The 144,179-nt window shown below is 38.7% G+C and overlaps 7 protein-coding genes and 1 long non-coding RNA gene across 10 annotated transcripts; 3 read left to right on the top strand and 5 right to left on the bottom strand.

The window, feature by feature from the left end:
• Window positions 1-53,310: 53,310 nt before the first annotated feature.
• Window positions 53,311-95,244, bottom strand: LOC148190378 (uncharacterized). Its single transcript, XR_015776321.1, has 3 exons — window positions 94,656-95,244; window positions 94,430-94,542; window positions 53,311-54,783 (listed from the first exon to the last, which is right to left on the bottom strand). It is a non-coding gene; the product is annotated as an uncharacterized LOC148190378 (long non-coding RNA).
• On the top strand, window positions 83,060-101,618 carry nkpd1 (NTPase, KAP family P-loop domain containing 1). The gene is made up of 6 exons (XM_042492707.2): window positions 83,060-83,665; window positions 84,399-84,466; window positions 86,544-86,660; window positions 92,486-92,814; window positions 96,271-97,731; window positions 99,941-101,618. The coding sequence occupies exons 2-6, from the start codon at window positions 84,448-84,450 to the stop codon at window positions 100,223-100,225; spliced, it is 2,211 nt and encodes a 736-aa protein (XP_042348641.1). The 5' UTR covers window positions 83,060-83,665; window positions 84,399-84,447; the 3' UTR covers window positions 100,226-101,618.
• Window positions 101,619-102,065: 447 nt separating this feature from the next.
• lims1 (LIM and senescent cell antigen-like domains 1) lies at window positions 102,066-110,984 on the bottom strand. 2 transcript variants are annotated; one of them, XM_088076036.1, is made up of 11 exons: window positions 110,758-110,984; window positions 109,444-109,600; window positions 109,207-109,273; window positions 107,157-107,277; window positions 106,793-106,942; window positions 106,525-106,675; window positions 105,030-105,122; window positions 104,867-104,915; window positions 104,677-104,752; window positions 104,300-104,475; window positions 102,066-102,907 (listed from the first exon to the last, which is right to left on the bottom strand). In XM_088076036.1, the coding sequence occupies exons 1-10, from the start codon at window positions 110,784-110,786 to the stop codon at window positions 104,337-104,339; spliced, it is 1,032 nt and encodes a 343-aa protein (XP_087932162.1). In that variant the 5' UTR covers window positions 110,787-110,984; the 3' UTR covers window positions 102,066-102,907; window positions 104,300-104,336. The 2 variants fall into 2 exon arrangements, with proteins under 2 accessions (XP_087932162.1, XP_042348645.1); XM_042492711.2 differs by lacking the exon at window positions 104,300-104,475 and having other exon boundaries at window positions 110,758-110,980.
• Window positions 110,985-113,723: 2,739 nt separating this feature from the next.
• Window positions 113,724-126,642, bottom strand: LOC121947588 (F-box/LRR-repeat protein 3-like). Its single transcript, XM_042492701.2, has 6 exons — window positions 126,327-126,642; window positions 123,957-124,161; window positions 120,278-120,442; window positions 120,025-120,147; window positions 118,612-118,783; window positions 113,724-117,745 (listed from the first exon to the last, which is right to left on the bottom strand). Exons 1-6 carry the CDS (start codon window positions 126,335-126,337, stop codon window positions 117,105-117,107), a joined length of 1,317 nt encoding a protein of 438 aa, XP_042348635.2. The 5' UTR covers window positions 126,338-126,642; the 3' UTR covers window positions 113,724-117,104.
• Window positions 126,643-127,784: 1,142 nt separating this feature from the next.
• Window positions 127,785-131,761, top strand: LOC121943933 (tyrosinase-like). Its single transcript, XM_042487548.2, has 7 exons — window positions 127,785-128,780; window positions 128,865-129,075; window positions 129,252-129,393; window positions 130,073-130,293; window positions 130,427-130,537; window positions 130,640-130,689; window positions 130,802-131,761. The coding sequence occupies exons 1-7, from the start codon at window positions 128,007-128,009 to the stop codon at window positions 130,925-130,927; spliced, it is 1,635 nt and encodes a 544-aa protein (XP_042343482.2). The 5' UTR covers window positions 127,785-128,006; the 3' UTR covers window positions 130,928-131,761.
• txnl4b (thioredoxin-like 4B) lies at window positions 131,623-134,998 on the bottom strand. Its single transcript, XM_042489681.2, has 3 exons — window positions 134,785-134,998; window positions 134,538-134,689; window positions 131,623-133,005 (listed from the first exon to the last, which is right to left on the bottom strand). The coding sequence occupies exons 1-3, from the start codon at window positions 134,914-134,916 to the stop codon at window positions 132,840-132,842; spliced, it is 450 nt and encodes a 149-aa protein (XP_042345615.1). The 5' UTR covers window positions 134,917-134,998; the 3' UTR covers window positions 131,623-132,839.
• Window positions 134,999-135,137: 139 nt separating this feature from the next.
• Window positions 135,138-136,999, top strand: trmt10c (tRNA methyltransferase 10C, mitochondrial RNase P subunit). Its single transcript, XM_042492691.2, has one exon. The coding sequence runs from the start codon at window positions 135,424-135,426 to the stop codon at window positions 136,903-136,905; it is 1,482 nt and encodes a 493-aa protein (XP_042348625.2). The 5' UTR covers window positions 135,138-135,423; the 3' UTR covers window positions 136,906-136,999.
• A 430-nt stretch (window positions 137,000-137,429) lies between these two features.
• Window positions 137,430-143,899, bottom strand: blzf1 (basic leucine zipper nuclear factor 1). 2 transcript variants are annotated; one of them, XM_042492672.2, is made up of 7 exons: window positions 143,763-143,899; window positions 143,374-143,450; window positions 141,020-141,480; window positions 140,468-140,667; window positions 140,088-140,216; window positions 138,865-139,102; window positions 137,430-138,784 (listed from the first exon to the last, which is right to left on the bottom strand). In XM_042492672.2, the coding sequence occupies exons 2-7, from the start codon at window positions 143,390-143,392 to the stop codon at window positions 138,599-138,601; spliced, it is 1,233 nt and encodes a 410-aa protein (XP_042348606.1). In that variant the 5' UTR covers window positions 143,393-143,450; window positions 143,763-143,899; the 3' UTR covers window positions 137,430-138,598. The 2 variants fall into 2 exon arrangements, with proteins under 2 accessions (XP_042348606.1, XP_042348614.1); XM_042492680.2 differs by having other exon boundaries at window positions 143,652-143,803.
• Between the last annotated feature and the right edge of the window lie 280 nt (window positions 143,900-144,179).

Below are 144,179 nucleotides of genomic sequence, written 5' to 3'. Positions count from 1 at the left end.
TTTATTTATTACTATTGCACAAAGCCTTAGGGGTGAACTGTCATTTATTTTGAACAATGTTTTTTCCATTTTTGTTGTTTAGTTTACGGAGTTAGTCTTAGTATTGTCTTAAGTTTGCTTCTTTTGTTTGTAGGAGCTAAGCAGCAGGAACAAAGGTGGATTTTGATTTGTTATTTTAGGGAAAGATAGGTGAGTTTTTGTTTGTTATTTTGTCTATGGTTCACCCTAAAGTCAACACTTCATATAGTAGGTAGTTTTCACATCCATAGTAATTAGCAATAAATTGCTCACTGTTTGTTTCAGTTCTTATATTGCACTCGAAAACCACTTGACTGTGGTGTAAGAGTTCTCAATAATAATAACTAACACCTACTTATATGTTTTCTCATCACAATTCATAATTAATTTGGAAAGTAAAAAAATGTTTAAGGGTAAATAAGGTACCAGTGTGCATAAAAAAACAGAGCTTCTTCATGAAAAATAATTCCTAGGGAAGGATCTCCCTGCTCCAGTCCAGGCCGAGCCCCCAGTGTCATCACAAAAACCATAGAAACGCCCCTAGCTGGCAACAACCACAGGCTACAAAGACAGGGTCTGTGTAGTTTGTTAAAAAAAAAAAGGAACAAAAAAAACCCTGCTCTGTCCCTCCTACAAAACAAATCACATCCATGCCCCATTAATTTTGGCTGTAAAATGGTGAGTTTTACTTTGGTTTTCAGATTGAGGTCTTTCACTGTTTTGCCACTTTCTACCAAAAATTACTGGGAAATTTTCCTCATTAAATATATATTAGGTAATTTTCCTCTTAATCCAAAACAAGCTGCTTTTTTATTTAATACATTTGCCACATCTTCTTTAAAAGGTTGTTCCCAATTCATTATTTGTTTATTTTGCTTATGAGACTTCCTCAAATTGATGCATTGAGCTGGCATACCTCTACCAAACACCCTCCAGCTACTCGTCTGAAGCCTCCTTTCCTGATGTATAATTCATATGGGAAGATGTTCAAGGGACGCAACTCTGGTAATTAAGTTGTGTAAATGACAAGGTCATTAACAAAGTTTATATGGTAATGTCGTGCCCCAAAAGGAGATGGGCAGCAGCACCTGTCGTGTTGTGGATGCTGACCTCAGCAGGCTGCCCAACAGGGGCTGACGAGGCTTCCAGTGTTGCATTAGTCAGGGAAATGTTAAACAGCAGTACAGAGGTATTTACATAGACGCCACCTAGTCATGAGGACTCCAACTGTGATCTCCAGTTTATTTATCTAATAATGTTTACATTACGCGAGCTGGAACGATACAGCATCCATTTGTTCTTATTGTTTCCGTATTTAGCTGACCATTTAGTCCAACACATTCAGCAATAAAAGAATAACTTCTGTGGGTTATAAGACTGTGTTTACACTGAAAAAAAAGCGGTTCCATGTCCCAAATCAGTGTTTCTCCTTCGCTGTTTGGCATGTTGCAGAAGGACTGCTGGCCCAGCACCTGCTAATGCTCACCCTGTTTCTCTGATAACTTTCTCTTATGTGTGCCTTATTTCCTGTCCAGACACTCAGGAGGTTTTTATGTGCTGAATTAACCATAGAGGTCTCTTGCTTTCCAAAACAAACAGGCCATGATTAAAACTGATCAAAAACCAAATAGAGCGGTTTCAGCTTAAAAATCCATGTATTTCCAATGCACTTTGGCATGTCACTGCAGATGGCTAACATGGATCTTTTTTTCCCGAATTACTTGAAATCCAGACGTTCAGGAAGTAAACCAAATTATCTACAAAGGTCGCCTTCTCTCCAAAACAAACAGATCCAGTGATTTTAACCAACACTGAAGAAAGCACTTTCACTTTGAAAGCTGGGCTTCTTACCACAGTGGCTGATGCAAAAATGCGAATGACTATATTTGGAGCCAAAGTTTGGTTTGACTGTTCTGGACCAGAAACATGGCGGTGCAGCATGCTGATCCAACACGTTCTCATCTCATTTTGGCACATGCTGCCACTCTTTCAGTGACCTTTTCGTGTTAACTTATGGCAGTTTAGGCACCCTTCTGTGTCAGCTGTTTACTCTCAGGGATGCTGTTACGCTGATGTCAATAAATGCACGTGATGGGGTGAAGCAGCATGGTCCTTATGTTTTCAGGTTGGACGCGGAAGGTGGTTTTTGGAGTCATACTCATACACTGAAAGCACTGACAGAGCGGCGCTGTTTGACAAGTTCAGAGTGAGAAAGAGCTGGTCGATCTCTATAAACGAGGACCCGCTCCCTATCTAGATAGAAACAGCTAATTCTAAGGCAAGGATAACACAATAATTCTTACATTCATACTTATATCATATTATATTATATTATATATATCATATCCATTTTTGCCAGTATATCCCCCTAAATCTTACACACTGGTCCTTTAAATGAAGAAAATGGTTTTGCCCACTCTCCACAAGCAGGAACCTGGTTTGTCATTGTACAACCAGATAGCTGCTATTTCATGCCTTTCGCAGGCAGAAAGCCACAAGGGTGCCGACCCGGGGAACAATGGCTTATTGTACAAATAAAATTCAATACAGAGAAGGTGCTATAGCTGTGGTGCTCAGGGTGAGGCAGTTGCTCCTGGATATTGATGATTACACCCTTAATTCACAGATCTTGTTTCCTTATCCCTCTCCTTCTCCCTGGCACTGATGGCCTCGCTTTGACAAATCTAAAGCAACAGAGGGGCGACAGAAGAGCAGATACTGCAGTTAAGTGGATGTAAGTCAACCTGCCAATGAAGGGCGTCCCTTAATTGCAGCACTTGTGCGACAAATCAACATAAACGGCCCTGGAAATGTGGCCTTGAAAATCAAAGTGGCGTCGTTGAATCACACCTCTCAACACAGGATTAACAAATGAGGGCTTTGGCCCTGTATTCGGCTCAATGTAATTCTGCCGCTAATGCTTTGAAACACACACTAGATCTCATTTGATGCAAAAAAAATGCTCAGGATGCAGCTCACGTTCTGCAATTCTATAACTCACCTTGTTAATTCCTTTCCTTTAGGCATGCTTTTTTTCTGTTTTCCCCTATTGTGCATTTTAAATAAATCTCAGTTCTATCTTCAAGCTCATACTATCATACTTCCATCTAACTAACACAGGTTAGTTTGGCCAGTATGAAAATGGTGCAGTGCCAGACAAGCCAGCTTAAATCGAGTTCAATCCATTCCTGCAATTGTTTTCAGTTAATGTAACAAAATGAGACAATAATGAAGACTAATGGCTTACCGCATTCAGTTAAATATGAAATTCATTTTGATTACTCTCCTGCTTTGCAAAGATTTTATAATCTCTCTAAATTAGCCATCCCCTGTAATGTCCCTAATAATGAAAATATCAGTCAAAGTCCACACCTTTGTTGCATAAATTGGGTTAAGTATGACTTATAACACTTCTTAAATTGTTTCACATTGCGAGGAAAAGCATCAGAAGTCAGAAGAAAAAGGTTTCATTTTTTTAACACCTCATTTGTGCTGTTTTAAATGACATTGTAGATGTGCTGTCAAACTGGACACTTAATAGTACATGGGGTATTTTAAACTATTTCAAACTGCATAGAAATTTGCTTTGTTGACTCAGGAGTGCATTCATCTGCGTAAAATTCTTTGGCACAGTCTTTGATCATGTCCATCTTTCTGCACTCTTCTACTGAATACTAATTACTGGTATTTCCTTTGTCAGATTTGATGCTAAAGCCTCCCTAATCCCAGCTTCCCCTCTGACAAGCTCTACACAATTTACACAGAGAGAGATACAGAGAGATAGAGTCCGATGTAGAGGGAAACTGAAAGAGAAGCTTGTGTCCATGAGAGACGCACACACACACACACACACACACACACACACACACACACACACACACACACACACACACACACACACACACACACACACACACACACACACACACACACACACCACACCAAAACGAATCAACTGAGCTGAACATGGAAGCCGCACATATCTAACTGTGGCACTATGTGAAACTACAAATGACATCATGTGTGTAAAAAAAACATTGTCAGTACAATATGCAGATGTAGCACAGCTGTGGCTGCCAACATTGAAATGCATCTGTCTGAAAACAGAGCATCATTTCATCATTTATTTTCATGTATGTTGTAAGTTATTTTTATGTATCCTGTATGCCTGTTGACAGTGTGTGAACTATACTATGGCTGTCGGGGAGCCCCACATTTGAGGGAGGGGCTTGCACATGTCTCAAAGAGAGGTTGCCTGACTGTGACTCTTGCTGCACACAAGCATTCATAGCTGCAAGCATGTAGGCCCACTTGTTTCATGTTGGCATAAATAATCAGTTAACTGCATCAAACCTCCACACGGGTACCCCAACCAAACATCACTGTGTGATGCAACACGGCCACCAGCAGAGCAATGTAATTTACTCTATAGGCTGTCAATCAAGTTAATTAAGAATATTCAGATATTTGTCCCTTTCCATTGAAAGTCTGAAAAGGGTTCAGCGGGATGTTCAGTGCAACAGTGACATTCACGTAATATAGTAAACAAGCTACCTACGCTATCAATATTGTGCGTCAATATCTTTTGCTGACACTAGATATCAAACGAGAGCCAGACTGCATCATATTAAGTTGCCATGAACTGTTTATTCACCACTTCAATGTAGAAAGCAGAATAATATAATCTCAGAGCTTGATCAGGCAAGGTCTCTTCCTCCAGGAAGCTGCCTCTGCATCCGCAGCTTCCTCAGTTTTTGCAGCTGCCTGTACTGAAGAGCAGTATGAAAGCATGCTCACTCTGCAACTAAACCTGGGAACTGAAATGCCCCCAGAAGTACACTGCACACTGACTGATGAAAGAAAAAATTAAGACATCTCAGTCAACTGGGGGGTCTCTGACTGATTCAAATCTCCAACTTTCAGGGGGCAGCCCTGGAGTTAATCGGCTCAAATAAGACATGGGTAGGTCAAATAGAAAAACAGCCAATAAACACAAAAATGTAGGAAAACTAAATTATAAACAGAGCAAGCCAAGCTGCCCACAAGAGAGTCCTCAACAAGTTGCCCAGCTGAGCATAATAATTTCTCAGTCACCTATAATACCAATCATACATCAGTAGAAGCCTACACATGATGAAGATACAGAAAAATAAAAATGAATGTCAGAAAATAGAATATTATCAATATTTCAGAGACCCCCCCCAAATTTCACAGATCATATTTATGGAGGAGCTTATGTCTTATTAAGAGGAGTCAAGCTCCCCCTGGCTCCCCTGGCTCCCACTGGCTCCCCTGTAGTTTGCACCCTGCCCACAGTCCTTCAGAGAGATTTTATAAAGAAGTGAAAAGCCCTTGAATGATTCGATCATTTTCTATTCCACTTTGGTCAAGGCAGCACAGGAGTATTTTCTCCCTCAAGTTTGCATACTGCGTTAATTGCACATTAATATTCCAAATGTGATTCACATCCCGGCTAATGTTAGCAACTGGTTCTTCCATTTATCCTTTTAAATTGAGACAAAGTCAATAAAAATTGCTGTCCACCTGCACATTTCTGCCATGTCAATCCATGTTGGCACTGCATGTTGTTACCGCTTGCTAAACCAAGCCAAATAATAAACAAAAAATGTTGGAAGTGAATGTTTCTGCAAACCACATATACATTAAATTTGCAGGTTATTATATAGCAGATATGTTGAAACTTTACATTTCAAAAATGCTGTGGTTTTAATGTGTGATCAGGTATCGTTACAAAAACCACTTGGATATGGTTGGGAAAAGATTGTGTTTTTGCTTTAAAAGAAATGTTGTGGGGGGGACACAATCCTGGCACTACCCTTCCTGAAGGGTTGCTTCAAAACACTTTCATTTGAAGCTGATGGAAACTTGCAGGTTGCAACAAAAAAACAACAGCTAAAGCCTTAAACGTTAATGGAAAAACACGAATGTGTCGCTACAAAACACCTCCACTTGGACCCTAAAAAGCCAATGGATAAAAACAGACAAATTGCTACAAAATACCCATATTTGAAGCCTAAAAAATATATTGAAACATACAGACAGGTCACAATAAAACACACTTCCTTAGAATCCTAAAAAGCCAAAGGAAACACACTGGCTGTTTGCTACAAAACACAGATGTTTGAAGGCTCAAATGCCAATGGAAAAACACAGACAGGTTGCTACAAAATGCAGATTGAAACATACAGACAGGTCCCAACAAAACACCTATAATTAAATCCTAAAAAAGCTAATAGAAAAAAACAAATCCATGTTTGGAGCCTAAAAACTCAATAAAAATACAACAATGGGTGGCTACAAAACACCCACGTTTGGCGTCTAAAAAGCTGCTGGAAAAACAGCAATGACACCATACAGCACAACAGGTTTTGTTATTTGTTGGTCTCGAACAGTGAACTGCAGTTTGGCAGCCATCTCACAACATAACATGCCGTACACATCCCCTCCATCATGGGATAAAGTCAACTAGTATATAATCTCACTACTAAGGCTGATACAAAATATGAACACTATGTACAATTGCCAATCTATTTCAATGTACTAAACAAAAATGCTGAATTAATGTGTACATAGATGCAATTTATTTTTGAGCCCATCATTTTCACTATCTTTGTCTGTTGTATCTGAGTAATAAAGCCCTGAATAGCAACAGGTAATCCATTGACAATGCATCCCATTATATTACCTTCAGTTTAACTTAATTAATAAATCTATTACTGCTTGTCAGGAGACTCATTGCATCAGATATATTGTTATTCAAAAACATCAGCTTAATTAATAAAATAAATCAGCACAATGAAGTGACTTCATGTCACAGTTGGGAAGCATTAGACACCTGGCAAAAGAGTGAGGGTGAAGCACACAGGCAAAATGCTTTACTAGGAAATTAGTGTCAGGAACTACAGGCAACAGAAGACAACAACAGAGAAGACAAGGCTTTAAATATACGAGGATAATGAGACAACCAGCAACAGGTGAGGCAGGAGAACATGAGGCCTGATGAAGGAATTAACAGCATGTTTGCAGAGCAGAGGAGCACGCTTGTGGTGGGCACATGAAAAATATTCAGCTAAGCATATTAGAGACGTCTGTGAGTCTCCACCAAGGTACTTTTCGACAGGTGGTATGAGAGGGAACAAATTTAAGCACAATTTCATGCACAAACCAGAACAAAATTACATTGCATCCTCTGATTCATGAGCACATCCTCAGCTAGTAATGGTGTAAAAAGATGCATGTTAATTAAATTTTTCCGTCACAAATCAAAACCTGATATTGCGTTGTGTAAGGTTTATCTTGCACAACCTCTTCCAACAAAATAAGTCAAAAATGCTCATTGCCTTAAAAGCTACCCACAAGTGTTTTTTTAACTGCTGCTCCCAGTAGGCGATTCATTAATGTTTAACTGAGGTGTTGGTTCTTTTCAAAAAGTCTTGGCTTTCAGAAGATTGAAACCTCTTAAAAACCAGTGGGTTGCTACAGAGCTAGTTTAAAGTGGCTGAGCATTGTGGATCAAAATGTAACGTTAGATGTTTAATCTCATGTCAATAGGGACATGCTACACATCGTCATCCAAGGTCTAGGGTTTCCCCACACATACATTTATTTGTGGTGCCTTGCCAAAATTAAAACATCTGCCACCATAAATACACTTCCTATTTTTGGAGCATTAGGAGCACTGTTGAAATATATATATACCATTCGGTTATTTATTGCACCACACTCTTGAAGAGCAGAGCATACTCTAGATGCAAATGCAACAGCAGAACATCAGGGGCATTGAAAGTGAAACTTAAGCAATAATTCTGCTGGGTTGAAAAGTTTGCATTCACTCACAGCAGCTGCTCTTCTCATTCATCAATCTGATCTGATCAGCTGTAAATGGTTCAACTGCTCAATTATCCAGTCACAGATGCGCGAAAACCTCTGAATTTACAGAGGGGACACAGAATGATACAAAGGCACACACGTGCATTAAAAAAAAAAAAGTAGAATGACATTTTGCTGTGGGCATTGTTGTCAACCCTAAAACCCCTAAAGGGAATTGAAAGGGTTTTTATAACAAAATAACACAAGTTGTGATTATTGTATTGTATTGTAACTTGCATGACGAGGAATGACAGTTTACAAGGAGGATGTATTTAAGGCTCTGCCTCCACTTTCTTTCTTTTCTATTGCTGCTCTTTGGCCTTTATATTTAGGTCATAATTGCTGATCAGTGACCCTAGGATCCTCATTGAGTGCTTATCCTTTTCTGGAGCACAAGTTTCTTGTGTTTTAGTTGGTCATTTTGCGAACACGGCTGATGGCATCCACTTCCTCGACCCCCCTAAAATTGCCTACTTGATGCTCCTCTCAGCAGGATGACATCCCTTGTTGGTGCCATTCCTGACCATTACAAATGACAATTAGAAAAGTTAGAGTAAAGATTTTTTTGCTTCTGATTTGCTGAAAGTTATGCCTAGGCAACTGAACCCACTTTGTAAAAAATATCATCATCCTGATTAAAAGAAGTATTAGTGCGGCAGTCTCCACAATAACCTTTAAACAAAATCTGCTGCCCAAAAGGTGTTGTGGCATTATTCAACATCAATCCAATTCTGCTTTTTGTTCCAAAAAGGCAACAGTCATTATGTCAGGAAAACATAAACATAGGGAGACTGTTCTCCTAAAAAGAGACAACAGCATCAGTCATTTCCGTAAATGGCCCAAAACAACATTCAGGACTGTAAGTTCAACTGACAGCCCGTTCGTGGAGTCACGTCCACCAAGAGCAACGGTGGAAGTAGAAGAAGAAGAGGATATACTTTATTCATCCCTGAGGGGAAATTCCATTTTTTCACTCTGTTGTCATGCCATTTACACACAGAAGACACAAAAATGCACAGGACCTTCACATGCATTAAATGGAGAGATATCAGAGTGAGAGGGCTGCCTATGGAAAGGCACCCCGAGCAGTTGGGGGTTTAGTGCCTTGCTCAAGAAAACCTCGATAGTTCACAAGAGGTGAACTGGCACCGCTCCAGCCACCAGTCCACGCTCTATATTTGGTACAGACGGGGAATTGACTTGTGACTCTGTGGGGGCCGAAGCCAAGTGCCTGTGGACTGAGCTACTGCCACTCCCAAGTAAAGCAACATTAAAGCCAAAAAGTCTGTATTGGAGAAAGTTGGGATAGGCTCAGCGAAAAACAAACACAGCTGACCACTACTCATTTTCATTGGTTTCTCACATTTAATCATGCACATTTTAAATGATGGAAATGTATGGCATAGGGATAAACAGGACTGAAAGAATAGAAAATAAGAGAAAAGTATGCACCTTGTTGTCAAATGATTCAAAATTCTAGGACAGAGGTCTGTCTTATTAACATACAATACCATTTTTATGCACATAAAATATACAGAGTGCTCCATTTTCCTGCAGCCACCTATAGCCACATAATGAGAGGAGAGCTCCCTATTAAAAAAACTTCACTATGCAGTTGGAAAATCAGCCCAGAGCCTACAGAGGAGATGAAGTCATTCTCTCTGTACCAGTGCTAGATATGAAGTCATCATGTGGACTTAGGACAAGAAAACAGAATTTCTCTTTTGTGTTTATTTATACATGTGCTTGCATTTGAATCAAGGATGCATGATATTGGATTTTTGCCAATATCTAATATGCCGATATTTTCAAACTAATTTTGGACAATTGCCAATACTGATATGTATGTTTTTCCACCTTAATTATATTATTACATATTGCACCTACTCTTATTGTGATGGTTGACTGGCAAATGAAGTCATAAAATAAAATGCTTTTCAAAATGTACACATTCAATGGGCAAAACAATAAAACTATTTTAACCATGGTTACATGTAAAACATGCCATTTTAAAATTGTGAAATTCATCCCACTTTAACAGGCTTGTATGATGCTTTCCCTGAGTGATCCTGACAACAGCCACAACCAGATCAAATCTGATATATTTTAACTAATATAAAGTCTCATAATTAAAACATCATTTTATTGGCCTGTCATAACAGCAGAGATGGTCATTTTGGGCCGATGCTAGGATTGGGTAGCGAAAATCTAACAGTTCCTAAATGACCAGAACCTACCAGACCGAATCATAACGCAGATTTGGTGCCAGGTTGTGTGAGTAATAAGACAGAGAGCAAGAGCAAATGAGGGATTGAGAGTGATAAAGATAGAGCAAGTGAGTGAGCGAGCAAGCGAGTGTGTTGGTGACAGTGAGGGTGCAGACGATGCAAAGAGTATGAAGTGCAGTGCAGTGTGCAGACAGTTTAGGTTTTTTGTCAGTGAATAAATGCTACAACTCCTCAAGACCTAAGCCAAGCTCCCGTGTCGTGCCTATCGCTTGCTGATTACAGTGAAGGGGGTCAGCACTGAAGTTAGCAAGCTAAGATAGCCTCCCAGGCTCACTTACAGTGGACTGTTAAAGTGGACCAGCTTTGTAATAACAGTCTTAAACAGAAAATGGAGAAATGTCTGGCTGCTGAGTCTCTCCTGAGTTAGTGAGGAAAATACAGATCCCAAATCGAAATGTATTTTGCTATTAGTAGTCTGTAACTTATTTAGTGTTAAATTATGGTAGTTGGGTTTGTTTATATTCATAAGCTAAACCTGTTGAGAATGCTTTGAATTTATCCATATTTATATTGTATGTTAGAGTATATTTTAAACTGTTCACTAAACTGTAACAATTTCAAGTTTGAATTTGCCTTTGCAATAAAAAAAAATTAAAAAGCAGTTCTTTAGTGTCATTAGTAGTTACATGCTTTTTTAAAAATTTTTAATTGATCTTTTCTATTGTGAAGGACGCATTAAGAAAATACAACAAAAGAATAAATAAATGAAAAGAAACAACAAGAGTCTTGGTCTTTGTTTGTTCTGGAGTCTAACAAGGGGAATCTCTGTAAAACAATGCCGTGGCTGCAATACAATGTTCTTTGTTTGTTTTGCAATCTCAGCCTGTGTGGATTTTCAATGCATGTCTAATATGAATTTTCTAAACAGCCAGTCCTTTGGGCTTTAGGGAATGTTCTTACTGTGAGAGGGTCACAAGAGAGAGACCAAGAGACAGAGACTTCAGCAGAGCAAAGCTAGTGTCCCCTAGTGGACATCAAAGCTCATTTTCCCCTTTAGTCGTTGATGAGCAGGTGTGAGCCACATCAACCCTGCACATCCTCTGTGCTCGCACTACATAAAGACACGTAATTTATTGCAGGCCATGCACATTTACATCTTTGTGTTGTCTGTACAATCCGACATTTCACTTTGCAGTGGAATTTGTCATCCATTCAGTACTTGACATGTGTTTATGGAAGCCTACATCGCACTCTGTATAAATCAAAACTGAATGATGAAAGACTAAGAGGCCAGGCATAATATCCTCAGTGAATTTAGAGGTTGAGGAGAGCTGACGTAGTATGTAATCGACAGAGGTATGGCAGAGAATTAAATCACAGTGGTGCTTACGAAAAGCAAAATGAAAAATTAGTAAAGGTTTCTCTTTGGATTTCATTTCTGCTCAATCAGTGGTTATGTACAGTGGCAAACCTTAAAATCTTAATGGCTCAAATGGCTTTTTGACCAGGGTAAAAAATTAACTCTGCAAAAATGTGCACAACAAATTCCTTCTCAGGAGGATTATGCCACAATGCGTTGTTTAGCAGTAGTTTGCCAAAAACAGCTGTGTCTAGGTTTAAGACATTTTTTAACCTTTTTGCTGTCTTTCATTTGATCTTTGATCTAAGTGCATTTGCAGAGAAATGCTTTCATGTTTTTGAGTGCTTTGCTTTCTTTAAGGAATACTTCATCCACAAGATGATCATTTGTACGTCAATTATCCACCACATGTTACCCTGAATTTGTAAAGAAAACCATGGTGAATGGAGAATCCAAAAAAGAGAAACATTCTTCTTGAACTGAAGTAAACAAGGGCAGCGTTTAAACAGGAAACTGTGTGAAACAAAACATCGAACATCGAACATCGAACACAAAACATCCATTTACAAACTCGTACTATCTCTCATATAGTCACTTCTTAAACACATGCATTTTTGCTAAAACATTACAATAATTTACTACACTGTGCCCTGAGTATGGCACACTACTCATCTGAGATTGACATTGCTTGTACTGTCTGTCACAGACAATGGGTTTTTACAAGCGGCTGAGCAGCAGCTGAGCAAAGGGGAGAGACAACGCAGTGTGAGACTGTTTATTTGCGCTATTTACCTAAGTTATGACCACTAATTTCATTTCAGCTAAGTGTGAGAGTCTTCTGTTTTCCCCTTAACTATAGCGCCTGGAGTTTCTCCGCACTGCTCGGTGAAAGCAGAGGATACCTGTGGGCAGCTTACTACTGCTACAGTGACCACTGCAAAGTGAAACAAAAGCCCTGCAAGCAAAAACATAGCTTATTTACTAATGAAGGGTATTCTGCCCAAAAAGATGTGCAGACGAGACAATGAAAATAAACACTCAACAGACTACAGCTCATTCAGGTTCCTAAGACACAGGCTGCCAAAGCAAAAAACACTGGACTCTTAAAGGGACAGAGACATTCCCTTGAGACAGTGATGAGGCCAACAAAATAAGGGGAGGGTTTGTCATTTTATACCTTATTTTGTAAAGTAAATAATAATAATGACCTAATAAATAATAAAAACTTTAAAAAAGCCTTCTTAAAATGTACAATGTGCAGATATATTATCTACAAAAGTATCCTATCAGAACTCAGTACTGGCAGATAAAAAAGATAACATGATCGAGGGGCGACCTCCAGCCCGCCTTGTAGAGTGTGCACCACGTATCCTGAGGCCTTTGCTGTGGCTGGGGTTCATTTCCAGCCTGTGGCCCCTTGCTACATGATATGCCCCCTCTCTCTCTTACCCCATTTCCTGTTCATCTATAGCTGTCCTTTCAATAAAGGGAAAAACCCTCAGAAAATAATCTTTAAAAAATATTTTAAAAATAACAAAAGAAAAACGTAATCGGGACCTTTCCCAAACCAAAACTAGTGCTTCAGTCACCTGCACTTTGTATGGCCACCATCAACCCAACCTTCTACCTGTCATTATGTTGTCACCACAACTTAATTTTGAAATAATACTACTTATATACAAATGTAATTTCTAGGAAAAAGGGTTGCAGGATTAAAATTAGCAAAAATAATTATAGATATGATGGAAACTCACTTACTTTTCATTATTCAGCAGCTGCTGAGGTGTCTAGATAGTGTTACTTTGGACCACATGGTGCCAAAGAAAGCACCATCAATAAGCTCTCAGATACTATCAATAGGATCAAATCATACGTTAATGAACTAAACCCCTTTGGGAAACTCTGTAGTGAAAACTGTTAATTAAGGTTATTGCTTTTATTCATTACTTTAGTACTGCTTCACCTGTCAGAGGCTCTCACAGAAATCTTAATTATCTGTCTGCTATACAATATGGGACTTATGTCAAAGTATGTGTGTGTATTGATTTACAATGTGGAGAGTGATCTTCGAAAAGTAATCTTTTTTTTTTTTATTAGAAAGTCCATGCGTTTACAGCACATGGTTGACACATTCCTTAGCATATGTCTGACTGAAGATATTCATATATTTTTTAGTGTTTGTGCTCATTTTTAGCATTGCATATAGTATAACGCTAGTATGTAGTTGTTGCAATTATGCCGTGTAGACACAGCAGATGAGTGATAATGTAGAGAGTCAGATTTCATGTTTATTATGACGATCCTGATGAATATTTTGATCCAACTCATCTGAACTCTGTATCTAATTATTCTCCATGTGAGAGCCGATGCAGCTCAGTTAACTACTAATTCTGTTTAATTTCTCTCTCTCTCTCTCTCTCTCAGCTCTCATAACAATGTCATCAATCTACAGAGGTCAAGTTGCTTCCACTAAATAATTCTCTAAGCAAAGCTAATTAGACATCGCCTTTACAACAATTACGGATATTGTACTAAAAATGAGACTTTGATGGCATAGTAATTTTTCTCTAAGTGCACCATAGACTTCACATAGCACCGCTGCATGCCGGCCATCTGGACACTCATTCATGTGCAAATATTAAAGTGACTCATGTCATATGGAGTCAGAACACATAGAAATTATCCATAAAACTTTTCAGATGTCTTATTTCTTGTTTGTTTGTTTTTTTAATCGAAACATTATGTTACAGGATTAGGAGTATTTTAAGACCACATTGTCACTTATGCAGATGAGTCTTTAAATATTAACCCTTTCAGGCATAGTGGTCAGTACAGTGGATACCTTTACAAAAGCCATTTTCTTGTATATGCATGTGTCTTTGATACTACTGCTGTATATAAGCCAATGCAATTGACCAGAATGCACCATGCCCAAACAGCAATCCCAAAGGCTGAAAAATAAAGCCATTGCGGGAGTGCCAAAAAATGCAGTTCATTGAATGGCCACTTGAGGCTGGCTCAGAAACAGAGTAAAACCCCAAAGACCTTGTGTTAAAATGTCCACATTTACAGCAGAAATAAACATGTTTACAGCCTGGTACAAAAAAAACAGCTTTGGTCTGTATAACTCATTTAAACATTCTTGCCACTGCTTTAATAGTAGGAGACCCTTGCAGGTAAATATAATTTGGTGACATCAAGAAATATCTAAGGAGTAATACAGTTGTTAAACTTTCTAAGTATTGGTTTTATGTTGGGAGTTAATACAATTACTACAATTATGACTAATTCTGCAACTTTGTTGTTCTTGAAAAAACTTCATCTGCTATGACTTTTTGAGCTGTAAAGCAATTGATGTATGTTATTAGAATTGAACTTGAAGTTTTTATTAAAACAAATCTATATTTTAAGAATATTTTTGTAATTTTTGTAGAAAATGTTCCTTGAAAAAAATGAGCCTATCAAAAATACTTGAAAAATGCATGTCTTAAGAGGAATAAAATCTTGACAAGTGTGTTCATTATTCATGCATGTTAAATTAAGAGCAGATGTTTTGGTTGTAGTTGGATGATTTCTTTAGAAACCAAATACTTTGATTTATCCATCTTTTGACGCCCAGCCATTTGTCTACTTATCATGTGCAGCACCTCTTACACTCTGCTAAAAACATTCATTCTAACTCCAAACACACCACAGCCCTTTTTACTTCATCACTCTAATTTAATTTCTTTGATTTTCTTAGATTTTCAAAGACCACAGTGTAAGTTTACTGCTCCTTAAAGGTTTTCTACATCTGCTACTGGATGATGTAATCAACTGAACAAGGAGACGTGTTTTTAAAGCAAAAACACAAAAAACATTCAAAATTGCTCTTTATCCTGTAGTCTTCAATCCTCACACACATAAGCCAAAATGTTCGCACAAGTCTCCCTCTCTGAATTTGTAAAAATCTCACCCATAGGAGTTGGATTTTTGCAGCTGACCCTGAATTGATACGGAAAGCACTCTCACTTTGTAATTGGAGTCTGAAATCTTCTAAAAGCCAGCTTTTCTCTAAATTTCTGTATTTCCCCCCATATTTAAAAACTTGAATAAAGTCTGAATTACAAAGTCTCCCAGCTCTGTCTCTATTCACATCAACAACGTCTCCAGAGTAAAACTGTAGGAGGGAAATTATAACCAATCAGTGGCAAGATATTAAGGCAGTGGATTAAGGCCAGATGACTTCTTTAAACAAAATTGGTAGCTATAACAACAGCAGGTGGTCTCCCGCACACTCCAACACACTAACAAAGACTCACACAGTTGCATGATATCACTGTGAGTAATCAAGATTTGATTACCTGAAAACCCTTAAAACACTTAACTGCTGCAAATGATTACACAAAGAACGGTCAGACATACAGTGGAACCAATGCATTTTCTCATGCATAGCACAGAAAATGTCATTATTCACATGTAGAGAACTTTACAAGTGAAAGGGTTGGGGCAAAACAGCACTGTTTATGGAAAACTGACACTTCAATAATCATGTGGATATTTCTGTAGTAAGTCATCTAAAGAAGCAAAGACAACATGATCTGCATGTATCTACACCTAAACAACACTTGTCACTCACTTCAGTGTAAGAGGCTCTTGCAACTATCTTCATACTAACCCACTCACTGATGTACACATGCCTGCCTGCATATGACAAGTCACCATAAGCTTTACCTGCCTGAAAAAGTGCTTATGTGTTACTGTCAACAGACACAATAAATGAAAGAAACACTCAACACAGAAATAATCTTCTCCAACTTTTGATTATAGCAACACATTTCATTTCAGCGTTTCCCAGCAGCATTGGAGCTACCCAACCTGGATGTTTTTAGGGCTGCCCCTTTAAAGTTGGGTTCGAGTCATCAGTCAGAGACCTCAAATCGACTGAGATCGCTTCAAGTCGAGCACTCGTTTTTTGCTTTTTTAAACTATGTTTGTTTTTTGCCAGTCAGCATAATGCGCAGTGTACTTCTGGAGACACTTTGGTCCCCAGATTTTGCTGCGGAGTGAGTGCTCTTGACTTTTACGTGACTCGTTACAAGCTGCAACTGACATGCAGGCTGTCATACAGTCTCTGACATTTGCTTGATATCTACTGTTGGAAAAAAATGTTGAACACTTACAACCTGTCATTAGTGCTGTCAGCTTGTTTATTATGTGACATGAATGCCGCTGTAACACTATGCGTCCCATGGAGTCCATTCAAACTTTAAAATAAAGAAAGAAAGAAAAAAAAAGAATCATCGAATATTCATATTGAAATGCCAAATCCGATTTGATTTTTATACATACACATGGCAGAATTTTCCAGTGGTGTTCAAACATGAGTGTTTTTCACCGGTCCCTCCCTGCTTTTCCAGGAGCTTTTGTGCAACCAGTAGTAGGTGTTTTAAGCCAAAATCTTTTCCTAACCATAACTAAGTGATTTTTGTACCTAAATCTAACCACACTTAAAGTTTTAATGTATCCACTCCAAAATAATGCACAAATATTCCCCTTTCTGTGGTTTGCAAAAACCTACAGTGCAAACATTTTTTTCTGCCACTTGGGTTAAACAAATACATCCTTCCCATCAGTGCTCCCTCAGAAGCTCTGGTAATATCTTTGATATTTACATTTCATTACTATCACGGTGAAGCTCCACTTCTTGTGGGCGAGGACATGGGACAGGAAGCATAGTAGGCATAGCTTTGTGTGGCTCAGTCTGAGAGTCACTTTGTTTCCAATTTACACAGCCAGGGCTGTGTATGAACATCATCTTTTTACGCACACAAACAGAGCAAACAGCTAGCGAACCATAAGTAGATATTCACTTAATTTGACAATAAGTGTATTGGCTTCAAATCTGACTGGCTAAAAGATTCAAAGTGCACACAATGTCATTCTGTCACTTGGTCCGCCATTCTGATTCAGATTGAAGAATCTAAAACTATTTAATGGATTGGCCAGAACATTTTGCACTGATGTACTAACATTTATGGTGTCCAGATGATGAATCCTTTGATAATCCCTTGACTTTCCCTGTAGCGCCACCATGAGGTTGACTTTTTTTTTTTTTTTAAATATGGCAAAATCAATAATGAATTGCCTTGAACATTAATGATCCCCAAAGTATGAATGGTGATCACTTTGGGGATCCCTTAACCTTTCATCTAGAGCCATCATCAGGTCAAATCTGTTTTTCCATTACTTTTTTTTTATGGTTAAACACAGGGCTGTACCTGTACCAGATGCCAGTCGAATCAGATTTCACTTTTAAAAAACATTTTTTGACGATGCGTTTTGTTCTCAGACAAAGATGTAAACTCTGAAATGGCTCTGCAGGACATTCAAAGTGACAACAGCATCTACGTCTTTAACAAGCTAACAGCACTTATGAGAGATTGCTGATGCGCAACAACATTTTTTGCTGACACTACATATCATCAAAAGCCAGAGACTATATCATATTAACTTGCTGTGAGCTGTAAATGCACCACTTCTTCACCTTACGGTGTGGTTTCTCCTTCTGTACCGCTGCCTGCATGTCTGCAGCTGCACAGAGTAGTGTAAAAGTCACTCACTCTGCAGCAAAATCTGAATTGATTTGAAGCAATCCAAGTAGACTGACGGTCTTGGACTGATGTAAGCCTCCATCTTTCTAGTTAAATACCTACAAAACTAATGACATGATCATTGATGGCATGTTGAAGAAAAACACACAAATGTGTAATTTTTATCATCTTTATACTATATAAATCACAGCAACTAAACCACAAGTTGTAGTTCAAATTCACTTCAAAGATGGCCTTGGCATCACCATTTAATTTATTTCGTTATGGATTGGACTTCACTTCTCATCCAGGATACCAAATACAACACATTTTGTGGCAGTATTCAAACGAGCCAGTCACAATCCTCTCACCTGCAGGTACAGTGCAGAAATATTAGACATGTAAAGCCTTAGAAAAATAATCACATCCACTTCACCAGTACACCGCAAAAACAAGACTCAAGTACAAACACCATACTCCAAGTGCATTTTGTTACTGGAAAATACACATTTGTTTGCTACAACTTCTTATTTCGTTGACTGACATTGGTGATTTAGTGTGTCATAATGTTTGTGCATCTGGTTGAGCGTTGCAGCGCTGGAGAGGATAGGAACACGAATCTCGTATTCACATTTAAATGTGACAGATGAAAACATACATCCAACAAGCCTGGGAGGAAGCTGCTCCTTTCATCCAAACTTCCAAGATGTTCTGTATTCTCTCCAGAATTTCTCTCCCATGTAGATCGCCTACAACCCTATCAAATAATATAAATAATATATGAGAAGTAAACTCCCTCAATTTGTTATTGTCATGGATCTGCTAGAGAGCAAACTGTTTCTGTTTTGTTTCTGTTTTCTGTTTTTCCTCAGGCTATGGTAAGCACACTTGTCAGAGTTCCCTGGGTTCTCCTTTCATTTGTGTGTTTGTGTGTGTCGTGAAGAATTTCTTTTCTTTTCACCTTTTTGTGCATATGGGTAAGCATGGTTGGGGTGGGTTTACAGAAGGTGCGTTATGTATGCATGGTGATATCTTTTGAATATACATGTAGATTGAAAACTACCGTACATGTGAGACTCCCACACTTTTTCCATTTGTGCAGACAACACAGCATTGAAATCAAATTAATTTGCATTAAAATGCACATGGCTAAAAGAAAATGACAATATTTTTGGATAAATTAGCACCATATTTTCACTTACAGTGAAAAACAAGAATTGGCTGCAGTCATTAGTAAAACATATTGTGGTTCATACTGGCATTTTACTATACCATCAGTATGGAAAAGACAAACAGCACTACTAAAATAGCAATAGGGTTTCTATTGCCAGAGTTTTTATTCTTGGCAAGTCCTCTACCATACTGGCCCTGCCACACATCGCAGAATCTTTCCTCATTTGCGAGGAGATGGAGAAGGATGTGCAGAGATGTGAAAATAAGCCCAGATTTCCCAATGAGTATTCCACTCACAGCTCCCTGACCTTGAGGTGAGCTTATCCCTGGCCAGTGTGCAAAGCTGCATGAATTATAATATCCACGTATAGGTCCAGCCCCAGCCTCTGCCCCAACCAAACAGCAGCGGGCCTCGCACAGCTTCTCCTCGCCTGAGACCAGCTGGAGCTTTTCAGCCACAGTATAACTCTGCCCACTGAAGGATGAAGTCCCGGCCAGTCGAGACACTTGGTTCAAGAACACAGAGCGAGCATGAAGATCACAGGAGAGCTGGCGGTAAATTTTCTATGTATTCTTTTTTAGTGAGTCTACTGTCTGGACGATTATTTAGATGTACAGACAACATCTGTATTTCCACTCAGAGGTTTAGGGACGGTTTGACGAGGTGGTTTTTGAGTGTTTTAGACATATTTATTATCACTGCCTTCATCAACGTATTAAGATGCACAAAAAAAATTCACGTTGCCTTTACATGAATATAGTTAACTTGTAAATGTTTTTCAGGACTTTTTAGAGCAATCATGCAGTGTTTATGCTCACATTATTCGAGTGTTTACCCACAGCAGGCATTGCAATCCATCTCAATCATCTGAAGATTAAAAAGAAAAAAAAAAAAAAAACAGAGAGCTCATTTGCACCCATCCCTTCACCCAATTATTATGGATCTTACTGTGTGTGGTGATTGGCTAGCACTTTTCACATCCATGCATCAGCATTGGAGGTGGTAAGGTTGAGGGAAAACAGGTCGTGGTTAGGGTTTGTATACTAGTCAATCTTGGATAATCTCTTAGGTGAAAGTGGTAAATTTACAAGAACAACTTGACAAATCTGCTGCAAAATCAGGTTTTGTAGTATTAAAAGCAACATGTAAGGAGGAAAATGTGATGAATGAATAGGTGAAGCACAGGACTTTCATGTAGGACACCAGGATTTGAGTCGTGTTAGTTAACATTGGTCTATCAGGCTTAGATAATTTAGTTTTAAAAATGTATAATTCTACTGAATGCACACTGTTTACATAAACTTTGTTTGTGTTATCGTTATGTTGTGAGGTTGCCAAGACATGCGGGAATACTGTATTTATATGAAAATAGCCAAATTAGATATTTCTTACACCTTGGATGCAAATAGTGTTGTTGGGTCCTAATTAAATTCTCCAAAGCGGATGCACCGATACTTAACATTTCAGCAATCTGTGTGATTTAATTTAAGTACAAAAACACTTGGTAATGGTTAGGAAGAAAAACGTGTTTTGGTTAAAAATATCCACTTCAGGAGGCATAATCCCTACAGGAAAAGCAGAGATGTCTCAGTAAAAATACAACCGCTTTTCAGGCCACAAACCCAGCAGAAAAAGCCACAATGTTTCTGTAAAAAAGCAACCCCTTTTCCGACCACTATCCCGTCAATAAATGCACCACCTGTCAGTAAAAAACAACCAAATTTCATGTCACTATCCCAGCAGGAAATACAGCGATGTCTCTGTAGTAGGATTAAAAAAAAACAACCACTTTTTGTGCCTTGAAAGCCACTGAAAGAACAGCAATCGATCACAATAACACACCCACATTTAGTGCCTAAAAAGACAATGGAAACACAGCAATAACATGCGTAATCACATCCGTTATTTATTTATTTATTTATTTATTTATTTGGTCTTGGGTGACACACCATCCACCATCCCTCCCATCTCTCTTTGATAATGTCAGTTTATATCTAATGGTGCTTTACAAATATTAATATAATATGTATAAACATTACAAGTGCATCATATACAAATATGGTTTGCAGAAACATGCAATGTCAACCTATATCCCCAAATGACAAAACTATTTATTTAATAGGAATGCAACATCTTAATAAACCAGTAGCTACCTCATTTACAAAATTTTAAAAAATGCGGTAGAAAATTTCACACGCAGTAAATGTTAAGCATGCACTTTATAACCCATATTTATAACCTGATCTGCTCTGCTTTTGTACTGCTCCACTCAGCTCCACCTCTGCTATCACTGTTTTTGATGTGGTTAATATCTGTCTGGTCAAACACAGAGCCTCAGTTTCATGCTCCATGTCACGTAAGCACACTGCAGACAACAATGTTCCCAGAACCACCATTCAAAAAACACAGTACATAATGTGGGCTTTGATCAATTATAGACCATCTGCAAATGCAATGTCTTATGCTCACAGTGTCCTCACTCGCCTCACCACACGTCTTCACTGCATGTGTTGTGTCAGATGCTGCTGCAAATGTGGCTGCCTGTTTGTTTGAACGCCTGTTATGCATGATGCTTTTTTTATGTCTTTTTGTTTCATTTAATGGTCTGTAATGGTTTGACCTTTCTGGGTTGCTAAAATTATTGGTTTGCGTACTGTAGAGAACGCATTGTGACGCTTTTTCTTTTTAGAGCAAAAGTAAACGCTTTTCTTGGTTACAAAACAGGAAGGACAGATAGGGAGTGAGAGGAAAGTTTAATGAGAGAGAGAGAAAGGGCAATAGAAAAATTGTGATGTGTGCCATGTTTTAAATTATGCTGCAGTGAGCAATCATGGCCATTTCTGTGTTATTATGCAATCTTTCTCTCTGTCTTTCTCTCGTTCTCCTCCTCTTACTCTCCATCTGCCTGCTTCTCTCCTCTCTGTCCATCTGTCTTTACTCCTCGCCTTCCTGCCTGTTCTCCTACAACCCCTCCTTTTACCCCAACACACAGACATGCACACACACACTTGCTCTGCCTTATCTTTATTCCCAGAGGAGGCTCCCTGTTTGAGCTGTCATTATAACCACTTTGAATAGCCTAGCTTCATGGCGAACTAGGAGAGACATGCTGTGCCCAATCACACCACACTTTCTTCCTGTCCAATAGATGCATGTCATATTTCATTCTGGCTAAGGTAATATGTATTGAAGGATTTGACTCCAAAATCCTGGAGTGACTCAACGTAGCTCAGAGAGGGTTTATTTTTTTATGATAAATGCTCCCAGACACGGCTGGCTTTCAACTTTTGGGGGCCTTGAGCGAGAAGCATTTCTCCGCCCAAAAGACTCAATTATTTCTTTGCTTGCTAGGAGCGCGATCAGGCCTGTAGCTTAGCTAAGTACTCCAGAAATAGTGGGTTGTTACAGAATAAATTGCAGTAATATAGATGAGGGGGTGTTTCGTAAATCATGGACCACATGCTGCTGAAAACCTGCTGTCCCTTGAACCAAAAACAGGCTTTTATACAACTAACTACTTATAAGGAGGGTAACGCACCACAATCTGTATATAACCCACATAATCATGAGCCTGTAAATGTGTTTAAGCCATGTAAACATAATCTTGTCATAGCAGAAACACTAGAATTATCGCCACACTGTTGTATGTCTCCACACACCGGTCAGGTTGCACTTACAGTTTACAGTTTACACCAATTCAGTATGTGACCAAACACACACTAATCCCCACTAGATGCTTATCAATTCATTCTTGAGTCCAAGTGGACATTTGTGTCAAATTTGAAGAAATTCCCTCAAAGCCATCATTGGATACTGCATTTACAGGGATGAGACAATTGCAAGGTCACCATGAGCTTTACCTTTGACTGCCAAAATCTAATCAGTTCATCCATGAGCCAACTCAAACATTTGTGCCAAATTTGAAAAAAATCCTTTAAGGGGTTCTTGAGCTACTGCATTCTCAAGAATGAGACAGACGAGGTCACAGTGACCTTGCCCTTTGACCTATGACCACCAAAATGTAATCAGTTCATCCTTGAGTTCAAGTAAACATTTATGCCAAATTTGAAAAAAATCCCTTAAAGTTTTAATGAAATAACACTTTTACAAGAATGAGACGGATACAAGGTCACAGTGACCTTAACCTTTGACCACATAAAATCTAATCATCACCAGGTTTTCTTCTGCTATGTAGAAATGTATTCTGTGAAAAACATCTATAGGAGATATATGAAAATAAAAAACTATAACAGCAGCTAATAAAATAAAAGCAATAAAATCTTTTCTTGTTAGTTCAAAAATCTGTAAGTGAAGTCTCAAATTTACCAAAATATTTACAATGTCTATAATCATATCCAGTCCCAAAAATGTGACAAAAGTTAACTGCATTCCAAGTTCTGTTCTTCATGTTGGCAAATAAACAATGTACACCTGGCTGAGCACTAATTAGATCCCACCTGTGAGGAGGATGGAGACTTGTGTTTGTAAATTCACACTACACATAAATGATGATTAAATGTCCAAAAGAGAGTAAAGGAATGTGGGTAACAAGGAGCTCAGCAGTTAATTAGAATAATAAAAGAAAAAGTTAAAAACTTCAAACTGAACTGCTGTGAATTTACAGCTTTTCTTCTCTGTGGTGTTGCAGATTTTCACTGTAAGCTATCAGTTCACTCAGTCAGGACACCAGGCGGGTGGTCAATACTCGTCTAAACCCACGTTTGAATGCAAATTACAGTCGGTGCTTGTTCAGATGTGTACTTGCCTGTAAATTAGTTTGCTCAGTGGTGGCAGCACCTTGTCTGATTACAAGCGTTAATGCTAATTAAGTTCAAATGAAGTTCACTCCTGATGGTGTGTGCTTTGAGTACAGTGGTGAGGACACACCTACGTTCAGCATGAAGGGCTGAGATTGTAGGGGTGTTTTCACATCTAATCGTTTTGGTTTGGTTAAAATGAACTCTAGTGCATTTACCGATTCTGGACAGTATGGAAGAGAGAGAGAGAGAGAGAGAGAGCATATAAATTAGTAGGTGAATGCTGCTTATACTTGAGGCCCAGATGTTAATATTACACCCCTGCTTAAACCTCCTGAAACATCCGCGATGACGAACAACACACCATGAAGGTCGTGGAAATACACTCCACCAAATGTGAGCAATTTTAAGCCACGGAGGACAACTGGAGCCCTACACTGACTAAACCACCAAAACTGGATTAATTATGAGCAGCTGCAGGGTACAAGCAACAAAAAATGAATGAAGCTTGTGGCTGGATATGTGGTGGATAAAATGTTGCCTATGACTGAATCTCTGTCTTTTTGAAAGATTCTTGGAAACGTACCAGGACTGAAGAGAAGACAAACAGGTATAAAACATATTTGAGTTTACCCTGATATTCACCCAGAGGCGCACATGCAAAGTCTTAATTTTGATTTTACTAATTTCAGAGGGCTGTAACTGTAACTGTAACTGAATGAACTAATAATATTACAAATAAAATGTAGTAAGTAATAAATTACAGTTTTTGAGTAACTTGAGTTGCCCCATGATACATTATTATCAAAACAATTAGGTCATGATACAATATTATTGTGATTTTAATTGTTTGGCAGTACAGCAATAATTGCGATATATTGCACTTTATTACTTTTTTTCAATAGCAGATTAAGAAAAAACGCTCAACATTTGTTTTTATCTAATAAGATATATTTTTAATCTATTCATCTCACTTACATTTTATTGCAGTGCAATGTATCTAGTGGACTGAAAAAGCAATGGATATTATTAATTTAGTATGGGCTATCAAAAGTTTAAAAGTATTTACAATGGTAACAATTTATATGATAAAAAAAAATCAATCCTTAGCTCGATAGAATATTGCCTTGCAAAATACTGTAATACTATGATATAATTATTTTTTCTCCCACCCCTGGTAACACACCTAACACTACTTATAAATCTAAATAAGGAATTCTGGGAGGTGGGTGTTGTGTTGTTCCACTCTGCAGGTAAGCACTGGTGACTTGAACAGATCAGGGAGCGAGCAGAGAGTAATGAAAAGTGGAGTTACACGCACAGTCTATGGCTGGAAACATGCTGCTGCATTTTAAATCATTGCAGGGGTGTAATAAATCCAATAAGCAATCTGTATAAGTGATATATATTTATGCAAATCATTGGGTACCGTGGTTGCATGTCAGCACATGAGTTTCCCTCATCAGTGCGGTAGTACACACAGCGGTCTGTTGTGCTAGGATCCGACACCGTGTACTTCAGCAGTTAATTAAATCCATTAAAAAGTGCGTGATACGGAGATCCCACTGTAATCCCCCTCAGAGTATTGCTGCACACAACGTCTCTTTTTCATCACGACTCTACGTGTTTGTCATTTTTCTATATGGGTTCTATTAATACTAATAATGTTAATTATCATTTATTTCCCAGTGAGCTCTTTGTGACCCCAGAGAACATACATGTTAGAAGCATTAAAGTGCTTCATAAACTGTCGTCAGTCACAGAAACTTGACTTCCCCCTGTGGATCATCAAAACTTTACAATCAGTGACTAACCTGTCAGTCTCTTCAAGTTTAAAGCTCTTGGATGCTGTTTCGCATTTCCACTGCTGTTCTTTTCAGAAACCATACAATTATTTCTTAAACAATGAAACAATCTGAATTTTCTGAAAAAAAATATTTGCAGCGTCTGATATAATAACTCAGGCGTTAGATCTCTTTGTGTAAATCTACATAACACTCAAGTTATGCTAGTGTTACTAAGCTTAATAATGTTCTCTGTGTTAAGTGTGATAATAATCACTTACACATTTGTTTATGATCTTCACGCCCACAGTCACTGAGCCACACCAGCTCTGTCTAACTGGTGCTGCTTTCCACCATGATTGCCAGCTGATGAATTAACATAAAAGCCCGGTTACTTCCCTGACAACATCAATCGAGGCCGCTCTTCCCTGACACCACACACCCAGTTTCACAGAACAGACACTCTGAGGAGGGATGTTTGTGTAGCAGATGAGCGCACAGAAGGCACAAACAGCCAGACATTCATAATAAACTATGGGTGGTGATATCACTGGAATTGTTTCTAGTTAAAATGCTCTAACAGAGAGAAAGAGAGGATGTGTTTGAAGACTAAAGACAACAAAAGTATGAGTGAGCAGAGATGCATTGTTACAGTAATTGGACTGGTTAGTTTATTGCTAATGCTTTCTTCAAATGAAACTTGTGAGCCTGTGGTTACCACATGGGAAGCCGTGGACACGATATGCTTGCCGTTCGAGCTGTAAAGTTGTGAGAGCACCGTCGTTATGGCTACAGCAACACGAAGGCTTCTGTCTACAACTGGAAGCCGCTAATGTTTACAATTTAGCAACGCAGTAGGCGTGTCACGCAATGCAGGAAATGCAAAGACAAAATGACTGAGGAAAAAAGACGATGCCATCGGGACTATTAACATTTTTCCCCAGACATATTAGAACAGTGGTTCCAAAAAAGTGGGTTTTGATCCATTTTAAATTGACCTCAAGTGACTCGTGAACATGTCAAGTTTGTAAAAAACACTTCTTTTTTTTTCTGGCAAAGGGCTTTCATTTTGAAGTGCTGTTTCCTGCTGTTCAGCAACTATCTTAATTAGCCCTGTTATTGGTTTTATTAACCTTTTATTATATTAACATGCTGTGCCTTGCTCACTGCTCTTGAGGCAATAATATGCTTTTTTTGTTGCAGTGCTATTTATTTACTAAGTTTGTTAAGTTTTAAGTTGTTGCACTTTATCATTGCATTATGTTTTATTTCACTGTGATGTAAGCCCATGTGTTGTTAACGTTTTGTGAAATAAAAATGAATATGTGGTATATTACTTTATGTGTTTACCCTGAACTAATGACGATGGACAAAATCAGGACCCTGTTCCTGGACTAGCTGGGAACAACTGTAGTAGAAAACTACAAAGGACAAGTCTATACAACTAAAATTACAATATGTTTGATAACCATTCATCGAAAATTAACGTTCTTTGTCTCTGCCATTTTTGAAAATGTTAGCATTGACTTTGACATTTTGATTGTCACAATCTTGTTTCTTTGGAGCCAGATGTGACCACATTTGGACAAGAAGGAGGAGCCGTGGAGGAGTGAGGGGCAGATCTAACTTATAGACAGTTGCAATGCCTCCCAGACAGCCTGCCACTCAAGCGGCCACATCCTTAAATATGTGTAAGGTAAGTCCCACAACTCATAAACTCAGAGTTTTAGAAAAATGTCCACATAATTCCCACACATCTCCACAATTTCCCCATTTGGACTCTCCTCATGAACACTGTAAACATGATCGCATTTGGAGGCAGCAAAAAGGCAACTAACCCTTTTCATTCCTGCAGGAATTCCACCAGGTTACAAATTGTTTGTTACAACAACCATATGTTGTATATCCAACCCCAATGGTACCACTTCAATAGATGTAGATTCACAAATCTGTCAACTTCAGACTCAGTGAAATTCAGAAAAAGTAAAACTACTTGCAGCCCAACCTTGTCTGAATATCAATGTTTCCCCAAGCTCAAAGATTAAAGATGATTCTTCATAGCTTTTATGAACATGTGCTTGAAAACTTAAGCTGTGCATTCAGGAACACAAGGAGCTGAGGAATGGACAACCAAGAAGTGAATTATACTAGTTTAGAGTGCTTTGAGAAGTAAGTTTCTAAGGACATTTTTACAGTGCAGTGAAAAATGCCAATTGGAGCACTTTGAAATGGCATGACATTAATTCTGTTCTCTAAAACAGGAACCCACCATCTTTGACTTGCCAACTTTCAAGCCTGTAGGGAAATACTTTATGGGGACACACATGACTTCGTTAACATAAATCAATAAGTCTTCAGTGAAATCCTGCTGGTATTATGTTATAAGATATATACACACACACACACACACACACACACATATATATATATATACACATATATATATATATTTGGGTTGGCCATTGCAGTTTAATAAAGGGAAATTGTTAATTATTATGATATGGAGGGCAGCCTAGTCTATTTGGCAGTGCCCAAAGAGGTAAATTTATTATGTTATCAAACTTGTGTTGACTTATCTATTAATTCGTTCCAGGGAAACTGAAAGTAATCGGACAGTATACATTACGAGTTCATGTACTACAAAAAATATGTGCCAAAAATGACCAAATAGTTTGCTAATATATCTCCACTTGTGGTAGAACCTTGACACTATACATACCATAAAAACACAGAGTTGGCCATTGGTGGTTGGTCATACCATTTTGGAAATGGCTTGTAAAAAATTTAATATTAGAGACAATGAATGGAAACGATTCTTTAAATCTTCCATTAAATCAATTTGGAGGCTCTTAAAAAGTTAAAGTTGAGCTGCTAAGTGATAAAATTGCAACGGCTGCACTCTGATCTGGTTTTAACCGTCGTTTAGGGAATCAGTTTGATTACCATTTTATTACCATTTAATGAAGCTATTTAATTTTAATTGAATTCATTTGTTATTGAATATTTATTTTATTATTGTTGTAACACTGACGCCTAGTGTTTCTGTTTAATTATTTTTTAACATCAACAGTATTCCTCTAATCAATACACTTTGTCCTCCTTGGCACCATGGCTTTTTATCTTGTACAGTGCAACAGTGGGTGTTTGTACTAAGTGCGTGCATGCATGCTTGGGTGCATGCGTGTGTCTGTGTATGTGTGGTTGGGGGAGTATTGTACATGTATGCATAGGAAATTTAAATGAATACTAGAATAAGGAAATTAAAAAGGACAGTTAAGAAAGGACAGTTGGTGGCATGTTGCTGTTTTCCCTAAAAAATACAGTTAACAACTTCCATTAATCACATTATTAATAGGTCATTGGAGGAAAGTATATTTCCGAGTGTTCTAAAACCTATTTTTGTTTCTCTAGTATTCAAAACAAGTAAAAGACAGGAGGTAAACAACTTCAGACCTATCAGTATACTCCCTGCTGTTTGAAAAGTTACTGAAATAATAATTGCTGAAAAGTTGAAAGAAAATCTGAAAAAAGAGCATCTACTCCATCCTATGCACTTTGGCATGAGAGTGAGCCACTCTAGAGGACTGCATTGGGAACTATCACAAATGTTGCATAAGCTGGCACCTTTTATTTTGCTGCAGGTGATAGCAGACAGTCAAAATATAAACCCTGGGTCCCAGGATTCATTGAAAAAATTTGAAGCACCTATCCTAATCTGGGTTTTAAAGACTGTCTCTCTACATGGTCCCTTCCTGTCATCCAGGGTGCACATGAGAGCATTCTGCATGTGTGTAACAAGACTTGGGTCACTGGCCAATCACAAGTTACTTGAACTTACGTCATCGGCTTCGCCATAGCTGACTCAGTCGCTACTTTTGCAGCTTTGAGTAAATTCTTTTGGGTGTCAAAACCTCTGGAAGTTCGACAGCTCAGACAATGAAAGTCTGTGGTGCACGTGCTCTGACAATTCTGTGAGAGAAAATAAAAGAGGTAACATTTAACCATTTAATTAACCATTCAGTTATGTATTATCTATCTCTAGCTGTGATAGATAGATAGATAGATGGACAGATAGATAGACAGATAGATGGATAGATAGACAGATAGATAGATAGTGGGAGTAGGGTCTCTTAAATACAATTACCATTCAATACTTCTTATTAAGCTGTTGACAAGAGCCAATATAATACTACAGGAGTACCACAAGGCTAAGTACTAGGGCCATTTTTTTCAGTTTTTACATCAAAGATCTCCTGTCTGAGTGATAATGTAGAATTTCTGATGTACAGAGGTTACAAAGTCATATGGAGCCATTTCAAATAGTGGAAGAAGTTGCAATTTGGGGGTTCAGAAAAATATAGTTTAGAGTGTAATTATTGATAGTTTTATGTATCTTTGGATCTACGATTAATTTAGTATTTTACTGTATTTTTCTTCCATTTGTTGTATTGGTGTTTGTGTCCACCTGGCCAGGGACAGTAGCTTGATACAAAGCATCTCTTCTTCTTATGTGAGATTGTTGTTGTATTTGATCCCTGACAAATAAACTTAATAAATTAAACTAAGAGCATCCATTCTTGTGTATTTTTTATATGCAGGCCAGGATCCTGTCCAGACACACAGGCTGTTTCTGATTTTTTAATAGCTATTTCCCTTTGATTTTAGCATATTTTATATGAAACAATGTCTCATTTCTTTTACACCTTTTACTGAGGTGTAGTTTTATGCCCCTTGCTGAGACCAGTTGGTTAATGGAGAACCTGCACCCCCCCTTAAAATACAGCAGTGGGCAAAACAACAGATATTACAAAGAGGCACTGAGACGGAGACGGTGCTCTGTGCAGACAGGTCTTACAGTCTGTGCAGGTATCAGAGCTGAGCAGCGGGTGGTAATGATTGACAGCTTGCGTTTTATCTGAGATTGTCTGGCCGTTTTGTTTTCTGTGTATTAAGCAGGTGAACTAAAACAAGGCTGTAAAGACCAAGCAAATTTTGAAAACAAGCCCAGAAAAACAAAGCCTGTGACTGCCAATATTTCCAAGCAACATTCAGTTTGAAAAACAAGCCTAAATGTCTCTCAACAAAAGTGGCACTGGCAGTGATGCTGCAAACACAGCAGTAGTAGTTAATACGTATAGCGTCCATGCGAAGCCAAGCAGTTCGAAGCTTTGTTCTCTGAAATACAAGACTTGTTTCTGAAATATATAGGCTATTTGTGAATGATTCATAAAGCTTATAACATCCAGGCATTTTAATTGGATGTGTTATGCAAGCAAACAGAAGTTGTGGAAGCTAGTTTGTAATTTAGTGAGTTTATTATAAGGAGTACAGATGGTAACGTACAAGTGAAGACCACAACATCTCTCACTCCTGTAAGTCATAAGGCTCTTTTTTTATACAAAATACTGAACTTATAGTGTAAAAGAGTATTTTCAATGTATTTTCCTCCAGCACTTATTCATTGATGCAGAGCTGCTCCTAAATCATTATTACAGGGTTCTGACAAAAAGGGATGCAGCAGATTTTAGGAAATGATTTCATGAGAGTCTCATCACCATAGTTACAACACAAGAGTCCTGTAGGCGTTTCATCTGCTCTGTTCAAGCCACTGTCCAAAACAAAATGAGCTAATGGAGGCGAGAGAGAACTGAAAAACAAGTCACATCAAGAAAAATATGTGGCATTTATCAGCACATTTCCCTTATCACTTCTAATAAAGTCACAGCAATTAGAACCACTTTGTGAATTTAGGAATGTTTTCTTTATCTGGTCTGTAATTTTATACATAATTTCCTGGGACATTTTCCAAAAAGAACTATGTAATTTGCCACTAATTACAAGTATAGACAAAATCATACGTAAAAAAAAAAAATAAATAGAGATGATGTTCAGCTGGTGCACTTCCAGTTCATTAATTTTAATTAAATGCTGTTGTAAGCCAGTCTTTTCATCAGTACAAAGAGGGTCAGTTTAACATGCAAAAATGAAAAGTAAAATAGAGGAGGAAGAAGAAAATGACTAAATAAAGTTAGTAAAAATAAATTAATGATTAACAAATACAGCATAGGTTAAATTACGCAGTTCTCCTAAGGATTTACCTCTGTTCCTTGTTATATATATATATATATATATATATATATATATATATATATATATATATACATATATACACATATTACTGTGATTTCCAAACATTTGATCATTGTTTCACCTCAACAAAAAGCTTAATTATTATAGTTACATAGTTACAAAAAGGTTTAAATTAAATTCCCAGTTAGGAGTTATAATTGTTGAGTAATGTTGTAACTCAATGAACACTATAATTGTCTTGTAGCTGCATACAGCTATATTACAATGTGTTAGAAAGAATATGTAAAATGTTTGTATGCTGCTGAAAAGTGCAAAATTGAGGTATTTAAAGGTCCAGTGTATAGGATTTAGGGGGATATGTTGGAAATGAAATATAACATGATAAGTGTGTTTTTTAGTGTATATTAACCTGAAAATAATAACTGTTGTGTGTTTATTACATTTGAATGAGCTGTTTGTATGTAAAGAAGAAGCAGGCCATCATCTAAAGAGACTGCCATGTTGCATTATTATGTTTCCATTGTAGCCTAGAAAGGGCAAATGAAACACTGGCTCTAAATAGGGCTATTTGGGTTTTTGTGTTGGCCACTGTAGTTAGCAGCCCCTCCACGATGAACAACATCAATAAAAGACTGATTTATTTAAATGTGAAACTGCTTATTTATTTTGGAAAGGAAGGGTATTCTGCAAATGATTCGTCTCCCGGTAAAGAAGTAAGCAAATATTAGCAGGTGCTCGGCCAGCAGCCAGTCTCTTACATGCCAAATGGCACTGGAGAAACATTGATTTGTAACATGAAACTGCTTTAGTCAGTGTTTTTACCAGTTTACATCACCAGGTCTGTTTGTTTTGGAGAGGATGAGACCTCTGTGGGTAAAATGGATCCTGTTAAAAAACCTCCTGAGCAATGAAAACTGAAGGAATTCCAACTGAGAGAAGTTTCAGCTGGTTACAATCTGCAATCCTCAACACTGGATGCCACGAAATCTCCATAAAACCGTGTTCCCTCAAATTACAGGGTTACCCCAATAAATGAACCCCTTTCTTTATATTAAAAAAAAATCATTACTTCTAATCATTTTTTAAAGCTTTACAAAATCAGTTATCAAGACAAAATGCAGTTCTGATTTCACCCGTATTGTTACTGTTTCGTCAGATACAAGGTCGGCTCAGTGACAGAACACAAGCAGCCAAGTGGTCCATGATCGTTGCCCTAGATGCTTGATTTTCCTAATGGGTCATTCATCAGTAGTAATTTTCTAAGCTAATCTTCCCATTTAGTTTTGTGAGAAAAATTAACCTAGCCAATTCACACTGATGAATGAACCCATTATAAACGTAATGGTAAATTGAGAGGTCAAATTAAGGTGGCAGCTTGGGGAACCAGGACCCTCCCATAAAGGAAAAGCGTCAACACTTAGAAAGTGATCTCTCACCTCCATCAGCAGTTATTAATAATAGTAAAATGTATTATTAAAGGTCAAGTAGCGCATTGTTTCACATAGCAAAGTGTTTTATATGTGAAGCCTCTAAATGGATTCATATTCCTGAGGGATGATGATGCTGATGTGTAATAAGAGTATATGCAGCACAGAAGCTTGATGGCATTTTACTTATGCTACATTACACAGGATGGTTTGTTTTGGCCTAGTCAAACAAAAACTCAGAGATACACACTGAAATACAAGGTGTCCACTCAACCTAGAGAGACAAGGGACTGCACAGAAAAACTTGAGGTATTTTCATCCAACGGAAAAACATATCACACATACTGTGTATGCAGACTGGATTTTAGACCCTGCAGACCCACACAGGTGTTTTCACATATTCTGGCTAATTAGACTTCTGTTCTGGTTAAAGTTGGCTGAACTCCTGCACCCTGTGAATTACACAAGGTCACCAAATCTTATGAACTACTAAGTGCCCAGTTACAGATGGGAATGAAAGAGTGAAATTCATTATCTTATAAAGCAGGTTGAGATTCTAATATTAATATTAATAATAATAACAGTGATGATTTTTGATAGTATAAATGTTTGATTATTCAGCAATAACTAAAACCGCAGATGACAAAATGCTTTATAATGAAAAAAGACCATGAAAAAATACACAAGGTTGAATAAAGTGACAACTCGTTATTTTTGTTAATATTTTCTTTTTGCTACTCAGTGTGCTGTGCCATGTAGGTCTACTTCTGCAGACATTTTGGTCCCTTGATTTGCTGCGGAGTGAGTGCTTGCACACTACAGTTTAGTACGGGGAGCTGTGGAAATGCAGGCAGCAGCACAGAAGAGGTGAGAGGAGAGACCTTCTGCTAAGAAGTGGTAAATTTACAGCTCACAGCAACTTAGTATGATACATTCTCTGGCTTTTGTTTGACATCTAGTGTCGGCAAAAAATTTTGTTACACATTTCTGCGTTTGTTAGTGCCATTAGCTTGTTTACTATATTACGTTAGTGTTGCTGTCAAACTGAACATCCAGCGGGGTCTATTCAGACTTCAATAATAGTATAACTGGCATAATTCTGAGTCGGGTACTAAAAAAGTATACAAGTTGCATTTATGCAGTATAGTGACTACCTGTGGGTTATGCAGTGGTTGGTTCTGACAAGCTTCCATCAAGGCAAAAGGGAAAGTGAGTGTAAAGTTTGTTAAGCGCTTATTCTTAATTACCAGAGCAGGAAATTGGATGGGATTGCAAAGCTAATACTGTGTGATCCCCACCTTTCCCTCAAATGTCAGCACTGGCATGAGGGTTTGCTAATGTGTGTCAACAAGTTCAACAAATTTGATCATCAAAGCATCTTAAAAGTTTACCAAACATCCACAAGCAAATCATTTGACTGAAATGTCTGCATTAAAACTGCTATACTTTGGTCCAAAATGCCTTAGTCATGAATGTTGGTGTGCTGTGAGTGATAAAGCTGTAAGTTGCCCTGCCCTAACAGGTTCAACAAAATAAACAGAACAGTGAGGGAGATGTCAATCAAGTGCAGTCTGAACACTCCTACACAGTCCAGGAATACATCTAATTAGGCAACATAAGTAACATGCCTGTGTAGGTGTGTGGAGGCCTTCGAAAGATCAGCACATGCAATATTATGAACCCATCTGCAGCTAAATAGGACTTAAATTTCACTAAAGGGATTCATTTCCCAATACTGAACTGTTTACTGTACATTATCCCGCTTATTGCATAACAACTTTCTAAAGAAATCAATAGTTGCACACAAAATACTGATTTAAAACAACCCAATCACCAGAATAAATGTTGGCATCTGTAGAACCATAGATGTTACATTTGTATGTTTCATATGTAGATAACATGTTGAATCTCTACACTTTTTCACGCTTTAATTTTTGTTGTTAGGTTAGGTTTAGGCAATAAGTTATATTAAGGAAAAGATAGTGTTTTGGCTTAAATACCTGCTTTTGTAACCACAACCGCAGATGAAAATATGAAGTTGCATACTGGGTCTACAATAATGTGTAGGTAGGCCTAGCGCTTTGTATAAATATAAACATGCCCTTTTATGGTGCATACAATACTATGCTATTAAAACAATAACTATTGGCAGATTCATATGACGTGTTTGTTTCTGAAGTGGATGGTATTAGAAAAAAGTTAAAAAAGTTACGAAACGATCCATTGTGGCTTACAAGTTAACCTATCATCAATGTTGTGTATTACAAATTACTACTAATTTAATTATGAATAGGCCATTATATCTTTGCTAATAATATGCTGAATTAATGTTAACGTGTATTTTCAGACATTTAAATTTTGGGAGAAACAAACCAACAAAAACTTAAAATTACCAAACAATAATTTGGCGGGCCCCCTGCAGTAACTCAGAGGACCCCCTAGGGGTAACAGACCCCCTGTTGAAGGCTGTAAGCCATTAAAATGTGGCATACAAGTGCCATCTGCAAGGTTTTGCCATTAGGTACAATAGATAACACACAACTTTTTCAACTAGTTTAAACTTAGCATATGCAATCTGAACTTTCTTTAAAACACACTTTACACTGAGACTGAATATATCTCTTCAAGTATAACCATTGTAATAAAACTAACCAATCACTTTAGTTCCTGCCTCTTTACAAGAAACCTGAACAAAAAGTGTACAAACATGTTTTAAGTGTTTGCATACCTGACAGAAATTGCGCTTCACACAAAAGCAGAGTTTGTTTTTCTCTCTAGTTTATATGAAAACATATTTATAGCCTGGATATTAAACTGAATTGTTTGTAATAATTTTGCACTTGAGCCATAAGCCTCAAAATGTCTTAAGACTGCATAAGCAGTGTACAGAGTAAGCCCAGTCTTATCCCTGTGAAAAGCCAGTGAGTGACTGTAGATAAGCAGCAAAATTGAGCATACTGCCACAAGCGCTGTAGAAAATAGGCTATAGGCTTCACGCATCATGTACCTCAGCTTATACATCATCTCTATGTGATCACGTGGCTGTCTACTCTCTGAGCAATATGTTATTTTAAACTGTCCGCAGTACAAATATCATCCAAAGAGGCTCAAAGAAAAGTTGAATTCTTCAACATCACTTAGAGTAGGATGACAGCATTGTCTTACTTTGTGTTTTTGAAGAGCGTCTAAGCTACTGGTAGTAGTACTTTTTTAAATTCTGCACATGCAAAAACAAGTTATCACAAAAATATGGGTTCGAAAATGGTACCTAAAAAAATAAAGCTGTCATGTTTTCAGAAGTGTCCACTTGTTCTTCCCACCTGTGCAGCCATTCTCAGCCCCTCGTAGGAGTAAACACTCAAAATCAGTGAACCCTCATCATTGACCTGAATGCAGCACGGCAAAACAAAGACACTTCCTTCACTTGCTTGTTCAGACCGGGTTATTGATCCTGACAAACAACTCATCCAGGGTGTGCTGCAGTCATTCTACACATCACTCCTCTTGTCTCAGTTCCAAGTTACCTCTATCAACAGATCCCTTCTTTCCGATGCAACGCAAACACTCTGCGGAGTTTACCTTCAATAACATCTCACTAAGTGTTTGTTCAAGCAGAAGGTGAGAAGTGCAGGAGGAACGGAGGGAGAGAGGGAGGCAGTGATGATAAATCACCAGCGAGGACTATGTGAAGCTGACAGTATTACATCCTTGGACTGTTCCTCAGTAGGCAAGGTTAGGCTGTCTATCGGTGGGCTGCGGCTCCCTCTGAGCCTGCAGGAAAGGCAAAATTAGGCAATTACAGGCAAATAAATCTTGTATCCCTTGACAGCAGCTTTCAGAGTCTGAGTGTAAAATGGTGTTAGGATTCAGATGGAGTGCCTCTGTGCACCAGGACCTGGGCGTGCATGATGTACTCTACACACTATGAAGAAAGGTCCTATTCTTGTTACCAAAAGCCAGTGCTGCTAATTCTCTATGCCGCAGACAAACAAACATAACATAGTTTGTATTTGGGAAACATATGGGAGTACAATATAATTCATGGCCCCGACAGTTAATTATGTGGTATGACGTTGCAGATTTGTTGTGTTGTGACTGCAGGTGTAGTTTTTTTTCTTTTGAACGTCTGTTTTCACCTGGGACAACAGGTTTTAGCTCTGGGGGTGTAGTGCACATGATGAACCTACAAATAAAGTTAAAGTCGGTGGCTCATTAGTCTCTTGCTATCGAATTTATCAATCATATCCTAGTGTAGCAGAACAGTGGCATGATTAAATTGTCCTGTAGGCTCTTGACCAGCAAGGCAACTGTTATGCTTGGTTTATGCTTGCTATAGTGTTCCCAGAAAATTATCTAATCATGTCCTTTGCTTCAAGTGCAAAGGCTGCAAAAGTTGTGGCAACACTTGGTTGTGCACCTCTAAATGTTTGTAACTAGGTGTCCACTGGGCTTTTATCTATTTTTTAAAACCTTCACACCGCCCTGGAATTTCACTAGGGTATACTGTATATGCCGGTATCAATGTGCGGCACTACATCCTCCAACCTCACATTATTCTGCAGGCTGTCCTGCCCTTTTCAGAAAGGTATTTTCCATACACCCATTTGCTTTTTTTAAAAAGAGACACAACCATACACCTGAATTATTGTTTCTCTCTTTTCCAAAACTAAAACTACCACGTCAGTGCAGACACATGTATACAAAGTCATGTGTTTTACTGAACCTTTCCTGTCCTCGAAAATAAAAGCCCTCTGACAACTTCTGTCGGCAAAATCCCTTTAGTTGTTAACACAAAGCTTTTTACTTTAAAATTTTGCAGGACCATGTTATTGACAATATACAGTAGTAGCTGCACAGCTTCATAAATGATTGAAGTACGTGCTTTTAATTATATAAATAAAGTATTTATAACAGTAGGCAGCTTAGCAGCACCGCAACAACTAACACTGTCAGTGTAAACACACACTGCTCATGCATGCAGTGTGGCCCGTAAGTAACCTCCAGGGCACATGATGCGCACTGCATGCAAAACCTTCTCAATACAGCTTCTCTAATATGAAGTTTGGAGACCACACGGACAGTCAAACAACCTCAAATAATTGAAAATAAATAGCCCATCACACTGGGGAGAGAAAATGTTTTTTGCTGCAGGGTGTGGGAGAACAAGAGATTGCCATAAAGCTAAAAAATGGTCTCATGAAAAGAGCGGCAACCCGGGGCAAATCAAAGCTGTATAAAGTAATTTTGACTCAGTGGTAAGTGGTAGTTATAATCACAGTACATAAATGTAATGTTTGGTAGTATATCTGTTTTGCTAGGCAGCCTATTTTCCAGTACCATTCTTCAAAAAGACCAGTACCATGCCAACCCCTGTTCTGCACTGTTCGTACATATATCTATGAAAAGTAATGCACCACAATTTGTATATAACCAACTTCATGAGCAAGTAATCCGTGTAACCCATGTAATCGGGAAGGCCGCGAGCATGTCGCCAATGTGCTGACGAAAGTAAAGAGAACAAAAGTCCGTGGAAGGAGAAAGGCTGAGGTAGTGGATGGGTCAAACTGCACAGGACTTTTTTTTCCCAGGAGACTGGAGTTTGGGACGTGTTTGGGACATGTGAAACCAAGTAAACTCTTGTACTTATCTCAAGGTACGTTGATTGTTACCATGTTTTTTTTCCAACAACTAATCAAAATAACTATTTGCTCAAACCTAACATATGTAACCACATTAAATATGTAACTTTATGTCAAGAGCATAACTTAATTCATGGGGCGCTAATTTGTAGAATATCATACTGGTTGTATGTGCATTTTTGTAAGATATCATAAAAACCACTGTAACATTTTATACATTAAGAATCATGCAAACATGATCTCCAGTTAATTAGATTCTGAAGACGAAATTTTAACAGTCCCTTTAACATAAGCTTCTTTTCAACTTATGTGCCACAGCTCAATTAACACAACATTTTCTCCCAATTTCAGAAATTTTAAAATGTATTGCCTAGTGAAAGACTTACAGCAGTCCTGTTCAGATTGATTAAGGAAAATTAGAAAATAAAAAAAGGTCACAGCTCGATACCATTTTAATAATCAGATACTAAATTTCATTTTCAACAATCAACATGTCCATTTTTCACATTAAAACTCTAAAAACAACATTCTCACACTCACAGTCAGTGAAATAGCTCACACATAGTGGTCGGCCTGCTGTAATCATGCAAACAGATTAGTTCTCTTGCAGTAATGCTAGTTCCACTACCCTGTTTGGACACATTACCCTCGCCTTACACTTTGTACTAAACTAAAGTTTGCCTTGATTTGATATTGTCCAGACAAATTGTGAGGTTTTAATACTTGTGTGTTTTTGCAGTTTCAATCCAGAAGAATCAAATTCAGTGTAGACAGTGTACCAGTTGATATTCCCCGCATGAAATCACACCTCAGTGCTCCTGACTTTACCAGCCGAGGTGAGGCTGGAAATAGTAAAGATACATTTAATGATAGTGAAACAGAGGTATAGTTAGTATTCATGAAGAGACACGCCACTCCGACGCCCGTTCTGCTGCGGAGGGACATGGCTGGCCAAACACAGCAGCTTGAGGTAAATGCACAGAGGTAGTTTATAATGTTTGGGAGTCATAAACATTCTGCCCTTGGCTCTTTCCTAGCAGACGGACCATGGAGAATTTTACTACTGCCATAAAGCATGTTCATCTTCTGCCTCTCCCCTTGCTTCCCCTCAGTTATAACACACACAGAAACACGCACATGCACAAACACTCTCACACACGCCCATCCCTGTCATATTTTACAAACACCGTGCGCATTAAAATGAAGGAAGTGAACAGGAATGCCTTCTGTAAACAGAATGGTCAGTGGTTCTCCTCACTGCTGCATTGCTTGTACTTGATACCAAAACCTGAGGAAGAGTTTACCTTTCAACTGATTCATTTCAAATTTGAAATGTGAAATGTTTGTCTTTATAGGAAAAGGGGATTAAGGCAAAGGGGATAAAACTAGGGTGGGCATGGGACTCTAATTAGGCACAAACAGTGAAATAGAAGTTAGAGTATCTCATGAAATATTTCCAGATGAAATGTAATAGAAATAGAAATGCTGGTGGAGGAGATATTTTCGAGAGATTTGATCAGATCATTAAGGAACCTGATTTGATCACCTAAATGTCAGCACGACTTAGCAAGCTCGGACTCTCTAGAAAACCACAGCATTTGTATAACATTCAAAGACAATTCTCAAAACCCAAAGATTACAACATGCCTAATCTCTATCAACAGGTATCTGCATATCTACGCATTATCTGAAGGTGACAGGACAAGATTTTGGTATCAGAAGTGTTCTGGTTTTCATTTGTAGTCCGTTTGTAGTTCAAGTTGTATCAACCAATCATGTTTGAACAGCAGCTTGTTCATGGGCAGTTATGCAATCTGTCACTGACTACAGTCTGATGACAATTTAGCTATTTATGCGCTTTTAAAAATGTTTCTGCATACATATGCCTATACCTGATAAAAGAGGTTAGCTAACATGACCAGCACATGAAAGAATAAGTCTTAGCTTCAATATAGGCTGCGTTGGCTACACTGGATCAGCCCAAAAAATTCCCCATTGCCCCCCTTCAGACCGATGGGTTCTGAGTCTGAAAGTGACTTACAAGTACAAAATGTTAAAAAACGTAAACTGTAAAAATGTTGATCACTTCATACATAAACACCAAATATACATGTAACATATATGTAATTCCTACTTGCATACAATGTTAGGAAGGATACTTTTGAAATGTAATAGGTTATAGATTACTAGTTACCCTCGTTAACTAGTTATTCTATTAACTAGTTAAGCCTCATTTAAAAGTAATAAGTAATGTGACTATTTAAATTACTTCATCAAAGAAATGTAACATATCACATTGGATTACTTTTCCATTAATTTTCTAACAAATGTTTTAAACTGGGCCATAAAGTTGAAAAGTTCCAAAAAAAAAAAGTAAGTTCATAAATGTTGCATATTGTCCCAATGGCTTCGCTAATCCATGTTTTCCCAGAAAAATGCCAAAACAAAGCCTTTCTGATGCATGGCAACACAATGAATATTTTTTTCTACATATAGGCTTACTGAGAAGAATTAAATGCAACACTTTTGTAATCACCAACATTTTGATTAGATTAGTAATCATCATTTAATTACCTATATTCCCAGTAACTGTAACCGATTACAAGTACATTTATTATGTAATTTATTTATGGAACTCAGTTCAATTTAACTAATTACTCCCAACCCTCCCTGCTGCATACACACTTAAGACAAATCTGAGCCAATCAGGCAGTATCATTCCAGTGGTGAGGTTTACATCTGTAGAGGACTGTGCACCTCCACACATACAGGGGACAAGGGAGAAATAGATAAATTAGACCGCCAACATCCTTTTGGTAATGGAAACATTTTACCAACTAATATCCAGACACATGCCTTTGACCCAAAATAACCCCAGCTACAAAGACTCATGAGCTAACAAGGTCAAGTGTGGTTTTATATGATAGGAGCGGTTGGCTTTAGTCACCCCATATCACATTTAATTGGATTAATGTATGTACACACCCCGAGTGCAGGACAAGCTATCAAAAACATTTTTACAGTTTTACCAGAGGAGAGCAATACTACTGTAACACTACTAAATAAAGCAGTTGCTTCATCATATATCTTCTGGACATTAGACCATGACTTTTTCAAAGTTTGCATTGAATTTAATGGAAAATACTTAACATATGATGTATTTGTTGCTTTGTGATTTAAGAATAATTTGTGATCATCTTAAGTTAGCTGACAACACTGGGGGTTTCATGGTAAAAAAACTGCATACCCCCTCCATGTGACATGCTGTTTTATAATCAACACCTACACGTGAGGTGGACTGGTAACTATGGTGATATGTGCTTCTGAAATCCCTTTCTAAAATCTTCCTCCAGTTGTAACTCTGCAACAATTATTCAGTGGCATTTTTACACCAGAGAATGAGTCTTGCACAGAAAAGAAAACACATCACTTTACTCAAACCTGGTCCTGCGCCTTTTAAAAATAAATAAATAAATAAATAAATAATAAGGCTGCAAATTTGCTTTCCTATACTTCATGTAATGTGGTAAATGCACTTTTTACTGTGAGATGAATGCACTTCTTGCAAGTAGCTATAGACCAAAGCACCTGCCAAATGAATGCAGTGTGATTGATATAAGTATTTTTTATGGTTAAATTAAAGCCTAATCATACCCTTAATTAAGTTTCTATTTTTAGAAAAATGTTTCTCGGAGGTAAGTGAAAACCTGTGAGAACCAGAAAGATGCTGTGATAAATCTACTTTATGTGCAACTCTTTAGACTCCCTGAGGTCTGGTTCGGCTTAACTCATAACCAGCAATTCTTTATTGAACTTCTCTAAGGGTCAATATAACTTTGATTGAAAATAATGTTAAAAAATAACTTCCTTCCTTGTCACATGTTCCTTCCCAAATCCCTTACTATCAGTACAACTTTTAGAAAGAAACTTTTTAACTGCCCTCATACTTGTCTATGACTTCACTGACTCATGTCATTTTCAGTCAGAAAAGGACTACTCTCCATTTACTTAACATAGGGCTGGGTAGGTTCACATTGGAACCAGCTCTTACATAGTCAGAATCTGTTTCTGCTCATTCCTCGTTTCTAATCGCACGTAGAGCTACGTCCCTGTCTGCTTGCTTGTGTGTTTGTATGTGTACATGTCTTATCATCTCTCTTGCTCTCTGTTTAGACACATCTGACAAATATGTGGAATACATACGCAATTTACAAAGCAAAATCACAAACATTGGTGATACAAGACTATTTCTAAATTTTTTAAAAACAGCTCCACTCTAACTCTACTTTTTCTGCCACAAAGCGCCAAAAAGCACAGAAGCGACTCACTGGCCGTCAACTTGAGGGCTCTTTGCAATGCTTCTGCCTCCTGTCTGAAATCGGCATTCTCACCAAGATATACTCTTTTTTGGAATTGATTGATTTAACTCAGTAGTCTGTAGTACCGATGTAATTCAGTCAGTACCCTTAAAAGTACAGAATTTGATGCCCAACCCTACCTTAAGTTAAAAAGACAGCAACATTGCAAGCAATACTGTGAGGCTGTGCTTTGAGCAAAATGCTGAAGTCAGCATTTTAACATGCTTACAATGACAATGCTAACATGCTGACATTAAACATATAATGTTTAAACCATGTTCACATTTGCTAATTAGCAATAAAGACAAGCATTCATTAATTTATTCATTATCCGAAACAGCTTATCCTCTTGAGGGCTGACACACAGAGAAAGACAACCAATCACACCCACATTCACACCTACGGCCAATTTAGAGTCACTAATGAACCAAACCTGCATGTCTTTGGAATGTGGGGGGATGCCGGAAAACCTGCAAAAACCCAAAGCACAGAAGGGCCCCTGCCCCCCGGCTGGTTAAAAGCCACAACCCCTTTGGTCTGAGGCAACAGTGCTAACCACCATGGAAATGTCAATAGCTTCATTATTTACTTACAAACCAAAGTAGTGGCCAAACCGGATTTTTTATCTACCTAGATATTAGAAGTAAAGGGACTGCTGAAGTGAAATTTTTAAAATTTATTCTGAAGAGGTACTTAAAAATATGTAACAAATGTCACAGCGATCACACTTTGTTAAAAAATTTCACTCAACCACAAACGCGAACATGCTGGTGGCACTAGGGAAAAAGGTCAGGGGTTGACCAAAATCTTTAGGAGTCATCATCTGAGAATCATGAATATATCAATCTTCCCAGATGAGATGTATCACAAGATAAGTAAAAACCTGCTGATGGCCCAAGACAAAAACAACCAGGATGTCATCAAAGTCAGTAGGATTCATCCTCATGCCACTATGAATGTCTGTACACTTTTATCAAATAGTTTAGATTGATTTTTCAGTCTGGACCAAAGTTGTCAATTGACAAACCAACATTTCCACGGATAAACATTTCATTTCATTTGCAGAGGGACATGTAGGCCATCATGGAGACAATGTAAAGAGCAAAATAGTTGGGAAGGATACTTCCTAAAGGTGGATGTATGATTTGGATAAGTTAATAGATATATATTCAACATTTTTTAAGCATATAAACTGTGATATCAGAATCTGTGAATTCAAAATTAGTGAATGTTGCTTACTATGCCACTTTTCAGTTACACATTTTTCTAAATCTCAAAGCTGCAGAAAGTCCCAGCAGGGAGATATATTTGAATGTCATCTGCGTAACTGAACATTTAAGTCCTGTTTATTGAAGTTATGGTCAAGGGGCAGCACAAACAACTAACAGAAGCAGGTCAAGGACAGATCCCTGTGGGACACCACCATTAGCTTTCGGATAGTCTAAAACAGAAGTCCTCTACACACCATGTTTTTTGAGTTTTGTCAAACAGAACAAGTACCAGCCCCTTGAGAACTAAAGTTCTCGAGAAGATCTGAGGGGACCTTGTGGTTCTTATTGTCAAATACAGGACAGATGTTAGTTGAGAACCCACAGCAATTACTCAATAATTTACTACCCTGTTGAGTGCAATTTCACTAGAGTGTTTACATCTGAACTCTGACTGAAATCGATCAGAAGGAGTGGACAGATGGGCTGTGAGTTGGCCAGCAATCACTTTTCCAACAGTTCAGACATGAGAGGACGATTAGAGATCAGTTTATAATTGCTTATTGCTGGTTTGGACTTCAGAGCCACAGGTGTGACCACATTTGTTTTGCAAGCTATTGGAACAACGATAGAATTTAGTGACATATTTATTATATTGAGAAATAGATTTGACAATGCAGGAAACAATCTTTTTAGCTAAAATAAAGTCTACGATATATCGTTTGAGTCCTCTCATTAGGGCTGCACAATCAATTGATTATTGATCAAAATAACTATTTTCCTTTCCCACAATTTAATAAACATGAGTGACTGTGATATTGACGTTTAAAGTGTGTGCTCCACTCAAAGAAAACTCCACTGCATATCAAATCAAGCACTTTCTAAACTAACAGCCAGCCTCCACTTTTGAAGAGCTGCCTGCTTCATGTACACCCTGCAGCAGCAGTCTGTGAAAAACGTTCCTAACTGTTACAACTGTGGACGGGCAAAACTAAAGTCATCAACCATCATCATACACAGTTTGAAAGTATTTCAGAATTAGGAGAGAAATCATATGTAAGAGTGATTGACACTTGCGTCTGTGCCGCACTTGTGTCCAACGCTTCTAACTACGTATGAAGGCCAAGAGGAATGACTTTGATGTTACCTTACTGAATCCCTGTCTTTGTTCAGTAACAAGACATCAGACATCCATGACAGCAAAAGTATTGCCTCATGACACTGTGACCACTGTAAAAATAAATTATTATTATCATTATTATCATTATTATTATTATCATCATTATCATTATTATTATTATTATTATTATTATTATTATTATTATTATTATTATTATTATTATTATTATTATTATGCAGGATGCAGATCCATATCTATAGGAGATGCTTTGAGTTCAGGTGAAGAAGAACCTTATTTTAAGTCTTCTTTTGATGAGAAGACACATTAATTAGTGGGAATGTAGCACAATATGGAAGTGACAGAAGTGCTCCATTTAATTAAATGTTAAAGTGCTACACAAATATTTTGTCCTTAAAAAAATTAATAATCTGTGATATATATTCATGATCTCAATATTGATCAAATAATGGTGATTATCATTTTGGCCTACACGTGCAGCCGTACCTCCTACATGAGCAAAATTATCTCCTGCAACAGCAATAAATGCTTATCGGTCAAGAAACTTGCCTGTATTTGCCTGTGATCTGTTGTGAACAGATCAGAAAATAACAATTAATGAATTAACTACAAAAGCATATTCATAATTTATTTGGTTTTCTGGCTTTTTGAGTTGCAGGTGAATTATGTTGCCTCCAAAGTCCACTTTCTGGTCCAACTTGGATGGACAATTGTGTTTAATTCTGCTTCAGCAGTTTTAGCTGGCATAAGTTCAACACCTCTAAAATGAGATTGACTGACTGATCCTTCAGAATTTCAGATGGGTCTGTCTTTTCCTAAAGTAAATGTACTAATATATTCTGCTAGAAAGCACATAGAAGGCGTCTGACAATTAGACTATGTCTAACAATGCCTGACAGTGAGATAATGATGATAGCCTGTAAGAATATCATCATAAAGTACGTCTCTAAGGACTTCACAAAGACAAGCCTGTGTACAACTAATTAATCAGCAATCAATCATAGACCAAAATAAAAAAATTAAATTCCCAGCTGCACGCTGTCTCCTGCTGCAGTGGTGGTACAGCAAACAAGGAGAGAAAATGTGGCTCTATACCAGTGTTGATGTAGGGTGCCAGATGAAGATATCTAACCTCCTACTATGTATAAATACATTACTGTACAGGGATTACAAGCAAGATGATTTCCGAGTTGTTTTTACAGTAGACTGAACTTGTATCCATCCACACCCAGAATCCATTTGAGGGAAACAAAGACAATGATTTTAATAAATAAATTGCAAACCAAATCATTATAAGAATGAGCTCATTTTTTTTTTCTATGGCTTTGTAAATGATTAGCATACAATAAAATCCACCGCATATCACTAATTGCTTTTAGTGACATGCTATACGTCCCTGGTAGATAAAGTTATGCTGATAAAAGGCTGCTTTTACATAACATAATTCAATTCTTTAGTGTACTAACAAAAACAGTTTTTGATCCATTTATAGTAAAAAGTCAAAGATTAAACTCCCACACACAGTGAACTCCAGACTCTGTGAAGCTTGCTGTACGATGTGTAATACTTCCCTCAAACATTAGATATCTGGAGTGGAATTTTAAGCAGCTAATGTTTAACATTGAACCAGATGATAGAAATCGTTTACAGCAGCATATGGCAGAAGAGCTCTGACCTAAATTTACAGTTGAAGGTGTTTTCCTTTTACTTATTTTTTTAAACAATTATGGAAACTTCATTCCAAACTGCCTACATGTGTTTGGGATCATGTTTGGCTTATATTGTTTTCTTATGATGTAAACACCATTATCATGGTTAAAAAGTAACTTGCTGACCTCTAGTGTTTTCCCACCTTGTTGCTGTGATGTACAGGTGCACTCCAGGAAACTTTGACAACACCTGTACCTACGGGTGTAATTGCACAGAAACCGACATCAAAGTAGTGCCAATGAAATTCGACTGTTGCATTGCCTCACATCTTCTGTATCTCAGACAGAAAGTTGCACCTGAACAGACTGCAAAGACTACAGCTAACAGTCACCTAGCAAGTACATTCTGCAACTGCATGAGGGGAAATAACCAGAAGACCAAGATTCAAGATGCATTCAACTGGTTAACACCTTAACAGCACCTGATGTTGAAAGAACAAAGGATATTTACCATGCCGTTGTGTACAATATCACAATTAAAAATATTTTCTGCTAAAGACCTCAGCTATAGAGTGCTCCAGGGATAACATTTTACTGCAAGCCAATATGCAAGCTAACGTCACCTTGGTTCCCTCGTCAAAAAGCCTATGGGATTTTTCCATCAGATTTTGGATCATTGCAGAATGTCAGCTCTGTGGAAAACAAACATTTATGATACCTACTTGTACACTTTTCCAAGCCAAAATGCAATCGCCAGAGGTAAAAAGCTAACATTAGGCAATAACAAAACTACACTACAGTTGCATCGCCGCTGCTACAAGGCTGTAAAGCTGTGTTTGGCTTGATGATGTTCTGCAGTCTCATTTAGCCACTTGTTAGAAACAGCCTTTTTTAAGTTTATAAGTGGGGTATTTACTGAAACATAAAAGTCTTTTAAGCTTGTGTTAACCACAGACCTTATTTCAGGCTTCTCACCAGAAAGCCATTCAAAAAACCCATTGACTTTGAAACAAGGGAACCTGAGGTGCTGAAATGCTAATATATTTCTGGGTTTTAGGACTCATTCCTGGAGCTCTCTAAAAACCATGGACTGAATATAAAGATAGACAACATGACAGCTCCCCAAAAGTGAAGCCAAAACAACTGAATCACCCCCTGTCAGCTGGTTGCAGTACAAGTCATAAACCCTGCCCCCTCTAAGTTAGAGAACGGAACATGGTCAACATTAAAAACTCAAAGTTCACATCAAACAAATTTCTCCTAAACATGTTTTCTGTCAAAGGTAGTTCCTATCACCTCGATGTTTGTTAAAATGTTCATTTTCCCAATGAGTTTGTTTTTTATTGCTTATTTGATGACATAAAAAGGGGATTTGACAACATGATTGACAGCAGTGTGTGCCAATCAGTGTACTTGTGTTCAATTGCGCTGCTTACGTAATAATCTTTTCTAATAAAACAAGTTTGCACTGAGTTAGACTGCCAATCAGAGTGATTTCATCCACAGATGTGTTCTATTATCTCCAAGCCAACTTGCTGAATAAGCCGGGGGAAAAAAGCTATTCAGGGCTGACTAGTGCCTACACTCTGGACAAAAAAATAACACAATATAAACGTCCTTTTTTGAAGATAAAATTTGGTCTGAAGTGAAACAAAGATGAGCCTTTCAACCAGAGAGGCTGGTGAGATACTACTTTTTACCCTGCTGTTCAGTGAAGGCTCAGCATTCAACTCTACTGCTGGTCAAACTATTTTACTTTTTTCTAGATAAAGGTATAAATTCATTCAGTCAAATGTAAAAGACAGTAAATTGCTCAAATATAATGGTGTCACTCAGCATAAACGCTCTTTAATAGCAGAATAATGTTATTTATTTCGTGGCCATGGCTACCCAAAGACTGCCAGACAAATAACTGGTTTGTCCTTGCTTTTCTCAGATGAACCCTTTCTTTAACTCAAAGTACACTTTCATCTAACATTGTGACTTTCATTTAGCTCAAAGCGATTGACTCTATCCTATCACTTATTCACATCCCGTCGAAAGGCTCACTGTGGCTTTTGGCCATTGTCCTGTCTGTAGCTGCTTCTGAAGCTCGAACTGTTGCTTTGTAGAGATGTCCCACTCTTTGAAGCCCTCTCACTCTGCCAATGTTTTGTCCACTATGCTGAGTTGGCTGTAGGAGCAGCACAGTTAGACTGGAGGAGATAGGTTCATCCCAGTTCAACTGGCCAACCAGGATCACTTTCAGCATCTTTATAGTTCTGCAAATGTGACTGGTTTGCATTAAATAGGGAATATATGAAGTTATATTGCTATTACCGAAACATGGAAATGTCATGGTTTGACCTTTTAAAAAAAACAACCTGTCTGCCAGCAATGTATTTTAAAAGCAGATATTAACATGTTCCATAAATGTAAAAGGGAAATTAATCTTGGTATGAAATTTACCAGTCTTAAGCAAATAGACTGGAAAAGGGAAGAAATTTCAAGGTAGCTATTCATGCAGAATTCTGAACTACAGCAAATACACCCTGACTGTGGGTAAATGTTTTTTATCACCATGAAAGAGCTACCAACACTGTTATGATTAGATGTGTGGCATTTAGCATGTGTGGGAAGGCCCGCATTATTTGGGCTGTAAAAAGCATTGGCTCATCAGTTAGAAAGCTGAAGGAAGCAGCAGGTGTGTGCCTGTTGCTAAGCAGCACCAAAAAAAAAAATCAAAAGCACAGCTGAAAACAAGGCCCAAATAACATTTTAAAATATCACCAAGAGAATGATCACTTTTGTGTTACATTTCAAAGTGTCCACATACGTAGGTGCAAAAAGATCATCCAGTGCAAAAAATCTGGTCAGCTGCAGCTCAGGTGGTGAGGCGGCTGGCCCAGTAATTGGAGGGTAGTATTAAAGAGAGAGCAGTTGCAGTTATTAGAGTTGCAACATGAACATAGTTTCCCCCTTTTTAAACACTATCTTTTGACCAGCAAAGAATTTCACAATTAGTCACTTTTGAAGAAAAAAAAATCTGAAAGAAAAAAAAACTTAAATTAAAATGAATCTAAATTGAAATGACTTTTAACCCTTTGAAAACTGAGAAAACTGGTCTGACTTCTTTAAAAACATCGAAAGAAAGATACAGGCAAACAAAGAAGAAATGACCGAAAAAAGGAAAAACTGACAAAAAAGTACAAGAAAATTACCTAAAAATAGTTAATGAATAAATAAAAGGAAAGTTAAAAAACAATTGAAAAATTACAAAACTTTCTGTTACATTATTTTAAATACTGAATTATGATAATTATCAATAAAATATTATATATTTTATATGTATTATAATCATAAATAAAAATCTAAATTGTTTTTCCATGACTTTTTTCTGTTTTACCCGACATTTTTTCCTGTGTTTTTCCTTTCCTTTTTCTGTTTTTAATTTTCTAAATCTACTAATTTATTGTAATTTGTGGAACATTTATTACCAAGTTGCTCATTGCCTTTTCCCCCATGTTTTTGAGAGATGTTGCTCCAATTCACTCAGGGTTCAAAGGGTCTAAATACTTGTAAAAGGCGTCTGAAAGGCGTGCAGGAAAAGAGATGTCAGTTTCAAAGAGTTACCTAATCGAAAACAATTTGTTATTTCTGTAGATGTATCAACATGGATAAGGTTACTTTGGTCCATGTCCTGCAATAGTGAAAGGGTAAGCTTAACATTTGGTCCAAAGACTTAAACGGACTGATATAACAATAATAAGTGATTGTTTCTGAAGAATTTAGAGACTGAAGATTGCATGTCGTTGGACTGTGGGAGGGAGCCAGAAAAACCCATGCTGACACTGGGAAAACATACAAACTCCACACAGAAGGGCCCCAGCCAGCAGGCGGTTTCGAACCTGGAACTGTCTTTCTGTGCAGCAAACAAAACACCAACTGTCATCAGACAACGAAATCTTCCGACAAAAATGTTTATCCACAACCTTTTTTTTCCCATGATGAAGACAACACATTAAAGTGCTAAAAATAGATCATGAAAATGAAAACTATAACAAAGTTTATGTTTTGTTTTTGTTGATGAGACAGGACAGAAATGTTAGTTGCGATCGATCACAGTCAAAATGAGAGGAGAAATCAATGATAAATTATTTTTATGAAAGTTGTTAGAAAAATGTTTTGCAATTTTTTTCTAATGTGAGCTGCATGAGATCGGAGCACCAACAGGCTGGCAAACTCTAGTAAATCAGTCTGCACCAAAATGTTTTACTAGCCTGCAAAAAAATTACACCGGAGCAATGTCAGACAAATTCTGAGTTATAATTTGGCAATAAATAATCAGCCGTGTGTGTCTGACTGTGGATGGTGGCGCTGATCAATGGATCTGTGAAGTTTGTTGTGGCAGCGGTGGCTGTTAGCCGTGCTTGTTAGACGCTTAACCAATGCAGATGGAAGATCCACCAAACTTCATATCTGTAGACTCCTGTCAGATCCAACTGTCTCGAGAAAGTTTACGGTTTGATGCTGTTTGACTGGCAGGTTAGAGGCTCAGTTATCTGTGAGGGTCGCTGTGCTGTACGCTAACAGTCTAAACTCAGTGCAGATTTCTCTGACAGAGCTGACAGTCCAGTTTTTATCAGATTCTGTGAGAAGACATCAGTTTAAACCTCCAAACTAACATTATGCAGCTTTAGAAAGAATTCAGGCTAAAATAGTTATTGTTCTGCTTCTTTCGATCAGTAAATCAGAGTTTACAGTGAAGCTGCATACAAATCCTCATATTAGTTATTTGTGGTCTGAACGTTTTTGAGACCGTTGATAAAGAAATTGTGAGGTTTTGTTTGTGCTCATAAATTATTCCTTAAAGCTGTAAAAAAAAAAAAAACTGCTTCAAGTGTACACTTGATACAAACTGTCACCTTGATTCCAATTTCTGAAATATGTATTATCCCACCTAGATAAGTTTAAAGACTTTTTACTGAAAACAATGACTAAAGGTTATTTTAGTAACTTAACCTCTTGTCAGCTAAACTAAATTAAAACTGTGAAGGATAAAAATGATTAAAATGTGACTAAAACTAATATAAAAAATAGCTGCCAGAATTAACAGTGTGATGGAGATATGACAGAACCTTTCATGTTTGAATTTAGCCACTGAAAGCCATGCAGAATATTGTGTTTCATGTTTACAATGCTGTTGGTACACATGATGTGTTTACCACATGGAAATGTAGTGGCAGGCGCAAATTGGCCCTTTGCCAATAGGGTTTATGGGCGCACCCATGTTTTCCAACACAGCATCAAACAAATACAGAAATCTTTCATGTGAAAAACCAAAATTGTTCCATCTTTGGCAGGAAATTAATTTAGGACCCAATTATTCATAGAAAGACGCTGATAGAGAAAACAGGTTTTCAGGGCCTTTTAATACTAAATCAAATGTCTGTCTTGTTGCATTCTCATGTTTTTGTCAGATGGCTGTTTTATTGTGTGTTTGTGTGTGTGCATTTGCTGAAAAACAGCACAGCCTGCAGCGGAGAGGTTTGAAAAAACAGTACTGTAATACATGAGTACATTTTGAATGCAATCAATCAATGCAACGTCAAAAATGTGGAAAATAAGGCACAGGCTGGAAATAACTGGAATTATCCTTTAGATGATGAATGTAACCACCAAGTGCATTGAGGAAATAATACAGAGGACAAATCCATACTTAACAGACATTTGCACTCAACACAGCCTTCCAGCGAACAACTGGATGCTCAGTTCGGCACTCAGGGGCAGAACAGTTTGACAGACATCTCTGAGCGAGCCGGAGAAGATGCTCTGGGGTCTCGTTTCCGAGATAAAGTGAAGTCTATACAAGTTGTGCCAGTTCATCCTTACAACAGATTAGCATGTTATCTTCTTTAAACAAGTCACAGTGATCCCAGCAATTTACAACAGTTATTTTGTGTTTAATCACTACTTCTCAGGGGGGGGGTTCTGTTATCTCCACAGATAGCACAAAATCATTTTCGGATTTTGAGCATTTGGGCAATATAGTAAATTACACAATGCCCCCCCGCGCAAACACACTGCACCCAACTCACTAATCAACTTTTTCTTCCGAACTTCGCATCAAGAATGCAGCCTTGATTTGCATTTCAGTCTGTGTTTGATGTCATGATTCTTTAGAAGTAGTTTGCCCTTGTTGTTGCAAAGCAGATCTGAATTTGATGTGGGAGACTGGTGTTTCTGTCCTGGAAATAGCAGGGATTCAGACCAAAATCAACCCTATGTGTTTAACAGATCCAGGAAGTCTAGTTTGAGTAAATGATGTGTTTGGAGTCTTATCAGATTCAGAAACACTGTACAATAACTTGTGATGCTCACAGATAGTCCAGAAAGTCCTGAGAGTGGTATCTATTTTATCTTTTGTTGTGACCACAACAAGGTGGACAGCAAAAACACAGCATTAGCATTACAAAGTTATGGTGGGTTCCATTTGTATTGGCAAGGTCAGAATTTCTGAGTTGGTTTAGTCAGAAATTTCAACTTTCCAAGGTGAAAAGTCGGAGGAACCTCATCTACCCAAAGTTCAAAATCCAAGATGACCAATATTGGTCATGTTATTTCTGCCTTCCAAAATATCTAAATACATTGGCATCACACAAATTACTGGCTCATGATTACATGGGATATATACAAATTTTAGTGCATTACGTTGCATAGGAAAACATGCAAACAATGCATGACAACAGTCTGACTCATTGCATATTTGCATTACTCCTCAAAATTGCCTGAGATGCACTGTTACATAATTGCCAGTTAACAAGATAACGTTGAATCTTACATTAGCCCACATATCAGAAGAAATATGCTTCAATAGGGGAATCAATACAGCACTGGCTGTTGGCTATAACTGCCGCAAAATAAACTATATAAATATTCAGTATAACACTATAAAAGATGATGGACCTCCAAATGCTGCCTCGTTAGTATTAAGTATAAAGAGACAAGCCCTCTTAACACCATAAGATGATGGCAGACTTCATGTCATAACCTGTTCTGCTTCAGTTCCTGAGGTCATGTTTTTCCTGTTTTAGTAATTATTCATTCAAGCTTCCTGTTTTATTTTGTTGCCTCTCCTCTCGTTTCAGATCACTTGACTTCCTGCCCTTGTGTGTTTTCCCGCCAGTTTCGATTGTCTGACCCACCCTGATTAGTTTCACCTCTTCCCCCATTAGCTCAGCAGTCACCTTCCCTCCTGCTCACTTTTTCTCACCCCCCAATTAGTCATTCGCTACATATTCCAGCCCAGTTTCTTTGTCGTTTCATCTTCATTGTTCGCTGCTGTTTGGAGTTTTTGTTTGCCTGTCTTCTGCCAGCTGCACCTGCCTGCCTTTGGGACTCGGAGCTTGTAAGACTGTTTGTGCCTTATTAAAGTGTCTTCATTGTAGTGGTCTGTCTTTGAGTCTGCATTTGGGTCCTCTTCTGCTTGTGCTGTCTCTATCAGCTACAACACTTAAAAGGAAGGAAAACACATTTAATGGCATATGAACTGCATTTCACGAGCTGAACAAACTCACTTGAGCCACTCGCTCACCAAATTGGCTTTATAGTAGACAAGTCCAGCTTAGTTGACGTGTTTATCGCTAAAGCAGCACAGAAAAGTATCTTAGATCATTTGTCAGACAACCTGTTCCTCCTCAGAGTCAGCATAAAGCTGCCCAGGCTGAAGAGACTTGCCAAGCACACGCTAAACGGTGTTGCTTTTCTAGACATGGTTGAAAATTCTTTTCTATTTGGCCGTTTCGCATCTAATCGAAAAAAAAATTGTGTAATGCAAGTAACAACATTTTTTTTTAAATTTGTAAATGTTATGTTATTAACAAATTTAAGAACAGCAACACAGTACATTACTGTGCAACACACAAATGTAATGTGATTACAGTAATGTTACAGTAATGTTACGCTAAACACTGGTTATGACAGGCCCCCGTGAACGCTATAACAAGCATATATAACATGGAAGGACTAGTGTAAGCATCCCACCCCCACACCCCCGGCCCTCAACTGCAAAATGGGGATGCAAAGGAACTGCAAAGAAAGACAAAATAACTACAAAAGAGATGCAAATCGATCAAAAAAGACACTTAATTACCTCAAAGAGACACAAAAATAACAAAAATATGTATTACAACTACAAAGAGTTGCGAAATGACACAAAAAGAGGCTACAACTACAAAATGCGTCTTGCTCCTGTATAGGAGAGGTGGTGGGGCCTTTTGCACATCTGTGCCCAGGGGCCAATTATCTGATAATCCGCCCCTGTGTATGCCTGCATTATAGATTTTACCAAAAAAGTGTTGGTTTTTGCAATCAAATTAGTTACTTCAGCTGCCGAGGAGGTTTCTGTTTGGTGAGGGTCCATTCTCTTCCTAACACATAGTTGGAGGGCCCACTCTCTCTGCGGGTCCCCACCCCATGGGCCCCTTTACAAACGCACTGCCTATACTGTCCACATTTACATCTCGTATCGTAACATAGTCGCCAAGTGAAGACCTTAAAATGTGTTGTCTTTGATAGTTATTTGGGATTTTGCTAAAACTGCCCATGTTCTTTGCTGGTGAGAGGGTTTGATCGTACAGATTCTGTAATAATATTGCAGATACATAATGTCAGACTGGAATTTGTGTCAAAAGAAAATGTGCAGTTATAAACCATCAAACAATTCATATAGTAAATGTCAAAATAACTAACAACTAACTAATGTGAAGATTATCATTAGAGCTGTTAGTTATTATAGCAATATAAAAATTCAAAAATGCAAATATTGTGCAGCGCCAGACCTCCAGTTAAACGCTTCAGATGTTTTCACATCATGATGAGCTCAGATGCCACTACAGTATGGACACACTGTGCTGCAAAAATTCAAATATACTCACACACACACACACACACACATACACACAGAGGCCAGCAGCAATACATGTAGTCCAAGTGAACAGCAGATGACTATCAGTGCCACATCCCACAATCCCTTTCTTCTTGCTGTGGTCTTCCTCTCTTCACCAAATACTGCTGAACTTGAAGGAAAATTGCTTTTTTGATATCTCACAAAGTGTGACCTTCCTCACAAAAACACTCACTCACCCACTCCAAAGCAGAAATGGGACACACACACACACACACACGCACACAGATGAATACAGATATCTCCCTGTCATGTCAGATATACAGCTCGTCCTCAGTGAGCTTCCAGGCTAAATCAAAAATCCATTATTAGTTTCATTTTGTCATCAGTCATAATAGGCCCAAATCAGAAATCAATGCATCATAGTGAGTTAATAAATGACTGGAGCAATAAAAATTGGCTGATGGGTATGATCATGATTATGTAATATTCTCACTCAACAAGAATCGTTTTTACGACACCGACTCAGTCTGCGTTTCTTTGATCAGACTAAAAGACAGAGCCAGGATCAAACTGGAACTGCTCAAAATTAAAGTTGATGCAGCAACTAAAAATATGACGACGTCTTTATTGCTGTTGCTTTATTTAATGGTGGAAATAAAGGAAAGACAGATAATGGAGAATTATGGGTAGAAAGGAGATGGATTTTTCTTTAAGTAACCAGACAGATCTTACTGCCATCTTTAAAGGGTCTGTCTGGTTTATTAACAACTTCAGTTTTGTTTTCTTCTGTCATATATAAAAACATTGTATTCACCAATGCAAGAAAGAGGCCCAAACTGTGGTAATAACCTCTTATTTTACAGAAAAACTGCTACAGTAATTACGGTAGGTCAAAGTTGCACCATAAAGTCTATGATGGATGTTAACGATGTAGTTTAATCATTTTGGTGATAATTTTACTGTTAACCATCATTTTCTCGTCTATTTATGTCAGACAAACCTGGAAGTTTGTATAAATCCTGTCTGATCATCCAAGCGCTCGTGTTTCTTGCTTTGTCTGATTTATTTTTCTGCCTTTTCAGAGCTAATTTAGTGAGTCCAATCTTTCTGCAAATAGAAATGAAGGCCAAAACTGAAAATGAGCCCTATTTCCTAGGAATTATGTTTATATAATACTAATTTGCAACACAAAATTAGTTAGACATTACTTTTATCAAAATAAGGAGGAAATGATTTTAATGAATGCACCCAGAGCAAAGGATTCCCTAACACTGTCTTCTACACTTTCAATAATTAGAATATATCTACAAAACATTGCTAATGACACATTTTCAATGTGTTCTCTCTCCATTATCTGCTCTTTGTAGCATTGTTGTTTATCATTAAGTGTAGGTACTCACAGTACTTGGTTAAAGCTGGGGTAGGCAGTTTAGTTTCTATTTAAAGAGCTAAAATTCCAACATAAACTTTGAACATATTGTAGTTCAAATGGTAGGATAAGAAACAAGACTTCTGCACTGTTTTTAAGCTTTAGAAAATCTAGCCTGTGAGAGGAGACTTTGGCCAATCATAGGTCATTTCAGAGAGAAGGTGTTTCTGTTCGCTGCTCTACTAATGCAGGTGCATGTGCAAATCCCTTCAGTGAAAGCCTGACTCTCAATGGTGGAGAATTCTGCAGAGAGAGTTGCTATTCCAGCATTGGAAAAAACAGCCTACAAGGCAAAGCAAACCAAAACAACCAACCACCTCGCTGGGAGGAAAAGCAGGCAGCAGCTTAGAAGGAGCACCAGTTTGCAGCTGCAGCAACTCGAAACCAGCCAGCTCAAAACCCAGCTCCAGACGACCAAAAAAAGCCCCGACTCGCCACCGTATCAGCAAACTTTCCGTTGCTGCTGCTACAGAGATCCACCTGGTGGTGCCACTGGCTACCGGCCTGCTGTGACACCCGGTGGTCTGAGAAAATACAACTGTGCAATGAAAAAAGATTAAATAAAGTACAAGACTCACTGATAATGTATGAAGCACATGCATATGCCCATGGTCGCCCAATAGGAGGGGCTTAGGACAGAGAGGGGAGAGCTGCAGGAGCAGGGTGTATTTTAAAATGTTCCCTTTTTTTTTGAGAGAGAGATTTCTACCCTACCCAGCAAAGACTGTGGTCCTGGTTAGTCAAAAGTGCCTTGAAGCAAATTTTATATGTGAACTTGTAACCAAAACCACAATATTTCTCTTACTTTCAGCAGAGTCGTTTAAACCTTACCAGACATTGGACTAAGGATGCCAATCCTGGTCTTCACTGTCAAAGCCATGAAGACTTTGTACCATTTACCCTGGGTGCTTCCATTTTATAAGTGTTTTTTCACCCTACATGAAAACTCTGCTCGGTTTTAATTTCATTTCCTTTACTTATCTATTTTTTACCAAAACGAGAGCATTAACAGTTCCTGCACAACAGAATATAAACTCCCAAATATTCTGTCTTCTCACATTTGGATGTATATGTATGTATTATTCATTACTTGATAAAGTGTAGTGCAGCCCGTCTGTCATATCTCACCTGCGCTGTCTATTTAAACTACAATGTCAGCCAGGAGTAAATTTTCATAAAGCTTATCTTCTACTATATTATACATAATGAATAAAAGGGGGTCTGCAGGATGTGCAGCAGATGCTGATAAACGTGATCAATCCCCTGAAACGACTCAGCTGTTGAGTGTATTTTAAGACTATCTGGGGTTTATGTTCAGTCCCATTAAACTGAGCTCACTGTTAGTGATTTGACCTTCAGTTCCTCTGTCATGAGCTGGAAATCCAGAGTTAAAGTGACATCTAGCTGGCATTCGCTGACAGCAGATGAGGAGGAGTTTTAGATGTGTGCATGAGAAAGAGATATTAAACCCTAAGAACCCCGAGTGCGACTGACAGCTTCTCCACTCCTCTTGTTTCCTGTTCTCATCTCCTCCCTTGTTGTTTTTCCTTTCTCACTCTGTCATCTGACAGTTAGCTGCACAACAGGAAGCTCTCCACTGAGGGGGTTACGATTAAATTGCTTTTTTTTGCCTTCGCAGTCAAATGCTCTTGCGCACAGTTACATAAAACATACGTACATGTTTACACAAGCAATCAAGCATGCAAAATTTCTAACGATTCCGTCCAATGGGAGCTTTGGATCAAAAGACATCAATAGCAGGGGGTGTCTTAAGTCATCTGCCAGGTTTGACTTTTTTGTTTGTTTGTTTTTTTTTGCTCTTCTTGAGTGAAACTTAGCCGGCAGAACAAATAGCATCTTATTTTGGAAATGTAGATCTGCTAATTGGAATTCAGCTCGCTTCACATTGATTTATTCAGTAACAGCTGGTCACAGACAGGGATGTAGTGGGGAATAAAACCCCTTAAATCTTTTTAATTTCTTTATAACCCACCAAATGTATTTGTATTTTCTTAATTTATAGCAGAGATCAGTCAGTATGAAAGTATCAATTAGGAAAGCAACACTTTATAAAACACTCTTTCCATTACGGGAACCTAAAGCTGCAGAAGAGCATCATTACCAAGCCACATGCCGGCTGTGTTTTTTTTTACAGGATAAAAGAGAAAACAGGCTTCATCTATTGTTAAAACTATTTTTGTTGGTGTATTTGAAGATTAACATTGTCATTTGTCACAACAGTTGCTGTGTTTGTGTCACGTCTACCATGTTGGTCTGCTTCTGATGCAATCATGTCACTTTGCAAATCAAAGTTGGCATCTTTGGCACTGCTGCATTAAGCAGATGTGGTCACTTCATGCCACCGTTACACTGAAGAGTACAAACTGAGCGGAAAAAAACAACAAAAAAACAGGGTAGGGCTTGTGATATCAGACGTTGTGCTTTGTCAGATGAGCCGCAGTGCAGATTTGTTGTTTGGGATCAAACAATATCCTGCTTTAAAACTGGACCTGTAGCCAAATATAAGAAAAAGGAGCACGTCTGAACATGTGTGCACAGGAGAGACACGTCCACTTAGACAAAATATTAGTCCTGTGTGCTGGGAAGTCCACTGGGAAATTATGTGACTGGGTTATTGACTGTTTTTTTTCCCTGCAATGAAGGACAAAAGGTCATCCACTTCAAACAGGGTCAAGTTCTTTTCCTCTCTCTCTCTCCCTCCCAGTATGTATGAACATGCTAATGATGTGGCTGTTTATGTGGCTACTTTATGCGGTCCACTGTAAAATTTAATGTGCCTCGCATGCCTGAACATACAGTAGTTAATTCTACTTAACAGATTTTGCATATGTATGTAGAATCTGGGGGCCACGGGACAAGATTTTGAAGTGTTTTGGTTTGCGTTTGCAGTCTTGAGTAGTATCGACCAATCACATTTAAATGGCTAGTAAACAGTTCACGTAGAAAGGTGGAATGCATTTGCTGAAATGCAATATCAGAATGCTTCGCCTGACGATGTTAGCTTTATCTTTTTTAAAAAAATTTTAACTGCATTGACATGTAGAGCATAAGAGCGTATGTTATATGTTATAACATTTTATACACCAACCCATTCTTATCCTCAGGGTGTCAAATATGGCAGCTTGGTCAGCAGCCCTCTGCGTCTGATAACGATGCACAACATACCCTTTTAGCATCTGTATTAGACACACCAGGCTTCCAACTAACTCCAATGTAAACAGATCAGCGGCAATGACGTAGTATGAAGAGCGAGAATGTCAACACTGAGGAGATCATTGTAAACTAGATTAGGCTAAATGCTTAATGGCATATGTCACATACTTATTAATGTATTTACGTAAGGTCGTTTTCGTAACAAACATCCATATTTGAACCCAAACCAAGACCTAGTTTTGTTGCCTAAAACTATTTTGAAGATACACTACAGCATGTAATGAGCAGAAATCAAGTCATCATTCCTGAGTGTCCAAAACTGACGCTAGAGGGGTAACTAGAGTGTCATAGTGTGAAAAAAAATGACCGAGCTGTATTTGACAAGTTCAGAGAGGGAACTCATTGCAAAGGCAGGCCTACTTGTTATTGCATGTCATCCACACAAAATGGACAGGGTCCACTGTGTTTTGAGTAAATAAGAAATTTACTTAATTTCATTATCAGTAAAAGGGCGAGTCATCTATTCATTGTATGTGATTTGAGCCTTTTGCCTGTGCAGCAGGTCTGCTCCTCGCTGAAATTGTTCCAGCCTTGCTTTGCTTTTAAGTTGGGCTGGTTGATATATTAGCTTTCTTTATTACTAACTTCAAGGAATATTTTATGAACACTATTTTTGTCATGTGTGAACAAATGTTTTTTTATCTGTACTGTTTTGGTATCAGTAGGTAACATGCTACGTAATTTATTATACAATTTAAATGGCTTTTACATTTGTCTATCTTTCTTTTTGTATCAACTCCTACACTGTGGCAAAACAAAACAATGTGTGTAATCAGCAGTACTAGCAGCAGGTCTTTCATGCCTTGATTAATTGTCATTTTTGTGGTGAGTTCTCTTGAAAATAAAATACTTTTAATTTTTAGTTTCCTTTTTTTTCTACTTAAATGTAATACTGTTTTTTTTTTCTCATCTTAGGGCAAAGCTATTTCGTTATTTAAACATAGTTTCGGGGCAACATTAGCATTCATTGGAATCAAGGACACCTGATTAATGTTAGTCCAATATTCACTAGCGCTGCTTTGCTTTTCTACAACACTTGAGGGAAATATTTGGCTCTTTAGCTGCTAAATGCTCCACTATCACAAGCAAGTCACCAACTGTGTCTGTCTGGTGCTGGGAAGGGTCTGCTGCAGCCCAAAAAAAATTCTCTGAGCCTGGTAATAGTGAAACAATCTTTACCATTGTAAAGATGCAAGCTGGAAAGTACAACTATGAGTAGCAAAATGCACTCTGGAGGTGAGAGGAGGTGCAAAATTGGCTGATAAGTTCATGCAGGTTCATCACTACGAGGCACTGCTTGCACATATGAGTACTTATGTGATCAATTAATATAAAAATATTCATTACAGCCACAAAAAAACAAGATTCATGAAGTCTTAAAACAACCTGTTCTTTCTCTGAAGTCATCAAGTACTGCCGCTTTGACAGTCCACGTCAGAAAAAGCCATGTTTCAAGCGGCATCACTTTATGATGTCATAGAACAGCGTCAGTGTGAAATGTCGCCAGACAACAATGCAACTTAACAGTGGGAGGATCCCCACTGGGCGAGCAGAAAAGTGTGTGTGTGTGTGTGTGTGTGAAAAGACACAATGCATGTAACAGGTGTAAATTGACATGGGGTCACAGAATGTTAATAACAGATGCACTTGGAATAGCTGGAGCACAGCTACATATGACCTATGAACACATGGCAATATGTGATGAGCTGGCAGCGAAAATATGTTGTTTAAAGTTGTGCAGACAGCCATGGAAAAAGCCAAGATAATCTTTTCAGATTAAATAATTTCATATATTTATTCTTTGACGAAGGCAATCTAAAACACCATAACAAAATCAACTCTAAATATTCATCAGGGTCACTTTATTCATTTAGCAAAGTCACATTTTTTTGTGAGCAGTTATTTTGAGACTTTTCTACTTTTCCCATCTTGAAAATTGCAATCTGATAAAATGAACATTTGCATTGCCATTTGAGATAGTCCAGAGTCAGAAAAGCAAAAGGTCTGAGGTACAATTTTGAAGCCATATATCTGTGGGTGATAGAAACATTTTCCCATTTAGTTTCCCATCTGTGTGGGTGTCACTGTGTGTCGATGCACGTGCGCATGAATGTGCACGTGGCACATTTGTGTGTGTGTGTGTGTGACTTTGTGGAAATGATGACATCACTTGCATGCAAGGTTTTTCCGCACATGGCCCTATTTGGCCCAGCACAAAGGCATACACACTTCAAAGGCGTGGGGTTTGGATCAAACGCAGTGGGTGTAGGTAGGAGGTGAATGTACACAACTCTCTCCATGGCTCCGCTCCCTTCATCTATGACTCCTTTCATGTCTGCGCTTGCAGGAGCCACATTCACTACAACACTTGAATCTTTATGTGAATAAATGAGCTCAAAACAAATGAAATCGTGGTTCAAATACATCAGATGTTGGAACGTGTAAAGTGATGCTTGGCCCTGTTCTCTTCGGTCGTGGAAGTCATTTGAATTCAAGGTCTGAGCTGGACAAAGTGTGTAAAAACTCTGTAGACCTTCAAAGCTGTCAGCCTTTCAGAATAGCCTCTTATACAACCACAACTGTACCTATTCACTGTATGCACCACAAATCAGTTTGCTGCACATCAAAAGATTTCTTTGTTATCAGTGAATATTAGACATTTGTACTTAACCTGTCAAGAGAACTTCTGGAAAGAGAAAGTTAACGACAAACACGACTCTTGTTTAGCAGGAAAGTCGTCCGCATCTGCTCCTCAGTCGTCAATTTACCATGTTTGAAGTTGAAGCCAGAGATGAGACAAGTACTCCCTAAGAACCTGCATGAAGAGGCCACTTAAAAACTCCCACTTAAGTCTGTTGCTAGAAATCCCCGTGGCTGCTCTGCTGCCCAAGTCACACAGTCCTTCAAGTTTATTCTTGAAGTTTGACTTGTGTTCCTTTGGGACCTGAAGGTCGGAGGCGGCGGGGTTAGTGTCCCTTCTGCTTTCCCTTCTCTTCTGTCCCCTCTGCACCTCCTCCTCCTCCTCCTCCCCCCCTCCCCTCTCCTGTCCTGTCTCCTCACTTCACCCATGGGACACAGGGAAGGTGAAAGAGGGTCACACAACTCAAACGCATGACCAGCTCTGTGTCCACTTGCAAAGAGCGACGGTGCGTTAATATCAAAATCTATACTCAGTCCAAACTTTTCGGCATAGACAGGTATCTGCAAGCTGAATGATGAATGAAAGCAATAATTCTGTTGAAACTGGCCAAAATGAAGCCCTTATCAAGAAAGGATTTATATATGTTTTTGGTGAATTTAATAACTCACTGTTTGTCCCTACAGATGTGTTCTTGCATCTTTCAGAGTGCAATATTGTTGAAAACAATGATTGTACTGCAGAATTTAATTGCTTTTTATGTTATTTTCATTGACTTTGCTTACTTTTATTGCACTTACCTGTTACACTAAAATGCATTATTTTATTTTGGGTAAAGGAAAAAAAAAGTTAAGAAGTTGTGTCTTTATAACATGGTAACATTAATCACTGTTAACCTGATAATATTCATAAAACTCCCCACCCAATCCTCCTGATTCATCTCCTCACATTCTGTCTGTATCTTATTAAAGGCCTAATGCAATGTGATTGATGACAAAATTTCCCCATGATTAAAAAAGAGCTGTGACGGAGATGGTTATGTTGTTGAGTGGAGAAATGTCACCATGATGCCTTTAATAGGTTATTTTCAAATCGCCTCTCTGATTTACAGGATTGCAAATAATTTAATATGCCAGGCCAGTAACACTGTTGTAATAAGCCATCTAAAACAATTTATTGGATGTTCTCTCACAATAATTCATGAGGGTCATGCATGTTTTATGAACAATCAATCAAATTCAAACACCAGCAGGCTGGATAATGAGGACCTATTGAGAGGAATGAGGCCTATTCACGCTCAGGGGTGGAGTAGGACAAACGCCGTTCTCTACCAACTACCTTGAACATGGCATTGCACTTATTGTGAAGGTGCATTCATTTGAATCTGTCTCTGTGTGTGAGTGTGTGTGTGTGTCATTGACAATGTATTTGCATGCCTACATTACTTAAAAAATGTTCCGTTTACACTTACAATTGTGACACTTGTCCTCTGTTGTGTCCATGACAGCTTTATTAAGCCAGTTGGCGGAGAGGGTAAGTCACATTTCAATCCATTACAGATTATTGAATGGTAACAAGACAAAGACTGAGCAGCTCTGTGAGGCTCTATTTAAGCACGACGATGCTTCGAGATGCCATCTGCATGTTTAGCAGGTGGAAATGTTACCATGTTCACCAGATTAGTTTAGCCTGTTAGCACAAAATACAAAATACTGATGAAAATGTCATTAGTTTTGTAGCCAAAGTGCTGCATGAATTAAAAATATGACCTGATGGCATCAAACGTGTAATTTGTGTTGAGGTCAAGATATGTAAACAAACTGCGATGCATGCTCTCAGGGACACAAAAGAAAGAAAGAGCCGATCAGGGTCTGGAGCCTGTTTCAGGACACCATCTTCAATGCCATCAATGTTGTCGATGAATTCACTGAGTCTGTGGTGGGTTTATTTCATAAAGAAGCAGCTGTCATCAAAACTACAGTTAAATCATAACCAGAAACAATGAATTGCAAGAACCACCTGTGACGACATGAACACACAGCAGCCAGTCTAGAAATATGGACAATAGTAAAGCAGCAGAATACAATGTAAAAAAAAGGACCAAATTCAAAATGCACAGGTCAAAGGAGCTGACAGGATCACATTTCACTGGAGTTGAAACATGTTCATGTGAAACATAAATGACTGACCTTCATGGCTTCATACTCTGGGGACCACGAATGTTTGCACAAAATGTAGTCCTTTCACCTTTTTTTATATGAACTAAAGCAAACAACCAACATTTCAAAACTACAGAGCCACACCGCTTAACATGGCTAAAAATGGTAATGAGTAATTTAAGCCCATCTATACACTGTATTATTAATACAGTACCTCCAAAATAGTGTTGAGACAATACTGGAAATTTCTAACTTTGATACAATGCCTTGAAAAATATTGATATTCAATATATTAGTCAATACTAACTAATATATTGATATTTGTGACAACACTTCTCCAAAATACACCGGACAGCAGGCTGAACTGAAATTATACTCTGTTGTACATAATAAAATATTGTTTAACGTGTATAAAAAGTCTAAAAAGATGGGGATTTGTATTCTTTATCACCTGAACTGAAGTTATTTTCCAGTCCCATCTGTAAGTAATCTGACAAGACATGACTTATTCCTTATTGGAAAGTATCTAAAAATGGTGACAAATTCATCTGTAAAGGAATGAACTCTATTTCTGTTACATGCCGTTTGTAACTCACAGCCTTGTACTTAATATGGGACATGGAGCACTAATCTCCCCCAGGGGACATGCAGTCACTTGCTCCATTACCTGCCCATTATTGGGCAGGCTTCCAGACGTATGTGACCATGCTGTAGGTAGAGCTAATCCTGTAATGACACAGACGGTCAATTGATTGCAGTCTGATCTCTATCCAAGGCTCTCCCCTAAAGGTGGAAGTGGTGGCTTGTGAGAAGAGAACTTAACCTTCTCTCAGTGGATTGATTGAGAAAGGGACAGAGCAGGAAATACTGTAAGTTCATCCTCGCTCCGGAGCGGATAAGCAGCAGGAAGACAATTACCGACATGACATTTTGTCACAGACGTTGCACTGTTGTGCCGTCATTTCGTTTAGAGATCATGAAGCGAGGCAGAAATGTTCCAAGAAACACACTCCTGTCACAAAAGAATCAGACATATCCGTTATGATTTATGTTATACATTCATTTTCAGCTCTGTGCATGATGCAATATCGTGCAATGCTCTGCTTTAAAGTAATAAAGCTTATTCCTCGTTTTTAAAACCAAACTACGTATCACTTTGACGTCAATAGATTCCTTTGTTAATGTGGATCACTCAGGAGAATTTCTCCAGCAGAACCAAGCGGGTGGGCTCACTCTGAAATGATCTAGTCTGACAGGGGGAACATCATCTATCAAGCAAAGACTTAATTTGCAAGAGCGCTGTTCAAAAATTGAAAATTTAAGCAATTGAATATTTGATAAGGGTAAGAAATAAAGATGTCAGGAATAATTTGATTACAAGCTACAACAAGCACACGAGACTGCATGCATTCAATAGGTATTCAATCAATAGGCCAAAATTATTTTAACAACATTTTACACATTTATAAACTCAGGCAGAAAGTACCAGTGGAAATCAAGTTTTCAAACAGACTCTGTCCCTGCTTCATTTAAAGCCCCGCTAATAGTCTTTCTCAAACAGAGACTGGGGTTGTGGTTAATAGACTGACTTAACCCATCAAGGTTACCATGGCTACCAATTGCAGTTGGCAACCTCTTAGGCTGAAATATGAAGCCAATGCAGAAGTGCCAAAAAACGCAATCCATCAAATGGCCACTTGAGGCTGGCTCTAAAAACGAGTCAATCCCCATAGTATCGCATAATAAAATGCCCAAATTTACAGCAGAAATAAACATGTTTACAGCCTGGTACAAAAAACTGTTTTGGTCTCTATAGCTAATTTCAACACTTACGGTACAGTGGGTTCATTTTTTGGCAACTCACACATTTACATTTTATTTAGGCTCAAACTTACACATATTTGAAAGCAGGACCATTTGCGTGACAGACTGTGAGGTGTCACTAAAGTCTGTGAGTAAGAGCCGCCCTTCACTCCTTCACAGATATAACATTGTGTCCAAATATGGTCACTTCTAGCTAAAAAAACAACATAGTGACGGCTGAAATTCAGGGCTTGAGGTTTCAAAATAGTAGTCCACAAACCAATGGGTGACATCACGGTAGCTACGTCCGTTATTTATGAAGTCAATGGTTCTAGCATGAATAGCAATAGCACATAAGTTATGAGCTCACATTTTGGAACCAGTTCCTCTGCAGCACCTCAACCTGCCCCACGCCATGCTAAAAAGCTCGCTTAGCTTTTACAGTAACGTGAGACTACATAAGCAATTCTGTTACATGCCACGATTATACAAAGAATTGCAAAACAGCCATCAGTTTTAATCGGCTATCTTTCATCAGCTAAGCAGGTGTGCTTTTTGCTACTGGGTTAGCTTCCTAAAAGAGAGCATTGTTGAGCACTGCTGATCATCAGAGACGAATTTTGTGCAGCTCCGAGTATAGTCATACATTTCTTTCTTGTTTAAGCTACAATCTTTTTTTAAACTTTAAGCACAAAATTATTCCTTAAAATATCGTTGGCGAATGCAGTTGAAAATCAACGTTGTCGGGAGATGATTCTGAAAAATATGAAATAAAAAACTGCCAAAAGACACTGGAGAGGGGCTTCAAGGGTTCAATTTTCTTGAGACAAACTACTAGAAACATGTCCATCATATATTACTGTAACTGTATTGTTGTGGTAAAACGACATCTATTGTCCGTCCTGAAAGAGGAATCCCTTCTCAGTTGGGATTCCTCTTGGGAGGTTTCTTCATTTTTTCCCCCATTGAAGGGGTTTTGGGGGTGTTGTCCTTATCTGCGGTGAGGGTCCAAAGACAGAGGGTTGTTGTGTGCTATAAAGTTATCTAAGGCCAATTGTGATTTGTGGAAATGGACTTGATAAATTAAACTGATTTGATTGACTTGACTTGACTTGACTTCCCTTGATTCCCCAACATTTCCCAGTGCTGAAAAGCAAAAGAGGTTTAAAATGCCAAAAGTGGTGGAGTGGTCTTTTGGGGCTGTCAGGGGCACTCTTATCAGAGAGAAAAAGAAGTAGGAAAGAATAGAAAGATAAGGAAAAAAACAGCAAAACATGTCAGCATAGTGGCCTTCGTCAGGGCGTTATGACAAACAAACATTTAACCCACCACAGAGCACCTTGTTTCACCGCTATTAACTCGACATTCTGTTTTTTAAGGTTTAAAATGCTGTTAAATGGTCCAACAGCCACTTCTTCAGAAGCATACTGACGGCCTTCATGTGATGGCGGACATGTCCAACATGATGACTGCAGGAACAAGCTTAAAAAAAAACATCATGAGTCCCTAAACATCCTGGGAACACATTTTCCTCTTCATAAGTGCACATAAAACAAGCTCCTCAGTGACCATCTGTATGTACAACACTTTTGAAAAGTTTAATGCAATTTTTGTTATGACGCAAAATGTACCACCTACACCTCTGCCTTAAATAGTTGTGACCTTTAAAGTATGGGGAAGTGTGTTTTTTTTCCTTTCACACCTATTTAAAGTATTCCCACTGAATCATCTGAGACCATGGCAACAGGATACATTTCAATATTTATAAAAGAGCCCTGCATTTAAAATTTAAACTAATAAATGTATGTAAATTTTGAGCCAATATATCTGTAACTACAACCGGCTCCAACCTCATTTTTCCAAATGTTTTATCAGCCAATAGATGTTTCCTGGAGCTGTGTGCAGTGATTAATAATGGCTCCGCGAAGGGTTACCTCAGGAATAACAGATAAGGGATGTTGGTTTATTCCAATGTAAACTGTGAGGGTTCAATTAACAATGAACCAAGTGTCCCTGTGTTGCTGTGCTGCAATGAACATGATTGACAGACGAGTGTGCGGGAGAAAGGTTAGAGGGGCTTTGGAGGTAGCGGTGGAATTATGGGAAGGGAAGGGGGGTGCGATTCAGGGGCGGCGAGTACAGATCACGCTCTAGATGACAGCATGCTATCCATACCAATAGGCTCATGCACAGACAGCGCCATACAGACCTCCAGTTCAGTGAATACGATGCATTTGCACACATAACAAAAATCAACACAATGGGCGAATTTTTTCCTCGCTTCCTTCCTGCACATAAGGAATTTGCACATTTACACATACACTGAAATGGACATGCATGGGCACACACATGCCAGACCGCCAGTTAGAGGAGCCCAGTGCATCCCTGGTTACACAGCAGCTGGGCTGGGTCATTATCATCTGTGAACTGTGTCTCACACTGACATTGTCTGGATGGTCAGCTATGATGGGGTGGCGTGCTGCAACAAGCTCCAGGTGACTCGAGAAGATAATGGTGGGGGACGGCAGTTTACGGGAAAAGTAAAGATGAGAGAAAAACAACAGCAAAACAGGATGGTGTGGAGATTTATACAGCGCCAGTTTTTTTTTTTTTTGTTGTTGTTTTTTTTGCAAAGCAGGGTGAGGAAAACAGATGCAAGAGTTACGAGAGGAAGAAAGGCAGGAAGAACAAGGAGGAAGAGGAAGGATTTGAAAAGGGGAGGGGGCACAAAAAAGAGAAGCTATGGCAGAGCAACAGAGAGAGAAAAAGAGACTAAGAGAGAGGAGAAAAAGGTAGGGGAACCTATTTTTCATTTGAACAAAAAGCCTGGCATCAGGATGAACAGAATAGTGAGCCGTAGTCTTGTCATCATGTCCCTTTTTCTTCCCAGAACAACCTGTTTGATGTGAACAGAGTAATATGGTGAACAGCGGGGGGCATCCACAGCATCAAAGAGAATTTAAAGCACACACTGGCCCATTACAGTATGCTTATGTGTGTGTGTGTGTGTGTGTGTGTGTGAGTGAGTGAGTAATAATAGGGACTGACTGCATGTTTGTCAGTACCCGCATGCAGCACATAACGACACTTGATTGTGTCCCTTTGCTACATTGTGACAATTACCAACCAGCAGGAGTTCTTAGCGTGATGTGTCTTAACTACCAATCACAACTGGCCCCCTGTCTGTTTTTCCATCGCTGAGTGTAACAGTGGAAGTAAAACCAACGCACTGCTTTTGATGATCCATGACAGAGACGGCCATGGGCCGGGGACAGCATTTGTTTTCTGCAGGGCTCCGTTGTGGCTACTGCCTTCACGCATCAGCAAACACGCTCCGCTCTCTGGCAAAAGGGAGGAGATGTTGAACAGCGCGAGAAAAGAAAGCGGGAGAAAGTCACTCCTAACCGGAGCGCGTTGATGGATGGTCCAGTCGGTTTGGCTCAGAGCTCACATGAATAAACATATAGGGCCAGTGTTCGCTGCAGAAACAAACCTTTGAATAATAAGTAATTGAAAAATTGCGATCTGATTACAGCTACGGCTTGAAGGGGGATTCAGTTATAGCTGAACTGTTACGATGATGTTTTTTATGGTACAGTTTTGAAACATGGATTTTTCATTCCAAACCGGAAACAAATTGAATGCCACAAGTGACTACAGCATGTTTCCTTTCTTAAAGCCTACATTTTATTGTCAGCTTTATGTTTTGCACCTTATACAAGACAGAGTAGGTGTGAAATGTAGGTAATCACATAATCGATGGTTTCAATCGACATCTCTGCAGAACCTTCTCCAACCTTTTTCCAGTGTCTTACAGCTCTTCTCAGTGAATTATGGACATTAATTTTCCATTCATAATTATGAGGAATAGATTTTCTGGTTTAGCTATTCTCCCATCTCCCCCAGGCAAGGCCTACACTGAGGCCCAATCCTGTTCCACTATTGGCCGACAGTTCAAGGCTGCCATTGTACTGAACAGCTTGCGAGGATTAGTATTTGAATGTGAAGCATTGCTGAAAAATGAGCAAGTATGCATAGTCATATTTTTGGATGAATAAACATTAGCAAAACCTTCTGAGACATTACACATGACTTCCCTAGTTGTTCCGTTTCCCAAAACAAGTGCACAACTATTGCAAACTTTTTTTTCTGAATTTATCTTAGTAGAGTGACACATTTTCTAAATTTTAAACCTGCAGTATTTTGTATTAGTGGTCAAATATTTACTCTCTTTTCAGATTTGTTTTAGTCTTCACTGACTCCAGGGAAATATCTGGCTAATTAACAACCAAATGCTCCACTGTGTCACCAACTATTTACTAACTTTTCCTTTCCTTTTAGCAGTCTGGTACTGGGCAGGTAGTGCACAGCTGTTTTTTGATGTTACAGGTTTTTTCTAGGGGTTTTCCCTTTATTTTACAGGACAGCATTTAGAGTGAAAGGGGGAGAGAGAAGGGAAGACATACAGCAAAGGGCCGCAAGTTGCAGCAAGGTCCTTTTCTACATGGGGCGCCCACTCTAGCAGGCCGCTAAATATTTTAAAAAGAAAACTACAAACTTATGTCTTTACTTTAACCTTGAACTTCTTCTGACTTAACTGCTTAGCATTTTGCTTTGCACTTACGCACTGCTGCACCTCTTTAAAATGTTGTATTTTCTTTAATTCTATCCATTTTGTACACCCTATTTTTAGCTTGATTTTATTAACATTATCTCAGTGGGTTTTATTTTCCATCTTATGTAATGCATTCCGTGCATTCTATTTTTATCGTTATTTTTATCTTACTTTTACTCGTATTATTAGGTGGGTTTTATCATTCTATGTATTCTATTCTGATCTTATCTTACTTTTACATGCAGGTTTTATTATGTCTTTATGTCTTCTGTCTTTTCATGTGAAGTACTTTCTTTGTTGTTAAGCACGTTGGGCTGCATTTCTTGTATGAAAGGTTCTACACAAATAAAGTTATTATTATTAATTCATATTTATTATTATTATTTATTTTATTTATTTTTTTATTTGATTTTTTTTTTTGTTAATGTAGGTATTCGTTGACTGGCGATGTTTCGAAATATATGGTAAATCAGCTCCAGAGCGTAGTGAAGGGAATTTTTAATAAGCCAGCCTTTGGCAAATTTATGGCTACCGTCTACATCTGGTGAGTCAGACTACTTTTGGATCATTGTTTTTAATGGTGCCAACTAGGTGATAACAAAGTGATGGTGATAACAGAAAAAAAAAAACACAAACTTGATTTGCACAAACAACGCAAACCTTCAAAAATTCAATAGAAATCACTACAGCAAATCAAGGCAGCACCTATTGTTGTTTTAGAGTACACAAGTATTCATTATAGCTCATACTGGTTGGTTGGAGGTGTGTGTTGACAGAGAAAGATTTGCTAATTAATGCATGAATTATCCTAATTATGACCTCATTAGTACACTTGATTATGTTTAATATATCATGGTGATTATAGTGGGACATGCTGTTTTGCTTATCGAGGCAGTGGGAGAGCTGAGAGAGAGACAGGCAGCCAGGGAGACAGAGGACACGGCTCTGCAGGGTTTTCATCCCATGCCAGCAGGGTTAACAGCGTGCAGTCTCTCAGCTGAGGGCGAGAGATACTTATTCCCCATTGGTCTAACTGGATCTGAATCCATTCTCTTCATTCATATCCCAAAATAACCAATTCATGGTATCAGTTGAGCAAATAGTTTTGATTTTATTTGTCCAGGTTTTGAGATATTTGCATTTAAGAAATATGCATTAAGAATGGGCAATATCACGATATTATGGTATACCAGGGTATTTAGAAATCTTGACGGTGTAATTTTAAATACCCACAAAAATATAGACCCTCATCTTCCTTTTGGCCTCATACTGGAGACGAACTGAGGATGTTTTGCATGCAGTGCCCATCACATCGCCCGGAGGTAATGCCCGGGTCATACCACATGCATGAGCAGTGGGTGTTCGCATTGGCAGCGATTGCTGTTGCGTCACTGCTGCAGAGCTGCCTACTTCTTAAACTTGTATTTCCATAATTAAAAGCACATGTTCCACTTATTTATGAAGCTGTGCAAGCCACTGCATCGTCAGCAACACGGTCCTGCAAACGTTTCACATTAAAATGCCTTGCATCAACAACTGAAGGGATTCTGTCGACAGAAACGTTGTCGGGGGGCTTTTATTTTGACACAGAAACAGATGTCATGTCTGTGACAAATAAATACATTGAAACTGAAGTATAAAGGTGGCATGGAGTCGATAGAACTATCAAAACAAAGTTTTTTTGCTGAAAACTGCACGCGTTACGCAGAAAAAAATGGCAAGACTCTGTTTCTTCAGATATGTCGCAGCTGAGCAGTAGCCTCTGCAAGACAAGTCTATAAAGACACCAAAAAGAGTCTATGTGATTACAGCACAAATATATATATATATATATATATATATATATATATATATATATATATATATATATATATATATATATATATATATATATATATATATATATATATATATATATATATATATGTAATGTTGAGTTCCTCTTGAAATGGCAAAATGTGTTGAAATCTGGTGTTTTGTTGACCTATGCATTAGACAGATGATTTTTGAATGCTAAATTAAATTAATCGCTGTATTAATCATTTTTAACATGTTTTGATCTTATTTTATATTTTGTAGTACACATCAATTTTATGTTAACTTTTAGAACTTCACTATATGAATGGATCAACTTTAATTTCATTTCTTCTTAAACCATGTTTAAGTAAAATGACAAAAATTCTAACTTGTACCAAATGTGCATTTGAACTCTGCAAGTTTGAACTTCCGTGTCAATGTATGTAAAAGTTTCCAGGCTCATTGTGCTCACAGCAAGTTAGGAAATCCGAATCTGGTTTTCATCAATCCTAAGATTATCATATAAGAAGCTGGTTTCTTCCCTTTCAATGTGCTAATGTTCAAAGTTGATATTTTATCTTAAAGAGATTTCTCAAGCTTTCTTGGAGGGGGTTCTGCTACATCTGCATTACACATATGTGAGTGGGTCGTCCACTTATCGAAAGATCAGCAGTTTGATCTCTGCCTCCACAAGTCTGCATGTCGAAGTATAAGATATAGAACCCAAATTGCATGTTAAATGTGAAAGTGCATGTGAATGGTGAATGGCCACCAGTGTCAGTGAATATGAAACGTAGTGCTTTGATTTGACAGGAGATGAGAAAGGCTTTTATCATTTGCAAAGTCTACATAAATACCATCATACAATCTCAGACACACACGCCATCTTGCAGACATACTCACATTCATCCTAAAATATTTAGACACATTCATATACACGGACACATAAAAAAGCCATCTACAAGCACACCATCAACTTCTCTATAAACAGAAGTCCATTCCTCTATTCCTGTTATAAATCCACTGACGTACTTTATGCTCTGTTTATCTAACCACGTGGGCCTGTATAAGGTAAAATATAAGAATTCCTCCAAAGCCTGATTGCTTCATCTCCACACCTGAAACTTCCTTTCACAATATGACCTCCTCCTTCTGTGGACTTTGCTGCTCTGTAACGACACACTACTTCCTCCTTTGCTCCCAACGAACAATAGTCGTCATTTTCATAATTACTGTGGCTGCTACCTTTGTCACTTAAATGTTTAACAAATTACATGCTTAGCTCAAACTACTGATACTGTTTTTCTTGGGGGGAAAATCTCATTCTAACTCACTTTCATGCAACCTGAAGGAGAAAAAAAAAAGTAATCACAGAGCACTGAGCAATCCTCCTAAAATGTTATTCTTTGACAAGTAAGCTCTCCACATCACTTTTTAAGAATAATCCATTTAACACTGCGTAGAGCTAATGCAATATTATACAGTGTTCACTCTGAAAGGCACAGCCCCACCCCTTAACTACATATTGATCTTATCTGTTCAATTTAGCGCTGCCTCTCTCCCCTCCAGCTCCCCTCCCTGGAGGAAAAAGCAATACAGCCTCATCATACACACAGACACACAACAACACGCAAACAGACACACACATGTACAAAAACGCACACTGTGGGTGTGATAGAGGGAAGTGTGTGTGTGTGTGTGTTTGTGTGTCAGGTGGGGGGGAGTGGGGGGGTCACACTCGAATACATGACTAATAGACTGTCGACATAGATAAATGGCTTTTTAAGTAACAGAAAATTGCTCTGTATTGCATTCACTGAACAGTAGTTTCCTCTCTTCTCTCTATCTGTCTTCCGTCTTTCCTTCCCTTGTCCTCCGCTCATTCTTCTTCCATTTCTCTGCTCCCTGCTCATCATATCGCCGCCCTCACGCCCTCTTCATCTCTGCACCTTTGCACCACTGAGTCCTTTCTCCTCTGCCAGTTCTTCCTCTAGTAGACTTCTCTTTATTTTTTTTCCCACCCCGTTTCCAAAGCAACAAGTAGCAAAGGTTTGAGAGACTTCTTTTTTTCTGTCTCTCTTTTCACATGTGAAGGAGGAGACAGAAAAAGATCTGGGACTGCACAATAGTGGAATTATGCAAATTAATCCACCCAGTGACAATGGATTAGAGCGTGCTCTCTCACAGCTGACAGAAGGAGTTTAGAATGAGCTCTGAGAGTCACTTTAAATGATTCTTGTCTCAGAAATCAGATCCGCATTCACGCAAAGATTTCTGTGTCCACCTATTGCCTTTCTCCATCCCACTTATTTGAGTATATGTATACATGCACCGTGTAAACAGACCTGAAATCTCCATACTTTGTAATAGAGGCAACAGTTAAAAGAAAAGACGGAACTTTGCACGGAATAAAAAGATGTTATCATTAAATCTCGACGCTTCTGCAACAGAGAAATCTCCATATGCATGTTCATGTGTGTGTCTTGTTTGTGAAGGTGTGACAGATTCTTTTTTATGAGTGGATGCCACCCACTTTCACACGTAACACACATACCTTTGCCAGTCCTACATGTTACAACTGTTTCAACTCTCATTTATACCTTATTATATACCACACCTGGATGGTATTATTTGAATTACCCATATGCCTCCAACAATTTATATTAAAGCTGCAATTTACCACATGAAATCGCTCCATCCGTCCATTCAAATTGATATAATTGCCAACCTGACATCTTTTTTTTTTATAAAACTAATGCAAAATTGTTACTCTTTGTTGTAAACATTACAGGCTCTGCAGAGACCATAACAATGCCAGCACTTTTATTTCAAATTGTGTCTTTGTCAGGAAAACACCGCAGGCCCCAGTTGGTCAATTTCAATCAAGTTACTAATCACACATGGGTATTGTGGTATTGTGGTGTATGTTTTATTGCAATGAGGGTAAAAAAAACAGAAAATACGTCAAAGTTGTCACCAACACTGCAACAGAATATACTTAATGTGTGACCATTTATTCAGGTCATGTTGTTGCCGTGTGTACATTGATTTTGCATTTAGGCTGTCCAGAGAGGCTTGAGAAACTGGACATCCACACATACTCTGTGCACATCAGAGGCATTTACATTTTTGACTTTTATATTCTGAAGTTCTTTATGCAGTCCCCTCAGAATGGTGCGATCGCAATAATTCAGCCAATCCATGTGAATTCTGTGCAACCTTGTAATTTTGTCCAATCACCACAACTCTGGAGCAAATCTGACAATTCAAAACGGATGAAAACATTACATTTCTGTAAACCACTGACATGTTACATTTCTCATGTTACACTGTGGCAAATGCATGGCTCGGTTGAGGCACAAAAATCACTTTCTTATGATAAGAAAAAGACCCCTTTTGGCTTAAAACAGCCAAATTTGGTGGCACAAAACTTGCAGTAAAAGCAGGGACAGGTCAATAAACAACAGCCAGGTTCAGGTGCTAAAATGCCGCTGGCAAAGGCTGCAAATGGTCGGTAAAACCGCCAGGGATCGGTGGTTCCGACGCCACTGGGAACTGAAACTAACTGCAGGGAGTGTGTATTTTCAGAGAAAAGCAACTTCAGATGAATGGGTGTTAGTTCTGGGATAAGCGGTTGTCGGACAAATGGGTCTTCTGTCTAGTGGGACGGCTTTTGTTCTAACGGGGCTTCAGAATTTTGGGCCGTCAGAACAACGGCAACTAAGGCTGCTGGGAATGCCATTAGCTTTGCAGACATAAGTATTGGGGAAATTCATATTTTTATCAGATGATGGGGCTAGATGAGAAGTTAAGGGTTCATCAAAGTTGGTTCAGTCTATTCTGAAGGGGACATGAATGTGTGCACCAAATTTCTAGGCACTCCATTCAATAATTGTTGATATTTCACTCAATGCACAAATGTCAACCTCACGGTGGTGCTAAATTAAAAGTCAGGGGATCACCAAAGTCAGTGAAATTCATCACATGTTGACAACAAGTCACTGTATATAATTCCATGGTAATGCATCAAACAGTTGTTGAGATATTTCAGTCTGAATCAAAGGTGTGGACCAACTGACAGACCAACATTGCCATCCTGAGCCCCACCACCATGGCGAAAAAAAACCTCCAGAGACGTGTGATCACAACCAGAGCAAAAGGTTTTTACATTAAACACCATCAAACAAAAGCATGCAGGCAAAACTAAAATAGCTTGATTGCTGGCTTTTGTTCCACTCTATTGTAGATACACTTTGATGTTGTTAAGCCACTCAGGATAAAATTTAAGATCAACGTTATGATACAAAAATTGGAGAAAAATGTTTGAATTTAACTGACATTTATGTAGGGTTAGGAGGATTTTTTGAGAAGAGGGTTAGGGGTGACCAGGTAGAAAATTGCCACAGTCAGATTTAAATTTTGCCAAAATGTTTATTGTAACATAAAACATAATTTTTTTTATCTTATGGTGGAGACAAGGGGAGAACACAACTGGGAAATACCCATATAGTTTATGGGTATAGTTCTTCTATATATAGTTCTTTTTGTGATTTTGTGTTTCTCATTCTCAAATCAGGTCTTTTATTTTGGATGTATGATTTTTGACGTATCGTGCCACGCCATGAGCGTTATAATCATCCTTGCGAAACACAGTATGCTGTTCATAGTAACATGGATTCAATGAAGCTTCGATGAGGATAATTTGCAGAGATCTCAGCCCTAAATTTGAACTTTTGAAAGATTAATTCAAGAAATTTTAATACCAACTAAGGCCTTATTTTGAGTTTAATGAATTCAATGCCTTTTAAGACTTTTTAAGGATCTGCGGGAACCCTGCTTTGTTTGTACTAATGGCTGGTGCATTCAAATGTTTTTAAGGCAGTTCTCTCACTAATGTGCTGGAATGATCCGTGTGCTTTCAGCAATCTTGTCAGGAGCTTTGGAGCAACCTACCAGCAGGTTTTGGCGTCAAGATGCACTGCATGCTGCGTGCCTTGAGGTGTAAATGTTCATGAAATATAAAACAAACAAGATTAGGGCCCTTTCTTATATGATAAAGCAATCCGTGCACATACGGAGGGAGTCTGCAGGCTGTGTTGACTGAAAGGCAGGTGCAGGTGGTCCAATACTAAAGAGGAATACGTGCGATTGTGTGTGAGGGAAGGAAGTAGATAAGAGGAAGCTATAGGAGGAAGGGAGAGACTCAACACTTGTACTTTGCACTGCATCTGGCTATACACACCCCCATGCTTCAGTGCAGGTCTGATAGGGATCAGATTTCATAACAGCCTAATAACACCCTCCAAGGGGTCTCAACCTCAGCTATCTATCTCTGCAAGAGCTGCCATCATCTTTACCTCGACAATCCAGCCCCTGTCAACAGCCATCAACCCCTGAACCGACTGATATTGACAATAAAACAGGAGGCAGGATCAGCCAGTTGGCGTGAATATGTGCCCACGTGCGTGTAAGTTTGCGTGTTGGCAAGAAAAAGGTCCGAGAGTGAGCACTCGCTCCATCACCAGCCAGAGAGGAGCTCGCTGTGCACCTGGTAGCTATACTCTCACACGGCGGGATAAAGACAGATTTCATGGAAGCGTGGGGAGGAATACAGAGAGGCAGCCGCACAGAAAGAAAAATGTATAATGATCCCCGTTGTCACAGCCATGACTTTTGGACAGCTCTGGTTACTCGCAGTGTGCTACAGAGGAGATGGAGAATTGTAAGCCTTGTCATGCATCATAAATGTAATACCATATGGGAATGTAGCTCTCACACGCAGAAGAGAATAGGAAATTTGTGCGCCCCATAAAGAAGAATGTATTGCCTTTTACGAGGCAGCGAAGGACATATTGTGTGGCAGGCCTCATAAACATACGCATGTTTCTCTTATGAGTTTTCGGAGATTTGAGGGAAGGCTGTACAGAATGAGAGAGCAGGATTAAGAGGCAGAAAAGCAAAGACACTTTTTTTTTTCCACTGAAATGGCTGTACTGTTTGAGAAGAGAGAGGATGAGCAGAAGAAATGGAAATAGATGAGATGATGTGATCTGGGGATCTGAATGTGAATGGGAAGGAGGTTGAAGGTGCAGGCAAAAATAATCACGTATAGGATGTTTGTGCTGATGGATACAAGATCAGCATGCATACCATTTCGCTCACCCCTGCCCCAGAAGAGCTCTTTGGTGGCAATCTCATAGCTGCCTCTTTTTTTTCCCTTCTAATATTTGCCGCAGAGGTATCAAAGTTGCGAGCGTAGAGGAGTTTTCATCTCCCTCTCTCTGGTGGGATTGTTAAAGCAGACAGTGTCTATAGATCTTTGGGGGTCACAGCATTCAGAAACCTCCATTTGTTGGTGCCATCATCCCCATGGTAACAATAAAGGACAATCGGTGTGTGTGAATCAGCTTGTGGCAAGGATCTGGACCCCCTGCACCTCAGGGTGAAGACCCTATCATCATCTTTGCTTGCTGCACAGCTCTGCCGAGGGAGCAGCAAGGCTTAAGACATCATGCCCAGATTTGGCGGTGCTTACTTTCAGTATATCTGGCTATTTCTCTGTCCTCTCCCTGTGACTTAGCAGCATCTGCAGAGAGACTGATCAATAGATCACACCAACAAGAGGTCTTGAGGCCAATTAGGCCAGGCAAGCTGGTGTCAGGCTCCGTGTCAATACTGAGGCTTGTCTGCCCTTAGGAACAATGGATAAGGAATAAAAGCAGATAGACATTACTGAATGTGCGTGTCTGTGTGTGTGTGTGTGTGCTCTGCAGTTACTGATTTACATTAAATGATCATCAGCCCATCCAAGAGAAGTTCTAGCACATCTTAAGCTCTTGACCGCTCCCCATTTTCAGTAAATGCCTCCTTCACCATCAGGTCTGCTCCTACATACCAAATAGAGCAGAGAAGTGTGATGAAGGGCGCCTGATGAAATGTCATTGTCCCACTTTCATGCACAATACTTTAGCACCCTCTGTTGGTGTGTTGGATCACAACACATCTTTCTCAAAAAACACATCTGACTTGTTCATGCATCACGGTTGATGCAAACGATCCTAAGTGGGCACATTTTCAACCAGCTCCTGACAGAAAACAATTGCCATCCCCCTGAACCTAAAATATTACAATATTAGTTTAATTTCGCCTCGCCTTCGGCAAAAAAAAAAATTACTCAAAGTCTGCCCAATCCTGAAACACAATTTATCTGTGTCTCTGTGTCTGATACCTATCTTGGATTAATCATGAAGATGAATTCATTAACTTAACTGCAAGGTTTATGTGGTGAAAGGGCGAGGTGTGGTGAGGGTTCACAGGAGGGGAGATACAATCCAATTAATTCAGTATTGGTTGGCAAAAGACTTCTGGCCAAGCAATAACTGAGAGCCTCTCTCCTTCTCAGACACACACACACATATGCACACACACACTCTAACTCTCACTATGACAATCAAGTTAATTAAAGAAGTTGAACAATCAGGTACTCGGAGTAAAGGCAGAATTTGTCACCCTCAGGCTGAGCACTTTAAATCTTAATCAGACGTACACTAATTAAACTTAATGTCAGCGATATAGCCGAAAAATGGAGAGTTTTGCTCGTTAATGCGTATGTGTGAGGTTGTATACAATATTGACACCATGTGCTCGTGGTGCTTGAATGTTTTCACACAGCAGAGTTAGTTACAGTTTACAGGTGCAATGACACTTTCAGAGAATGATAACAGTCTCCGAAAATAGTGCAGTGTCACGGCATCGCAGAATTAGTGTTATTATTATTATCATCAACAAGGGTTTTTTTTTTTAATTTAAACATTTTATAGCTACAATTAAAACCTGAAACCAGATGACAGTATATGTGAAAAGTCTCCCTTTTGAAAATAGCTAAAGTAATTGTGAGATTCTCCATCCAGTCGTATTTTTTTCCCCAATATCGTAGATAAGCAAATGGACACAGTAGGAAAATTTCAATGCTCGTACCAGGGCACCATCTGCTGCAACCCTGTTACAGGTATTACGTTATTTGTGCCATGAATAAAAGTGCCCAGGCCATGCTGACTTATAACACCCAAAAGTTACTGCTGCAGCGGTGAAACGTTTATCGAACAAGAATGCAACTTCTGACATATAACATTAAAACTGCAAACACAAGATTCTGTCCTCTATGTCGGGCTTAACGAATAAAAGTTTCCTTCCTAAATCAAATTCAGCACCAAGATCCTAAATTATCACTGTCAATAATGACGGTAAAGTTTCCCCTCGAGTGTAATGTTCAAACATTTATTTAAGACTCTGGAAATCTATTTGGAAGACCTTCATTTTCAAAGTATGAAGAGTATGAAGCAAGAAATAAAAAATAATTAGGGAAACAAACAAACAATGTTTGCTTAGTTACTGTACGCATTTTATTTTGTGGTTATTTTATTAAGCCACCATACTTCATGTTTTACAGGATACTATGGAAAGATGAATATTTCACCAGGAAGCATTCAACATTGTTATTTTTGACTTGAAAAGTTACTTTGTATAATAACATAAAGCAATCATTCCTATCATTATAAGTAGCACTTGAACTATTACTTTATTTATATTTTCATGTGTAACTTTAAGTTGCTATTTTATGTCCCCTTGGCCTCAAGTGAAAGTGAAACTAAAGTTCCTATCAAATCATCTGGTTGGACCTACTTGTTGTATAATGAATCTTTAATTTCACCTAAATTAAATTTAAAATGAAACCTGGCTGCCTCTACAGCGAATGATTATGGTCCTGTATGTGTGCACATGCAGGGCTCTGGATTAATACATATTTTTTTACACCTGTAAATGTATTTATTTATTTACACCATGATTAAATGCATTTGTTTATGCAATAGAAGCCACCAATTGATGTCTCCTAGTGCAGATGGAAAATCTTTTTATTTCAGCCACGACATGCATGAAAAAATGGCTTTAAATGTTACATTGGGAATTTCTGTATTAAAAAAGCCACTTTGACCTGATTTACTTCACAAAATGTATTTGCAGTGGCTTGTGAAGGACTCATGTTGTGAGGTACACTGCGACACCAGATGGGAAACGTAGGCTAATGCAAAAAAACAAGGAAATGCCAAGGGAAATTAGGCTGCTAGCTTGTTTGTCAAAGCTTGACTAACCAGTTATGTCACAACATATCCTGCTCTGGGCAAAAAAGGGCTTTGGTGCTGCTGCTTTGGCATCTTAACTGCTCTGCACATCAGTTCAGGCCAAGAAGAGCAATCCAGCCATTCCCAACCTGAGGGACTCCAAACTAGGAATCCAGTTCATGAATCATGCACACCCAAGGCTCCAGCATGAAAATCACTCATTTGTTCGATTTTTCCGGGGACTGAAAAAGTTGGACGGCGAATGCCAGAAGCTATCGGGAAAAAAAAGGGGATTTTTCTACCTCGTAATGCTTTCAGGAACTACCCACTTCACTCCGATTCTATGAATAGAGAGAAGATTGGGAGCAGCAGGAGGGGTATGGTGTAACAGATTGGAATAGGAGAAAGGAAGAAATGTACAGCTCCATCAATCAAAAGTAATTTCATCCTGCTTGTGACCTCACTTCCTGGAAAGTGTACATCCCACAGTCAGTGCCTGTGGTTATCAGGTGACTCCCCCCCCACCCCCACCCCCTCTCTTATCTGTGTTGTAAAGTTTTACAACACTCAAGTCCCAGGGGAGCAAGGCTCAGTACACCTTAGCTGCATAGTCCTTGTCTTTTCTGGATACGTTACAAGTAGCGATTTAAACATGAGTCAACATAAAAACTGACATTTGGAACTTAAACCAGGTAAGTTTGATCCATGGGTGAAACATTTCTACCACTTTGGTCATTATTTTATAAACTCGATGAGCATAATTGCACTTTTATGGTTATGATTGTGTATTCTTCTGTGCACACTGATCAAAGGTTATGCAATCGAAGTTAAACATAAACTTTCTTAAAACTATAAGTCTGTCAGTTACGCTGTTTTCTCTTTGGTCTGAAAGCGTCTATAAGTCCATTAGGCATGTGCAGGCAAGAACAAAATATGTTGCCGGCAGGTAAAGGGACGAGGTAATGTCAGGTAATCATTGACACAGCAAAACTGTTGACATTTCAATGCACATAAAAAAAGAACAGCCTGAACTCAGGGAGGGTGCACAGCCATGCATGAATGTCAGAATATCATCTTAAAACAATTCACTTAAATGCCTGTCACTCAAAACTCGGGGAAAAAAAGAACAAAAAGAGGGTTGTGTATTTCTGTTTTTGCAATGTAAGCACTCTCAAGGACGCTCAATCCACATAGTAGTGCTTTTCATTTAGCTGTTGGTGTTTAGTATACAAACAAACATCTTTCACGCCAAATCCTGAAGATAAACAAAGTGTACTCAGGGTGTTCAAATCAGCTGGTTTTTGCATTGGAACTCCCCTCGCCGGTGACGAAAAGCAACATTGACAGTGCAGTCATTTAAAGCACACACACACACAGACCTCCACTGCCTGCACTAAGTTCCCTGCTGTTTCTCATTCACCACAGGTCAAACGGGTTTTCTGTGGAAAGCTGCACATCCCACGACACAGTCATCATGTATAAGACAACAACAGGTGAGTTATATGCACATTATAACATGTATGCTGCACTGCTTTCTCCTCTGCTGCTCAGAAGGGTTCAATTTTCACTTTCAGTTTCACTTTGTGAATGAATGTTTTCATGAATTTAGTGCAAATGCTTGTTATGTCTGAATGAGGATGGAAGTGCACATGGTATCTGCAGTCTCTGTTCCTTAGCCTGTCTGAACCAACACTGGTTTTTAGTCTGCCCTCGTAATGTCTTCATTTGTGTAACCTGGAGTCATTCTGACCCCGCCCTGTTTTCACTGTTATTTAAAGCATATTGTATAAATTGTCAATCAATTCTGTGTTACACCTTTAGTCTTACTTCAGTCCAACCCATTACCACTTCCCCTTCATTTTGGAATTTAGGGCCAATAGACCCTAGGTTTATATAATTATAAAGAACATATTTTGATGGCAAAAGATTTCATTTGGGGTCAGATTTACCACAAGGAAAACACAAGGGTTAAATTAAACGTTGCTGATTGCTGAAGTCATCCTGTGAGGCTAATCTATGGCTTCTCACCTGGCAGAGAGCTCAACAAGATCCTGACTCACACTTAGTGTCTGAGGTTATGAATTTGAGTCCTGAGTGAACTAGAATAAACAAGCCGGTGCCTATTCAGGCATAGTCCTCTCTCACAGCAGTTATTTATGTCTTGTCATGGAAAGAAAAGCACAGGTGTTACTAATAACACTAATGATGACTCTGATCATTCAAGTGCTCCCGTGAGAGTGACAGTGAGCGAGCATGAAGGATACAACAATCCTGAAACCAACGCAGCTAAATAGAATTCAGCCATCATTCATTTCAGTACTTACACCTGTTATATTCGAGCTGTGCCATAAGGCATATTGTGCTGCATGCATTAGAGACACGTGACTTCTAGGCTATTTTTTTATTTTAAGATGTTTTAAATAGCCGTGGTCTGGGCAGTTCTGCTGATGGACCTCCCCGTGCTTCTCACTGTCTTCTTACTCTACCTTTTATCATCTTCCTCCTGGAAATATCAGTCCCCTCTCATTGCTGCAAAGCAACTATAATTATTATTAGGAGAAGTAATACTGGTAGTGGTAGTAGTAGTAGTAGTAGTTATAGTAGTAAAAGCTCAGTTATGCTGTTTTTTATCATAACGGAGATAATTCAGCCAGCGGTAACGGATGATTTGTGCTGCTTTAAGCTCCTTCGCTATGACAGTTTACTTCTTAATTGGTTGTCATTAATCAATTTGCAAGGAGCGCACAGCATGGAGGATGTACTTCTGTTTTACTGTTGATATAATTTCTTAAATGGTATTTCTGTTCATACTATAAAAAAATCATTTCACTGATTTAATCACACTGAATTTACACTTCACAATTACCTAACTCTGTAACTGGCTGTCAACAGGTTTTTTTCTCTTCGTGCTGAAGAGATAACAGGCTGTATCTTACTGTTAAACCGGGTGATGACAAGGATATCATTATAACTGGAAAAGAGACGAATTAAGTGTTTTTCTTTTCATTTGTTGCTACTGTTTTGACTGTTACGTTGCCAGTGACTCTTCATCTAGCAGTTTGTTTTGATAACTTGATGACAACTGTGATTTCCAAAGTGACAAGCCTTCGTATCTACCGACTTTACAGTTTAAAGTTTGATGCCACCTGTTTTATAGCCTAGTGGCTACTCCACTCTCGTTCAGGGGCTCTATTTTTATTTCTTCTTTTCCTCTGAATCTGTAATTGCTGTTTTCCTGTAATGAGCTCACCTTATTAGTGCTAATATGAATAAGTGTTTTTCACCTACACCATTGTTTCAGTTTAGTTTAGCATTACTGAGCTGAAGTTAAAAAAAAAAAAAAAACTGTTTGACTTTAATCAAAAACATTGTCAGTTAGAGCGTGTCGACCATAGATCCAGTTTTCTCAGTGATTCTTTGAACGGGTATGACAAATAATCTTTTAACTTCAGGTCGCTTTAATGTTTCTTTGTTAAGAGAAAACTTTGTGGATAAAAGTATCAGCTAAGTTTACTTGAATACAAAATGAAATGTAAAATTAATGATTTGTTGTTTGAAATCTCCTTTCAGATGATATTTACGCATATGCGCTGTCCAAGACCCTGACAAAAGTTTCATCACCTGCAACTGTGGGACTCTACTCTTCATGTCAGAATCGAATTAATATGATCCTCGAACAAATGGAAGGTAAGTAAACACTCAAAGTCTGATGACAAAGTGTCTACAGTCTGTGGGTAAAAAGTTAAGCATATTATAAGGTCTTAAAACATTTCAATGTACGCCTGCAGAAGCTGTGTTCTTGTTTAAAGAGTGAATTTTCATTTATAAGTGCAATTCATTCTTAAACTTGAGACGCAGTAATGTGCCAGAGTAGTGTCTAGCCTGACTAATTATATATACAAATAAACTGATATAACTGTTATAAAGTAACCCTGACCCACACAAGCTTATTTTTCTTAATTTTGTTGGTACTTTATAGTTGCTTTTGTACTATTTACTTTTGGAGGAGCAATTTCTTTACTAAAGTTTGGGACTTTTAATTTTACCTTTGTTCTGTGTCCATCTGTCGTGTTATAATTGGTAGGTCTATTAATCTTTTAAACTATACTATGAACAGGAGTGTAAGACACTGCGAAATAATTAAAGTAAAATGGGTTTGGGTAGTGGAGACAAAAATGGTACATTAAAGTTATGTCGACACCCACAGCAGCGCTCATACTTCATGCCATCCCTGCATAAGTCAGTGCCCCACTTTGGCCACTCCAGTAAGAAGAGTCTGCACACACCACTGTCTTTGTGGCCATTCCAGTACAGATTTCAGAGTTTACGAGGCACACCTGAAAGCATCATGAAGTCCCTGTCTGCCCTGGTCGCTAATGACCAGCTGCTCCCATAGCATCTCCAGTATATTGCTAGCCTCAGCATGCTAGTTAGCAGCTTCAGAAGCTAATGACTAGCTGCTCCAGTAGCCGCTCCAGTGGGTTGCTGGGTTCGACACGAGTTACCACGTTGGTTGATTGAAAAGTCGGCTTCTCATTTCCCACCTTCAGCCTCTCAGTCACCATCGCCAACTTATGATTGGCCAGATCAGCAGCTGGCTTTGGCACAGACATAGCCTGTGCCAAATTCTCAGAAGTGAATTCAAACTACAAATAATTTACATGCAAACAGACCATCTCTGCTTTCAGTGTCCACTGGAGTGTGTGAAACAATCATCTGTTAACTGTAGAAACTGCACCTGTTAATAGACTTTGGCAGCACAATATGATTACATCATAGTAAATAAACTCAATGTTTAATTCTTGCATGCTCTTAGCCGCTGCAGTCAGAAAATGAGAGCTACTTCTTGGCATTTGAATGAGCTGTGCAGCACCTCAGAGCTGGCTCGTGCTTTAATGACTTTTTCACAACTCACTGACTGAAAAGTGGACTTTGTATTTCTGCTCTGCAGGCCTCCAGGGCATCTCTTTGTCCTTAAGTACACATACCCTAATTCTCCATACAGCATAGTGCTTTCAGAAAGTCTTAAGATCCCTTGACTTGCATTTTGTCATGCTGTACCTTTATGCTAAAAATCAGAAATAATAAATAATTGTACCCCCTCTTCAATCTACACTAAATAATGGCAAAGCAACAAAAAGGATTTTAGATTAATTCCAGATTTGTTAAAACAAAAAACACTGAAACAACTGCTTTTAAAGCCCTGAAGAAGACAGTGGTGGTCAAAACATGTTGGCTTTTTCAATGATTAAGCCACTATAATAACAGCTTTTTAAAGTAATTCCTCCTTGTTCTTCACTTTTTTTTTTTTTACATTTTGTAAGTTCCTGATTATCCTATTGGTTCCTGTTTTCCATAAGCACCCAACGAAAGTTTTTGACCGACGTTTAATCATAACCAGTCATCTCTCCCTTTTTTTAAAAAAAAAACCCTGAAAAATCAATCTTATCTTTTTTTTAGGATCTGTGTCTAACTTTTTAGCCGTAATAAATTTTTTTATTCTTTATTGCTAATGGCCGAACAAATTGTAGCATAACTTAAAAACACGGAGACCTTCCCAGACTTTTATTCATGTTCCTTCAATGGTTGGCGCTGTTTTGGCAGATGCGCCCATATTTCAATATATTTAATCCAGTTTAGAGTTTATACAGGTAGGAATAAATCTCAAAATTAGATATTTCAAAACCTGAAGATGTGATCCTAATCCCATACATTGCTAATCTACTCCTAGCCAAATCTTATCCAGATCAAATGTTGTTTTGGGGTATTGCTAAACTCTAAGGTGGAGCAGCTGCAGGTTTGCAGCTATACAGATTGCAAGCACAAGCAACAGCATATTGACTTTCTCAGGAGAGAGGTGTCACAAATAACAAGGATTTTATTAAAATTACATATAGAAGTTTGAACAATATATTTATTAAATGTTCCTATTTTCAACAAGAGCAAAACATAAGCACTAACAGTAAAAAAAAACTGCTAAGCTCAACAAACATATAAAGGAAGCTACAGAAAATAGTGTTTGTTGCAGGTAAATCACAGATTCAGGAAACTCCTTGTAAAATAATAGTAAAGATAATTCAGATAGGGCTGCCTGACACTGTAGAACTGATTTGCTTTGGTATGTAAAATAAAATATTCCAAAGAGTCAGCTCAAATATAACTCTGCACCTTCCCTTACCAGAAGTCCCTTATCACTAGTCCACTGTAATGATATTTCTTTCTAGCAGCTAAAGTAAGAATGGTATATAACCTTTTTCTACAAACAGCGAGAAGCCCAAGCTCGGAAGACACTGAATCCTTTTTAAATCTTTGTCAAATGTTTTCTGCATTTCACGTAGTATTTTTGACAAACAGTTCTGTAATTAATGACCGTAGGCAATAGGAGTTGGGTACCTATCTCAGAAGGTAAGGGGTTAAAAGAATGCCTTGGATTAGGGGGAATTATGTTTTCTAAATTTAATTCAGAACTTTTGTTTGAGTACAGATGGAGACCTTTTTGACATAACTCCGAATATCCTCCCTTACCTCCTCTTTATTAGTCACCAAAAACTCCTTCTTCCATAAACCTTTAATCCTCTGTGTATTAGAAATGCCACACATTACATCATAAAACAAACGGAGAGACGCCCTCCCTCGCTGCTGAAACAGATCAACATCCCATCTCCAAATATACCAGGGTGATCTATAAAGTTTGTGCTCTTTCCAATATAATGTTTTATTTAAATGATATCAAAATAAAATCATGTTTTGGGGAGCTGTTTTTTTTTTTTTTAAATAAGTCTCCCAATTTGATACCTTTGCTATTCCAGTGACTGGAGGCAGGATCCAGTACTACAGGTTTTGTTATTATTGGGGTGAAAACAGAAGATGTCAGGTTGATCGCTATGCCTTCAAAGCACTGATTGTTACTGGACTGGCGCTGTTATCTCTGAAATCTATTTAAAATTCTGTATACACTTAGATCATGATGACTCACTTTCCAGCCAAATGTATTTAGACCTTTAACTCAGTACTTAGTTAAAGCACCTTTGGCAGCGATTACAGCCTCAAGTCTTCTTCATCCAGATATGACGCTTAGAACTGAGGCCAAACCGTTTAATCTAGGTTTCATCAGGCCAGTGAATCGTATTTCTCAAAGTCTGAGAGTCCTTTAGGTTTTTTTTTTTTTTTTTGCAAACTCCAAGCAGACTTTCAAGTGTCATCCATAAAGCCAAGATTGGTGAAGTGCTGTAGTCTCTCTCATGGAGCTCAGCCAGAGTGACCATCAGGATCTTAGTCACCTCACTCACCAAGTACTTTCCTTGCCACTATTGCTCAGTTGTTTCAAACGTGTTCCATTTAAGAAATACGGAGGCTACTGTGCTCCTTGAAACTTTCAATGAAGGAGATTTTTTGTAGCCTTGCCCCAATGTGTGCCTTGACACAAACCTGTCACTAAGCTCTGCTGGCGGTTTATTCAACCTCATGACTTGCCTCTCAGTCTGAAATGCATTGTCAGCTGTGAGCATGGGCAGATTAGGAGAAAATGGGCTCCTGGGCACATATATGCTAAAGGCCCCATCATTTCTCCTACATAACAGCAAGACACAAAATTTGTGGTGTTTTTTTCTCTGTTGATGTTTTCTGCCTCTTTGTTGTCATTATGCATCTTTTTGTTGTTTTATGTCTCTTAAATCTCATTGCCACTGCAAAAAAAACCCCCAAAACACTAATGTGGCTTTTTAATGCAATGGGAATTTGTACAATCGTTCACACCCAGGTCAAATGATTTTGCAGTAGTCGCCGGTATTTATCAACTCCAGCTCCAATCGGCATTAATAGGAACAAAATACCCAGATGAACGTGCTAATTTTAAACATGCTAATTTTAGCTCCTTAACCGGCCAGATGCAATGACGCACTGCCACTAATTACCATCTGTCAACTCCTAAGCAAAACATCAATCCAAATGAGTCTGCACCAAGTTTGAAAGAGAGACTGAATAAGTAAGAGATGTAAATAGAGAAGTAATCATTGTTAAGTATTCCCCGACCTCTGTACGTGCTGTTGTCGACTGTTTGCCTGTTCTCCAGCCTGTACCATGAGTAGACTCAACAAAACATCAAAAACCCACACAACTACTCATGTACTGCAGCACCGTGTACACAGCACTGCTCTCTGCGCAAGGGGAAAACAGTCTATGGCCTTTTTTTCGCAGGTTTACCCATGTTTAAAAAAAAAAAAAAAACTCATGCACACATTAATTTTGGTGGGAAAGTGGTATTTGTGTCTCTTCCTTGTTGGTCAACATTTTGCAGGTGAAGGCTTAGGAGTGCGGGGCCAGACACTTTGGGCCCCTGAACCTGTGCTCGATAGGGAGACCTCATATACAGTCTAGATATGTGGACTTCAATTAAGGTGTAGAATCATCTCAGAGATGATCAAGAGAATTGTAAGGCGCCTGAGCTAAATTTCAAGTGTCATATAAAGAGTCTGAATACTTATTTGACATTTCAAACATTTACATTTACAAATATAAACATTTCTGAAGATACAGCTTTCATTTTGTCATTGCAGGGAATGAGTGTAGATCGATGAGGGGGAAAGGTTTTCCCTTAATCACACACCTCAAATATTTGCAACTGTTTTATGTCATAAAGAATGTATAGCAAATAAAAGGGCTGCCTTAAAAAGACAGTGTGCTCCTTTAAGAGGCTCAACATGCTATGAACAGTACCCAACAATCCCTCTATCACTTATACCAATGTCTGCAAAACTGCATTTTAACTTCATGTTGAACTTTAAGCTACAAAGCACATTTTAAAAAGAACCACCTAAAAAAGCAACCAATCCGATATCACAAGACATCCAATTCCACAGATGAGCACGTAGTGACCTTTGACATGAAATATGTGAAGATTCAAACAGGAAAAATACAGGTTTATATTTTATAGACAAGTGACTTTGAACAGACTGAATGGGACATGTGCAGCTCTTGTGAAAGGGCTCCAACACAAAAGACAAGTTTAAGGTCGTTTCTTTGTGTTATCAGTTTTTGCAGTGAAGGATGATGATTTGTTTTCAACCTTGTCAGACAGGTGGACCAGGTTTTATGTTCACATGTGCCCATACAATAATAAAGGTTAGAAATGTTGCAAAATGAATAGTCATTCAATGACTCTACATTTGTTTAGATGTTGTTGTTTTTTAATCATGCTTCTTGCCTTGAGACTTGAATTACGGAAAAAGCACAATCCTTTGCAAGTATTTCTGCAGAAAAGTCGGGTTGATTATGTTTCTTGGAATAGGTTGTAGGCTTAGTGCCATGGCCATGGCATTATATCAAGAGTTGGAGAGATCAAAATAAGTTAAATTCAACTTGTTGCTATAACATTTAAAAAGCTTCTCTTTGTTTTCTTTTTTATATCCAAGCCAACAACACGTGTCTTCATTGATTTATATTCTTTGCATGCACTCCAACCAGGTAAATACTGTGTCCTAAAAGTAAATTTTATCACTTTATTGTGTTTTCAGTGTACATGAAGCGGGAGGCTTCAAGGATAGAGAAGGAAGACAAAGGAAGATACAGGCCTCGCTCAGCTACTCCATCAATTTGTGGCTTTCTAGCACTCATTGGCCGAATGCTCTTCTATAGACCCATTCTGACCATGGAGAACCAGCATCACCATAACGTCAGGTTTATTTATGTACATTTCAGTGCCTGGCATTTTGCAGGCAGTGACCTGCTTTGGGCGGGGCTAGCCATACGGCTGTTTCAAGCCATGCAGATGAACTTTGGGAAATTGCACCTTGCTCTCTACCGTGTGGCGCAATATGATGAAGAAGACGAAGTCAAGAGGAAGGTTCGTGTATTTCCCTAACTTTTCTCAAGTCATGCTAGTGGCTCAGTGTGGCTGCACTCAGGTGCAGCTGTGCTTCGAGCTGCATTCATGCTCAAAATGGCAAAGTTAACATACTGATGTTTGGTAGGTTATGTTTACCATGCTCACTGCCTTCATTTAGCATGTTAAGTGAGATGTCAACATTTGCTATTTTGCACTTAACAGGATGATAAGCCTGTCAGTAGTTTTACACATATTTGGACGTAAAACAAAGTATTTTATCTAGCCTCAGTTTTGACTTTTGGCAGACAATCGTTCCCAGTGAGATCTCATGTCAGGTCAATGTCTGTTGTAGGGATGCACAATAGAGTATCTGCAAAAATTAGCTTTCAAATAAAATATTGGTATCTGTTTCATATGAACATTTCTGCCAATATGTCAGGTCATATGATGACACTTTAATTATGCCACTTTAATTAGTTGAAATAGGTCAAATTCACTTTGGTTTTGGAGACAGCACCTCCAAAGCTTGTTTTTAGTGAGATGAGTTTTACAGGATTTTTTTTGTTTGTTTGTTTTGTTTTAAATTTTTACATTACCTTTATGCTTGGCAAAGATATTAGGTCTGCACAATTAACCAGAATATTATAAAAAATTGCAATATGGCCACATTTATTAAACTATTCAAATCACAGGAGCTACACTTTTTAATGAAGGCAAAATTTGTCACAACATACATGTCAAATTAAGTATTATGGTGCTACAGAGAGGCCCCGATCTACAAATCATATTTCAGACGTCAGGAAACATGCTTTTTTTTTGGTACAGACCCTAGCAAAGATCAATTCATCATCTTTTTTATGTTTTAGTTTTCCTTAGAAAAAAGTGAAATGCAAAAGCTACCATTCCCACTAAAAGTGTATCTTATATCACAGTATTTATCAAAATAATTGCAATATGATTCTTTCTGCATTGCATGCAGCCCTCGGTATGGGCCTACTATTACAAGATATGCAGGGATGTAAAGAGTACTTGGAGCAGAGTAAAAATAAGAAAAATAAGTTAAAATGTACTCTAGATAGATGTTATTGCATTACATTTTACACAGTAAGGGTAGTGGATGAGGAAAAAACCTAAGATTATATGACGTATATAGTAATATGGCCATTATCAAATCAAAAAACTCATCAAAAGACCACAAAAGGTGCATCAACATGTCAACACACACATCACAGCACAGAGGCTCTTTGCCCAAACCATAGACCATGGATAGAAAGTACTTTGCAACTTTTGCACACAGCTCAAATGAACAGCCCAGAGGGAGCCAGACAATTACACAAACATGACAGACAACAAATAAAAAGAGCTACAGATGACACAGCGGCTGCATAAAGTAATATAACATAACATATATTCAGTACATACATTGCTTTGCAGAATGTGTAATATCAACAGCAAGATAAAACATCACTTAGGTAGATAGCATGGACATGTAGAAATAAATTGGCCTAAAAACTGCTGCTGCAGCCACAAACACGCACATCAAAGCCAGGAAAGCTGCTAAGTTTTTGCACAACATGTAGCCTAAGGTGCACAACGTGAACACCGCGCCACTTTATGAGTTTGCTGTACTCACCTGTCTGGATGTCCTACTGTAAATCTCGTGCACCAGAAAGTCCTCCTCGCTTTGCATCAGCTTCAACTCTGCTCATTAATCCGTCTCCATTTTGACCACCAGCCCCAGTCTCTCTGTTAAACAGCATGGACATGCGGAAAGAATTAGGCCTAAAAACTCGGTTTTTGCACAACGGTTAGCCTACAGTGTACAATCACAGGTGAACGCCACGCCACTTTGCACTCACCTGTCTGGTCGTTACATCTGTAAATCTCGTGCACCGCGAAGTCCTCCTCACTTTGCACCAGCTTCTACTCTGCTCGTTAATCCATCTCCACTCGCCTCCTCTTTATCCCATTTTAACCATCAGCCCCAGTCACTCTGTCCGGTAAAGTTGCTCATGAACGTATTGTTAAATGTAGAAGACGCGCCATGAGCGGACACAAAGAGTATGATGGTTCAAGAGAGAAACCCGCCCTTCTCTCTTTGCAAAACTTAGACTAAACTCGATCAAGCTGTAAAATGAGAAGTGATGAACAAATAAAATCAAGAGTATGTTACTATATTGCCTATTTATCACCTAAAATGTCTTTAGAAACACATTTAAGCACACTGTTGGGCTGTAATACACTGTTGGGCTGTAATACACTACTTTTTGAGCAGGAAGTGGGCATCATACTGTTTCCTGTATTGTAAAAGTTAGATGAAACAGTTAAAATAAGCAGTGCTGATTAAATTGAACCAAGAATATCTTACTGCATTGCCTATTTCTCGTCTCAAATACATCCAGAAACTTATTTTAACTTGCTGTTTGATTCTAATTTGATTTACCAACCACCTGCAATTATGTCCTTTGTCAAAGATCAGAGCAGCCAAGATAAATTCCTTCACCTAACAGCAGAACCATTCAATATCTTCTGGTAGATGTAGGTTTTCTGCCTTTTGAGCAAAACCGAATGCCATAGCCCCTTTGATATTTTTCTCTGATCATATAGCACCAATTTCAAAAGTATGTGCACCTTTCAACTGCATAGCCAGCAGTGTAACATTTTCTGATTTTGAAAATTAAAGTAGTAGATCACAAAAAAAGTCACAGTTTCACTTAAGTTATTACAATTTATCTTGGGGGTAGGGGGTGTCATAATCAAAAATCTAACCAACAGTTGTGGAGATATTTCACTCATAAACAAAATGTAATTCTTTTGATGGGACTAGATTAAAATCTACAGGGTTTACTATGAATCTCTGTATATGCCAATCCGGCAGATGCCGCTGGTTAAGTGATACAATTGACTTGCTGATGGTGTTGTAAAAAAATCAGGGTCAATTATGACTCGTCGTCTGGGCACAATAAACATATGTACCAAATTTTATGGCAATCTATGAGCTATCTTATAGTTGTCATTGATAACTCAATCCGTGCAAAAGTCGCAGCCCCCAGCAAACATTGATATGTGGGGCCCATGTGGGTAGTAAATGGACAGAAAAATGGGTCCTACATGGGACTGTCCATAGATTCCATGATGCCCCTGTGCCAATAATCCACATGGGTGGGTTTGCCCATGTGGCCCCACACCCACTTGGTACCCAGGTAGCCCTAGCATAACCCATGTGGGGCCCACTTGAGTAAACCCACTAATGTGGGCAATTTGCATGGGGCCATTATGGAAACTGTGGACAATCTCATATAGGGTCAGTTTTTCAGTCCATTTACTACCCACATGGGCCCCACATATAAATGTTGACTGGGACCAACCAACAAACTGGCAGCTAACATTGCCATTTCTAGAGAATATGACTAAAAACACAGCCTTGGAATCTAACCCGCCTCTTGTTTGTTCTGTTTTGTTTTGAAAAATCAGATTGTGGAAGATGGTCCTAGCGATTGGAGGTCCAAAAAGATTTGCTGCTGCCCTCTGTGGTTTCTCGTCCTTACCATTCTTGTGATACCAATTTCCATCCTACTATTCTGGTTGATCATTGGCTTTCCCCAACCTGAGATGAAACCAGGGGCGGTGAATGGAACAAAAAGCCATGTGGGTGTAGGGGAGGGCCTGCTCATTGCTGCATTAGGGGTCCCTGCAGCAAGTGCATTGAAGTTTATCTTTTCAATGTGTAAGAACCTCATCTTCACCTTGGATCTGAACATCATGAAGGGGATGGACAATGAGCGGGTAAGCAAACAACTGGGCTTCATGAACGAAGTGAGGAAGGAAATGTGGTTTCTGTCTCAGTTTATCCAGTTTATGGAGGTGTTTGAGAGGAGGAGGATCCGGGTGATGCTGAAGATCACCAATCTGGACCGCTGCTCCCCCGAGAAAATAGTTGCAGTTCTGGATGCCATCAACATTCTGCTTTCAAATGAGGAAAGTCCATATATTTCCATTCTGGCCATCAACCCAGATGTTGTTGTGAAGAAAGTGAACTTTGCAGATGGCTGCTTCAGCAAAGAGGACAGAGCTTATGCACTGCTGAACCACATCGTAACTCTGCCTTTCACGGTCCCACCGCTGTGCAATGATTCAAAGCATAGTATATTTTGCAAACTTACTGGGAATTCAAAAATCCCTGAGGATATAGGCATGAGTGAAGATAATCGTCAAACTGGGAGTCTCAAAAAGACCCCTTCTCCAGATTTATATGCAGTGGAGATTGCATTTGAAACTAAGGAGGCATATCCACTGATAGATAAAAATACAGAAGCACTAGATGTAAAGGAGGAGGAGGTAGAGAAGTTGCTCAGGAGCATCCTGACCAACACTGAAACCAGTCTTAACAAGTACATGATAGAGGATGCCATGTCTATGAGGAGGGCGATCAACACTTTTCGAGTGACTGTGACAATCATGAAGGCCTTGAAGAAAGAGCTTCCTCAACCAGAATTCATCGCAGCATGGGTAGTCTTGGCTAATCAGTGGCCTTGCCGCCTCAGCTGGATCATCCAGTGTGTGGAAGACGCTGAGCAGAGTGTAGAAAGTGATAGTATCAATCAGACAAATGTTGATGATTCAAAGACCTTGTGGAAAGTCTTCAGTGAGTCCAGGGCAGAGTTGTACGTGATGAGTGCACAGATTGAGGAGCTCCTCGAGCAGGATGGAGATCCTGAGATGTTTGAAAGATTTCTCATGGTAGATTTCCAATTCACCATAAGGGACTTGAAGACACTTGAAGTGGTGACAGTGAACCTCGATCATTCAATTAGAAGGGAGCTGGCTCACATCAGAGGGACATCCAGGCTGAAAGATTCTGGCTGGATGAGGAACCTAGCTCCTCTGTCAATCGCAACTATCATCAAAATGACTACAGAGGATGTATGTAAAGAGGTAAGATGGAATCTTTAAGACTTTGGTCTGGGTTGATTTTGTAACACCCATGGTTACTGGTGGTAACAGAAAACTCAGTATAACATCAAATAATCTCAACAGAAATAGCAGTAAACAAATTCACTTCAATTTAAAGGACACACACAGCATGGCTGGGGTGGAAAAGACAGAACAATGGGTGGAAGGCAGGATTTAAAGTCTCTGATTCAGCTGAAGGGGTTCCACCTGAGAGGGGAATGTCCTTCCACAGGCAGGAGCACTTGATCTGTTTTCCCCTTTTCAGGCAAAGTCTTGTGATCCCTGGATGGGGACTCTTTACACTTTGAGTAGCTATTTCATCAAAAATACAATAGTAGAACAACTGATTTTACTGTTTGAAGTTTAGCCAAACAAATTCATGATGTTTTATTGAAGATGTCAGTCAATAATTGGCCTTTATCCATAATGCCACGAGCATAAACAATCTGATTTTTATATGGCAGGAGAAGTTGGGGTGTGCAGCCAGTCACCTGCAACTCATGGTGGCTGCTCCTTCTTGTTCCATTACTTTCTTGAGTTCAAAACTGATTTGCTGTTTGGGTGCCCAGTTGCTCACTGGATAGTGCGAGTGCCCCATGTATAAAGGCAATGACTCTGCTGCAGCAGCTGCAGGTTCGCTTTCAGTGTGTGGCCCTTTGCTGCATGTTATCCCCTCTTTTCCCCCCTTTCATGCTTACATTGTGTGCTGTCAAATTAAGGAACCCCACTCCTTCCCCCAAAAAAATATGAAGAAATAAATAAAGTGATCCGCTGTCAAAAAATACAACCAATGAATATGTTTTGTTGAGACATTTCTGATGAATTATCACTGCCAGAGCTAACCTTTGTGACAAAATACATCACATTTACTGTGATGGTATTACAACTAAAGCTACCATATGTATCACCAGTTGAATGCAGCAGAAGTAGAACATGTTCAGTTTGTATCATCAGTAATACAGCTGCAGATGCAGAGTTAGTTGAGTGAGCAGTCAATAGTGAGTTCTCTGTCAGTGAGATAAAATGACATACATTGATTCATTATTTGTAACCCTATTCAGGGTAGCGGGGGGGGCCTGGAGCCTATCCCAGCTGACACTGGGCAAGTGACGGGGTACACCCTGGACAGGTCGCCAGACTATCACAGGCAACCATTCACAGTCATGTTTACACCTACAGGCAATTTGAAGTCAACAGTTCCTAAACTGCATGTCTTTTCGCTGTTGGAGGAAGCAGGAGAAACCCTGTGCTGACACAGGGAGAATATGCAAATTTCACACATAGGGGCCCAGGCCAGCTGGAGGGTTTAAACTCATAACCCTCTTGCTGTGGAGCAACAGTGCTTACCCAAAATTACAAACAGTTACGCTGAATTACGTGCCGCAACATTGCCTATGAATTCCAAGAAATGTTAAAAAGAGAAGCTACAGCGCCATATGACATCATATCAATGGGATACAACACATGCGCAGTGAAACCTGGTTTGCAGTTTCTGTGCTGCTCGATGGCTGGCGCACTATCATAGAACAAATATGTCTGTAAAAAAAGACCATAAAAAATACTTTTTTGTGCAAACACTATTGTATATCGGCTCCCATTAGTTTGAGTGTACCCAAAAGTTCTGTAATGCTCTGTGCATCCAAAGAACACCCGAAGGGACACAGTAACACTGTTACCAGGGCCGTCTACTGTAACCCACCAACACCACAGCTCTAGTTTCATTACGCATGTCATGCTGCATAGCTCCCATAGGGTCACAGAGCGTTTCCCAGCCTCCTTGAAAAATGTTGTGCCCAGACAGGCAGTTTTAATCAAGCAAGAAACTGGAGGACCTCGCCACTATCAATGAAAATTACTTTACAGAGAGGCATACACTGAATGTAAATATATTGAATGGCCTTTTTGAAAAATCATCACAATAAAAAGTATTCCACAGTGGGGCTAAATCTGAAATTTAACCCCACTGTGGATGCAAAATTTGAGTGTAGCTTTAATGTACCTTCTTTACAAAGCAGTATTGAAATAAATGTGTTAATTCACCTCACACAATATAAAAACTATGTCTGCACGTCCTCAAATGTAACAAAAAGGATGTTTAGATCAATTCATTCATATCAGGGTGGATTAGGATTAATAATATATTATCACTCCTTTTTGTATATAATTCTTACATTTTCTTCTTTTTTCCTAGCTGGAGAGGATGGAATACCCAAGTAAGTACATTGATATTGTAAGAAGAAATGACCTCAACGGTTCAGCACTGATTTTTGGGGATGTTGATGACCTTAAAGCCCTCCTAGATATGACCTTTGGGGAATGGGCAACTTTCAAACTCCACTTCCAGGGTTCACCACGTCTCCGACCACAGTACCGGAACACGTCAACGTTTCCTTCTCATCCTCAGTTGTCGGGATTTCCCCTCCATGTTCGACATCATTACATGACTAATCCTGGTGTGGTTAACAACTACATGTAAGAATCCAATCCATCTCCAGTGAGGGTGATATCCCAAAAATTCTCTGCATGTGTGACATTTATCAGCGATCTTTACAGTAACGATACACAACTTGTGCAGAGTTTGGGAGTTTATTTTAGTCTGAATTACATTCACCTTGTCTAGCTACAGGAACTTGTGATAAACTCTTCATGCTTGCAAAAATGATTAATTTCCTTCAACTTTGTCAAATAACTTAAAGGGGAAAAGCATCAAGGACAGCTGTCATGTTGCCTTGATGTCAGTCATGTAGAAATCAACCTTAGTTGTCCTGATGTGCGTTTGTGTTTTTCATGGATCACATTTTTCTGTAATAGGTATTTCACAGCAGATATTTTGGCATGTCACAGTAGGAAAAGCACTGTTGTGATGGCTAAATGTCATTAGCTGCTTCAGTTTCAGGGCCCTGGTATTGTGTATGCTGCCTCACTGTCACACTTTAATGGCTTTACTCTGACACTAGAATAAAAAGGAGCTACTGGTAATGTCACTAATAACAAAGAGACCTGTTAGGAGACAACACTGTTGTTGTTTTTCCTGTCGATGTGTGAAGGAGAGTTCGCAAATTAAAAAAGTTCAGGAAGATAAAAAGCTGGGAAACATCCTACCTAAAAAACAGACCAACTAATGTTTCAACATTTCTTTTAAAATAATTTTCACTCCTACTAGAATGTATTATGATATATTATTAAAGATTGCTTGACTTTTCTGTTGAAAAATAAGAGGCTGAACAGCTCTATTCTCAGTCTTTCAGTCATTCTTTGCCACTATATCACACAAAAGTGTGACATGCACATGAAAATATCTCAGATTGAGGGATATCTCATTAAAGACAGGCCTCTGTTCACTGTTAACAGGACACTCTTTCACACATAAAATTGCAACTTGATTGTAGGTTTTGCATATGCTATTTTTTTATTGTTTTGGATTTTTTTATTTTATTTTGTTTGTACTGTGAGTTTCACTGTAACTTTATTCTGGAACAAATGCATGTTTATATCGAGGTGCATGATGTGTCTGTGCCATACATCATGAATGCATGCTGCAATTTTTTAAATTTGAACTTTAATGAAGTCAGAGAGTATTAATGGAATGTTTAGGTTATTGGAAATAACAGAGATAGGTTTGTAGTAGTAGCAGTAGTAGTAGTAGTAGGTATGCATGTATTTCAGAGCCAGAACAGACTTTAACAAAGTATTTTTGGTATTTTATTGATTGAAAGGCAGTGTATGTTTAGGAATATTTCGATCCTTGAAAAAAAGTACTTCTCAATACTGTATGTGTAAACGGATATCCTACATTTCATGTGAATCCATAAAATTTAACTTCTGACGAATGAAATGCATGTTCAAGTGTTCATAATAAAAATGCTCACCCAAGCACTTCTCGTTTCTCGTTCAAATACATTTGCTAGTTTACAAACAGCCCCGGCAATGTGCTGACTCATTAATGATATTTTTACATCAAAGTGTTCTTGTGTTAAATAATCAGCTGAAGGTTCACTTCATCTGGGTTCCTTTGAACCTTTTCCCCTCAGAAAGCTGCAAACGTTAAAGTGACTAAAAATATCAGGCAAACAAACTGCGGGCATTTACAGTACAAGCAATATCATTTCACTGCCGTACACACTGATAGCATACAGTACACACCAAAGGTCTTAACTTGATGATTTTGTAATCTTTTAGAAATACAGCTGCATCCTCTGATTGGATTTCATTCAAAGTTGAGGGACCAACTGGACCAAACATTCATGGAGTGCTTCTTTGAATAAAAACATGTCCCTGTTGAGTAAGGCTCATAGAAAAGTGACAGAATGCACCAGTTCATCACTATTTTGTATTTATTATCTTAACCATATCCAGTGGATTCATTAACACCTAATGGTTTGCATACGAGCCATGCTCGATGATAATGGATGCACATTTTCTTGAAACATTTTTTTAACAAGCGGAGCGATCATTACAGTACTCTTAATAACACAGTGGTTGCTTTGTAATGGTTCATACTGAGGTATAAAAGCTTACAAGGTGAAAAGTTTTTCAGTAGATAGGCTAATTAAGATACACGTACTAAGGCATAACTGCGTTATAATTGTATGTAAGTCACATTTTAACCATCATTTGCATTTTAAGACACACAGTTCATATACTCAAGGCACATGGGTAATTCGATATAATGTCAAACAATCTTTTGAAATCAAAGAACATTTTAGGCATAGCAGTTAGCAATCATGCTCAGGGTTAAGTCATAATAAACTGAGACACCATGTCTTTTCAAGGAGAGGAAAACAAATTTGGACAATTTAGGAATGTTAAAAAAAATAAAATAGCATTTGCGTATAAAAAAAGGCAAGAAAAACTGATATCTGCAAATAGGCACCTTTATGACAACACCACAGTGATATATTTAGATTTTTAACAGATCCCAGATTTATGTTACTAATATTGGCGTACTGCTGGGTCCTTATCTTGTTATGCAGCAGTTCTCCTGGATATTTTACCTTCACAGCCACAGTGGAAATATTTCCAGCTTCTTCGGCTGGAAGGGGCTCACTTGCGCCCCAAGGCTTCGGCCAGCTTCTTGAGCCTCTTCTTCAGCTCCAGAGGAAACTTCTCATAACACTTTTTACAAACAGGCTTCATGTCAAACTCGACAAACTTGTTCCTGCAAAGCAGCAAATACACAGGATCTCAGTGCTACATATGTAAGTCAGTGATTTTTCTCGAGCTAGCCTTTCATTTATGTTCATCCCACCAGCATTATTCTCTCTGAATATTATCAATGCAGAGTAAAATTCACTTGAAATCACAATCTCCTCAAAATATATAAGTATTAAAGCCATATTTTTTTAAGGAGGTAGCACTTAATCTGCTGATCTGTAATGCTCTTGGAAACCATTGAAATAGTCATGCAGTTACATCTTTCAGTGCAAGGCAGCAAGTATCTCAGCAAAACAAAATGAAAATAAAGCTTGAGTTTATCGTAAGGACAGTTCAAACACTCCTTTAAAGGGGACCTATTATGCTTTTTCTATATTTTGTGTCTGACATATAGTGTTAAAAAGAAGGGTAATCATATTAAATGTAGCCAAAGTTTCAAATAATGAGCTAACAGCATGTAAACGTAATCTCTGTGAGTAAAAACCTTAAGATTCAGACTGTTCTGAATACTTTGTTTCCAACATTTGTTCTGCCTTTTGATATAAACTGACATCACCTTGTGACGAATCTCTTTAGATGGTCATTTGCTAGAGACACGCTCTTGCAAGCGTTTACATTACGTAGCTTACACTGCTAAATAAAATGACATAACGTCAGGGAAACATGTAAACTTGGTTGTGAATTTTGTAAATTTTTCCACTATTTTGGATCATATTCGTGCTGGAACATATTATTATTGGTGATTGTTGGTGATTTTTCACAATAAAAAGTGCTGTTACCTCTGTAATAGTAATTCCCCAGCTGCAATAATGGCACTAAGACATCAAGACACAAAAGACTCAAAAAGGTGTTCCATACAGGAAAATGAAAGGTTTTGAACATTCAATAATTTAAACATGTTCTGTTTGAAATCATAAAACATTATAAACCTGAAAATGATCATGAAAGGTCCTGTTTAAATTGATTTTCAAGTAAAAATGACAAAAAGATTCAGTGTCCTGAGTGCTCAACATGCTATGACTGAAGAAAACACATGCAACTGACCAAAAAAACAAGCAAATGCAGAAACAACTTCACCAATTTGAAAGAATATTTGCAGAATATTACTGGGTTTTAGACTATTGACTGAATGACACACCATGATGTCACTTTGGACTCTGGAAAATATCATTATTTTGCTATTTTCTAACATTTTTAAGACCAAACTTATCAATTAATTGAGAAAATAGTAAGCAGACTAATTAATTATAAAAGTAATTGTTAAATGCCATTAACACAAAACAGCGTGATTGCAGGATGTTGGTTTTACTTTCCAAAATAAATAACAAATAAAATCATGTCATTCTGTCAAACAAGGAACAACACAGAAAAAGTGTAAGAAAGAGAAAACACCAACCAACGGGTTGAGTGGTGAGGCGTAAAGAATAATAACTCTACAGACAGACAGCAGGTTTTTTCTTGCGCTCTTTGGCATCGCGCTCACGTCGAGCCAGGCGGCGTTTCAGCTCCTCGGGCATGCGCTCATAGCAGTGCTTGCACACCGGCTTCAGGTCAATTTCAACAAACTTATCTCTGATACCATAGAGATGAAGTGAAGCATGTGAGAGAAGAAATTGGAGGAAAGGGAAGGAGCAGGAACGGAGTTGTAGCAGGAAAGTGAAATACACAAAAACAAGTGTTAAGACTTCAGGAGTGTTAGAGAAAACAGAGCGGAAATCAGCTGGTAGTACTGTAGACAATTAGAAGAAGCTATTATTCTGGAACATCACTTACTTGAGAGTGAGTTTTGTGTTGCAGGTGGAGCACGAGAAACAGCTGACACACCAGGCCTTGTTGAGAGCAGACACCACTGAGGGAGAAAAAAAGGAAATCATGAACATTCAACGATTGTGTGTTCAATTGACATCTTATATAAAGCCATAAAAACACTGCACTGAGTGATTTCTATTATATTAATACTCACCATCACCTTCAATCACACGGTTGCAGTGATAGCACACATCGCCGAAGAGCTTGATAACACAGAAACAAGGAGTTTGGGTTTTTATACAGCAACCATTTCTAACATTATGATGTCTGTCATGAACTCAAAAAGCATTATTTTACTTGGCTCTTTTATTTCTTACCTGGTTATAATGAGTCTCACAGTATGCCAACCCCTTCCTCTCATAATGCCGATGACCGAGGAACGGCTTCTCACACTTGGCACACACAAAATGCTGTAAACAAAAACAAATGTTGCTGAGGGAGTGGTAGAAACACTCCTAATGAAGGCATGTGAAATTGACAAGAGGAGCAGGTGCCAACAAAACATGAATATTACATGAATGTTTGCTCACTTAGAAATGTTTTTATAGAGTTACAGACTCAACCTATGGAAAAATTGTACTTTATTAATCCTTTAGTGTTGTTTTTGTTTTGTTTTTAAATCACATTTAGCCCACCAGTGCTATGAAGACGCCACTGTAATATTGAGTGTTCCCACAGTGATTTTAAATAGTCCTACTTTTCTGGTGCCTGCCAGATAAAAGCAAAATTTATTTCAGCTAACGAGTGTCTTTTAACATTAAATTGAATGCTATATACTGTTGACAGTGTTGAGATTTTTGAACAGTATGAAACTCAGTAGCCTCCAGACAGATGAACACACAACTTGATGTGCTGTGCTCTGCCTCAGGAGAAATCATCTTTTTACAAGTGCTCACATCTCTCCTACTGCCTCCAATAAGCTCATTAACAGTGTTTTGGTAATTAACTGGTTCATTTAATGAATTAAATGTTCCTGTGTAAAAGTAAAAACAACTAAATGCGAGACTCATTTTAAAAATATGTTCTGCTTCTGTGTAAAGGCAATACATATAATTAACCATAAAAAGGACGTCAGCACGACATGTGCCCACTATTTAAACCTCGGAAGTCCACTCCCTTCACTCCAACTTGCAATGTGCATAAGATTTTTACTTTAAGGCGACGCGGAACAAAAAAACATGTATTTCCCCATTTTAATCCTGTGCCCATGTGTTATTGAATCATTTATTTCTTGGTATATGCCAAATGTAGGTTAAATAAATTCTGTAACAGAGTATTTTCATATTGAAATTCCTTTCTGCTCTCTTTCTGTTTCAAATGTTTGATGACTCTGCCTGCACTCAGAGACTTTTTCAAACTTTCATGCAATCAAATGTGACTTTGAGTGACTTGAAAGCCACACCAGTCACATAAAAGCGCACTTTAGTGTTTGTGGGTTGTAGTAGCTAACAGAGCAATATAAGAGAGGTGTGTTTGGATATTTATGAGCAAAAGCTGAATTTTAGTTGTGAATAAATTGCCACATGATTTTGTTACCTAATTAGTTTGTGTGTTTAATGGCACATTTTGTGTACCTCTCTCTCAGAATTCGGACACATCAAGTTGGCAGCGCAATTCAAACATATTTTCTTAATAATTTACATTCACAAGTCCTTACTTCCTCCAAACAAATATCCTATCAAACACAGTAAACATGGTCATCTAATCCATCTAGAATCCTAAATTCTACTCCTGAAGGGCTTGCTTTTTTGAGGAGAAAAAAACCTCCTGAAGTAAACTGGTTATCAAAACATCAGATTCTTGTTGACAAACCTCCACATGCCACTGTTTGCCCATGGCATTGACAACACGCCCCTCGATGGGTCTCCTACAGGCACCACAGATTGGTACGCCCATCTTGTCGTGGCAGGGCAAACAGTAGAGCTCTCCCTTCAGCTCCCTGGCTTCAGCTGTCAATTCCTTCCTGAGCACAGAGGAATATTAAAACACATTAAAAAAACATTTTTCATGTGGTCTTAAAATAGATTCGAAAGCTGAGAGCGTTCTGTTTTCTGTAGTGTGGTTAAGCGATGACACTGACCCACAGTTGTTGCAGTTGAAGTGGTCTGGGTGATAGGGGTCATTCTTAAAGATCAGCGGCTGCTCTTCAATAATGGCGTGGCACTTCTGGCAGATATACTTGCCCAGGCCACGGGCTTTTTCGCGGTTATGGCACGGGCGACACAGATGCCTGAGAGAAATGGAGCAGAATAAAAGTTAGGGGTGTCAAGAAAGTAAAATAAGTATAATATAATCTTTTGACACATTCTGTCACAGCTGCTCAAAATTCCATTATTTGTTAGAGCGCAAAAGTGAGCGAGTCAGCATCTTGACGTGTGTGTAACCACCTGTTTTACAGGCTGCCACAGTGTTAAATTAAGACTGTAATAAGATGGGATACGCACCTGCCAGCATTTTTGACAAACCCCACGTCTGCGAGCACAGCCTGGCAAATGTCACAGCGGAAGCAGTCGGGGTGCCAACTATTGTTCATGGCCTTAATGACACGACCAATGATGAACTCCCCTGAGGGAAAACCATAAGTGAGAGATCAATTTGAGGTAAGTCTAAGTTTGACTTCTCTAATATTTTTTGGGACTGGATGCTATTTTTCGGGTACTGTACAGCAGTTCATAATGAGCACTCTATTACAGACTCCTAGTGTTACTAAAATGCACTGCAGTGCTTCCTGTAGTGTTCTCAAAGTGACACTTTAAGGCTGAATGCATTTTAATTGTCCATTTAATTTAATTAGAGCATGTCTATTTCTCCCTGGACAAAGTCGAGTATCTTTAAATTAATCTGACATAGCATAAAAATGCATCTTGGGTCATCTAAAATGAGTGGGAAGTTCTATAAAAAGTTGAATAGAATTTAAAGATCAGTGAGAAACACAGAGATCCGATCTCTCAGTCAGGGATGCTTACATGCACATATGTACAGCAGTGCACTGGTTCCCAAACTGTGTAGGGAGATGTGGTGAGGGCTGAATTCTTCACTGTACACTGCGTACACTGAGCAGTTTGTGAAAGGTCTGTCAAATAAATGCTGAGCAGAACACTTTCCAAGAGCAAAAGGTGGACCAACTAGAGATGTTTCAATACTGTTTTTTCCTTCCCAATAAAAATTGTGAGACCTAAACTTACAGATCAGCTGGTACCAACCACTGATCCAATACCAGTACATTATAAAACAGCTGTATACTACTAACCATGAATAACTGTGAATTATTCTCAGTCACTGCTGTATGGTGTAGCTTTTGTAAAACATGTATACAGCGAATAAATACCAAACTTCAATCTTATTTGACTGTCATAAAAAATATCCGATTAATAATAGGACTCTCCAGTGTAAAATACTGCCCGATTACTGACATTTTGCTATGACTGGCATTACACTATATATCGCAAATCAATTCTTCTTCGCCACTCTAAATCAGTAGTTGCCAGAGGCTGCACAGCACAATTTTCTGTGAAGGCTACTGTTTTAAAGCAGCAAAGATTAATTTATTTCTGGAAAAACTGCCATTTTATCCAGGTGTAAAACTATTTTAAAGTTTATTAATAAATCATGTGGTATCAGATCGGTGCATGGACTCACATATTAGCCGACACCTGATGCACAATTTCAAACAGTATCGGAGGCATTTCCAATATTGTATCAGTATCGGAACAACTCTGCAACTGACAGAAATGATTTTGTTACTACTGGTGTGGCATGAACAACAATGTGTCTGTGACAGTAATACATTAATTCTTGATAAATGTATACCTATGATTATGTCATGGCAAACCTTCCACACAAGACTGATATTCCAGTGCCATAACTAGGCAAGGTTTTCAAGTGTAACCTTACAAGAGATCCCCCAAAAAGCTAAACAATCTCTTTTCTTGTCATTTTGCTAAGTGCAAATGTCTTTTTTTCTGTCGATCTTCAGACAAGGCTTGGGTAGAATCTATTTTTTTCATACCTTCCTGAAATTTCACAAGGGTATACGGTTTACGATGGTATCAGTGTGCAGCACTGTATCCGTGTAAAAAAAAAAGAAGCCCTCAGTCAACTGAATCCCATCAGTTGTTGACAGGAGGCATTTTATTGTGAAACATTTGTAGGACCCTGGGGTTGACAATGCAGTAGCATGCATGGCTTCATAAATGAGCGGAGTATGTGCTTTTAATTGTTAAAATACAGTATTTATAACAGTAGGCAGCTCTGCTGCAGCAGCGCAACAACAAATGCTGCCAATGTAATTGCATAAAATAGTCAATTGAAGCAAACCTGAGTTGCATTCTGGTACCAGGTTTACCCCAATTAGATCAATATATAATCAGAACGTATTTGAATACAAGATACTTTTTTTATACAAAGTGGTAGCTGGTCTTTCAAGGCTCCACACAACCCCGCAAACAACAGATCTGTACAGACCATAAAAAAATGAGGACCTAAAACACTCACCACACTGGTGACAGCATGGGGCAAAGAGCATCTGGAAGTCATGTTCGCAATATTTTCTCCCTTCAAACTGTGAAGAGAAGAAGACCGAGATTCCTTCACTCAAAACAAACAAAAACATTCTCTGTATGCAGGAGAACCAGAGAAATCACAGCCACATCACATGCAGCACACACAAAGCACGGCTCATCATTGTGTTTATTTGTAAAATGATTTATGGTGATTATTTTAGTGCACTACCTCATAGAAGAGTCCCTCGGGGAACTGCTGGAAACACTGGGCACACACAAAGCACTGCTCATGGTAGAGCTCTCCATTACTGTTCACAATCTTCTCAGTCGGAGCAAAGCCACTCTTACATCGCTCACAGGCCGCACTGGCCAGGGCATTAGCAATGCTGTTGCAGGAGACAAGAAAATACATATTAGTACATTTACTTCCCCAGAGTCCCCTGTGACACATTAGGCTGACAAATAACTGGGATGGAAGGCTGGACCAATGTTTATCATTTCTCACATAGCTCCTACATTAACTGCTGGGCTTGTTTCAGCAGCTGTCACCATGGAGAGTGGAAAATAATATGTGAATCAGTTGGAGAACTCACTAACACTGTTACTCACTGCACAGCCATGGCCTAATTTGGTAAAGGAATAGAGGTACTGAAACACACACACACACACACACACACACACACACACACACAAAATTATGAATAAACAGACAAAGAAAAGGCTTGGAAAATAACTTTTTTGCCACTGTGGCTGGTGGATTCCAAGATCTATCAGCCACCCAGTGGGTTACCATTGTTTTTTCTGCTGGTAAGTGAAGCAAATTTAACAGCCACTTGCATATTCTTGCCAGAGGACTATGGTTGAAAAGCAGCCAGCTGGCTAACACCGGCACATTTAAAGAAAGGTTCATTGTTGTGTGTTGTCATTTTAAGTAAAAATAAATCACATGAAATTCCCAACACTGGCCACTAACCATCAGACTCAGATATGAGTCTGTCAGTAGTTCTATAAGTCTTTGTGTGAAACATAAAGATGTTAAAATGAAGCTGCAAACTAAAACAACGGAAGCTAACCCAATCAAAAGTAATTTATGTTAGTTTATCAGTTACTTCAGTGCCATGCACTGATTGCTGATTTTAAATACTTCCAAGTCAGTTATGATGACAACTAAATACTCATGAATGACACTTGAGTTCAGGGATGGTGAATGCTGTTACTTCACATTATACCGAGAATTAAAGCCATTAACAGCTGACCGTTAACGTTAACTAGCATGCTAGTCTTTCAGTTAGCTCCAATGAGGGGCACACTGCTGTTATATAGCCTACAGTTATTATTATATTTAAACTGTTACTCTGAAGCAAATGTGTTGATAACGACATTTTATCCGGTGCTTTAAAAATAGAGCTCCAGTTGTATCATAATGGTTAACTATCCTAACGGCCCGCTGGCAAGCTAATCTGACATTAGCTTTAGCTTGCTAGCTGAAGTTAGCGGTTATGTTTGTTTGCTACGAGCTAAACAAGCTAACGACCAGTCCTACCTGCCCGTCATGCCCGCCACTCCCAGCATCACCTCTCAGCACGACAGTTTTAGACACGGAGCTTATAAACTGCCAAAAGTGGTGCGCTAATTCTTTACACCGAGTTTGCAGAGTTTAAAGGGGGAAGCAGACTCGCGTTGCGCCGTGTCGTCCCCTCCCAGCAGAGCCGAGCTGAGCTGGCAGCCGCTTCAGGCCACCCACTTGGGGAGTGTCGACGCGAGTTAAACACCGTCAGCTTTCTATATCTGCTGCACCAAACTGCCCTCAGCAAGGACTTCAAATAGCCTCATCATTCCTGAAATAGTCCCGTGCAAAATGTAGATATATAGATATATATAGTATATGGAAAATTATGGAAGCCTAGAGAGGCAAGTAAGTCGGGTAGTAACTGTAGAAGATTGCAGACTACTAGTTATTCCAATTTTACTTTATTTTACCTTTTTTTTCTAAAATTGTTTTTTTTCTATGCTCTGTTGTCTATCTATCTATTTGATGTGCCTTGTATGTAGAGAATTGTTCTTTGTGGTCATATTTCTATGCCTTCTTTTGTGTAAATCAATAATTTTCATAACAAAAAACTTTTAAAAGTTGTTTTTATATGATTTTTTCCCCCAATCTGTTGTGAACTTTTCTTTGTTTTTTATCTGTGAAAACAGATAAAAAATATTTTTATATTATACCCAACAAAAATAGCATTTTTGCATTTTTCACCTACTTTCACATATTTAAAAAATAATCAAAATGTATAAATATGTTTTTGCTGTTCTTGCAGATGAATATATATATATCCTAAAATAAATTTATATATATATATATATATAATCCTTAAAAATTATTTGCCCGTCAGGGCTTCTGAATAATTATATTGTAATCCATATAGTAAATATTGCCATGAATTGTATGTATGAATGTATGAATATAGTTTATCAATACAGCTTTATATGTAAACATGTATAAATCTACTTATCATACACAGTATATGTATGTATGTTTATGACCATATATCAGACTTTCACATTACGTGGGTGAGTCAGTTAAAGTTAGAGCTCTGTGATGGGAGTTTGCTGAAGTTGCTAAGCTCAATCAAAAAAGTGTAATCTGTCAAGGTAGTGAGAAAAAAGGGAGTTTAAAAATCAGGAATATGTCAAACAAGTAAAAACAAGTAGGTTCTCTACTACTCTGAGAAGCCTAACCAAGTAAAGTGATGACCTGACAACTACATCAAATAGATGAAACATTCCTGCATATCAAGTTCAGACATCATGAACTGCACAGTCAAGACATTTAATCAAAACTGAGAGAAAAAATATGTGTGAGGGTGTGCAGGTGATACAAATTGTATTTTGTTCCTGCTCTGTGTCATCTATGCTCAGTGTAGAGTACAAAAGAGCCAAAGTCATGCTATTTTCCACCTAGCAATTTAACTGCTAATCTTCACTGACAAAGATACCAAAATTTGTGTCCATGAGGTTTTAAAAAAGATGAATATTAAAAAACAAGCATGTTTCTGTGTTACATATAAAGCTTTAAAATCTGGATAGCTAACATTCTTAATAAAACATACAAAACTGTTTGGAATAATTGTGGAATAATGTGTATTTAAGTAGACTAACACTATCTGAATGTATTTGCTATTAGTCTGGTCTGAAGTGGCACCACTACCAGCCTGTTTCCTCTCGAAGAAATATCACTTATCGTCTTTTTAAATCCTAAGACTAAAAATGTAATTAGCTGTGGGTGGAGCAGGAGACAGCACTCAAGTTGTGTCTTGTATTTGATTTCACTTAATGGAGCTATTATTTGACTGTGTCCTGTGTTGCTTGTGCTTATTTTTATGTCCTCTTGTTTACTGTTGTTTATATACCTTCTTGGAAAGCACTCTGCTTGAAGGTAAGTGCAGTATAAATAACAATTACTTGAATTGTATTCCACTCTTTTCCCTTTTTTCTGTAATGATCCAATTTCCTCACAGGGATGTTTTGACTGGCTTAAAATTAAAGAGTTGACTCACAGTTTATCCTGTGTTGAGGTGTGTTTTTCTGCTTAGTATTTTGCCCATTTTTCACTGTAAACACATAGTATCTGTGCATTAGACAATGTATTTTGCACAGTGTTTAACCAATAAAATTGTTCTCTGCAACCCATTAGGGACAGAGGATAAGAGCTCTGCAGGAGGCACAGGAGTTATAAAGGGCTAAAAAGCATTATAAAACATCTACCTTTTCCACCAAAAGCAACCTCGCTCCTTAAAAGGAAACAAATCAGTTTGTGGATTGGTTTTACATCCTCTCAAATAAAACTGCAATTTCACGGTAAGTCAGACAAACACATATAAATTGTTTTAATTATATAGGTTTGTAATTTGAGCAGGTGGTCACTCACACATTGAAACGATTTGAGTGCAAATACTCAAAAACTGAGTCCACTGCACATCTGACAGAATTCATTAAGGTTCACTGTGGACCAAAACACTGAGGGTGAGTTAACATAATTTGATGTTTTCCACTCTTCAGAATAGTGTGTGACTGTTTTACTAAATACTAAAAATACTAAACTTTGTGGAGCATCTTAGAAGACACACATCAAACTCAGTTTGCTCCCCTCAGACCTGTATCGTCTTGACACAAGATAACTGCGTGACACAAGCTTAAAGGGACATTTCACTCCAAAATCAAAAACATATTTTCCTGATGAACTGTAGTGTTACTCATCAGTCTATATTGTTTTGGTGTGAGTTGCAGAGTGTTGGAGATATCAGCCATAGAGATGCCTGCTTTCTATCAGATATTATGGAACTGGCTTGTGGTGTTCAAAATGCCCAAAAAATACAATTAAAAAACTCAACATTAATGTGTCTTTCCTGAAATCATGACCCAGTTACTCAAAATAATCCGCAGACCTACAAACACTACAAACTATTCAAAGCAACAATGTTGCTTTTTTATATTTCAGACATGGAGTACGTATTCAAACAGGCATTTTTAATGTGGCTATGAACTCAAATATTACAAGTCTTTGGGAGAAGTACAACAGGTCATCTTCCAATAAATCTTCTCGGTACTTGTCCAACTACAATACAAACAATACACTGTCACTGTACACTATAAAAAAACTGCAGCCCTTACTTGGCCTATCATTGAATATGACAATAATCTTCTATAAGCATTGAATACAAATGTAGTTAATATTACCCAGCAGATGGCTTCGTTTTATAAATACACAACAAAATGTACTATAAGTCAATAATGGATGAAGTCCATTGCCAGGCCTTGCTGTCCCTCAGAAACAGAAAATTAAGACATTATTGGTCCCTATTAGAGAGCAACAATTGAAGAAATATTGATGTGAAGATTTTTTTTTTCCATTTACAAACAAAATACACAAAAAAGAAAAATATCAATCCCGTAAAACAAGTATCAATATTTAACTGAACATGATTTACAGATCTCTTTCATTGCACAGTCCAAGAGCGTCCACAGACGACAACATCCTTGATGAGTCCACCACCTTAAGACATCTTCCCACTCATTATTATTCACTCTATTGCAACAAAACAACAGTGAGACATAAATATTTCACTCTTACACATTCAGGCAAACATTCAGTTACATCAACATTCAGCCGTCACATTGTCCTGTCTTCAGGGCTGCACAATTACCTCATTAGAAGCATTTTTTTAATCAATTATACATAAGCACTAGTTTCTCGATGATGTGGCACTAATTGTGTGTGCATCGTTTCTGTAGAACAGCTGGTAAAATGTATCCCAAAAAGTACAGAATTTGTCATAATTGTGCAGCCCTGTTCTAAAAATTGGAGCAATTATGTTACTCCATAAATTTGGGCTAAATTCACATCAAGAAAAACTGAAGATAGAAATATTTAATGCATGTTTGTCAATTGATCATTATTGGAAATATGGGCTTTTTCTCTGCTGTTACAAACATGAATGATCTTCAACTTTTCACTGCATTAGTAAACATTTGACAGCTCCCTGCAAGGAGTTGTTAACATTAATATATTTACCTCTATAATATGTTTTACAATTGCTAAGCCTATATCTTACTGATTGTATAGACTATTTGCATGATGCATACTTGTGCTTTCAAGCAGGTTTGGTTTGTCCCTTTCCCAGAATTTTACCACAATTATTTTTGTGCATCATCTGTCAACAATCAAAACAATTCCTCACGCTCATTTAATTTCCTAGGCCCTACAATGTCTGTGAGTATTGAAAATAACTCCACACAAAGCAAGTAAACCACAAAGGGTGTCTCATAGAACTGACAGATATACTGACCACTATCAATATTTACCGTCATATGGCTGCAAAATCTGTTAATGTCATGCCCTATAACGACACCGCAGCTCATCTTACTACGCTTCATTAGAGTAAAAGTGCATCAGTAGGATTCAGTAAATGTACAAATATATGATGTCCACAATTAAAATTTCTCCCTCTCATTTGTTTTTCAATATAACATTTTGATATTTACAGTTTCAATAGGAGCATGAGTCAGGTGAGCAGAAATAATAGCTACTGTACATTACAAACAAAAATATGTTCAAACATCACATTCTCCCTACATATATACAGTACGTACAGATGATTATGGCCAGCGTCACTGAAGAGCACCACCTTTACAAACTGCTGTTCTCAGAAACAGGGAGATGAAACAGTCTTCAGCTCTGTTGAAATCAAATCGGAGCAGAGACAGAGACTGCGCTATTTTTCTACATGAGTTGCAGTGACTCAGAAACACATTCAAAGACATCAAATAAAGACACAATGACAGGAGGAGAAGCATGGAGACCAAAACTTAGGAGTCCAATGTGTAATTGCTATGTGCTACAGTAAGCCTACCTGACCATAGTCTTGTGATCAGCCATCTGGTCTATAAAAAGCTTCACACTCAAGTTATCTGTCCCTTCATAATGAAATGCACGGTCATTATGTGTCACTATTGGGAAGTAAAGTGTCAGAAACTTAAAAAAAAACAAAAAAGAAAACTGAAACCTTCCATGAAAGGTAAAGATTGGAACTTTTTGTGACTTAAACTGGCCATCTGATGCATGCAGTGCATTTCACCCTTCACACATGACGTTTTGGTTTCAGTTCGGTGACGACATCTGTTGGAAAACCTCCGTATGTTGAGTTATTTTCCGGAAATCAGACAACTTTAAGATTCTGATTTCTATTAGAAGGGTTATGCCCACTTGTGATATAACAAAAATTTTATACATCTGCCTGCATAAAATGCAGTAAAGAGGTGCCGTACATTAAATAATCCTCACAATTTTCCATTCATTCCCAGTAATCCCGACACTGCTGTTAATTCCCATGGAAAACAAATCACTGGGTTTAAGTCCTGAGCAGAATACTTCACCCACAAAAAAAAAAACATTTGATTATCAATTACACTGAATTCGTGAAGACGACATTTTTTTCTACCAGTTTTTCTTGCGTGCCTCCACAATGAATAGACATTCTAAAAACAGTAATGTTTTAGCAAAAATGTAAAAAAAAAAAAAAAGTAGTGAGGAAAAGACTGCATAAATGAGACTGTTCACTTCAATTTCTGATGTCTTATGTACTCTCTGTTTACCCTGGAGGCATGCTGGATTTTTTATGTTATTTTCTTTACAAATTTGAAGGTGCATATTGAGTAGTTAATATACAAATGGTCATTTTGCAGGTGAAGTATTTCTTTAAGAGAGGGCTCAGAGAACAAGGTGCTAAATGCTATGAGTGTCAACAAGACAAGTAGACAAAAACAGACAAAACTCCCTCTCTGCACTTACAAAGCCCTCCATAACCTGGCTCCCTCCTCCCTCCCTGACCTGCTCCACCACCACACAACTTTCTGAAGCCTCCTTTCTCCACCACTCAGGACCCCCCCCCCACACACACACACACACACATCTAAGACTGCACCAATCTGTTCCAGTCCAAATCACTAATTAAATTTCTGCTTTTAATGTGAAATAACTGTTGTGTTATGATCATTTTAACAAATGCAAAATGTCTTTGAGTACCCTGAAATGCGCTCTCTCAATAAAATGTACTATTATTATTATTAAATAAATATACATATAAATAAAGACTGTATACACAGAACAGAACAGCATGGTGACGTTGAAATTAATGTAAAACATTTCATCACATCAGAATGCAAAGTGATGCAACTTCTTCATGTATTTAGGGAGAAAAACCACCTATAGTGCCTGGGAAAGCCTTTCTCAAAAACAGGAGAAAGATGACAGGCATCCCCAAAAAACGAAGTTCTTCAAGGGATGCACACAAACCCACAAAAACCTGGACAAAACTTAAGTCTTCTCCCAGACCTCTACCAGGTGGGCATCATGTCTGGGAACCAGACGCGACCCAGATGCTTTGACACCTCCCAGTGGATATCATCCAGCCCATAGCGGTGATCTGGAACCAGTACCTCCTCCATGATGGATAGCTGCGTCAGTCTGCCTCCACACATCTTGACAAACTCCACGAAGGCGCTACACGACACTTCGCACTCTCCCAATCCGATGGCCGACAGCTGCGTGCAGCGCTGGGCAATGCGGATCAGCTCCTCATCCAGCGGCCGCAGCCCGTTGGCGCACACCACCAGCTCGACCAGACGCGGACAGTTGAGCCCAACACGGCCGAGCACGTCTTTACTGACGGAGCGGCCAAAGTACAGATGCGTGACAGGGATTTCATCGCGGAAGAAAGGGCCGAACTCCTCCTCATAGAGGAAGAAGTACATGACCAGATTGAATTTAGGAGAGTGGCGCACCATGGCGTCCCAGCTGCTCTTCTTGATGGTGTGGAACTGTTGGCCAGGGTTCTCACTGACCACGTCGATGCGAAGGTGCTCAAGGTGAACATGTTTCTCCGAAGAAAGGGCGATGAGAAGGTCATCACTCAACAAATGGTAGTTGAGCGCCAGTTCTCTCAGGCCGTGGCACTGATCAGCCACACACAGGATGCCTGAGGTGGAGAGGAAAATAAATGGGGAGAGTATAGATCTGCACAGGAGAACATAAGGAGAAGTAATATCGACCAACGCTGTTCTATCTCCCAGTGGCTTTGAGACTTACAAATGATTGTTTTTATTACAACATTTCATTAGAGAGATTTATTTGATATGAGTATCACCCTCAAATGTCTATATTTTAATATCAGTGTCGCCTTGCCATCTACATTTATCTCTTCCAAGTCACTTCTGCCCAATTAAACTCTCAACTGCTAATAATATGCTTTCATCACGGTTCCCACAACGTTCTTTAACATCAAATACAAAGACTTTTCAAGGACTCTCCAGCCCCAATTACCTCAAAGACACTGACCCAATGCGACTTAGTTTGAGGCACGCATCAAGGTTAATTACTATGAATGAAAATTTTTATATTGAATAATAGCAGGCTTTATACAAGCTCACATACAACAATTTAAAAAAAAGAGATGTTTGAATGTGAACACCTCTCAATAGTACTGTGTATGGGGTGGCAGGTGGCATGTGAAACAATGAAACAAAAGGTAGCAACTAGCTGCCAGACTGTAAGCAGCAGACATCCATGAAAACACCAGAAGCAACTAAAATATAGCTAGGCAAAAAACGCCAAACAAGAGTGAATCTGAGGTTTGCTTTTACTTAACCTGGCCAGCGTGTTTACAGACAGTAACCCACATATCATAATATATAATAATAATAATATATAATTGCCATCCTGCTGTTAAACACATCCACGGGGGCGGGCTATTGTTCCAGAGATGTACAAAAGCTTTGCACCAATGTCATTCATACAATCATCATTAACCATTAACATCCCTAATCATTATCATTCCTCATTTACCTGCAGGTGACACATGAGGGCAACTGCTCATTTTCAGCAGTTTGAGGGTGTCGCTGTTATTGGCAACCAGGACTTTGAGGGAGGGGTCGTCTACAGGCGTGTCATCAATCTTCAGGGAGGACAGAGATTTGGAGTTGACAAAAACCACCGTCAGCGCTGAGATGAAGTGAGACTGTTGAACAGAGTGAAAGAGAAACATTTAATCATCGCTTTTCTTTATGGCAGCTCTAAATACTAGTTTTATTCACCAAGACATCATGCAGTTTGACAAGCAGACATTCAGGCAACTGTCATCAAGCTCCACTATACATCTGCATCACCGCCCTCTGCAGTTGGCAGAAATGTTTACCATATTCATCTTTCTCTGGATGTATGCGCATCATTGTGCATGTGCTTGTAAAGCATTACCAGCTCATCAAAAACGGCTCTTTAAAATTAGGTGCATACATTAAAAACAAAAGACAAATGTGCAGCTATACCAGCTATATACTATGATCTGTCTTCAAAGATTAACTGTCAAAAAAAAAATGAGATGACTGCAGTATTTTCAGCTGACAAATTGGACACAGGGTTCCCATGCATTGTCATGGATAAGATTTCAAAACTTTTCCATAACTTTTCAAGTACCCATCATAAAATTTCAATGACCATTCACAACAAGTAACACTAACAGAAATATATAGTTAACTTTACTAAGAAATTGTAATTAATGTATGAAAATTAAACAGCAACTTTGTCAAATATCTGGCTGTTGGTTTTCATTTATATTCACTTTAAATATTTCAAACTACAGGCACATTGAATATGCCCTTTCAATAATTTAAAATAAAAGTTTTATGATCAAACACGATTTCAGCTAGTTGGAAAACGTGAAGGGAGACAGAATGTGAGGAGAAAATGAAGAAATGTATGTGAAAGTCGACAAAATATAATCCTTTAAAACATAATTTAGAGCTATTTTATGTCAGAAGCCTCAGATAATAAAAATGCCATAATGTCACATTAATGGAAGATTACTGTAACATTTTATTTCATTAAGCTACACACAACAAATTCCATGACTTTTTCAGGTCTGGAATATGAGATTGTGAAATTCCATGACTTTTCCAGGTTTTCAATGACACTTAGAATCTACTGAAAATGAAGATAAAGAAATTATCAGGGAAAAAAGAGACATGATAATTTACATTTAAATAAAAAAAGAAAAGAAAAGAAAAAGGAAAAACTTAAATTAAATGTTTTTTTTATAGTAAATAAAGTTACATGAGACATGCAGAGTCTATGACGCAGGGGTCGTGCGTGTTTGAGTTTTTTTATCCATGATAAGACTACAGTTGTAACAGTAATATAAAACTCGTGCCACCAGATGACTGTTAGGACAACAGTATCTCAGCGTCTCTTGCTGAGGCGTACCTTGGGCAGCTCCATGAAGCTGGGTCTGGCTGTGGAGATGAGCCCCAGAGTTTTCAAAGAACAATTCACGAGCTGAGAGAGGATGTCGCACGCTGCCTCTGCGGACTCTCTGCTGCTGTCCACCTGAGCAGTGTGGAGGGAGAAAATAAACACTTTACCTTGAAGAGAATATAGGAATTCACCTCACTACAACCTTTCTCTTCATCACTTTAATCACTCTAACCTCACACAGCTCCTCGCTGTGAGTTCTTACCTTGAAGCTGACATACTGCAGGTGGTTGGAGTGCCTTTTGATTATCTGCTTGATGAGTTCTGGGTGTGTGGCCTTCAGGTAAGAGCTGGCTGGTTGGTTCAACTCGAACTCAAAGCAGCGCCACAGCTCTGGCATGTGAAAAGCCTGGTTCCAGCTGCGGCACACCTGTGGTGACACAAACAAAATCAAAACAAGAATCAAGTGATCTGACTGCCTCACAAATATTCTTTTTTTTGTTGGTTCACCTTAAAGGAGCAGTTTTTGGTTATTTAAAACTGATGTATTAACAGATGATTAATGTGAATAAGGGCAGTACAGATTATGTCAAACAACGATGGGTAAAAAGAGCTAGATGCTAAAATTAATGAGGACATGTAGCTGAATGCCTGGGAAACACTGTCAAACTCCACTAACTCACAGACCTGGAGAGATTTCTGTTGGAAAAACTTGATTGGCTTTTTCATCACGCCCAAAAAGAAATCTGAGCAGACCGGCACTCAGCTATGCAGATGGAGGGAGTGCAGAGAAAGCATGGTTGATCATGCTCATATCTTCTGGACTTATTATCTGCAACAATTTTTGTACCATATTCTGCATGTTATCATTTAAGGCATTGTACACAATTTTTCTTCTCCATCCATACAGTCAGAAAAACAACTGGCAAGAGAGCATTCAAGTATAAGGCTCCCTCGGGTTGGAATACTTTGCTTTCAAATATTCGGTCTTTAACATAATTTCACATGTTCAAAAAAGGTCTTCTTACTTTAAATGAAATTGTTCATGTTTCAGATGAATTATACTTAACTCACAACACACTGTATAGTCTATGTTTATATGTATGCATACATGTGCATATACAGTATATATGTGTGTTTAAATGTATGCGTGTAGGTATATATGTGTGTAGGTATATGTGTGTGTGTGTGTGTATATATATATATATATATATATATATATATATATATATATATATACACACATATATTACTCTATTATATATTTTGCTGGTCAAACATTTGTCCTTGGCCTTTTTGTTGGGGGTTGTGTACATTTATTCTTCTTTCCGGTGATTTTGTGTTGATTATCGCAGTGTGTCGGTTGAACTGTTTATTTTGTGTTTTGTCTTTTCATTTCCATAAAGTCTTTGTTTTGTTTCTTGCTGTTCATTTTTGTTTGTATATACAATAACCTCAAAAATGAGATGGTTCATCTCAAGGAGTTTATCCTGATGAATAAACTTGTACAACAACTTGTCCCTCTATTAAGACTTTCTAGAGGGAAGTAGCAATTTTTTAAATTCATTCATTCATTCATTTTTTAAACCTCTGTAATATTTTTGTTTTAAATGTCTAAATTTTTGATTCAGTTAACATCAGCAGCAAAAAGAACCTGCTAGTGACAAACTGAATACTTCTGGGACATGCCACGTAACAAAATAAAACAGATAAAACTGAATTTTGTTTGAAATAAGCATTATTTTCCACAAAATAACTTCTGGACAACAACAATGTTTTTTTTTATCCCGAGCCAAGCTGACAAAATGTGACTCACGGAAAGCATTCATTTAACTTTGAGTTATGTGGCTCTCACCCTGACACAAGCCAAGAGTACAAGACTTGTTGGAACAGAAAAACAGGTATGAGTGTATGTTTGTGTGCTCATCCCTCTCTGGTTCAGTCCAGTTGACTAAACCTGCAGTGGGTTATTTTTGGGGCCACTTGAGGGCAGCAGATACACGCTGTGTCTGTTTGCTGTTAGGTGCTGAGCAGGTCGTGTTCAGTGGGGTTCTAGAGCCTTTTGGCTAAAAAAAAACTTGGGGGCTGTGTCCAAAAACAGCTTTTCTGACAGCGGTGGGAATGTACCAAACAGCAGCTGCTGTGGGTCGAACAGCTAGACCAGAGCTGAAACTTCTCACAAGCCTCCCTGAAGTCCTTTCACATTTTCACACCGTTAACATGATTCCCTTGGATAGTGTTATCATGAAAATATTGACTAAATTCGCCCTTAGCAATAACTGAAAGCATAAAAAACACAATTATTATGTAATAATTACATTATATAATGACAATCTAAGGATGAATAATGAATTGGTTACAACTACCTGTTCTGAAAATCTTGCATTTCTTTATGTTAACCTTTTCTTTCTTTTATTTATTTATTTTACTTAATAATATTCTATTATATTTGTTTATTTTCATCTTTTATCTGTAGGTTTTATCCTGCCTCTGGTGTTTCCTCACTTATGGTAGCATTTCCTTAGTTCCTGGTTTTAATGAGAACTCTTACTTTAGTGCTTTAATTAATTACAAAGTCTTTCCCTTTTACCCATGTGCTTGTGTCCCTGCATGTGTGTGTGTGTGTGTGTGTGTGTGTGTGTGGGAGGGGCAGACTTCTGGTTTTATTGTTTAAAACACTTTGTGTTGCAATTTTTCTTGTATGAAAAGTGCTGTACGAATGAAGTCTGACTGATTGATTATACTTTGGGGCAATAATGCCACTGGGTTGATTCATCTGTCAAGTAGTCACTTATACTCAGCATTTGATATTAAAGTCCCTCTCCAGACACTTTTTAAAGTATACTAAGACTAATATTCTGCTTAATGTGGTTTTCTCACATAATAGTTGAAACAAAGCCTGAAAAGGGGCTGAAAGCAGATCTACTTGTTCTCCCTCAGTGATACATTTCTTGTGGGAAGTTTTGCTTATGCTTGCCCTTTTTTTCCAGCGTTGCTTGCGTTTGGTTTACTGATGAAAGAACAGTGTGCATCAATGTGGCTAGTAAACAGGAAACATTCAAGAAATTCAGACATACATGTTAGACCCAGGCACCAAAATTAGGGACTAGCAGACGTATAAGAGTGTTTATTGTTGCCAGTAACTTTTCTTTATGTTGTTTGTTATCTTGTTAGCTTGTGGGCTAACTGGCAGGGACTGACAACAGTATCTGCTAGAATGAGCTTTTTGGTAGGTAGCGGAAAGAAGCTCCTGGGTTTAGTTTACATTCAAAATCTACATACTCTCCAAATGGTTGCTGTCAAAACTTTCACTATGTTAACACTAACTATCCTCTCTTTACTGACAAGTCCGCTCCACGCTTATCAGGTGTTGTATTGAAGTCACACTGGTATGTGTTTTCTGCATTAGACAGTGATTGGCTTCTGTTTTATGCTGCGTTCACATGGAAACCAGCAGATGGTGGACTGAGACCAGCGACACCTCCTGGACGGCACGAGAAAAAAAAAATCTGACGGAATTGCAGGACGGCAAAATAAGATTCACATGGCAATATGTTGCTATGGTAATGTGATGTTGGTGTGTTCACTAAAATGGCAAATGTGGTTTGCTGTCTACCGTCTGTCGGATTCCATGTGAACGCGGCATAAGTGACTCAGCAAATCTAGCTTGCCTAGTGTATGTTTGGATGTCAGATTTTTTTTTTGCACAGATAAAAGTCAATATAGTAAAGCTCAGACATTTTAGGGGACATAAACATTGAAACTAATTTCTGAGTGATGGGGTACTTTAAATAAACTAGCACACACACATACAGAAAGAAAAAACATCCTTCCGTATAAGTTTTGAGCTGAGAGTATGAAATCAAGAGAAGACATAATTATACATCCGCACAACCAGTACTGCTTCTTGTGTCGCGGCTGACGGCTCATTATCACAAGGGTACCTGAGAAGCATAAGCCCTATCCAGCAGAGGCAGGTACTGGAAGATGTGGAGCAGAATCTCCTGAGGCAGACACCCCCAGCGGGCTCCCTCCTCCTCCAGATCTTTCTCCCTCCTCTGCTTGCGGGACCGTTTAAGAGTCTCCTGAGACCCACTGCTGGTGCCACCTCCATCCTCCTGTTCACTCCCTTGCAGACCTCGTTTCATCCTGTGTAAACACAAGAGGAATTAACAAAATCCAGATGGTTGGGCTGAGTTAACATTAAGAAACTCTTTACTAGCAGTACTTTTAGGAAGGGCGTCTTAAATCACGCTTGGCAGACTTAATCTTATTCCTCTTATCCTGTTATTAACAAGCGTGCATGTCTATTGAGACATACTGGTACATCTTGAATAAATAATTTTGAAATGATAAATGGGCAGCAGCTACTTTCATTGTCAGTTTATCTTTTCATTAGGTATCAATTAATGTCTTAGCCTATGAAATATTCACAATAATACATTTTATTCACAGGGATGAGAAACACAGTAACAGCAAATCATCACATTTCTGTAACCAATACTTTTTTTATTTGATAAATAACAAATTAACAGACTTTAAAAAATGCGCATTAATCTTCTGATAATCATTTAATTGTTAAAGCACTTCACAGTTGTTACACAAAAACCCACTCCCTACATCACCTAGGAGTATTTGTCACTTTGTATTCATATTCAGCACTTATCAGTCTCATCATATTTTTGCATCACACATAATTTGCTATCAAATTAACACTACCGAGAGGGAGGTCAGATTTCTCCCACAGTGGTAGCTGAAACAGGAGATTGGGATGCAGCAATGTTGTTTTAACTGTGAGACCCATAAACACTTATGCAGAAGTCTTTCCACATATCCAAGTTTAAAGCAGGATCTGACAAGCTTATTTTTATGCAACAAAGAGATTCATAATTACAGAACATGCAGCTGTGATACTTGCACACTCCTAGGAAAGAAGATAATGCAAACGACTAATCTACACTTGGCCAAATATCAGCAGTAGGCATAAAATTAGATCAATACAACACTGAAAGCACCTGCTGACAAGGGTTGGGCACTATGACGTATGAATATGAATTATGTTGCAATGGTTATTTGAGATGTTTCTCTGAATGTTTTGCCTCTATAAAGACGGGGAATATTTGATATTTTAATGGTTAAAAGCAATATGCGTATTTATTCAGCATGCCTTACAATTTGTCAGATAAGAATTTTAAATTGGACTTTTTTATCTTTAATGATCAAATGATAAATCTGTGTGTTTATTTGAGAGAACCACCAGCTGAAAATTAGGTTTCCTGGTTATTTTCCCATTGTTATACATGCAAGCATGATACTGTGAAATGTGTTAATTTTTTCAGGGCCGAAACCATATACCGATACCTATGAATATTAGTAGTGTGATGAGTAGTAATGAGATCGATAACTGATAACTCGAACCAATATGCATTTACAATAAACTGAAACTCTCTGCATCAATATTTAGAATTTGGAATATAACAAACTCCAACACCAAAACTCTATTTAAATGCCTTTAGCAAATGTTTTATTAAAACTGAGACTTTCAACATCATATACAGCCAGTTCCCAGCAATGATTTTTTTATTATTACTTATAGTCAAGTGAAATTCAAAAAAGAGTAAATAAAAATAGCTCCTTGAGGTTTTACAGAGTGAAAGTTCCTTCGCATTTTATAATAGATTAGTTTCTATTGGCGATCATAAAATAAAATGCCAATACAGATAATATGCAAAATGCCAAATATCGGCCCAAATAACTGGCCAGGCCGATAATCTGTCGACCCCTAGTTTGGAAGAAGATCCTGTCATCATTGTGGCGTTTATTTTATGTGGAATATCCAGACTAACCTGGCACACTACTGACTAACCTGCAAAGCTGTAAAAAAGTAAAATATTTCCTGTGTAAAATGTCAATAACCAGATGTTGGTCTGTTTCCGCTGACTCTACATCTTTGGGCCACCTGAGAGTGAAAACATTGTAAACGAGGACACGCCTCCCTCTGGCTCAAACAACACCACCGTCTGATCACTATGGTGTTAAATTCATAATAAAAAAAGTCCCCAGAATCTGTATTTAGTTTTACATTTTTCAGATAATTATATCTGCGACGTTAAATGTGAACACGGAATGGCAGTGTACAACACAACCCAACCGGGACCAGAGTTAGCTTAGCCGAACTGAGCCCCGCATCATGCTAACTGACGTTACTCAGCAAACAAGTTGCACTTAATATAAAGTTACACTTAAATACACTTGAGATAAACATAAACGGTAACTTAGCTGCTCCGCAGATGCCCACCCCGTCCCCCATTTACCTGGCTTTCATCTCCGTCGGCAGTTTGTCAGAAAAGGCGATCACTCAACGTCAACCGGGACCGACACCAGAAAACTGCGTTAAAGCTGGCGGACCGATCAAACACATTGGACCATAGGACAGCCCGGTGTGTCGGGAGGATTGCTAACACCGGCGGGGGGCACAGAGAGCAGAAATTTCTCAAAGTGGTTTCGTTTTCCTGGCGCCTGCCTGACCTAGTTTTTGCTCCACAACTCTGCCTCAGTAGTTTGCCTGTCAAATAAAGATGGCGTTTGTTTTGCTGAGCAGTCAGTGAGCTGGCCGGGCTGCAGCGACAGAGAACCGTCTGCAGGGGGCGCCACCGCACAGAGCCGGAGGAGAGCTTCTTCTTTTGGGGGGTTTAAGGCAGCTGGCATCAGCTATTTTACAGTGCTGCCACCCTCTGGAGCCAGTCCCTTACTGTTCGCATAAATATTTTCTTATTTAACCTTTAAACACCTGAGCAAATTGGCTTGATGTCTTTTAAAAGCATGGGAAGAAATTACAAGAATATTACCTGAAACTGAGCAAAAAAGAAAAGAAAAAATGTAAAAACAAAAAAATAGAGCAAAAAAAAAAAAAAAAAAGAATAATGAATCAATATATATATATGAAGTAGTAATCATCATCATCATTATTATTATTTTTTTGCACACATATTTTTTAATAGTTTTGACTACATACAAGTTTGATACATTGCATTGTAGTTTAAGGCACAGTTTTTTATTTTACACATTTTGCAGTCTCTGCACATTGCACATATTATGATTTAAATATTCACAGATTAGTGGCAATTGACTATTACTGTGTTTTTAACATGTATATTTTTGCACACTTACATACTCAGCATATTTACATACTTTATTAAAAATATTTACATGCTGTCCTAGTTGTTTACTCTAATAAACCACAATTTCAACAATTTCACAGAAATGCAAAACTATAAAAAGATGCATTAAAAAAGGGGGCAAACCACCACAACTATGCCCAGGGGCCCATTGTCTCATAACCTGTTCTTGCAAGTCCAAAAGTTGTTATCACCATTACTCATTTGGACACACACAAAAAAAGAAAAAAGGGTCCAGGTTGAAAAACATCAAGTTAACCCTTAATGGGCCTCTTCTGTTGAATGGTGGATATTGCACAGCATAGATTTGCTCACAAAAAGGACAGCTATACAGTACCACATGTGATCAATACCTCTAAAGGGCATGGTACAACCCTGTGTTATAAGGGTTTGTTTTTTTGACACACACACACACACACACACACACACACAGAGCAGCTGATCAAACCAGATTAACTCCTGGGTCTTCTGTTGACACAGCTGATTCAACAACAGCCATGCCATTCACTTTTAATACTTTTTAGAAATGAACCATATATGTAGTAGGACAGAAAGAGTGTGATGAGCCTATGTGACTGGTCAAGTGATGTAACACACAATCTTATGTAAGAGCTAAAGCAATGTAAAGGTACATCCGTCTGGAGACTTCACAGAAATGGTTGCGTATCACCTGTGCAAATATTGCAGCATGAAAATCAAACTATAAGAGCCTTATGAACTTTGCCCTTTAAAAGGAAGTTGCCAGTGATGAGCTGGTGAGTTTGCTGTATCCGTCTGGTGTTTTATGAAGTCCAGTGATCTGTCTCCATCTCCAACATGCTGCTGCATTGGATTCGGCTGGTCCTTTTGCTATATCTGACGGGCCTTGGAGCTGTAGAGGCTCAGTTTCCACGTCCCTGTACCACACCAGAGGCTCTGCAGACCCGGATGTGTTGCCCCATCTGGAATGGCTCTCCTTGTGGGTTTAGCTCAGGGAGAGGAGTTTGTGCGCCACATCCTGCAAGAGACCTCCCAAAACCAGTGGACTACAGGGTGAGCTGGCCTCGGGCCTTCTATGATTCGGTGTGTACATGCTGGGGGAACTATGATGGATTCGACTGTGGTCAGTGCCTCCCGGGCTGGAGAGGACCCCAATGTCTGCAACGGCATCATGTGGAGAGGAAGGAGATAACTGATCTGACTGATCCTGAGAGAGAGACATTCATCTCAAGCTTGCACCAGGCAAAACAAAGCCTCAGCAGCAGATATATGATTTTAACAAGCAATGACACAACAGTGGATGGGAATTATGAATTTCAAAACACAAGTGTCTACAATCTGTACGTATGGATGCACTACTACTCAGCTAAGAGCTACGCTGAATCTGAAAATAATGCTGCACACCGGGGCCCTGCTTTTATCTTCTGGCACCGAGTGTTTCTCCTCTTTATCGAGAGAGAAATCAGGGAGCTCACTGGGAACCAAGACTTCTACATCCCATACTGGGACTGGACCAGAACCAACCACTGCAACATCTGCACCAACCAGTACTTTGGGGGAGTTGGCCGAGATGGTCGCATAGACAGTGCTTCCCTTTTCTCAAAGTGGAAGGTGAGATATTGCTCTCATTCTTTACCCAATGCTCCTGATTTCTCTTCATTAACCTCGCAACCTCCTCATTTTTTTTCTTTGCAGACGATATGTCCGTTTCAGCAAAGTCTTGGCATAATCTGCATCCACACCGATGTGTCTGATCCTGCACATCTGATCCGCAACCCCGGAAAAGATCCAATGTACAAAACACTGCCAACCACTGAGGATGTTGAAGACACAATGGCAGAGACCCTTTTTGACACCCCTCCATTTGACAAAACATCAAGGACAAGCTTCAGGAGCAAACTAGAAGGTGGATTAAATGTCTAATACGTATCTTATATTTGTTATTAGGGACAGGTGACTTTTACTTCAAATTTCTGCAACAAGAATTTCAACAATCTATAATTTATGTGAGTGAAAATTCTAAAATAAAAAGCAATAAAGGAGTAGTGAGCAGTAGTAAAAGGTGTCCCGCTGCCCTTGCAGGTTTTGATATTCCCAATGATTCTCGACACCTGAATGCCTCTATGCACAACCTGGTCCACAGATACCTCAACGGCACCATGTCTCTGGTGCCCACTGCAGCCAATGACCCCATTTTCATGCTTCATCACAGCTTCATTGACAAGTAGGTCATGAATTTTAAGTCTTTATCAAATTTGCATTAAAGCATAGGCTGACATTTTTAGTTTATTTGAAAACAGTACTTTCATGCAGTACAGTAAAAAGGTTATTCGTACAGATAAATTTGTTTCTTTGTGCAAGTTAAACTGGAGCTTTTATTGTAAAATGAAAACAGTTTCTTCCTGTGCCTTTGTTGGAATTAAATAATCATCTGTTATTCACACCTCTAGCTCCTCATTAACCCCCATAACCCACTGGGCAACTTGGCAATAAACAAACTAGTAGATTCAAAAAATAAGCTAGGGAAAAATGTCTAATTTAAAACTATTTTTTGATTATTATCATGAATAAATATTCAAAATTATAGTATTCTAAGCATTTTTCCAGTCCATTTCCTTTTTTAAACTTTCTTCTACCTTTTTCCTTTTTAAATTTTCATTTATGTATTTATCTTTTACTAATTTTCCGGTCATTTTCTTGTACTTCTAACTAATTTATTGCTAATTTTTGGCTCATTTCTTTTTTCCTGCTCATTCTCCCCATGTTTTTGGAAGAAATCAAGCAAATTTGCTCAGGTTTTGAAGGGTTAATCTTTGGAAACAAAGATCCAGTTGTGGATTTCTACCTTGTGCTCTGCTCCAAATCAGGATTTTTATTCCCTGTGTTGTGTTAATGGGTGTCAGGCTTCTTGAGAAGTGGCTGCAGAACCACAGTGAAGCGAGCTACCCTGACAGTGACCAGGTCTATCCAGCACAGAGAGCGCAGGCCTACATGGCCCCCTTCTTCCCTCTACGCACCAACAACTACTACTGGGGCCGGGACATCCAGAGCCTGGGATACAGCTACAGGGAACATAGCCTCCGTCGCTCTGGAGCTGTTAGCAGCATCGTCAAACAGGCCACAGGTAGAGATGATTGTAAAACCAATGTAAGAGCTGATGATAACTCGTGCCTGTATGGTGCTGGACATAAAAAAATAAAATAAATAAAAGTAAAACTATAAATAAATAAAATAAAAATGTTTTCCCTCATTATCAGGGTTTGTTGAGGAATCTGCAGCCAGCGGGGTCCAGTGGCAGTGGCCTGTTGTGGTTGTATTCAGCGTTGCATTGCTCTGTGTTGGTGTTGGAGCTGCTTATAAATGCAAAGGTAAGAATTATTATTGATGGCTAGTTAATGGATTTAAAGAAAATTCAGAGAGATTGTGAAGGCTGTGCAGAATATTTGTCTAACCATATTATCTTTATTTAGACAAAATACGGAGCACACAAGACACTGCGACAGAGGAGAAAGAGTCAGAGGTGAGCCGTCACTTTTCATATGTCGTATGTATTTTTGATTACTCACAGAAGTGGAGACTAAACTGAACTGCACCACTTTTGATGTCCTCCCATGCCCTTTCCTTGAGTGCAGCTTGACTACAGGTCCAACTCTCTGTATGCAGTCTGGGTTAAAGAGAGGAACATCGACAAGTCATCAGCAGCTCCACCAGAGGGGAGAGGAGACAGCGAGGAGTCAACTGTGGAAATACATCTTTAGATTCACAGGGAAGGAGAGTCAATCAGATGCAAATTAGAAAAAGCCTGATCAGTGTATAGGCCACCAAACACTGAAAATAACATATATCATTGGTGGTATTGTCTAGTTGGGAATACACAACACAATAGTCATGCTGTCTAACAGTCAGCAGCAAAGCTGACTGTCGCAGTTATTTTGTGATTTTGTGACGGCTTTAAAGATCATCTTGCCAGTGCGTCCTGTAGTGTGAAGTTTTGTTAAGTGATTTTTACATCCCCTGATCTGTTCATTCTATTTCTATGGTCTGCACTCTGGTTGTTTGTGAGTGGAATCTGTTAATGTGTGTGATGTGCTGTTTTTGTCAAATTGTTTTTCTTCACATACTTTAGGAACAGAGCTGTTAAAGGGCCGCGAAGGATTTATTAGCATCTAGCAGTGAGGCGGAAGATTTAAAACTTATTCTGTGCACCAAACATGTAGGAGAACCACAGTGCAGGGTTCCTACAGCTTAAGGCAAATTCGATTTAAGACTTTTTAAAGACATTTTTAATAACACTCGCAATTAAATTTAAGAACAATATTACAATAACCAAAATTGAAGGATTGCCAATAGAGGCCTTATTTTCAGATAAATGAATTTAATGCGTTTAAATACTTTTTAAGGGTCCGCGGGAACCTGATAGTGGCTGGTGCGAAAAAGAGCCAGATAAATGGTGCAAGATATAATATAAAATTTTATTTAAAAAAAATAAAGTACATCGGATAAATGAATTGTATCTCTGCTGATATACAGCTCTTTTCCATGGGAAACATCAAAATGACACTGCATTTTCACAATAAATAAATCAAAATAAAGTTGCAGAACCTCATTTATCAAAATGCACACATTCTCTGAGACAAATAGAATATGAGAAAGGCTGACAGGATAGATTATGGAAACATCAGTTATTTTCATTGATTAAATGTCCTGCTGTTTAAAAAAATGACTAATGGGAACCTTAACAAAGCCCACTGGATTTTTTTTCAATACATTTTGGCCTCTGCAACCAATCAAACTAGTACTGACAGTAACTGTATTTTCAGGGGGTTTGGGTAAACGGTGCTCTTGTGTACATATGTGCATTAAAAGGTGCCCTGTGGAGGTTTATTTCAAACAAACAAACAAAGTTGCTGTTTACAGTGTGTCTTTTCCAAGACAAATTGTGTGTATCCTTGAGGTCTAACGGACGCGTTGAATGCAGGTCCCTGTTTACAAGCTTCTTCTCCGCTCTCACACAGTGCCTTCACATTAATGAGTTTCCTGACTTGTTACCTGTTGATCAATATGATAACAACTGAAATGTGAAACACGACACTTGCACAAGAGCCGAGGCCAAAAGGATTCACACATAAAGACAGCTCTACGGTGTTAATCGTGGTCAAAAACTCCACAAGGAACCTTTAAACACAAGGAGTACAGAGATATCTTCCCCTGTATGAAAACCTCTTCAGATGGTTGTTCATAAGTCAAACTAATTTTAGTCAGTTAACCCCTTGAAACCTGGATTGACATCAGTTTTCCTGTGAAATGTTGGGATGCATTTTACAAGTTACTTTGAAACCTAAGCAAATGGGTTTGATTTTCTTCAAAAACATGAGAAAAAAGGCAATTAGAAACTTGAGAAATGTCCTAAAAACTAAAAGAAATTAGTAAAAGGTGCAAGAAAATGATTTTTTTTTGCTTATCTTCAGGTCATTTTCTTGTAACTTTTTTTCTACTAACTTCCTGCTAATTTTCAGGCAATGTTTTGTTGAGTTGCACATTGCTTCGTACCCTTGCTTTTGAAAGAATTCAAACCAATTTGCTCAGGTTTTAAAGGGTTAACCAGCCGGGTTGATGCCACACAGTGAGAAATCATTATGACAATAAGGCTGCACAGTTGAGGTGTTGACTTTAAATTCCATGGTAAAGGAGATCATATTTGGGAATATTTTGAGGGTCTATGGGACTCTGGACAATCATCTTCCCACGCATGGCTCCTCTGTATATCACCTCAATCAGATCCATGAAATCTTGTTTGGTCTTGAAGCTGCCGACAAACTTGGTGTGATCTGGAGAGCTGAGAGACAAATAAGTAAAATAATTATCAACCAAAAAGAGTCAAACTGCCTCTTTTTCCCTACATTTTGAATATCGGTGGTAACTGAGGTAAATCTGCATATGTCAGCTTCTCAAATGTAAACACCTGATGCTTTTTTTAAACCACATAGCTTAGGGATGTGTACTGTTGGTCTGTTGGCTATTGGGAATAGTGATGGCCCTTTGAAATACTACAGTGTTTAACAGTGGGGCTGCCACCTATGACTATTTTCATTATCATTTAATCTGTTGATGTTAAATTAATGGTTTGAAACTAATCATTTAATTGGTTAATCATTGCAGCTCTATTTTATTTAATTGATGAGTTATAGAAATTATTCAATTGATCGATCAGTCCATCAACAGAAAATTAATCTGCAGCTATTTTGATAATCAATTAATTGTTTAAGTAATTCTCTGGGCAAAAATGCACACAAATTCACATAAATTGAATGTTTTTTGGGGGGATGGGGGTGGGGGGTGAACATGTCAATGCGCTCTGCAAATTATGCTGATCTTTTTCTCCTATTCTATGACTTTACAGACCAAACAGTGAGAAATAATTGTCATATAAATTGATGATAAAAATCGTTGGTTCCAGCCCAATTTCAAAACATTTTGTTTGGAAAATCTTAAATTTATGTTAGCTATCAGAAGTGTTATAATGTCATTAAGTAAATATAGTTTTAAGGGAGTATGTGTACTTTACTTGAGTTTTTGTATTTATATCAGCTTTCCCGTTAACTCCACTACACTTCCCCTTGGCATTTTAGTTACTCACTATAAAATAAGGGATGAAGCGAGGAAGAAAGGAGGAAGTAAGGGGCAGATGGATGAGTGAAGGAATAGGAGGGAAGAAAAAAAAGTTTTTGTCTTGAAATCCTTTCAGTTGTGAAAAAAAAGTCTCGTTTTTCTTCAAGTCTAACATTGGCCCGATTTTCAAGGTGGTGCAAGTTAAAAAGAAGTAAACTTTATAATTCTCAGAATTCTGACTGCTTGTTTTTTTTTGTTGACAGAATTTTACTCCAGTGATATTCTAATGGGTAACTTTAACTTCTCCCAAAGTCATTTTCTGGTGATATATCTGTACTTTTACTCTTAGATTGACTTGAAGATACTTCATCTTCATCAAGGACTGACTGAGGGAGGACTGATGCGGAGGACTATGAGGCCTGATCATGCACGTGATGCATAAACCAGACTTCATTATTTACCTAATACAGGTGCTCTGTTTGCACTTAAATCTGTTAATTCAGGTTGTGCGCACTGTGAATTTTAAACAGTAATACATATATTATCATTAATTTGACACATGGTTTTTAATCTTCACTTCAATACCCATTCAATTGCTATTTTATTGTGTATAACAAGGCACTGAGCTACTGGAACCTTAAATTTCCATATGGGATTTATAAATATCTATCTATCTATCTATCTATCTATCTATCTATCTATCTATCTATCTACCTATCTATCAGAGGCTATCGGGCAGTCACAGCCTCAGTAACTCACCCATAGTCCACCTTCATGTGCTGTCCATTGAAAAAGAAAACGGTGGAGGGGATGTAACTGATGTCAAAGTATCTCGTGTAGATGGGAGCTTTATCCACATCGACGATGTAGATGGATGCCATGTTACTCAGGTCATGGGCAGTTTTTGACAGCTGGGATTAAAGTGACAGATTAGCAAAAGCGAAACAGTCGTCACATTAACATGAAACAGCTGTTTATGAATTAGCATTAATAATCTGCTTCTTACAATCTCATCGAGCTGGAGACAAACCAGGTCTTCGTCCCTCCCAAACCTCAGAACTACGACCTTTTCTGCCACTCCTTTGATAACATCGTCTATGTCCTTTTTGCAAGTTAATTTTGGTAAAAACAAACTCATTTTCGATGCTAACAAGCTGGTTTCTCTTGTTGTGCTAACAAGAGGAAACTACGTCATTGATGCTGTGCGACACTGAAAAATATCCGCCCGGAAGCTACAATTAAAGTTAGTCTGAACGTGATTAATATAATTCATATTGGGGTGAAATAAACTAAATTAGTACTGGTTTTATTTTTTTTGTTATGGTAAGATCGATAAACATTTAGGGTTAGACAAGCTGTGTGGTCATACCATGCATATGGCGGGGGACATATTATATATGTGACACCGTTCAAACAACGTGACCTTCTCCTAATATTTGACAAGCTGCGGGGTATTAACACAACTTCGGGAATATTTAGCACACAAGATTCAGATGTTAGATGTTACAGCTTCATGAAGGTGGAAAACGGAGAGAACTGCGTTGCTAAAGCTTTTTGTTCCGCTTGGATCCTGAAAGACACGGTGACAGTCTGTGTTTCCTCGTTTTAGTAGCTCACTTTTGACAGTTTTGGCTATTTTATCGCGATGTTACGGCTCTTCGCTAATCAAGGTTTTAATGAACTCTGGAAATGCAGTCATTTTGTGGCATCCTTTGTCACCAAGAGGCAAGTCACAAGTTTCCTCCCAGTATGCAGCACTGGTCTCATCCCTGCTCGCCACTTTAACACTGGGATCCAGGTGTGGAATGACGCCATCCAGACAAAAACGGATAATACTGAGGACATACACACAGTAGATGTGGACAAGTGGAAATCCGTAATGAGAGTACAAGTGGCTTCACAAGAGAAACAAGTCAATGAGGACGACGAGGAAGTAAGTGATGATCAAGAAATCCCCTCAGGTGGTTCTTCTCTGGAGGCAACCCGAGACCTGGTTGCAATGTGGCAGCTGGCTGGGAAGTTTGTGCCTAAAGAGATTACTGATGCAGAGCTTCAGGCGCTGGCGGACCTCACCACCAAGTCCTCCAGGAAGAAGTATCTGAAGTACCTGGCAATAAAGGAGGGCCGCAAAAGGTCCTGGAAGGAGAAGCAGCAGCAGAAGAAGGCAGATAGGGAAGCTTTAAGACAACAGGACGGCGATGCGGAGGATTGGAAAAAGCCTGCGCTCAAAAACACGATGTTCCTCAATCTATGGGGCCGCACAGTGGACAAGCACATGGCCTGGAACAGCGCCCGGTCCATGCTATTCGGCCAACCGCTAGTGTTTGACATGAGCTACGATTCCAACATGGGCAGACGTGAGTTGGTGAACGCGGTGTCCCAGCTGATGGAGGCCGAAGGGTGGAATCGACGTGCCATCGAGCCCTACCACATCCATTTTTGCAACCTTGAGGCAAACGGGGCCTACAAGAAGGAGCTGATCAGGCGATATGGTGCTGAAGCGTGGGAACACCTGCTCATCACCGACTCTGAGAAACAGCACGTGGATCTGTTCCCCCGCGAACAGCTCGTGTACCTCACCGCAGACTCCCCCAATGTTCTCCGCAAGTACGACCACGACAAGGTCTACATCATCGGAGCTCTGGTGGATCGGACGATCCAGAAAGGAGTGACGTTGGCCAACGCCAAGCGTCTGAATCTGGCCACGGCACGTTTACCGCTTGATGAGTTCCTCCAATGGGATATTGGAGCCAAAACTTTGACCCTGGACCAGATGATCCGCATCATGCTCTGCATGAAGGACACGGGGAAGTGGGACGAGGCGTTGAAGTTCGTGCCCCAGAGGAAGCACGATGGCTTTCATCAAGAACTGACAGAGAAGAGTAACGCAAACGACAAGTTCACCTGTCAGGATGCTGTCAGGCCGTTAGGGTCTGCAAAAATTGAGAGGACATTTAAAAATGAAGGCCTGTACAGGTCTGAAAAAGGCTTTGGGTTCAGTGGCAGAGACAGAAAGGCCGGACTGAGCAGTGACAGAGCTGCAACCAGAGTACGGACATCATTAAGGAGCAACTTGGAGGGAGGAAAAATTGCAGGCAAAGGCAAGATGTGGTGGACTGATGAGTGAAGTAAACAACATTTGCAGTTTGTTATTATAAGGATGTGTCTGAGGAAATGTCAATAACTGAGACAAGTGGGGAATAAAGTGTTGCTGTAAGTCATAGTGGTCATTTACCTGCTGCTTTTATACTTCAGGGAAATAAACGACATTTTTTGTTTTACAAAAAAAGTAGAAACTACTTTGGTCTTTATTTTTGTATGACATGGAAAACAAAATATGTCAGTTTCTTTTCTCTGGAGGCTTTCAATGCAAATAATAGCATCAACAATAATCAAGACTTTTTTCATGCAGATGAACGTTACCAAAATATACAGATTGAGTTTAGAAAATTGCAAAAAGGCATGTGTGTGGAGCTTCATAAGTCACTGCAAGTTTTGGTACTGAAAACAAAATTTGGATTTGTAAAAGAGAACATTGATAGTGAAAAATAAAACACAAGCATTTTGTTTTGTCTCTCAAAATGTCCTTTTTCTCAGTTTCAACTTCTGTTACTGTTTTTGCATGGAGGAAAAAATAAAATTACTATTACATAAAATAATCATTTTTAATGCCTGCATTTTAATTTTCAATTTTTTTTCCATCACCAACATGTCCTTTTTCAACAGTACATTTTACTTTTGATGCCAAAACTTGCCATCGCTGTTCTAGCTCCGTACATGTACAATATATTACTTGTCATTTCATAGTAGTGTACTCTGAGGCAAAAAAAATCTTTTTTTTTTTAAATCATTACTTACAAAGAATGAAGCTAACATGACTCATTGAAACAAAATCAAACATAATAATTCGAAATCTTATAGTAAAATATTAAGACAAATGAAAAACTTTCTTTGTACGACCACAAAAGTCAAAATCTTTGCAAATAACTGGACGTGTGGTTGAACTGCGGCACCATAATATAGTTTTTTACAGTCCCACCGCTTATAAATATTGAATGTATAACAGCCTTTTCAGCATGCATTATACAAACTATTAATACATTTTTTTTAAAAATTAATAGCACCATCATATTGAGAAACTGGGGAGACCCCTGCAGTAAAAGACACATCATCACTTTTTTGTTACTGTTTTGGGTAAATAGTTCATTTTCAATTGTTTAACTTCCTGGAGGGTCTTTCCACAACAGGCTGCCCCTTCGAGCCTCAGGTGAACACACACACACACACACACACACTGCAGCCTGTTTGCTCCATTATTTGCACATTGACATATTATAGGTTCACCATGTTATTATTACTTAAATAACTAGCCTAATGTTTGAGTTTGATCAGCAGACACACCAACAGTGTCTGTTCAACGTGTAACACTGACTCATTTCTACCTCACACATCAGCAATAAATAACACTTTCTCTATTTTAAACCAGACTCTGAAATGCACTCTGTTTTCACCACTTTCACATCATAAACCCTGAAGGAGCAACTCCTTTTTCATATTTCCTTTTCAAGTTAAAGAGAGCAAAAATAATCAGCAGGATGATAAAAATAAAAAGCATCTGAAACTTTGGAAATGCACTAAAATGAGTACCACATAACCGAAACAGTCTTCTAGAGCAGCTGACTTTTGATGTAGACTGAAGAAATCACAACACAGAGCAGCAATTCTCCAGAGAGCAGTTCTGTTCCAGTCTCAGTCATATAAAACACGCTCTGATGCAGCGTCGGAGTCAGATGGCGACACTTTGTCGCACTATGACCTCTCTAGAGCACCAGGATGTCTCCACTGCAGCGCTCGCAGCAGTTAAAAGTAATGTTCTCGTAGCGGGTGTACGGGTGAAATCTGCCGATGCTCTTCTTATTGCTGAGAAAATTTGAGGGGCTGGAGTCACTGAGCGGAGGATCTGCCTTGCTTTCTGAACAGGAGATTGGATCTAAAATCTTCAGCACCTGAGACAGAAAACAACACATTCATGAAGCTCTTTATGACAAATGTTGGTCAGATTTGTATAAGGATGTAAAATTCAGACCTTCTCAGCCATTTTCTCAGCCGGAGTGCTGCAGAGCTGCTCAGCTGTTGCGCTGCTGCTCTTCACAACACTGCCGCTGCCGCTGCTGCTGGTTGTGTTTCCCAGCAGGTGGGAGTTGATGGCGTCCGCCAGCTTGTGATTGGCTGCTGCCAGCTCTCCTGTGCTGAGGGGCTGTGCACTGGGGTAGTACGTCTGCTGTCGGCCCCACTGCAGAGACACCAGGAGCTGCTCCAGAGATCTGACCACGGGACAGAAAGCAACGTCAGCAAAAAGATCATCACCTCTCCTAACAAAATACTGCACGTGTGCGCAAACTCTCGAACCTCTGGCCCTTCGATTGTACCTGAGCGGCGGCCAACAACCGCCGGCACACACAATTCACTATCAGTGAATCTGCCGTGAACCTTGAACCTTATTTGTTCAACACTGTTCTTATCTTTGACTCAGATAATGTTCGGTAGTGTTCACACTGCTATCGCTGAATGTTGTGTGTAGCATGTATAGTTATGCAGTATGATAACGTCTCACAGCAGGACTCTGCACAGATTCATCAGGTCTTTACATTAATTTGCTATAAGTGGTCGATTTTTTTTTTACATAGGTGTCTCGAAGTGAACTATAATGTATCAAGGTGCAAGTCAAGTCCTTTGTACACTTTTTCCAATAACGTTAATTCAGTGAAGTTAAATCACTGCATGTGACAAAAGTGATTTGTGATGCAGGAGAATAATAAAGAGGTCACAGAATAGAAATGACTAAAAGCATAAATGTTTACCAGGTTCAACAAGTGATTAGGGTTGGGTGTGAGGACTCGAATACTAAATTTGAATGTCAGTGTTTGTTCAGTCTTTAGAGTAATTGCTTTTGCTGCTTTATAAATGTTGCATGTGGAATGGCAACCAAGTACAAAGGGTGATGTTTGAAGTATTTCAATGAAATATAAAAAATGAGCATTGCAAGCCATGCCATGTTAAACTTTGTATCATAGCTGATCTCTACAGTCTGTACATATAAAATAGAACAACATCTGGAGCTACGACTTTATTTATTATTTATCTGGTAGCTGAATCCAAAGTTACACTGACACAACGTTAGCCTGCAGGCAGTCCCGGCACGCTGAATTTAACAGTTTGTGTTCTCTTTTCTTCATTTTCAGTATTTTTAAGTTGGGAGCTAATGAGCAACTCACTTCATTTAGTAATTACGGATTGACTGCGTGTTACCTGTGAGTGAGCACCATGTCTCTGGAGAACTCCTCTCTCTCTAACAGCAGGTCCTGAATGGCTCCTTGTGCCTCTCTGGTCTGTCTCTGCAGAGCTGCTCTGGCATTCGTCAGCTCCTCTGCCATGACTCTGTGGAGACAACGTTCATGCAAGGCTTTATTCAGCATTGCAACCTTAATTATGTAGAAGAAAAGCCTTTTTTTTTATCTGTCCTCCTCCAACAATGCTGAAGTGTCCTTGATGGATTCTTGCAGAATGAGAAGAGAAAGAGGAGAGCAACAACTGCCTTGAAATAAAATTCCCCATCCCCTCTATCATTTCCTTTTCTTAATATCCAACTATTTCTTTTTGTCACACAATTATTTTGTCTATTTCATTACCTGCTGGCGAGGAACTTGCTCCTCCAAACGTCACACTGGATACTCATCCGCTCCAGCTGCTCTGCGGTGTGTGCCAGACTCCGGCCTAGAGCCTCATTCTCCAGAATCAGCTGGTTCTTCTCCCGTGACAGACGCTCAAAGTGGTACTGGAGGTCATCGCCCACCGACGCCACCAGCAGTTTCTTTAGCTCACGGTTCACCTGGTGAAAAGAATGAGACACAGTCACCAAATTCATTTTACAGCTGTAAACAGGCACGAAGAAATTCACTTTGTCTTTTTTATTCACTTACATGCACTTAATTACTGGAAAGATAAAAAAATAAGTGATCTCATTTCTAACGCTACTCAAAGAGACAAAAAACAGTATGATGACATTGTGTTAAATATTTGGACTATTTGGACTTAAACATTGAAATTCATGGATAATGTTACTGATCCCTGTACAGTTCTGTTTGTCCATACTTCTAGCATGTTTTGATACGTGAAACAGCACTAAACCTGAATGTAAAAGCCTTGTATGTCAAAATAAAATGTTTTATTCTGGGCCTTACCTCTGTCTGCACACGCAGCTGATTGCAGAGTCCCTCCTTGTCCTGCAGCAGCCTGCGTTCAGAGTTCTGCAGCTTCTCCAGCTGTCCTCTCCAGTCCTCCACCAGAGGCAGCGGGGGAGAGCCCTGCTCCTCAGTCTGCTGCCCAGCCTCCCCCTTCCCCTCGGCGGCTCCTGTTCGACTACTCCGGCTAATAGCAGCACGTGGGACGACGATCCTTACAGCCTCCACCTCTATGCAGGCCTCCCGACTCACCTTGCCCAGGTGGAGCACCCCGAGAGGCTGGGGGGCAGCAGGGGGGGCAGGATGGGTAGATTTGGGGCTGTGTTTTGGGCTTGCCACCTTAAGGAGAGGAGGTGCAGGCGGACCTGGAGGCAGTGTATCTGTGTTTATCTCCAGGATGAGAGGCGGTTTTTCAGTTTCCATGCCATCGCCAGCGCCTCGGATAGGCACAGAGGCAGAACCTGGAAGAAAAATAAGGTTAAGTTTACATTTTGAACTTAAATGTGTTCCCCTGACTCCAACACATAGCGCTTAACCTGCACGATAAAATAACTGATTTGCTGATGCCAGACAACACAGGCAAAGATTTTAAATGTCATCAAAGTTGCCAAGATACAATCTCTCTCAAGCTGCATGTAAGGCTGGGTATTGAACCTCAATAGTTTTTTGGTTCCCACCAAGATGTGTCTGTTGTACCAAGCACTGAAAACTAGTCAGACTCATAACCTTTTTTTCCTAGATTTTTTTGGGGCTTTTTTAAGCCTTTAATGGCCAAGACAATATAAATGTCAAAGGGGGAGAGAGAGGGGGTGACATGCAGCAAAGAGGCTGGAATCAAACCGGCGGCCGCTGCAACCCTTTCTTTAACTACTCTCTTACCCAGGCTACTTTTTGTGCAGCTGTCTGTGTTTAGACATTATTAAACTTTGGAGAAATCTGTCTTCTCGTGTCAAATGACTAAAAGAGTTTGAGGTTTGTATGAGGAACTTATCCAGAGAGATATATTGTGAACAGTAGCTGGCCGTCAGCACGCCCCCAGTTCGAAGAAGAAGGCTGGAGTCTGAGTTAATCAATGCACTGCTGTGGATGAGGGTCAGCAACAAAATATATTTAAAATCAACTAAAAACAAAGTTTTTCACTGTTCACAGAGTATTTCACTGTTTTACCTTGATGTCAGACTGTGTTTTCAAATGGGAAAATAAAGCTGTTATAGCGTTCTCTTCACAGCCAGATTCCATTGAGAGAAACAGTGATTTAACATAGTTGAACACAGGAGCTGCTGGCTCCCATCAGTTAGTTGCTTTGTGTTAGTGTGTGACTTTGGCGATTTAAAGGCTGAGTTTGGATTCACCAAAGATACACAGTAACACAAACCAACTGACTGACGGAAGCAGCAGAAGACCAGCAGCTCTGACGTTAGGCAGTTAAAGTGACTGTTTTTCTTACTGGAGTCTGGCGGCTTTGACGAGAGCACAGATGGGGAACTGAAGCCAGTAATGGTTTTGCCAACAAAACAGGCGGTCTGAAGGAAAGGTTATAGAGTACACTTAAGCTGATTTTGATTTTTTAAAACTTTTTTTGGTGGTGAAATACCTTTTATTGCTGACCCTCCACAGCAATACATTGCTCAGCTGCTTGTCCAAACTGAGGACTTGTTGACTGACATCTACTGTATATTATAATCTGACTATGGCTAAATAGTAGGGGTCGACCCATATTATTAGATAATAAGACTACTAACCGATATTTGGAATCATTTACAATTAAACTGAGAATTTTTCTGTCAATATTTAAAATTGAATTGAATTGAAATATAACAAACTTTGTTTAAATGCCTTTAGCAAATGTTGAACCAAAACTGAAACTTCCAAAATCATATACAGCAAAATCCCAGCAACCTTTTTTTTTTAAAGTCAAGTGAAAATTCTAAAAAAAAAAAAAAGATTAAATAAAAATTCTTCGCACTTTTTAATTGATTGATGTTATTGGCGGTCATTAAAATAAAATGCAGATACAGATTATCGGCAATATGCCAATAATCGGCCCCAATAATGAACCAGGACGATATTCGGCTGATCACTAATAACTAGTCCATACAACCTCACTTAAAAAACCCTGAACTATCACTTTAAGGGTCTGAATTTACAAATGTAATAAAACACGATCAGGATCATCGATCAAAGAGCCATCTGTGCAGGCTGGATAAGAATTCATTTACCTGCGTAATAATATTTACCTAACTCTACAAATTGATTACTAAGGATAAATATTGAACTAAAGTGGTCTCAAAACGGGCTTAACAGGCAGCAAATGTAAACAAATGAGCTGTAAATCCAGTTAAAACGCAGCATACCTCTGACAGCAGCAGTCATGGTGGAGAGAAGGAAATCTCTTAGATCAGATCAGGTGAGAGCCAGCTGACTCGGCGTCCTGTGACAATCAACAATTGAGAGAAAGTGTTTTTGTTGTTAACAATTGTGATCAGTGTATATTACGACAATCAAAGACGGCCGCCGGTCAAAAGTTCAGGATTAACAGCTGAGATCCTGATAACGTTACACGATAACGGCAGCTAATTTAGCCGGCGAGCTAACGTGCTAACGCTAGCTGTTTGACAACGTAAACACTTACCCGGAAGTTTAACACCCGTTAAAGTATGAGGGAAACTACTAACGATGACGGAAAGACAAGTCATGGGAGCTACATTTTTGGGATTAAGATACAAATTGTTGGATTACATACCGGGTAACAATGGGTCCTCTGTTAATACCATCAATCTGTAATCTTGTCACCGGACACAGTTGGCCTCTGAGGAATACGGTGGCGATTTTTGCCCTGAGCGAAGCCTCTCAGGCAACAAACTCCACCTTAAATACCTTTCTTTTTTTCTTTTTTTTTTGCAAATTCTTCAAAAAACATGTTAAAAAATCAACATAAAATATATACATGCAACATTTTCAAAATAAATGTTGTATAAGAATCTTCATCTTTTTTTAACTTTATTTATTAGCACTATTAAAAACAGAAAATAGGTTAAAAAAAAAAACAAAACAACCAAATAATAATACAATAAATTACAAATAATACAATAATATGCAATAGTTCGATACAAGCAGTAAACGACGGGGTCAGCAATAAACGGAAAAAAAGATCACTTGA

This window comes from Plectropomus leopardus, chromosome 1 (genome assembly GCF_026936395.1).
Source record: "Plectropomus leopardus strain MGB_pleo_1.0 chromosome 1, ASM2693639v1, whole genome shotgun sequence".
Classification (NCBI taxonomy): domain Eukaryota; kingdom Metazoa; phylum Chordata; class Actinopteri; order Perciformes; family Serranidae; genus Plectropomus; species Plectropomus leopardus.
The sequence above is the reverse complement of the archived record's forward strand: the minus strand, read 5'-3'. Positions and strand labels throughout refer to the sequence as shown.

What these genes read in the sequence shown, in the direction of transcription:
- txnl4b (XM_042489681.2), bottom strand. Translation starts at nt 134,916, where the DNA reads ATGAGTTTGTTTTTACCAAAATTAACTTGCAAAAAGGACATAGACGAT. An exon ending in GTCTCCAGCTCGATGAGATT is followed by an intron (nt 134,690 to 134,784) that starts GTAAGAAGCAGA and finishes CTTTAATCCCAG; the next exon opens with CTGTCAAAAACTGCCCATGA. An exon ending in CACATGAAGGTGGACTATGG is followed by an intron (nt 133,006 to 134,537) that starts GTGAGTTACTGA and finishes TTTGTCTCTCAG; the next exon opens with CTCTCCAGATCACACCAAGT.
- trmt10c (XM_042492691.2), top strand. Translation starts at nt 135,424, where the DNA reads ATGTTACGGCTCTTCGCTAATCAAGGTTTTAATGAACTCTGGAAATGC.
- nkpd1 (XM_042492707.2), top strand. An exon ending in AAGACGAAGTCAAGAGGAAG is followed by an intron (nt 92,815 to 96,270) that starts GTTCGTGTATTT and finishes TTGAAAAATCAG; the next exon opens with ATTGTGGAAGATGGTCCTAG. An exon ending in CAGAGGATGTATGTAAAGAG is followed by an intron (nt 97,732 to 99,940) that starts GTAAGATGGAAT and finishes CTTTTTTCCTAG; the next exon opens with CTGGAGAGGATGGAATACCC.
- LOC121947588 (XM_042492701.2), bottom strand. An exon ending in ATAGGGCTTATGCTTCTCAG is followed by an intron (nt 120,443 to 123,956) that starts GTACCCTTGTGA and finishes GTGTCACCACAG; the next exon opens with GTGTGCCGCAGCTGGAACCA. An exon ending in TGCAGTATGTCAGCTTCAAG is followed by an intron (nt 120,148 to 120,277) that starts GTAAGAACTCAC and finishes CACACTGCTCAG; the next exon opens with GTGGACAGCAGCAGAGAGTC.
- LOC121943933 (XM_042487548.2), top strand. Translation starts at nt 128,007, where the DNA reads ATGCTGCTGCATTGGATTCGGCTGGTCCTTTTGCTATATCTGACGGGC. An exon ending in CATCACAGCTTCATTGACAA is followed by an intron (nt 129,394 to 130,072) that starts GTAGGTCATGAA and finishes AATGGGTGTCAG; the next exon opens with GCTTCTTGAGAAGTGGCTGC. An exon ending in CAGAGGAGAAAGAGTCAGAG is followed by an intron (nt 130,690 to 130,801) that starts GTGAGCCGTCAC and finishes CCTTGAGTGCAG; the next exon opens with CTTGACTACAGGTCCAACTC.
- blzf1 (XM_042492672.2), bottom strand. An exon ending in AGCTGCGTGTGCAGACAGAG is followed by an intron (nt 140,668 to 141,019) that starts GTAAGGCCCAGA and finishes TCTTTTCACCAG; the next exon opens with GTGAACCGTGAGCTAAAGAA. An exon ending in GACATGGTGCTCACTCACAG is followed by an intron (nt 139,103 to 140,087) that starts GTAACACGCAGT and finishes TCCCGTGGTCAG; the next exon opens with ATCTCTGGAGCAGCTCCTGG.
- lims1 (XM_088076036.1), bottom strand. Translation starts at nt 110,786, where the DNA reads ATGCTGGGAGTGGCGGGCATGACGGGCAG. An exon ending in GCAAACAGTGGCATGTGGAG is followed by an intron (nt 105,123 to 106,524) that starts GTTTGTCAACAA and finishes TTTTGTTTACAG; the next exon opens with CATTTTGTGTGTGCCAAGTG. An exon ending in GTGAGACTCATTATAACCAG is followed by an intron (nt 104,916 to 105,029) that starts GTAAGAAATAAA and finishes TGTGTTATCAAG; the next exon opens with CTCTTCGGCGATGTGTGCTA.